We start from the raw sequence: 125,748 nt of genomic DNA, 5'->3' as shown, positions 1-125,748 counted from the left end.
TTTTACATATATATAAAGCAAGGTATAATATGTTACCCACGGAGGAGGGGCACGATGGCGGAAGAGTAGGGTCCCCAAGTCACCTGTCCCCACCAAATTACCTAGATAACTTTCAAATCATCCTGAAAATCTACGAATTCAGCCTGAGGTTTAAAGAGAGACCAGCTGGAATGCTACAGTGAGAAGAGTTCGCGCTTCTATCAAGGTAGGAAGACGGGGAAAAAGAAATAAAGACACAAAAGGCCTCCAAGGGGGAGGGGCCCGCGAGGAGCCGGGCTGAGGCCGGGGCGAGTGTCCCCAGGACAGGAGAGCCCCGTCCCGGAGGAGCAGGAGCTGCACCAACCTTCCCGGGCGGAAAGGGGCTCCAGGGAGGTGGAGCAGGACCCAGGAGGGCGGGGATGCCCTCGGGCTCCCGGGGACACTAACAGGCACCTGCGCCCCGGGAGAGGGCGCCGAGCTCCCTAAGGGCTGCAGCGTGCACGGGGGACCCGGAGCAGCTGGGGGGCTCGGGGGCGGCTCCGCGGAGGGGGCTGCGGGGCGGGAGCAGCTCGGGGGGCTCGGGGGCGGCTCCGCGGAGGGGGCTGCGGGGCGGGAGCAGCTCGGGGGCTCGGGGGGCTCGGGGCAGCTCCGCGGAGGGGGCTGCCAGCGGGAGTGGCTCGGGGGACTCGGGGGCGGCTCCGCAGAGGGGGCTGCGGGGCGGGAGTGCTAATCCAACAGCACAGGCCCCGGAGCACAGGGCGCCGGGACACAGCCCAGGATCCGGCCTCCCCCCCCCGAGCCCAGCCCCCGGGACAGGCAGAGGCCCGGAGGGCCCAGGACATTGAGGACGCTCCTGCCCCGAGCTGAGCAGTTCAGCGGCCCCGCCCCGGAGCCTCCAGGCCCTGCAGACGGAGAGCTCCGGAGCTACTGCGGAGGCTGACTCCAGGGCTCCAGAGCTGGCCCCACCACTGCGGTTGCTCCTCCTGGGGCCTCACAGGGTAAACAACCCCCACTGAGCCCTACACCAGGCAGAGGGGCAGAGTAGCTCCCCCAAGGAATAACGCGTGAAAATCAGCACAACAGGCCCCTAGACCAGCTAGACTGACAAGTTCCAGGGGAAGTGAAGGGACTTAAAGTATACAGAATCAGAAGATACTCCCCCGTGGTTTTTTTGTTTTGTTTTGCTTTTTGATTTGTTTCCTTCTCCCACCCTTTTTTTTTCCTTTCTTTCTCTTTTTCTTCGTTTTTTTTTCTTTTTTCTCCCTTTCTTTTCCCTCTTTCTCCTTTCTTTCCTTCTTTCTCTCCTCTCTTTTTCTCCTATTCCCAATACAACTTGCTTTTGGCCACTCTGCACTGAGCAAAATGACTAGAAGGAAAACCTCACCTCAAAAGAAAGAATCAGAAACAGTCCTCTCTCCCACAGAGTTACAAAATCTGGATTACAATTCAATGTCAGAAAGCCAATTCAGAAGCACTATTATACAGCTACTGGTGGCTCTAGAAAAAAGCATAAAGGACTCAAGAGACTTCATGACTGCAGAATTTAGAGCTATCAGGCAGAAATTAAAAATCAATTGAATGAGATGCAATCCAAACTAGAAGTCCTAACAACGAGGGTTAACGAGGTGGAAGAACGAGTGAGTGACATAGAAGACAAGTTGATAGCAAAGAGGGAAACTGAGGAAAAAAGAGACAAACAATTAAAAGACCATGAGGATAGATTAAGGGAAATAAACGACAGCCTGAGGAAGAAAAACCTAGTTTAATTGGGGTTCCCGAGGGCACCGAAAGGGACAGAGGGCCAGAATATGTATTTGACAAATTCTTGCTGAAAACTTTCCTAATCTGGGAAGGGAAACAGGCATTCAGATCCAGGAAATAGAGAGATCCCCCCCTAAAATCAATAAAAACCATTCAACACCTCGACATTTAATAGTGAAGCTTGCAAATTCCAAAGATAAAGAGAAGAACCTTAAAGCAGCAAGAGACAAGAAATCCCTGACTTTTATGGGGAGGAGTATTAGGGTAACAGCAGACCTCTCCACAGAGACCTGGCAGGCCAGAAAGGGCTGGCAGGATATATTCAGGGTCCTAAATGAGAAGAACATGCAACCAAGAATACTTTATCCAGCAAGGCTCTCATTCAGAATGGAAGGAGAGATAAAGAGCTTCCAAGACAGGCAGCAACTGAAAGAATATGTGACCTGCAAACCAGCTCTGCAAGAAATTTTAAGGGGGACTCTTAAAATTCCCCTTTAAGAAGAAGTTCAGTGGAACAATCCACAAAAACAAGGACTGAATAGATATCATGATGACACTAAACTCATATCTCTCAATAGTAACTGTGAACGTGAACGGGCTTAATGACCCCATCAAAAGGCGCAGGGTTTCAGACTGGATAAAAAAGCAGGACCCATCTATTTGCTGTCTACAAGAGACTCATTTTAGACGGAAGGACATCTACAGCCTGAAAATAAAAGGTTGGAGAACCATTTACCATTCCAATGGTCCTCAAAAGAAAGCAGGGGTAGCCATCCTTATATCAGATAAACTAAAATTTACCCCCAAGACTGTAGTGAGAGTCGAAAAGGGACACTATATCATACTTAAAGGATCTATCCAACAAGAGGACTTAACAATCCTCAATATATATGCCCCGAATGTGGGAGCTGCCAAATATATAAATCAATTAATAACCAAAGTAAAGAAATACTTAGATAATAATACACTTATACTTGGTGACTTCAATCTAGCTCTTTCTATACTCGATAGGTCTTCTAAGCGCAACATCTCCAAAGAAACGAGAGCTTTAAATGATACACTGGACCAGATGGATTTCACAGATATCTACAGAACTTTACATCCAAACTCAACTGAATACACATTCTTCTCAAGTGCACATGGAACTTTCTCCAGAATGACCACCACATACTGGGTCACAAATCGGGTCTGAACCGATACCAGAAGATAGGGATCGTCCCCTGCATATTCTCAGACCATAATGCCTTGAAATTAGAATTAAATCACAACAAGAAGTTTGGAAGGACCTCAAACACGTGAAGGATAAGGACCAACCTGCTAAAAGATGAAAGGGTCAACCAGGAAATTAAGGAAGAATTAAAAAGATTCATGGAAACTAATGAGAATGAAGATACAACCGTTCAAAATCTTTGGGATGCAGCAAAAGCAGTCCTAAGGGAGAAATACATCGCAATACAAGCATCCATTCAAAAACTGGAAAGAACTCAAATACAAAAGCTAACCTTACACATAAAGGAGCTAGAGAAAAAACAGCAGATAGATCCTACACCCAGCAGAAGAAGAGAGTTAATTAAAATTCGATCAGAACTCAACGAAATCGAGACCAGAAGAACTGTGGAACAGATCAACAGAACCAGGAGTTGGTTCTTTGAAAGAATTAATAAGATAGATAAACCATTAGCCAGCCTTAATAAAAAGAAGAGAGAGAAGACTCAAATTAAGAAAATCATGAATGAGAAAGGAGAGATCACTACCAACACCAAGGAAATACAAACAATTTTTTTTTTTATTTATTCATGATAGTCTCACAGAGAGAGAGAGAGAGGCAGAGACACAGGCAGAGGGAGAAGCAGGCTCCATGCACCGGGAGCCCGATGTGGGATTCAATCCCGGGTCTCCAGGATCACACCCTGGACCAAAGGCAGGCGCCAAACCGCTGCACCACCCAGGGATCCCCACAAACAATTTTAAAAACATATTATGAACAGCTATATGCCAATAAATTAGGCAATTTAGAAGAAATGGACACATTCCTGGAAAGCCACAAACTACCAAAACTGGAACAGGAAGAAATAGAAAACCTGAACAGGCCAATAACCAGGGAGGAAATTGAAGCAGTCATCAAAAACCTCCCAAGACACAAGAGTCCAGGGCCAGATGGCTTCCCAGGGGAATTCTATGAAACGTTTAAAGAGGAAACCATACCTATTCTCCTAAAGCTGTTTGGAAAGATAGAAAGAGATGGAGTACTTCCAAATTCCTTCTATGAGGCCAGCATCACCTTAATTCCAAAACCAGACAAAGATCCCACCAAAAAGGAGAATTACAGACCAATATCCCTGATGAACATGGATGCAAAATTCTCAACAAGATACTGGCCAGTAGGATCCAACAATACATTAAGAAAATTATTCACCATGACCAAGTAGGATTTATTCCTGGGACACAAGGCTGGTTCAACACCCTTAAAACAATCAATGTGATTCATCATATCAGCAAGAGAAAAAACAAGATCCATATGATCCTCTCATTAGATGCAGAGAAAGCATTTGACAAAATACAGCATCCATTCCCGATCAAAACTCTTCAGAGTGTAGGGATAGAGGGAACATTACTCAGCATCTTAACAGCCCTCTACGAAAAGCCCACAACAAATATCATTCTCAATGGGGAAGCACTAGGAGCCTTTCCCCTAAGATCAGGAACAAGACAGGGATGTCCACTCTCACCACTGCTATTCAACCTAGTACTGGAAGTCCTAGCCTCAGCAATCAGACAACAAAATGACATTAAAGGCATTCAAATTGGCAAAGAAGAAGTCAAACTCTCCCTCTTCGCCGATGACATGATACTCTACGTAGAAAACCCAAAAGTCTCCACCCCAAGATTGCTAGAACTCATACAGCAATTTGGTAGCGTGGCAGGATACAAAATCAATGCCCAGAAATCAGTGGCATTTCTATACACTAACAATGAGACTGAAGAAAGAGAAATTAAGGAGTCAATCCCATTTACAATTGCACCCAAAAGCATAAGATACCTAGGAATAAACCTCACCAAGGAGGTAAAGGATCTATACCCTCAAAACTATAGAACACTTCTGAAAGAAATTGAGGAAGACACAAAGAGATGGAAAACTATTCCATGCTCATGGATTGGCAGAATTAATATTGTGAAAATGTCAATGTACCCAGGGCAATTTACACGTTTAATGCAATCCCTATCAAAATACCATGGACCTTCTTCAGAGAACAAATTATTTTAAGATTTGTGTGGAATCAGAAAAGACCCCGAATAGCCAGGGGAATTTTAAAAAAGAAAACCATATCTGGGGGCATCACAATGCCAGATTTCAGGTTGTACTACAAAGCTGTGGTCATCAAGACAGTGTGGTACTGGCACAAAAACAGACACATAGATCAGTGGAACAGAATAGAGAATCCAGAAGTGGACCCTGAACTTTATGGGCAACTAATATTCGATAAAGGAGGAAAGACTATCCACTGGAAGAAAGACAGTCTCTTCAATAAATGGTGCTGGGAAAATTGGACATCCACATGCAGAAGAATGAAACTAGACCACTCTCGTTCACCATACACAAAGATAAACTCAAAATGGATGAAAGATCTAAATGTGAGACAAGATTCCATCAAAATCCTAGAGGAGAACACAGGCAACACCCTTTTTGAACTCGGCCACAGTAACTTCTTGCAAGATACATCCACAAAGGCAAAAGAAAAGCAAAAATGAACTATTGGGACTTCATCAAGATAAGAAGCTTTTGCACCACAAAGGATACAGTGAACAAAACTAAAAGACAACCTACAGAATGGGAGAAGATATTTGCAAATGACGTATCAGATAAAGGGCTAGTTTCCAAGATCTATAAAGAACTTATTAAACTCAACACCAAAGAAACAAACAATCCAATCATGAAATGGGCAAAAGACATGAACAGAAATCTCACAGAGGAAGACATAGACATGGCCAACATGCATATGAGAAAATGCTCTGCATCACTTGCCATCAGGGAAATACAAATCAAAACTACAATGAGATACCACCTCACACCAGTGAGAATGGGGAAAATTAACAAGGCAGGAAACCACAAATGTTGGAGAGGATGCGGAGAAAAGGGAACCCTCTTACACTGTTGGTGGGAATGTGAACTGGTGCAGCCACTCTGGAAAACTGTGTGGAGGTTCCTCAAAGAGTTAAAAATAGACCTGCCCTACGACCCAGCAATTGCATTGTTGGGGATTTACCCCAAAGATACAAATGCAATGAAACGCCGGGACACCTGCACCCCGATGTTTATAACAGCAATGGCCACAATAGCCAAATGTGGAAGGAGCCTCGGTGTCCATCGAAAGATGAATGGATAAAGAAGATGTGGTTTATGTATACAATGGAATATTCCTCAGCCATTAGAAATGACAAATACCCACCATTTGCTTCAACGTGGATGGAACTGGAGGGTATTATGCTGAGTGAAGTAAGTCAGTAGGAGAAGGACAAACATTATATGGTCTCATTCATTTGGGGAATATAAATAATAGTGAAAGGGAATATAAGGGAAGGGAGGAGAAATGTGTGGGAAATATCCGAGTGGGAGACAAAACATAAAGACTCCTAACTCTGGGAAACGAACTAGGGGTGGTAGAAGGGGAGGAGGGCGGGGGTGGGAGTGAATGGGTGACGGGCACTGGGGGTTATTCTGTATGCTGGTAAATTGAACACCAATAAGAAATAAATAAAAAAAATATGTTACCCACAATGAGGTCTGAAGTCCTTTAAAATTTTAGACGATCAGTTTTAGGTTCTCCAATTAGTCTCATTTGGAAAGGGAAATAATAGGCCAATCTGCTTGGAGAGTAGCACAGCCTCCTTTCCCTCTTGCCTATGAGGTTTGGGAGCCCGAATGCCTTCTTAAATCTTAGTCACATGCTACTTATTACAGGATTACAGATTTTTAGTATTAAAAAATAATATATTTCTTAACATTTACTTTTAAACAGGTGTGAAATCAGTAACTAAACCTAAATTCTTTTTAAAGCATGGTTTAAGAATAGACACAATCTTTGGAGGAATAGAGAACCTCTTTTCCTATCACTCAAAATATGGGTCGCTAAGTTGAGACCATCTGTAGCAACAGGAGACTCCATCCTTCATCTGAGCTTTACCTTTATTGAAAACATTTTAATCCTGTCACTTTCTATTTGTGATCAATAAACTGTGACTTTTCTTGAATGCTGAAAGGACCCAGATATATTCTCTTTCTATGACCTTCTGCTTAAATTTATTTTTTGATGGGCTATGTAATTCTTAAAACCACAGAAATGATGTTTTAAAGTGTACAATCTGGGGTGCCTGGCGGGCTCCATTGGCAAGTGCATGACTCTTGATCTCATGGTCATGAGATGGAGCTCCAAACTGGGTGTACAGATTACTTAAATTAATAAGCTTTAAAAAATTACAGTGTACAATCCAATGGCTTTTAGTATATTTACTAATTCATGCAAATATTACCATTATTTTGAGAATATTTCTATCATCCATAAAGAAACCTTATAACATTTTTGCCATCACCCTCCATGTCCACTTTTCCCTAGCTCCTGACAACCACTAATCTATTTTCTTTTTCTATAGATTTGCGTGTTTTGGAATTCTCAAATAAATGGAATCATACAATATGTGGAATTTAGTGGTTGACTTCTTTAACGTAGCATAATATTTTCAAGGTAGATCCATGTCGCAGGATGTATTAGTACTTCATTCTTTTTGTGTAGTTGAGAGATGCCCCGTTATATGTTTCTACTACATTTTCTTAATCCACTCATCAGTAGACATTTGGTATTTTGTCACTTTGGGGCTATTATGAATCATGTTACTATAAGTAGTCGTGTTTCTGTGTGGATATGTTTTCAATTGTCTTGTCTATGTACCGGGAGGGGAGTTACTTGGTCATAGGAAAACTGGCTTAGCAGTTGCCAAACATTTTTTCAAAGTGACTGCACTGTTTTACATTACTACCAGCAATGTGAAAGTCTCCAATTTCTTGACATCCTGAAAATGCTAGATTTTTTTTTTTAAACCATCCTAGTGAGTGTGAGGTATCTTTTGGTTTTGATTAGCATTTACCTAATGCATAATGATAATTGAGAATATTTTCATCTATGTATTGGCCATTTGTCTTCTTTAGAGAAATGTCCAAAATGGTTGCCATTTTTTAATCGGGTTATTTGTAAATTTCTTTTAAAGATTTTATTTATTTATTTATTTATTTATTTATTTGAGAGAGAAAGAGCAACTGAGAGAGAGAGATCATGAGCTGGGTGGAGGAGCAGTGGGAGAGGGATAAGCAGGCTCTGAACATGGAGTCCGCCTTAGGGCTGGATCCCAGCAGTAGCTTAACTAACTGAGCCACCCAGGTACCAATGGGTTGTTTTTTTTTGTTTTTTGTTTTGTTTTGTTTTGTTTTTAAGAGTCTTTTAATACTCTGATATCGATCTCTTATCAGATACATGATTTACAAATAATTTCTGCCCCTGGAAAAGATCCCTAATGTGGATCTTTTCACCTAAGATATTGTTTTGTTGTGCTCATACAAACTTTTTATGTGTTTTGCTTGCTCTATTTGTTCATTAAAGATCCCGAAGCTTGAAATTCTACATCTCTTCTTTCTTAGTTAATTCAAAATTTTCTATAAAGGAAATAAATGTATTGCCTTCAAACCTTTTCCTACAGTATGTGTAGAAAAGGCAGGACAAACGTCTCAGATTTCCCCTTTATTTAAAACTTTTCAAAATGATTAATTGATTTCCTGTCATTCTCCAAATTTACTGTGGAATTCTTTTAGTCTTAAAATTGTTAGAAACTTACAAATTTAAACATAGTATGGGCCTTAATCATTTGAATTTTATAATAATTTGAATAATTTGAATTATTATCCAAACTGATGCTTACACCATGCCTCTTTTATGCTGTTGGAGCTGATCTTTACCTTCATTCCTGAGTCCTTTTGTTATAACCCAGGTAGTCTGTGATAGCTTCTTTTTTTTTTGTATTATGACGAAATATTCTGTACTTTCTTTGTATTTCTTTCTCCAGACTTGGAGCTCTCCTGCTTTACAGTGTGAAATTGTATTTACACATTATAATTTCCAATAGAAGTGCTCAGTGCTATTGGGTTGATCATTGTTTCGAGGCTTTTTCAGTGGACAGAATAAGAAAACTTTTTAAAAATTAAAATGTTATGCATTCACTACCCATTTAACAAAAGTAAGTGATGATTCATTGATTTCAACCTATAATTCAACATTGCAGTCTCATGGAAAACTTGTCAAACTCGCCTCTAATAAGACTAGTAAATCATATTTTTTTTAGTTTATTTTCTTTTTTTTCAATACTTGGAGTATAGAGGTATATTAATGTACTTAAAAATCATTTGGAAAAAATCCTTTCAATATACTTGTACTTTATGCTCAATATAAAGTTAGAATTATTAGTTTTATTTTCTTTAGATATTTAAGTACTGCTTATTAACACTCAGCTTTGTTGTGTATAATCTAACATACTTGGATGATTAAAAATTAAATATATATAAAAGGAAATAAAAACTAGATCCTATTCTTCACTCTACTTAATCTCTTCCTATACATATCACTTAAAAATATGGATTATGCATTCATTTTAAACAGTATGATTTGACAAAATATGCATAGATGGTACTAATCTCTAGCTTCTTAAATAAACAGTAACATATTAAAACACATTTCTCCACCTAAATTTTTCACTCAAAAATAAATCCTGGCGATCACTCTGTAGGATTATCAGGATGTATTTCTCATGCTTTATTACTGGTGCATGTTGCAATAATATAATAGTGTTAATACCCATTATGTGGAGACATAGTATTAAATTTATAAATTGACTTCAGCAAAAGTAATATCTTTATAATGCTGAACCTCTGTAAGTAAGAACACAGCATGTTTGGATATATGTTTCATTCAGAGTGTTTTGTAGTTTAGCTCATATGGATCGACACATCTCGTTTTTGCCTATTTTTACCTATTTTCTTTTTTTGTTTGCTATGATAAATATTTGTTTCTTCTCTTTCTTAGAATTGGTATTTTTGTATCCATGAAGTCTACTGACTTTTCTATGTTTGTTTTTCAAACCAGCTACTATACAAAATCATTTAATTTTCAGGACAGGTTTACTATAATTATTTTAGGAAGTTATCAGATATGGATATGTCATATGCAAATAGAGGAACTTTTACCTCTTTCTCTCTAATTGTTATGTCTCTAATGGTTTTCACTAGCCTATTTGCATTTGCTGAAGATATGGGATGTCCCTGTCTTATTCTTAATTTTAATGGGAAAGAGTCTGGTGTTTCTGCATTAAGAGACAGGATAATTGTTTGGTTTAAATATTTTTTGAGTGCATTTAGTCTACACAGGTATTGAATTTTGTCATATATCTTTATGGCATGTATTGAGAGAATCATTTTTTCCTTCTTAGATATTTTAATATGAGTTGTAAATAGATTTCCTAATATTGAGTGCCCTTGAAACAGTGGAGTAATGCTATATAAGTTTTAAATATAATATCAGATTCTCTTGATATTTAAAAGTGAGATTGATTTATAGTTTTCATTCCAGGGTATTGATTTTTTTCCCCCATTTTTGAATCGATGTTATACTTGCTTTATAAAGGAATTGTGGACCTTTTTTCCTTTATTTCCATGTTCTGGAATGCTTTAGGGTATATTGGCAAAACTGATCTTTAAATAAAAGGTTTTTTGTTTTGTTTTGGTTTTTAGAAATTTTTTAAGAAAACATCTGAGCTGTATTTCATTTTTGCATTTATTTGAGTGAGTGCTTGTATATGTGCATGTGTGAGGGGGCTGTCCTTATTTATAGATATCTTGGTCTAATCTTCCTATCTCTAATTCGATTCAATTTTTATTACCAGTAATTTTCAAAATTATTTCATCTGGGACATAACATTTATTTTTTTTCTTCTACTGTTTTCAAGCTCATTAATTTATCCTTTTATTAGATTATTCTCTATATTTTATTTCTGTGAACTTTATTATTCTTCTTTGACTTTCAACTTGAGTGTTTTATTCATTTTTGTTTGGTTTTAATGCTAAGAATTTTCTTTTACTAAACACTTTTGCTCTATATCATTGCTTCATGTCATGTTTCAGTTACTATTAAATCAGTAAATTTCAAATTTTTAATTGATTCTTAGACCAATGAATTATTGAATAGAATATATATAGATATGTATAGCTTTTTTTTTTTTCCTTAGGGGTAAAGACTTGTTTTAAAATGTCTGGTGTTACTAAACAGTAGTGATAAAACACAATTTAAATTATTTATATTATTTGAAATACGAGATATTCCTTGTGTCCTAAGATATGGTCTTTTGGTAATTTTTTTTTCCCTATCAGCACTCACTTTACATTTTGAAAAGAAAGCTTAATTTCAAGAACTTGAGTTCACTGTTATATGTATATAAATATTGTTGCCTTGTAAAGGGCCTTAATTTATAGCCAATGATTAGGAAGGGTGGGTGGGAGGACACCTTTAAAATTTTAGTCCTGTTTTTGGCAAATAGGGGGTATACAGAGAGCTTTTTTTTGTATGTTTCTTTTTATTTGCCATCAGCTCAAAATAATCCTTACATCAGAGTGGCAAATTTTAGGGTAGCATATTTTGCTATAATTGATAAATTTGCTTTATTTTTAATTGTTATAATTGTTACATTGTTTATCATTGTTAAATTTTTACATTATTATAATATTTTGTTCACTTCATCTATCTTGGGTTGAGAGAGATGCATTAGAGTCTCCTCTATCAGTCTTTAGTCTGCATCTATTTTTTTTTAATATCTCCCATGTCTGCTTTATAAAAGTGTTGCTATGTTATATGAGCCTTGGATGCTTAAAGAATTTTCTCCTATGATATATATTGAGTTTAATAATTTTATTAGAATCTATGTCTGTCAGTTGGCCATTCAGATTGATGTTTCCAGATACACAGTATGTTTGTTTAATTAATAGTTTAAAACTATTTTTCATATTTTGTTAAGCTTTCAAATTTAAATTATAGTGTAAATTTAGTAAATTTCTATTGCTTTAGTTTTCTTCTTCCTGGATTATTATTAAATATAAATTGAATCTTCTTTGCTTATGTTATATTAATCAAATCATTTTTTATATTTTTAATTCATTTTAAAATTTCTTCCCTTTATGTCATCTATTTATATTAAGTACTTTATTATGTTGTTTATTCATCTTTGTGTTTCATTGATTCTTCATTTCTGAAATAATTTATTTTTTAATTTGTAAAAATGTCTTTGAATTCTGTCAATAACTTTTCAAATTAATCTCCCTTTTCTCCAGTTACCTCATTATGAGTCTATATAATTCTACTGTATGCTATTATTTCAAGTTCTATAGTATTTTCTTAATTTCTTGAAATTTATTTTAAAATATGCAGTTTTAATCTACTTTGTTATTATTTTGCTTATATTCTTCTAGTATCAGCACTGACTAGTTTTAGATTTCTATGTGAATACTTGGCAACAAATACAAGTAGTGCTGATTTTATATCATAATTTATCCAAAAGTAACATTACGTTTTATTACTGTTTATTATAAACATTACTACATTAACGTTTTATTGCTGATGCAAAATCAGTGGGGTTGGGTCATTAAAGTGGTGACATTTAGCAAACAAAACAGTGACGCCAAACAGAACTAGTAGGCATTGTATTCTTCATTGTCATACACTTACAGAAAAGGAAACAACCAAAACCAGTTTCTCTTAAGAATGTTTTTGATGAAGAAATGAAAAAATATAAACTTTATTAAATGTCAGCCAACAAAGATATGTCCTTTTAATATTTGATGTAATAAAATAAGCAATATGCATAAAGCACTTTTCCTGCATAACAAAGTACAATGGTTGTCTTCAGAAGTATTTGTTTTGTGTTATTGTGTGATTTGAAAGCTGAACGTTACTTTCTTATTTTTTATTTGAAAAAAAAAAGTCAGAAAAATAAATTACGGTTATTCAGAGTTGGATTTTTGAAAGAAAAATTGTTGAAAATTAACATACTCAACCTGTAATTTCAAGAGAAAATCTGATTGTATTTGTTACCCATAAAAAAATCTCTATTTTCAGATGAATATTAAAATTTAGGAAAACCTAGTTATCTGCCACCATAAGATTGGCAGCTTCTCAACATTTATGAATTAAGAGATTATTATGAATATGATTTTTATATCATACAGTTAAATGTATAAATATCTGTAAGAATTGCATAATTTTGTGATCCAGCATTTCCGAAATGACCAATGTATGATGTTACAAAATCATACATCAATTATAAGTAGACTTCAACAAATTCTCATAATCTGGGGGCTTTGTCCTGAAAGGATATTTTAGTGGGTCATTTCAAGAGTTCTGAGATTCCCAAATACTCTAGCACCATTTGACTTCACCTCAAAACAGTCAGTTCCCCCATTCCTTGGAGGCTTGAAACCACTTTCCATTGCCTTCCATTAAGCTCTCCAAAAAGACCTCCAAATTCTCTTCTCCCTTCTGCATCCTTCTATACCACTGTGTACACACAGTGATTTTATTGCTGTGTGTATGTATGGTGGGTTTTTGTTTTGTTTGTTTTTTCCCACATAAATTTTGGGGACTATGGTAGTACTTTGTCACTTATTTTATCGTAGATGCTGGCCATATGCTTGTTTTGCTATCCTGACACATATATTTATTTTTGTTCAAATGTTCAGAGACATTCTAAAATCATGTTACTGTCATCCTACCAAAATTCCTCTGCCCAAAATAACATGAATTAGAAAAAAAATAACTCTTATATTGGGACTCTGCTGCTTGATGTCAATGTTGATGTATTGATAGCCCAAACTCCATTTGCTAAAACTAGAGCTGATATTTAACTGATAATTACTATGGTTATAAATGATACCTGCTCTCCTCAGGAGAAAGTTCTGGCTTTAGTCAGCATGCCTTATTTATGATTAAATATTTTAAATATTATTCCTGTAAAATATATTTTTATATATTTATACATAAATAAATAAAAATGTATTTATTTTGAAAATATGTGTATATATTCATATAACATATACACACACATACATGTATTTATTTAGGTAAGTTTAACCCCCAGAAAGGCATGAAAACAGGATAGGATAAAAGGATTAGAAGTGGCCTGACTTGTTGTTCTCTGCAAATGAATATTTTCATCTATTATTATTAAGATGAAATTGTTATTAGAACTTTGCCTCTTCAACAAATCTGTATATGCAAGCAGAAATTGTTCAAAAAAGAAATAGCATTATCCAATCAGATATTATAGAAAAACTACTCAATATGCAGTATAAATCTTAAATTGTGAGAACATATTTTCCCCCAGAGCTCAAAAGAAAGCTTAAATATGCAAATACAATCTGTGCGATCTTTGAGTAAAGACATCATCTTTATACATCGTTGAACCCCTGGGACTTAGTAGAAATTGACATTCAGAAGGTACTCCATAAAGATGTTTTGATTTTCTGAAATGAGGGGCCTACTTGAATTAGTGAAAACTACATTCAAACACGTATACTGAAAATATGATTTATAATTTCATGTGCAGTTGAACATTTAGACATGGAGTAAAATTTGTGATTTGCAGCAGGATAGCCTTATCCCATCTCTTAAGTATGTCATTGAAAATTTAGTTGAGGGGATCCCTGGGTGGCTCAGTGATTTAGCGCCTGCCTTCAGCCCAGGACATGGTCCTGGAGTCCCAGGATAGAGTTCCACGTCAGGCTCCCTGCATGGAGCCTGCTTCTCCATCTGCCTGTGTCTCTGTCTCTCTCTCTCTCTCTGTCTCTCATGAATAAATAAAAACAATCTTAAAAAAAAAATAGATCAGTGAAACCACAGAATTTCCATAAACAGATGAGGTGTCAAAGGTAATCATTTAAGTTTTTATAAAACAAAGATACATCATTATGAATCTAAAATATTGAAAGAGTAAATATTACTAGTAACTTTTAGCTGAGACTCTTAGTTATATATTATATGTATATTCATATATCTAAATTTTAAAATATATACCAAATGTAAATGAAAGCAAACAACCAAGTAAGTTTCAAGAAAAACACTATACCTGTAGAGAAACTATTTCAGACAGATGAATTTAAAAAAAAAATAAGTTTTTGTATAGAAGATAGTTCTTAAAGGAAAAGATAGAGGTTGAAGACAAAACAGCAGAAATTAGCCATAAGTGAGACTGCATATAAGACATCTCAGAGATTGACTATACAAGCACTTAAAACTGTCGATAGATAGATAGATAAATAGATAGATAGATGATAGATAGATGGATAGATAGATAGGTAGATGCTAGATAGAGACTAACATCTTTCATTGATTGTATACCTTTGTATACCTTGACCACCTTTCAGCATATCTCCACAAAGTTACCTGAAAAGTCTTTTCCATTCACTTTTATTCCTTAACACAGAAACCATCTCAACCACCACAGTTTTTTTTAACAAATTAAAATATAATATTTTTTATTATAAACAGTGACTATATTTATGTTTGCCAAATATTTTCAAATAGATATGTTAGAAGACCAGTTCTATGGAAGAGATTATAGTTTTATTTTAAACCAATACATGTTTCTGATAATCTGGGTAAGATTTTTCTCTTAATAAGATTAACTAATTCATTCTGATATTTAAACTCTGAATTTTGTATTGTAGGGGAGGAAATAAACCTTTTTTCTCTATTCTCTTAGGTTCCCTGGGGCCCTGCAAATTAGATTTACAAAAGACAGATTAACAAGAGAAAATCAAACAATTTATTAATACATACAGTTCACATATATGAGGGAGAAACTCGGTGATGAATAACTCAAAGAGATGGTTAGAACTAGGGGTTATATAGCATATTAACAAAGAACAAATTTGTAGACAAATGACAAGACAGAAGAAAATGGCTTTATATTTCCAAGGGAGGCAAACCATAAGAAGGTAAATATATAGGGAAACTAATGGAAAGTAAGGGCTGTTTTAGTAAGGTTTGTTATGTAGATGCCTCTTGATTTCTTCTCAGGGCTGGTAAGATTCACCAATGATTAAATGCCTAAACCTGCTTTTATGTAAATTGAAGGTGGAGTGGGGCAGAGAGGTTTTTTTTGCTTCTCAGTTGTCTTCAGCTCAAAATAATTTTTATGCCAAAATAGCGTATTTGAGGTGACATATTCTTTTTTTTTTTTAAGATTTTATTTATTTATTCAAGAGAGACATGGAGCGAGAGAAAGGCAGAGACATAGGTAGAGGGAGAAGCAGGCTCCTTGCAGGGAGCCCAATGTGGGACTCCAGGATCACGCCCTGGGTCGAAGGCGGCTGCTAAACCGCTGAGCCATCCAGGCATCCCAAGGAGGCGACATATTCTGATCTCTTACAGTTTAAGTGCTTTTAGAAGGAAATCAAGGCCAAAACTACATCTTTTATCTGTTAAAGTAATTATTACTAAGACAAATTATTGGCATGGACATTGTAAATTTATGGTCTGGGATGACCAAAGAAGACAGTAAGTATGTAGAAGCCTTATGGGAGCATGTGGGGAAGAGTGTCATGAAAGCTGGATTCCTCTTCCATGTGTACCCTATCTCTGTGATCTTGCCAAGTCATATCAACCAATATTAACATGTTTGCTTATTGTGATTGAACTTGTGGTGAAATAATGAGCTTATCTTAATAGTTAAAATTACTTTTTTAGAATTTCTATATGTATAGTCCAGATGCTGTCTTAGAGTAGAGGGATCTAAGAGTCAATTCACAACTGATAAAAAACAGGCAGATTGTTCACTTTGGTTTCAGAAATATTGTTAAGGCTCTTCTGATCAAAATGCCTCTTGCTCATTTGGAATGGTACTTAAAATTCCTCCCATTGAAACTGTCCCTTTAGATTAAGTGATTGTCTCTAGAAGGCTGTGAGTGAAATGAAAAACACCATTATAAAGGATAACACATTCACATTAATACAAAAGCATTGATATAAAGAGATGATAGAGTGGAAACATGGGGCAAGGGGCTGTCAGAAAATTGCAGTAAAATGAGTCTTGCTGGGCAGGAAAGACTCAGCTACTGTTAGGATGGTAGACTTCATGACAGCAAGAAGAAACAGAATGCTTTGAAACGGAAGGAGAAAAAATCTGGAATTATTTAATGTCCATTTACTAGAGGATGGGGATACTTAATGAGCATGTAGTTGCTCTAGATATCCATGGCTAACAGTCTCCTCAGCTGTTTTTTTTCTCCTTATTATTTCTCTTTCATAACTTTGAAGGTTCCTCTCTCTCAAATTTAGAATATGGACCAACTCTTCTATTTCCCTTTTAATGCTCGAGGTTACTTTGTAAACACTTTATCCACTGAGGAGCCAACTCTTTTGTCATAAAAATTTCCTAGGATTTGTAATGGCTTCTTTCTATCTCTGTCTTATAGATGTTGAGCAGGGATCTTACACATAATGTCAGTATGTAAGTTCAGTGATGAATGGCTCAGTACAACAGGTTAGTGATCTGATTATATGAATTTCAATAGTACTAAAAGAGAGAAGTTATAACATACAGAGGACTTACCACAGTGCCTGGGTCATAACTTTTTTTTTATTTTTATGTAACTGATCCAGGTAGTGGTTTATTATGAAGTGGTGAAATAAATAATTTTCTTTAAAGTATTTTTAATTTCCTCAGCCAAAAGCCTCCTATTCTGATTTCGAGATTGCAAGAAAGTTTGATACATCCATTAAGTATCACTAAGATTTAACATGGAACCAGGAAAATATAAAAGGTCCCTGTTTATATATAGATTGATTAGGTATATTCATACATATGATAGATTTTTGTGTTTTCTGAATAAGTTATCAATTTCTATAGAATCTTGATACATTTTTTTTTTCTCATTAAACTTTTGTTTTAATGGGTCTTAAAATTCTGTGACAGATTTTTGGTCAAGTTGTTTCCATGAAAAAGTACTGATTTAAAAAACTAATAACTTAAAACTGCCACACACACACACACACACACACACACGGTCCACAAAACATTCTCCTTTCTTTCTGAAGGTTTTATGATGCACTGTTATCATAACCAGTCTTTTACTATTAAATGTAAATGGCCAATTGACACAAACAGTTCTGAGACCCTTCTTCCACCACTGATTAAGATGGGTGGCAGGTATTGGGGATAATACTCATTTAGCCTTCTGAGCTTTCTGGGCAGACTTGATGACTTTGCCAGCTCCAGCTGCCTTCTTGTCCACTGCTTTGATGACACCCACAGCAACTGTCTGTCTCATGTCACAAACAGCAAAACAGCCCAGAGGAGGATAGTCAGAGAAGCTCTCAACACACATAGGTTTGCCAGGAACCTATCAACAATGGCCAGATTTCAAGAACTTGGGACCATCTTCCAGCTTTTTTCCAGAACAACGATCTATCTTCTCCTTCAGCTCAGCAAACTTGCAAGCAACGTGGACTGTGTGACAATCCATCAGAGGTGCATATCTAGCACTGATTTGGCCGGGATGGTTCAGGATAATCACCTGAGCTGTGAAGCCAGCTGCTTCCATTGGTGGTTCATTTTTGCTGTCACCAGCCACATTGCCACGACGAACATCTTTGACAGATATGTTCTTGACATTGAAGCCCACATTGTCCCCAGGAAGAGCCTCCCTCAAAGCTTCATGGTGCATTTCAACAGACTTGACTTCAGTTGTAACATTGACCAGAGCAAAGGTGACCACCATGCCAGGCTTAAGAACTCCAGTTTCCACTTGACCCACTGGGACAGTACCAATACCACCAATTGTGTAGACTTCCTAGAGAGGCAGATGCAAGGACTTATCAGTTGGACACGTTGGTGGCAGAATGCAATCCAGAGCTTCAAGCAGTATGGTTCCACTGGCATTCCCATCTTTATAGGTGACTTTCTATCCCTTGAACCAAGGCATGTTAGCACTTGGCTCATGCATGTTGTCACCATTCCAACCAGAAATTGGCACAAATGCTACTGTATCGGGGTTGTAGCCAATTTTCTTAATGTAGGTGCTGACTTCCTTAATGATTTCCTCATATCTCTTCTGGCTGTAGGGTGGTTCAATGGAATCCATTTTGTCAACACCAACAATTAGTTGTTTTACACCCAGTGTGTAAGCCAGAAGGGCATGCTCATGGGTCTGCCCATTCTTGGAGATACCTGCTTCAAATTCACCAACACCAGCAGCAATAATTAGGACAGCACAGTCAGCCTGAGATGTGCCTGTAATCATGTTTTTGATAAAGTCTCTATGTCCTGGGGCATCAATAATGGTCACATAATACTTGTTGGTCTCAAATTTCCCAGGGAGAAATCAATGGTGATATCACGTTCTCATTCAGCTTTTAGTTCATCCAAGACCCAGGCATACTTGAAAGAGCCTTTTCCCATCTCAGCAGCCTCCTTCTCAAATTTTTAGATAGTTCTTTTGTTGATCCCACCATATTTGTAGATCAGATGGCCAGTTGTGGTAGACTTGCCTGAATCTACATGTCCAATGACAACGATGTTGATGTGAGTCTTTTCTTTTCCCATTTTGATTTAGGTTTAGCGGTGGTTTTCATGACACCTGTGTTCTGGCAGCAAACCCGTTGTGAAAAAAGTGAATCTTGATTCATTTTAACTGGTTATATCTTCTGTTAATGTCATATGCTAAGTACTCCTAGTGTCATGTGTCCATGGCAAAATCCAAATATAAAATAAAATAAATGCTGTGTAATTCTAATGTATAGAGATTCAAACAAAGCCATCAGGGTATGGTCCATCTCTTTATTGGTTGGACTTTCTATCTTCTCTCCTGGCTTCATTCTTTACCAGACCCTCTCAACATTATTAATTGAGTTTCAGTAAGGATAGAATTCTCGTTCTTTAATAGTTACAACAAAGACTTGAGATGGAATACCAGTAGTATTTTGGGTTACTTGGCCATCCATGGATCAATTGTTGTGGTCAGAGAAATGATATGCCCTGAATAGGTAGGCTTGATTCTCCTTAAATCAATAGTTGAAATCAGCCATAAATGTCCACATGAAATGAGAGAGACTGCAAGAAGTTTTCGCATTGGAAAACCAAGGCACATACCAAAAGAAATGGTAAAGGATAGCAGGCATCTATGTTCACCAGTGTTGATAAAAATCTTCTTAGTGCATTATCTTTATCTTTATCAGTCAAGGAATTTTCTCACTAAGAGATAATTTTCTTGTTGAAAAATAGGAAAAAAAAAAGTTTAAAATTTTACTTAAAAGTTTCTTAATTCATATCCCTGGGACCTAGACTTTATCCTGTCCTTTGCATTGCTTTTGAGAAGGCACAAGTATGATTTTAATAAACACATTTTCATCTTTTCCAGCATTTGGCCTTGTGACTTTGTATCAGCAGTGTAAATGTTATAGGAATTGGACTGACCATTTGCAAAGAGAAAAAAACCTGACAGTGTGTGTTGGTGGAGAATCAATTCTAGAAATAAATAGAATATAACCCTAGCATGTTAACCTTAATTATCTAAGCAAATATTACACATTCTGACAGTGCATCATAAATAGACATCTCTTTGTTATAGGAATCCTCTTCCAGATTTAGGAGTGTGGAGTGGTTCCCATGTTACCTTCATTACCCTAAGTAGAAAATTGTTGGGGGAATCCATTTTTTCAGTTTTATAGAATATGAAATCTTGGTAAGGTTTGGAAATTTCTATGTCTCCTTTCTTGATGTGAACCTCCTAAGGCATAAGATGTAAAGGTAGCAAGTATAGGCTTGTGAGGACAATCCAAAAACTAGTCCCAGATCTCCTGTGGCCTATGCATGTATGTGTATAAGTAACTTTAACAATTGGTATTTCAAACTCTTCATATTAAAATATGTTAGTAACTCCCCATCTCCATGACATGATTCATATAAGGATAGACTATTGCTGTGACCACTCACTGAAAAATCTTAAAGTATACAAAAATGCAAAGTAGCACTCTATTATTCTTGTTATTATTTTATCACCTCCAATTTTACCACCATCTTTATATATGGTAACACATAGCTGTTTCCTACAATCTTAATAGTAATAAATTCCACTCCACAGCCTTTAAATGAATACTGATAATCTCTAAGTGTCTATCTTCAGCCCCAAATTCTCTTCTGGTTACTAGTTACATATAGCCAGCTGCTGATTTAGCAAATGCACTGAGATATCTGATGGGTCTCTCATACTTACCATGCCCAGAGTGAAATGTGATGTTCTTCCTATAATCTTTTCTATACCTATCTTCTCTTCTTCAGTAAAGTGAATTACAAATCGGCAGTTATTTAGGTCAAAAATCTGTCATTCATCTTTTATTTTTCTCTTTATATGTCTCATTCAATTCATAGGCAATACCCCAAAAGATATTTACCACGACCTTACTTTCACCACTTTAAGATGGCCTTCCTTTGTCTACTTTCTCTTTCTTACAGGCTGCATCTAAGGAAAGCAGGCTTGGTGGTTCATTTTGCATTGATGGTCATATTTTGCATCAAATGATATTAACTGTGAATCAGCTTTTTTGATAGTTGGGCCAGGAATTAAATTAAGAGGTGTCTTAAAGGTTCTGTTGGAAAAAATTACTCTATGTTTGATCATGATGGGCTACACTAACATAATCAGGAATTAGTGAGTTTTACTGTGAAAGCAATAGCTAAAAACAGAATATACTGGCAACAGAATCTGAACGAGTCTATAGGAGGGAAAGGAAATAAAAACCTATGGAGCTGGAACAGTACATGTGTATGTGTGTTTGGATGTGCGTGTGTATGTGTGTGAAGTATATAAATATACACAACTGTTAAGAGAGAAAGAGAAAATAAGCTTAGACATTGCATCCCTAGGATAGAAGACTACTAGGGATCATATTGTGATCTGAATGAGTTGCTAATTCAAAGTCTTACTTATACAGCTTTGAAACTTTCTTTTCTTTTCTTTTCTTTTCTTTTCTTTTCTTTTCTTTTCTTTTCTTTTCTTTTCTTCTTTTCTTTTCTTTTCTTTTCTTTCTTTTCTTTTCTTTTCTTTTCCTTTCTTCCTTCCTTCCTTCCTTCCTTTCTTTCTTCTTTCTTTCTTTCTTTCTTTCTTTCTTTCTTTCTTTCTTTCTTTCTTTCTTCTTTCTTTCTTTTTCTTAAAATTAACCATTAACTGAGGCAACCAAAGCCGGTCCATGTTCCTCGAGGTATGAAAAAATAAAATGCCACCTAAAATAGTTATTGCAAGTTAACTTGCAAGTAATGGATCCTCATAAAGGCTTGGAGGTTATAGAACTGGCAATAGTACAAAGCTGGAGGTGGTAGCACAAAGGAGCTCATGATTTGTCTGTGAAGTTGATGATTAAGCTATTATATAAAATATTTCTCTACCAAAAGACTAAAGCAGAGCTTTGGCTGCAGCTTTGGAATACTTCAATGTGTTAAGTAATGTAGGCACAGTAGATGTAAAAGTTTACTTCTCATACCTCAAAATGACTGCAGTAGAAAAAACACAAGACAAAGGGGTAAAAAGAGTATTATTATATAAACACCTTAAAGTATGTTTTCTCCCCATACCTAATGCTCTGAGATAAAACTAGCTCTAGAGATATGTGCAGTGCATTTTAAAGATAATTTGAGGTCTAAAGATGATAGGATTTCATGGTCAAGATCAGTACCTTAATGGTCGAAGGTCTGGCACCTAAGAATTTGAATGGGATTATTTAGGAAGAATTGAAAGTGCCCGGGGTGTTGGAAATTCTCACATTTAAAAAACATACAAATCTGCTCTTAATTTATCCCTGCAACTAGAGCAAATGCTATCCGAATGCCCCGTGGACCTGAAAAAGATATAAAAAATCAGAATAATAAATGGATTATGAAGAATTTTTATAGAATCTTCTACAAGAAACCAAGAAAGAATTAAGTATATATGAATTTTACTGGCTCCTGGTGAGAAAGTTTATCAAATAGGTAATTATACTGAGATGATTGGTTCCTTGTTTATATGTGGAGGTACACGGGGATGTAACACACTGTTCATTCAGTGTGTTAATCTGAGCCATATTTGGTAGCCATTTTTGAGTTAACTGATACAAACTTAAACCCAGCAGTGGAAAAAAAAAAAAAAAAACAGCAGTGGCCCATGCTATGGGAGGAAAGAAAGTAGAATTGCCGTTTATTTCATGTATCTGGCTGACTCACTCCTGCCTTAAAATCCCTTCCAGGATGCAAAATAATATTTTTGCACTGCCAGTACTTTAAGAGAAGCCTTCAGAGGTTAAAATAGCCCTTGCCTGATATTCCTACCTGAGCCCAAAGAATGCTAATGAGAAAGGAAAACTGAAATAGTCCTATTGACTATAGCAGGAATAGGAACCTATCAGGCTAGGTTGGTTAGGATTGATTATTTCATGCAAGTAAAACACATTAATCATGAAATCTCAAAGGCTTAACACAACAAAAGTTTATATCTCTCTCAGGCACTGTTAGGGGAAACAGGCTGAAAAAGTACACAAGGATTTTTATTAACAAAACCAGGAGATGGCCAAGAGTGCTTTTCCTCACAGCCTATTGAGTAGAACTACCTTATGACTATGCAAATTATAAGGAGGTTGGACAATGTCAGTCAGAATACAAGTGACCATTATTGTTTCTGCCATAGTCAGCCATCTTGACCTCAAACTTTTTATTCCCTTTTGCATAGAGCATACTCATCCTTTTCCCAGTGGAGACAATCCCTACATTTTTTGAGTATGCAGCTCAAAGTTTGGGATACTCAGGTAATGGTTGGTTGAACTTATAGTTTCTTCTTGGTCTCCTGACCATTTAACTTAAAAATACAGGTTATCCCACCACATCCAATATGCATGGTAGACAGTACTGATGTGGCTATAACAAATATTTCGATTCAAGAAGGGGAAGAAGTACATAAATACTCTGAAAACCCACCGGGCAGACACTAAGTCCCCACCCTGAAGAAGGAGACTGTTGAGTGGGCCCAAATTTCTCACCCTGAGAATTGTTCCACTGTCCAACATCCTCTAAGATTCTTTTCTAATAGTCTTCTCTATTATCCGTTTTGGGCATATCTAAGACTGCGAAATAATCTTTTGTTGGGTACTATGCAGCTTTCTCAACCCACTTTTTGCCATAAAAGGTTAATGTCCCAATGTTCATTAAGTTATAGTCTTTTTCGATCTAGATTCTAAAATCTGGTAACTATGTTTCTTATGAACTGTTGTTCATCTGTATCACAAGACAGTAAACCTGCCAAAAGATTTTGGGAGATGTCTGTTAATCAAATTCTCTCATTCTGGCATTGGACTCTCAACTTATAACCCAAGATCAAGAGTTGCATACTCCACCAACTAAGCCAGCCAGGTACCCCTTGACTACACTTGAAAGTTGGCTTTTGGACAGCCTGGGTGGCTCAGAGGTTTAGCGCCTTTTTCAGCCCAGGGCATGATCCTGGAGTCCCAGAATTGAGTCCCATGTCGGGCTCCTTGCATGGGGCTTGTTTCTCCCTCTGCCTGTGTCTCTGTGTCACTCTCACTCTCTCTCTCTCTCTGTCTCATGAATAAATAAATAAAATCTTTAAAAAAAAAAAAAAAGAAAGTTGGCTTTTCTAACACTGCAAATACTCCCTCAATTTCTGAGATTTTGCCATTCCCTTCTTTTCTGCTCACAAAGCCGATAGTCCTTTCTCTTTCCTACAGTACCTATGCATCTGAAAACAAAACCCAACACAAGCATCCTTTGCCAAGCTCTTTGAGCTGAAGGTTCATAATGTAGGACTTGTTTTCCAGGTTTCCACAGATAAAAGTATTGCTTACTATTTTGCCATTGTATTATGTGGATCACTACCTTTTTGGAGTTTTAGTTTACTCTCCCATACTTTCAACAATGAAGCTTAATTGTTAAACTAAAGCCATGCATTTTAGACTTTTGTTTGTTTCAACAAATTCTTTTTTTCTCTTTCTCTCTCTTTTTTTTAATATATTAGTTCTTTTTTTTTAATTTTTATTTATTTATGATAGTCACAGAGAGAGAGAGAGAGAGAGAGAGAGGCAGAGACACAGGCAGAGGGAGAAGCAGGCTCCATGCACCGGGAGCCCGACGTGGGATTCGATCCCGGGTCTCCAGGATCGCGCCCTGGGCCAAAGGCAGGAACCAAACCGCTGCGCCACCCAGGGACCCCTCTCTTTTTTTTTAACCAGTAGGAAAGGCTATGCTGTGGTAACAATAACCCCAAAATAATTTTACAAACAACTTGGCGGATGACATTTATGGTTTTCAAGAGAAACTATTTCTTGCTTATGCTATGCTCCATTATCTTGTGCCTCCATCATTGAAACACACACATGCACACACCCCTACAAACAAACAAAAATGACCTTTTTGGTTGTTATAGAGACTAGAGAACCATGCATGTTTGTCTGTAGGTTTATTTTTACTGATTCAACTACATACTTTGCTTTTCTATACAACCCAATAGCCAAGTCTCACACATCTGCAGAAGATTTGAAAATGTAGGGGTGTAAATTGATATCTGGTAAGCACGACAGTCTTTCCCACAGCACACTCAAGTGGCACCTGTTAAGTAGTGGTCATGGTCATTGGCTAGGGGACTTCAAATCCTTTTTAATAACTAGACAAAGCATACTAGATACACTATATCCATAGTTCAAAGCTAGGATGGGCTTGCTATAGTGAATGTCTTGAAGAATAATTAAGAAAGTAATTACCACCATAAAATAATCATAGCCCTTTGGACTGAGAGTAGTTCAAGGCAAAAAGATAGATATTAATAGGAGGATCATTTGGCTAAGAAAGGCTTTGTGAAATAGTTCTGCCCAGCCTGCCCCTCAGTATAATATTAAGTCAGGACCATCTTACTCCTTTTGGAGACTTCTGATTATGGAACAGAGCCAGTCACTAGGAGATACAGAGGCAAAGATAGATAAATACATAGATACATATACATAGATACATAGATAAATAGGGTGACCAAGTGAACTGATTGGCAAAGCCCTAAAGTAAGCAATAAGTATTTTGATTTTCAGTACCTAAAAGACAACAAGGTCACTAAAGCCTTGTATCATGAGATGTATCTTATAATAAATGTTAATTTACTAAGGTAGAGTAAGTGTCTCTATTCTTTGCAACTTGGAATATCCTGACTCATGTAAAAAGTGAATATGTGCATCTCATGAACTGAATTGTGTCCCTTCAAAATTCATACACTAAAGTCCTTTTTTTTAAAAAAAATTTAAAGTCCTAATCCCACATATGATGGTATGTGAAAATAGGGTCAATAAGGAGGTAATTAGAAAATTATAAGGTTAGGGACCTGCTCCAATAGGTTGGGTATCCTTATAAGATGAGGAGGAAACACCAGAGCTCTCTCGTTTTCTTTGTGAACTCACATGAAAGAAGGGCAATGTGAGGACACAGTGAGAAGTTTCTCTCAGTGAAACAGGAAAGGATGCCTAAGGTGGAGCCAGCCCTTACGATACCTTGATCTTGGACTTCTACTTCAAAACTGTGAGAAAGTTTAAAGTTTTAGCTTAAAATGCTGTTTAAACTATTTGGTCTGTGGTATTTTTTTTATAACAGCCCAAGCAAATTATTATTATTATCATTATTATTATTTAAAGATTTATTTATTTTTTTATTCGTGAGAGACACAGAGAGAGGGGCAGAGGCACAGGCAGAGGGAGAAGCAGGCTCCTTCCAGGGAACCCAATGTGGGACTCAATCCCAGGCCCCAGGATCATGCCCTGAGCCAAAGGCAGATGCTTAACCACTGAGCCACCCAGGGGTCCCTAAGCAGATTATTATTATTATAATAACTCAAGTGTCTTCTTGTCTTACTGTTCTTTTATTTTGTCTTAAAAAACTCTACAGATTTATATATATATTTTTTTGTTTCACAAAAAAATTACCTATCTATCTATATATTTATTTTTTACTTTGATTTTGCAGCTCAGGGTAGCATGATGGTTAGAAGATCAGCAAAGACAACCCGTGGGCTTTACAAATTAAAACACTAAGCAAATGTGAACATTATTAGTATTTTAATAGTCCTCATGGGTGCTGATGTGGAAAATTGAGGTAATTACATGGACCAGTGGCCCTTGATATTTACAATATATGTAATGATATTTTGTTCACTGCTTCACTTTTTGGAAAGCTTTTGTCTAAAACAACGTATTCTTTCTTCAAATTATAAACTTTCTATTTTAGTCATATTTACTAAATGTATACAACAAATTATGAACACTTACCACAATGCCACAGACAGAACTAGGTGATGAGGAGTTATTGTTGAGCGAAATAGACACAAATCCCTGCCCTCATGAGATTTGGTAAGAGGAGATAAGCAATGAATATTATAAATCTGCTAAATATCTGATATGTGATATGATTTGCACTGTAATGTTGGAAGGGAGATTTGGATGGGAGGAATTGAAATTTAACAGAAGGTGGCACTGGGGTTGAAAACCTGAAGCAGATATGAAACAATCATGCATATAGCTGAAGGGAAGATCATTCAAGCCAGAGGAAACAGTGCACCCAAAGACCTGAACCGAGTATGTTGGGCTTGTTTATGAAGTAGCTAGGAGGTCATCATGGCTGGAAGAGTGTGATGAGGGGAAAGCTGCAGGAGATGAAGATCAGAAAAGTAATCATGTGGGTCCTTGTAGGTTAAACAACTTGGCTTTTGCCCTTGAAGAGCTGGAAGCCACTGAGATGTTGAGTAAGACAGTGATACGCCCTGATTTATACTTTTTTTTTTTTTTTTTTTTTTTTATGGGTAGCAGTGAGAGGAAAGAGCAAGAGAGAATCTTAAGAAGAAGTCTCCCTCCCCAGTGTGGAACCCAACATGGGGCTCCATCTCACAACCTGGAGATCACGACCTGAGGCTGTAATCAAGAGTTGGAGGCTTAATCAACTGAGCCACCAGGCCCCTCCGCTCTGATTTATATTTTAACAAGGTAATTCTCGCTATTGCATTGAAAATAGACTGAAGGAAGGCAAGGGGATAGAAATGAGACCAGTTAGGAGGCTACCTCAGTAACTGGGGAAAGAGAGCAGTGACTTGCATAAGGAGGGTTGGGGTAGAGGAATTGAGAAAATGACTTATTCTGGACATATTCTGAACATAAGATCCTTAAGACATGCTGACATACTAGATAGGAAGTATGATAGAGAGGAGTGAAGGGTAAGTGTAAAATTACTGATCAGAACATGGAATTCATTAACTGAGATAGATTAGGTGGGAGGCAACACACGTGTTGGAGAATTAATGGCTCCCCATTGAAGATGTGAAGTTTCAAATATTGAATATGTCTGTATGTAAGATGTTAGGTAGGTAATGAGATAGGTAATTGAGGGGAATGGAACAGGAATATTTGAGAGTTGTCAGTGAATAGATGATAGTTCAAGCTACTGCATAACTATCCGTGATACCATGGAGGAAGGATGTGTACATAGGTAAGTTGAAACCTTCCAGGGTTGGACTGTGGAACATGGTTGGAGATTCTGATAGATGCAGGAACTTTTATGAAACTACTATCGAGTCTCTATTGCAATATTTCTTTTTTTAAAAAAGATTTTATTTATTTATTCATGAGAGACACACAAAGAGAGGCAAAGACATAGGTAGAGGGAGAAGCAGGTTCCCTGTGGGGAGCCCATTGTGGGACTCAGTCCCAGACTCAGGATCATGATCTGAGCCAATGGCAGATGTTCAACCACTGAGCCACCCTGGTGCTCCTATTTCAGTATTTCTTGATTCTATTCATATATTATATCCAAATTACTTTATAGAATAATTCTGGATATTTAGTTCCTAACATATAAAATAAGCCTTTAATGTATCAAGAAGTGTGTGCTTTAAGGCTGAGTCAGTTGTAGTGTATCTCCTTTTGGGTCTTGGTGAATTTTTATATCCTTTAGTTTACTGATTTTATGAACTTTCTGAAGTATGTTTGTTTTCACTTTTATCAGCCCTGTAATTTTAGAATGTGGGACCTAATTTGTTGATATTTCTGAGAATCATTTTAGTATAAGCCACAATGATTTTAGTTTTCGGGAAGTTTACAACTTAGTTGGTGATAAACAAAGACATATGTAAATAAATAATTTCAGATATGTTGTATGTTAAAAAGAAAATACAAAAGGGTGAAGAGATAGGGAGTGACAGCAGTGGGGGACAGGCAATCTGTTTTATGGTAATGATCAGGAAAAGCCTCTCTACAAAGATATTTGAACAATGAGCTGAATAATGAAAAAGATGTGTTCAAAGACACACAGACACAAGAAATAGGGAAGATTGTTACAGAGAAAGGGAAGAGCAATTGTAATAAATGTATAAGCATTCATTTAGCAATCATTTACATAATAACTGCTAGATGCTACAATTTAAATAATATAGTCCCGATTCTTGAAAGTCTTATTGTCTGTTGGTCTAATGAGCACTCTTATCAAGCTTTACTATTCAATATCAACAACTAATTACCAGAACACATGGAGTTGTGAGTTGAGTTTTGAGGAGCAGTTTTTTTTTTTTTTTTTTTCGTGAAAAACAGTTCTCATGTTCCTTGGGATTAGCTAGGTCATTGTCTTAGGTCTACTCCTGTTTTCTCTGCCTTTTTGTCATTTGTCCTTATTTATATGCGTTATGCAAAGATCTACACATTCTTTATGAAATCTTTTCCATGTCCCGGGACTTCACTGATAGGACATTGATGCTCATTTTATGCCCTTCATCTTATACCCCTTCTTCCTGCTGCATACTTTGCACCTCACACTCTTTCTGCACTGTCAGTACACTCCTTTCTGTGCACTTTAGTTTCCTGCAGAATGCAATTCATCACCTTATCTTTTCCTCAGTGTTATCATCTGTTCCTATGTACTGTCCTATTAAACTTTTAGTTTTAAGATAGATTGAGGTTGACAGAAAAGAAATACTCATTTACTCCTACCCAGATTCCACTATGATTAATATCTTGCAGTAGTATGCTACATTTGCAACAATTAATGAACCAATACCTATACGTTGTTGTTAAGTGAAGTCCATATCTTATTTAGATTCCCTTAATTTTTACCTACTATCATCTTTTTGTCCTCCAGGGTCCCATCCAGTATATCACCTTACTTTTAGTTGTCATGTCTCCTTTAGCTCCTCTTCTCTTAGCTGTGACAGTTTCTCAATCTTCCTTTGTTTTTGATGATGTTGGCAATTTTGAGAAGTCCTGGTCAGTATTTTGTAGTATGTTCCTCAATTTGAGTTTATCTGATATTTTTCTCATGATTAGGTTGGGTCTGAGTTTGGGGAGGAAGAAGAGGTAAGATGCCATTCTCATTACACCAAGGGGTACATACTACCAACAAAACCTATTGATGCTGATGTTGACCTTGATAAGCTGGCTGAGATAGGTTTTGTCTGCTTTTTTCATGGTACAGTTATTCTTTTTTTTTAAGGTTTTATTTATTTATTCATGACACACACACACACACACACACACACACACAGAGGCAGAGACACAGGCAGAGGGAGAAGCAGGCTCCATGCAGAGAGCCTGATGTGGGACTCAATCCCAGGATCTATCATTTAACTATATTTATGTCAGTATATATCAATGGATATTTATTTTGTGGTGCAAGCTGTTTGTTTATTTTGTTTTACCCTCTTGTCTCATCTCAAAAGCAAGGAAGACGCTTTGTTGTTTTTTTGTTTGTTGGTTGGTTTGTTTAAATTTGCCTTTTGTTTGTCAGAGAATACCAACACACACTTCTTGGGGTTTACTTTGGACTTTGGGCTAAGGAGTTGTTCTCATCATTTGTTCCGTTTATAAAGGAGAGAGTCCTGTCAGTATTCTCTTTGGGAACCAAAAAAACCCCAACTTTTTCAGACACAAGGACAGCAGTAACTTTTCATCATCTCATTGGCTCAGAAGTAAATAGCTGAATTAGGAGACAGAAAGAAAGCAAATAGCACTGAAGTCCCATAGCCAATAATTCCTTGTTATCCAGCCTCTGGGTGGGCCAACTTTTCTAACCAGAAACTGTTTTGTTGTTGTTGTTGTTGTTGTTGTTGTTTTTCCCCTAGAATATATTAATGTATTTAAGAAGTACTTTTTAATACATTTAAGAAGTACTCTTTAGTAGTTTCTCTTTCTTTCTTTCTTTCTTTCTTTCTTTCTTTCTTTCTTTCTTCTTCTCTTTCTTCCTTCCTTCCTTCCTTTCTTTCTTTCTTTCTTTCTTTCTTTCTTTCTTTTCTTTCTTTCTTTCTTTTTAATATCTCTGGTTACTCTACAACTCCTCGAAATTCGGTTTCGATTCTGCCTTATACTAGAACTGACTCTAAAAGTGTAAATATTCCTTAACTGCCATATCAACAAATGTTCAACATTTTAATAAATACTCCATACATAATGATTCAAGCTCTTGGCAGATTTTGTTTTTATTGGGCAGCCACTGTTTTCTTCACCAGAAATAGTGGTTAAAAATGTATAAAGGAAGAAAAAAATGTATAAAGGGCTCTTCTCTGAATCTTCTGGCCCCACATATAGTTCTCTCCTTGCCACTCTTGTGTATCAGAACAAAACTGTCCTCTTGGTAAAATCAAGATCAATATCCTGCCCCATGCTGTGGGACTCCTTTCTATGAATTTTAGTCCAGTTGCATAAGGATTCCAGGCCAGTGAAATAAACTTCAGATTATTAACTCTCAGGAATTTTTTTCTGAATCTCTTTCATGTTTTCTAATGTTTTATTGTGTATTTTAGAAATCTGAGCATGCCCCTTCTGTCCTTTGGTAGTTGAGAAATTAAGACAGATTCCATATTTTAATCGACTTACATGCTTTTCATGATATATATCATTTTAATAGATCATTGGAATAAGCTGATTCCAGTTACCACATTTGCAGTATTCTTAATAGTTGTTTTAAGAGATTTTCTTTCTTGTGGTTCCTGGGTGGCTCAGTCGTTAAGCTCCTTTTGATTTTGGCTCAAGTCATCATCTCAGGTTTGTGAGATCAAGCTGTAAGTCTGGCTCTGCACTCAGCGTGGCAGTTTACTGGAGATTCTCTCTTTCCTTCTCCTTCTGACCCTCCTCCTACCTGTGTGTGCACATGTGCATGCTCCCTCCCTCAAAAAAAAAAAAATCTTAAAAAAAAAGAAAGTTTATTTCCTTTTCATCTCTTTCTTTTCAAGCAAGAAGCCATTAGGTAATTTATACACATGTTCTGCCATCCAGGAGGTGGACCACACTCCTTAGGTGTAGGGTGCACAAGTGAATTATTTCCAAAGAGTACTGTTTGGAAAAGGAAGAAGAAACAACTTTACAGGAGAAACAAGCGCTTTCTGCAGGTGATCAAGATTAACAGTAGGAGTAGTAAGTCATACTGATAGTATGTATCCTTTGATATGATGTGATGATAATGGCACCTGATTTCTGTGGTCTTTCTCCCAAGCAACTATAACTCCAATATATTCATAGGAAGGAAAAAAAAAAAAAAAAGGAAATCAGATGCATCCCAATTGAGGAAAATTCAATAGAATACCTGACCAATACTTCTGAAAACTTTCAAATTCATTAAAAAAATTAAAATTAAAATTAAAAAAGGATGCCAGGGTGGCTCAGTGGTTGAGCATCTGCCTTTGGCTCTGGGTGTGATCCTGGGATCCTGAGGTGGAGTCCCGCATCGGGCTCCCCACAGGGAGCCTCCTTCTCCCTCTGCCTCTCTCTCTCTACCTCTCTCTCTCTCTCATGAGTAAATAAATAAATTAAAAAACCTCAAAGAAAGAAGAAAGAAGAAAAGAAAGAAGGAAGGAAGGAAGGAAAGAAAGAAAGAGAGAGAGAAAGAAAGAAAGAAAGAAAGAAAGAAAGAAAGAAAGAAAGAGAAGGAAAATCTAAGAAACTGTCATAGCCAGGAGTCCAAGGAGACATGATTGATCACTAAATGTAATATGGGATCCAAGATGAAAGTCTAGAATACCAACAATAGCAGCAGCAACAACAAAAGGACATTAGGTAGAAACTAAGGGGAATTCAGTAAATTATTGTTTTTAGTTAATAATAATGTCTCACTATACCAGTGAGTTATCAAACTGCTTTACATTTCCTTTAATGTCTATTGCTCCCCTATGTGGGTCTTTAGCTCTAGTTGAAGTAGTCTGTGTCCTTCTACCCACTGTCCTATTTCCTGTGTCCGCATCTTTATTCACATTAGTTTCCCTACCCCTTATATATTCAATCAACGCTTCTTCCCCACTCTGCTTCCGTGGGAGATGGGAAATCAAAACTGTATCAAACATTAATTTTCAACTTAAAAGCATTTGTAGGTTTGTCCTTATATTGCCTTAACTGAAATAAACTTTCCTTCCCTCCACACCAGTAAGAATTATTAACTGTGTTATTTCACTCTTCATGTGCTAGTTTACACAGTTATTTTTCCATATGTATTTTGGAAGGCAATTTATTATCATTTTGCATACATCTGAACTTGCTGAACAGAAACATTTCCTAGAATTACCTTTCTTTATAGTCCTACTTTAGATCTTATCATAAGAGAAAAGTGTGTGAGATAGGGAAAGTAAAAGGAAAGTAGCTCTGGAGGTTGGTATAAGGTGTAGGCACTATAGTAGCTCACACACATTGCTGATCTTCTGGATCACCTTGCTTTGGTGGGGTGGCAACCTGGCCTCTGGGTGATTGAATATCATAGGACCTCCTCCTCCTAGTTCTGGGCCAGGCATAAGGGCAGTTCCTTAATGAAAGGTCATCAAAGTAATCAGGGCAGCATCAGATTTGGTTTCAATTTGTCCTTATGGGTTTCCTTAATGGATTTGTTTTTTCTCTCTTATTCTACTTCACATCCAGCTCTCCTTTCTGTCTGCTAATCTTGCTGACCCTTAGTGTTCATGGTCTTGCATGAACTTCATCACCAGCATTCAAGTGTGCAAACTCTAGGAAAAAAAAAAAAAAATATATATATAGATATATATATATATCTATATATATATATAATGTAAAAGGGAAAATTGAATCATATAAAATGTTCCTAGAAAGAAGGTAAAGAAAAGATTATAAGAAAAAAATTGCAATGAATAGTGAACAGATACAAATGCAGTAGGTATTAAGCCATACCTATCAATAATTGTTTTAAATGTGACTGATCTAAACACACCATTTAAAAGATAGAGATTGTCACAAAGAGAATAAAGAACAAGACCTGCCTGTTATCCAAAATAAATAAATAAATAAATAAATACCCCACTTATAATTCATGAACTCAGCAACTCTGCTAGGTTAAAAGTAGAGTTGGAGAAAGATATACTGTGCTAACACTAATGAAAAGAAAGATGTAGTAATGGATTAGTTACATTAATTTCAGACAAAGACTACAGAGCAGGAAAATCCTCAGAGATAAAAAGAGGCATTACATAATGAAAAAGGGGTCAATTCTCTAAGAAGACAATCCTTAACGTATATGTGCTTAATATCAGAGAATCAAAATATGTGGACCAAAAACTATTAGAACTAGAAGAGGAAATAGACAACTAGTACAAGTGAAGACTTCAACACCTTTCCATCAATAATAGATTCAGCAGCCAGAAAATTGGTGAAGACACTGTTGAACTCAAAAGCAGCATCAGTGAACTGGGTCTAATCAGCATATGTGGACTACTTCACTAAGCAACAGCAGAATACACCTTCTTCTTCTCAAGTTCCTGTGGAACATTTATTAAGATAGACCACATTCTGGGTCAGAAAACATACCTTAACATATTTTAAATAATACAATGTGTACTCTCAGACCACAATGGAATTAAATTAGCAATCAATAATAAAAAAAAAAAGCTGGAAAACCACAAAAATACTCGGAGATTGAAAAACATAATTCTCAATAGCACATGGGTCAAAGAGATAATCTTAATAAAAATATTTTTGAGCTTTAAATTATAATGAAAATACATCTTACCAAGATTTGTGGGATACAGAAAAGAATAGTGCTTTCCTTTTTCCTTTTTTTTTTTTTTTTTTTGAGATTACAAAAACTTTTAAGGTTTTAGCATGTTACATATTTATTTTCTTTTTTAAAAAAGACTTTATTTGAGACGTGAGATAGAGAGAGAGAGAGAGAGAGAGAGAGAACAAGTGGAGGGAGGGGCAGACTCCTTGCAGAGCAGAGAGCCCAACTTTGGACTTGATCTGAGGACTCTGGGATCATGACCTGAACCAAAGGCAGATGCTTAACCAACTGAGCCACTAAGGCATCCCCATGTGACATATTTCTTAAAGAAAATGAAAAGTTTCCAATACATTGAAATATAAACCACCATACATACAACACATGGCAGGATAAAGTAAAACAATAAGATTACACAATCTCTGCAGTAGACATGATCTTTTTAAGTTTTTATTTATTTATTTATTTATGATAGTCACACAGAGAGGGAGAGAGAGGCAGAGACACAGGCAGAGGGAGAAGCAGGCTCCATGCACTGGGAGCCTGACGTGGGATTCGATCCCGGGTCTCCAGGATCGCGCCCCGGGCCAAAAGGCAGGCGCTAAACCGCTGCGCCACTCAGGGATCCCCAGTAGACATGATCTTAATCTCAGATGTTTCCTCCATCTGCCAAATGTGTTCTTCTGCGTACATAGCTCAGCATAGATTCTGGGGTCACACTCAGCCAAGGCTATAGCCCAAAGAGCACTCATCTGGCTGGGTTGTGGTGGTGTTGGCTCTGCTTAAAAACAAGGCAGTTACCAGGATAGTCAAAAGTGTATTGAACATACTTTAAATATTAATGTGAGAAACGTGAAGGCAAAATAATAATGTTATCATAAAGTATTTAGCAATTAAGGACAGCTGTGTAATGCTTGAGACTGAAAAAGGGGCTCACCAGCTTCATTCCTTTAGTTTCCTGGGCGGTGACCACTGAAATAGCAAGATGTATAGGAAATTATAACATCAAATACATATTATAAAAAAAAGAATGAACATCTGAAGTCAATAACCTAAGCTTCCACCTTAGAAAAACCAAAATAAAATAATTTAGTTTAAAGGAATCAGAATAAAATCAATAAAAATAAGAGAAAGATCAGTTAAATTGAAAACAGGGAAATGATAAAGTCAACAGAATCAAAACCTCACTCTAAAAATATCAATAAAATCGATATACTTCTGGCTGGAGAACAAAGGAAAAAAAAAAAAAAAGAAAGAGAGAGAGAACAGAAAATCAAAGGCCTAATAATCTGGAAAGCCAGTGGTATAAATTCTATTCCAAAGCAGGGAGGCTTGATATCCAGTTTGGGTTTAAGCACAGGAAGACAGACACCCCAGCTCAAAGCAGCCAGACAGCAGTTATCTAAGGAAAATAACTTACTTGTTCTGTTTGTGTTTCCAGTTGATTAGGTGAGCCTCCTCCACATAAAGGAAGGCAGTTTGCTTTACTCAGTCTACTGATTCAATGTCAACCACATCCAGAAACACCCTTATAGACACACCCAGAATAATGTTTAACCAAATGTCTGGTCATCTGGTGCTCTAGTACAGTTGACACATGATGTTAATCACCACATATAATACGAAAAATAAGAGAATTCATTACTACTGAGCCCATAGACATTAAAGGAAAATAAAGTAACATGAACAATTAGATGATCTGGGCTAATATCTTGAAAGACACAAACTATCAAAAACTAAGCAAGGAGAAATAAATAATCTGAAAAGGTTCATAACTATTATAAAAATTTAAGCAATGATCAATAATTTTACAAAATTAAAAAGTACTAGGCTGAGATGGTAAATTCTACTGAATATTTAAGGGGGTAATTATTCTAATTTCCTATAATATCTTTAAGAAAATTTAAGCAGATGGAATATCTCCTAACTCATTCCTTACAGCCAAAATTGTCATAAAATCTGATAAAGAAATGACAGGAAAACTGCTACAGACCAATGTCTCCAATAAATGTGCATACAGAATTCTCAGCTAACTATTTGCATATTAAATCCAGAAATGTGTAAACAGAAATATTCCCAATTACCATTGGACTTCATTCCAGATTTGCAAGTCTGATTCAACATTCAAAAATGAATTTACATAATCCTTCACAATAATAGGCTAAATCATATGATCATCAATGGATGAAAAAAAAAAGCTCTTGAAAAACTCAGGCTAAATCATATGATCATCAATGGATGAAAAAAAAAAGCTCTTGAAAAACTCAGGCAAAATCATATGATCATCAATGGATGAAAAAAAAAAAAGCTCTTGAAAAACTCAGCACTCATTCAAGGTAGAAGTAAGGCTATCAATTGAGAGAAACTTCCTTAACTTAATAAATGTTTGTTTTGGAGGTTTTTGCTTTTTACTGTAGTTCCCAGTTCAAATCAATCTCTGTAAAAATGCAGCATTGCAAAATCAAAGCAACACTAGTTGAACAGAAGCTAAATGAAAGAGACAAGTGACCACAGATGAAAAAGAATATAATTTTTGCAAGAATAGTTGGGGAAAATCACTAAACAAATGGACTACTACTGCCTCAACAATCAAAAATAAATATATAAATTTAAAAATAAAGCACACTAAGGAAGAGAAGAATCTAATTTCCAGAGTTACCATTTTATAATATTCAAATATTCAATTCTCAACAAAAAATAACAAAACAGGTTATGCAGTTTTACATACGGTGGTCTCTAAGGGGGCAACGATTGATCAAAGACCTGCATAAGAGAGTGAGTGAACCACACAAATAACCTGAGTAGGCTCCAGGCAGAAAGAAACTCAGAAAAACTCAAGATCTTCACTGATATTTTTGGAAAATAAATAATATTTGGGGGCTAATAAGATTGGAGGAGAGGTAGCCATTGGCAAGATCACAAGATGGTGAGATATGTCTATAATGCTCACTAATATTTAGATATCTTGTTCAATAATTTTATGAGCCTGGATTATCTCTGATTCTCATGTTTCTTGCCTGTGAAATCAACTAATTACATATTCATTGTTATAAGTCCAAGATAGGAATGTGAAGTTGGGTCTGGGATGCTAGTTGCATTCTGTTCTTTGTTCTAGGTGATGGTTACATGGATATTTTCATTTTACACATACTCATGACTTATGCACCCTACCGTATATGTGTTAAACTCTAATCAAAAGATTAAAAATACATAGCTATTTAACAGTGCTCTTGTAAAAAATAAAGTAATATGTATGTATGTAAATTGTCATGCAAAGTACCTGGTAAAAATTAGAACACACCTTTTATCTTTTTTTTTTTTTTCTTTAGCCTAGAAGCCCTAGAGATTTCTTTTTTTTTTTTTTTTTTTTTTTTTTTTTTTTTTTTTTTTTAGCCCTAGAGATTTCATAGTCCTTCTTATTGCTTATCTTCGGTTTTAAAAGAGCAGATAACAAAGTAAGTAAAATATATTTCAGAAAAAAAATTTAAATGATAATGTGTTCAATGATAAAGGACAAATTCCAAACAAATGAATTTCCCTATCAGCTGTCAACCTAATAAAACTTTCCAGTCTTCCTCTCCCTTTCCTCTAAAACATTTTTGGTTCTTCTGTGAGTAGAACATTTCATTTCTCAGATACATTTACTTAGCTTTCTTACCTTCTTCCAATTTTCTTCCCTATGCATTTTTGGTCAGTTTATTTTTTTAAAGATTTTATTTATTTGACAGAGAGCATAAGCAAGGGGAGCAGCAGAGGGAGAGGGAGAAGCAGGCTCCCCATTGAAGAGGGAGCCTGACTTGGGGCTCTATCCCAGGAACCCGGGGTCATGACCTGAGCCAAAGACAGATGCTAAGCAGACTGAGTCACCCTGGCCCTCTTTCTCTTTTTTCATTTTTGGTCAGTTAAAAAAAATAATAATAGAAGAAGAAGGCACGGGTAGTAGTGGAATAAAACAGAATTCTTCTAAGCAATGAAGGTCAAGAAAGGCTTTATATTTGGGAGTAAATAGTGCCCCTTTCAAGTTTTTCTATTTCTATATTCAATTACTTAATGTTTCCAAACATCTAGATTTTTTCTTGCTATTGTTATAATACTATTGTAATAATGTAATAAATAAATCCATTTATTTTTATCTGGATATTTCTATTATTTCAGTGGAGTTTGGAAAAGGAAAAATAAGTATGTAATTGTGTGATATTCTGAAGGGAAAATATTATTTTTCTAACACATATTTTTAATATATAAGAAAGCTTTTTTCTATAGTATTATACTGTTTTATTCTTTAGCTTTTGGAATCAGAGTTATATTGGCTTTTGAAAAATTTCTTCATCACTTATATCATTCATCAGTGGTATGAAAGAGCTCCTAAGACACCACCTGGGTTACCCTTCCGTAAATTTCTAAAACTTTATTTCACAAGTATTAGTGTACTTATTTATACTAAAGAAGAGTGCTCATAAATTATATAATAGCAATCACAAGATGCTTTTGACTTGCCTAAATTTTCTTCTCTTAGAACCTCTCCTCACTTACAGACACTCTCATCTGGAGAAGTCAGCCAATCCCTAGACTCTCCTTATTATGTTATTTTCCTTGGAGAGATTCTGAGCCCAAACATAAGCAAAAATGTATACATGCACTTCCTCTAACATGGCACCATTTCAGAATTGTCTCTGTGGTGTTTCTCATGCTCTGGGAAATCAATAAACTCTGTGTTACTATAACATAACAGGACACTTTTCTTGAGGAAAGGAGTTTTTTTACAATTTGGAGAAGGCATTAAGAGTCAGCAATAAATCTTAATGGCATAGGCTAGGACCTTTTTTACCAGACAACTTTTAGAAATATCTTCTGAGATTGTTTCATCTCTTCTGCTTGATAATCCTAACCTAAACTGCATCTGAGCCCCAATTTTATTAAACTTCTCAGTCCATGAGTTTTATTTTATCCCATAAAAATTAGAATTCACATGCCAGAATACTAGTTATTCTCATGAGAGCAGTCTGCCTAAAAATTCTTGGTGGCATTGTGTTCTTCATCTCACCTCACATTTATCTTGTTGTGTTTTATTTTTAAAAAAGTTTTATTTGCCTTAGAAGAGAAAAAAAGACTACAAAAAGATCAACACAGAGAGAGAGAATCCTAATAAAATTGACTAGAACCATCCTTGAGTACTAATAAATTTTATTTTTGTCAGCCTAGCGTCCTGTAGTGGGAAACTCCACCCTAGGTTACCATCCAAAATACTTATATGAGTTTTATAGGCTTTATCCTGCCCTGGTGTCCCCAAGAGTTGATTTGGGAAATGAAATCCCTTTCGAGATATAGAAGCCATGTTGTTACCACATGAGGAAATCCAAGAAAATCACGGAGAAGCTGATCATTGGCCATCTGACTGTGTACTTATGATCGTGTGGAAATTTTCTGTTCTGTGGGTTTATAGACTTCTTGGCCTCAGTTTTCTCATCTGTAAACATAGGGTAATAAAAGTATCTCAGAGTTATTGTGAGGAGAAGTAAAATAAAGCAGAAAAACACTTAAAAATGCACATTGCATGCAAAGTCCTCAATAAATGCCAACTGTTGTTATATTTTCTTTGTCATAGTTATGCTTCTTTCATCAGATGTTTTATTATTTGCAGCCAGAGGTGCACTAGCCATTACAACCACTGCTTCCTTCATACATCTAGCAGGATTTCCTGCTGGCAGCTATGAGTGGTTAACAGTTCCATGGCATATATTGTAATGATAGGTTGGATTTAGATCGTTTTTCTTTCAATAACATTAAATATGATTTCTCATCAAGTCTAGTAAATTCATGTAAGATGCCATTCCTTTTTTTTCTTGTTCAAAAGCATTGATAAATTGAACATCATTCTCCTCCAAACAAAGTAAAGCAAAATAGAGCCAAGAAGAGACTTTATCTCTTGAACTCATTCTTTTCTGATACCATTCTGAAATTTCTGATGTTATTGCCATCATTTAATCCCCACTCAAAAATATATGTTCATCTTTCCTTTGGGGGGGGCAGCCATCATCATTAGATTTATCTTTCATCAAAAGAAGTATTTTTGGAATAAGACACCATCTAAGTATAAGGAGGTTCAGTAGGCTGTCTGTATCACATGCAGCTTTGCTTGTAATACTCCACACCTGTCAATGAACATTGTTACTGTGTCTCTTCATTAGATTGTCTAGGTTTGTCTGACTTTTGCATGGGAAATATAATCAAAAGTGGTTGGTGGATGCCTGGCTATTACTTTAGTGTCAGTGGACACCCATTTTCCTTTCTAAACTTCTTTTAAAAAGTAAAAGCCCTTACTTGCCCCCATCATTCCTTCCCCCAGGATTTCTCTGCCCATCTTCCCGGCTCTCTACTCAATATTATTTTTACCTAATTTATGAAGGGAATAAAAACATTGCTTTTTAACAATCACCTACTGGAGTTATGAAAGATATCTGGAATTCAATGTGTAGTCAAAATATTTCAAGAGCATTACGGTGTACTATATGCCTCCTTCAATCTTTTAGGCAGTAAATGGTACTACTGTAAGTATGGAAATAGGAATACCATGCTGGAAATGAGTTAAAATTTGTACCGTATCTTGACTTCTCATTTTTATTTTTCAACCAACTTATAAAAATGAATAACTACCTTAATAGAAATAGCTTCTAGATTTTCTTCCTGTTTTTTTTTTTAAGTCCAAGCTATACTTGGTATCACCATAAATCTCTTCTTACCTCAAATAAAAGTTTAGTATCTTGCAAGCAAATGGGTGTGGTGAGGAAAACTAAAAGAAAATTGAACAATCAAATCAAATTATTATATTTCTTATACCCAGCCTTCCAAAGAAAGCATGACTGTATTGAATGGTTTATATATGTTCCTGCCAAAAATGCTAAATGCCTAGAACCCACAAAATTTCTTTAGAGCACTATTTTCATGCTCAGTTTGATGAACAGTGTAATGCTCCCTTTCTATCATAGCAAGTAGCAGAAAACAGGAAGATAGTAAATCAAATTTTAATAAAAATTATTTTAACAAGAATAAGTTATGTCCCATTGATTTGATCTCATTAAAGTAGAAGTCATTAATTAATGAATGAAACATTAATGGGGGATGCCTGGGTTGCTCAGTGGTTGAGCATCTGCCTTCGGCTCAGGGCATGATCCCGGAGTTCCGAGATGGAGTCACACATCAGGTTCCCTGTGAGGAGCCTACTTCTCCCTCTGCCTGTGTCCCTGCCTCTCTCTGTGTGTCTTTCATGAATAAATAAATACATTTTTTAAAGAAACATTAATTGGGATCAGATATCATGGAGAATCAAAAAACACTGGAAACCATGCTAGAGAGTTAGGAGTGAATGTTCATTCATGAGTATCCACCCTACGCTTAATTTTGTTATTATCTCACCATGTTTTTTAAGTCATCCTTTTTTATTATTTTTATTTTTTTTAAAGATTTTATTTATTTATTCATGAGAGACACAGAGTGAGTGAGAGAGAGAGACAGAGACACAGGCAGAGGGAGAAGCAGGCTCCATGCAGGGAGCCCGACGTGGGACTCGATCCAGCGTCTCCAGGATCACAACCTGGACCAAAGGCAGCGCTAAACTGCTGAGCCACCCGGGCTGCCTTAGGTCATCTTTTTAAACAAAATTCAGTGTGTAGCACAATGCTTTGAACACGGGATATTGGTAAACATAGATTATTTTGCCCTCCATTCTTTTTGTCTTCTTCTACCTTTCAGGGTCTTTCTTCATATATGGTTTTTACATACTAGGGACTTAATGTTTGTGTCTACCCCAAAATTCAAATGTTGAAGCCCTTATCATGAATGTGATGGTATTTGAAGGTAGGGCCTTTGCGAGGTAACTAGGTTGAAATGAGGTTATGAGGATGGAGCCCCCGTGATGGATTACTGCCTTTGAAAAAGGAGTGAGCTACAGGAGATCTCACTGAATGCCTGAACCAGGGACGGATCTTGTAAAGACATAACCAGGAAGAGGGTCCTCACCAAGATTCCTACCCTGCTGGCCCCTTGACCTCAGATTTCCAACCTCTAGAACTATGAGAAATACATATTTATTGTTTAAGCTGCCTATTCTGTGGCATTTCATTACAGCAGTACATATTAAGGCAGTACTTAATGTGACTTGTCCACTCTTCAAGGCCAGGAGTGCCATACACTTGATAGGGCTTATAGCATCTTAATGATTAAAGTCTTAAATTATTAGTCTTTCATAAATAATTTTTCCTTAGCCTTTGAAGACCATCTGAAAACTATTTTGTTGTTCTGTTGTTGTTGTTAAAAGATAATGTTTCTGGTGGTTTGGAGCAATGTAAATTAATCTGGAGTGAAATCCTTTTATGCTCTGATCATACTGGATACTCCTCAACACATTAGCTTGTCAGATTCCTTAGTTGTTACCTGAAAGTTTAAAAGTTTTTCCAGGATGGCTCAGTCAGCCTAAGTGTCCGACTTTTGGTTTTGGCTCAGGTCATGATCTGAGGATCCTGAGATGGAGCCCTGCATTGGGTTCTGCACTGAGTGTAGAGCCTGCTTGAGATCTCTCTCCCACTCCTGCTGCCCTGCGTGCACATACTCTTTCTTTAAATAAGTAAATACATACATACATACATACATACATACATACATACATAAATAAATGAAAAAAAGTTTTTCCTAATGGAATGTGTGAGAGGGAAAGAAATATTTTGTATTGAGTGGAGGCATGGTCACATAAATATTACTAAGAAGAAAATAATTTGGGAATCTTCAGCACACTGTGGAAATAACACAGTGCCTCATTCTAGGAAAAATAATGATAGACTTCTCCCTCCTGCTTTTGCAGTGGTCAAAAATTTGGGGAGTATGTGAAAAGTGAAGAAATTTTAAAACATCCTGATGTTTTCTTTTTATTCTTTGTTCTCTTAAATCTTGACACCAGGAGGAAGTGTGTACTAGAAAAGGCCTCTACTTGACAAAAATAATTTTTCTTTTTTTTAAGATTTTATTTATTCATGAGCGACAGAGACAGAGAGAGGCAGAGACACAGGCAGAGTGAGAAGCAGGCTCCATGCAGGGAGCCTGATGTGGTACTCGATCCCAGGACTCTGGGATCACACCCTGGGCTGCAGGTGGTGCTAAGCCACTGGGCCACCGGGGCTGCCCCCAAAATAATTTTTCTAAAGGTGTGACATTCACTAGATACAAACCAATAGTTACATGTGGCAACTTAATTAAACATAAATAAAATAAAAAATTTGGTTCTCTGAAAAAAAAAAAAAAAAGAAAAAGAAAAAGGTTCTCCAGTTCCAGAAACCGCATTTCAAGGGATCAGTATAGACAGGATAGTTTAGAGCATTGCCATTATCATAGAAAGTTTTATCAAAGAGCTGTGCTAGAGACAGTTTTCAAGATACAGCTGTAGTCAATAACTACTTCTAAAAGTAGTTAATTAAGCAAATTAATTAAATTATACCTTATTTTTACAAATTCAAAGATACCTATTTCTTCTGATTGGAGTATAATCATTTAGCAGTATAAAAACATACAGCTATTTTACTTAAAGGTGAAATGTTTGGAAAAAGGAACAGCATAAATTGGCTAGCTATTCAAACTGTAAGCATTTACTAGTTAACAATTTTGAGTCACTAACAGCTAGAAGAAGCTAAGAAAAACAAATCAAGCTAAAGGAATTAGGAAGAGAACAACAAATCATTTTTCACTTATGCTATGTAGGGGAGAATATCAAAAGGATATTATTATTTTAGTTATTTTAGTTAGTTTAAGAAAAAGTTTGTGAAGAATATCAAATCAATATATTTTTAAAAGATTGTATTTCTGTAAAAAGGAGCAAGCAAATTGAAGTAATCTGTGTCTAATTTCCAATAGCATCAAAATAAAAATACCTAGGAATAAATCTAAACAAAGATACATAAAAATTTTATATAGAACAAAATATAAAACTCCTGAGGATCATTCAAAAAGATCTAAATGGGGGATCCCTGGGGGGCTCAGTGGTTTAGCGCCTGCCTTCAGCCCAGGACCTGATCCTGGAGTCCCAGGATCCAGTCCCACATCAGGCTCCCTGCATGGGGCCTGCTTCTCCCTCTGCCTGTGTCTCTCCCTCTCTCTCTCTCTCTCTCTCTCTCTCTCTGTGTGTGTGTCTCTCATGAATGAATAAATAAAATCTTAAAAAAAAGAAGATCTAAATGAATAAAGTAATATATAGTGTTTCTGGACTGGAACACTCAAATGTATAAAGAAGGCAGTTCTCCCCACATTAATCTTGAGATATGGAGCAATCCCAATACGAATTCCGAAATTGGGGTATGTATGTGTGTGTGTATTTAAGTTGACAGTCTGAACTGCGACATTTTTATGGAAATGGAAAGGGCCACTACTATCAAAATATATTTGAAAGAGGAAAAATGGGAGAATTTAGTAGTTGCAAAAGCTATAGTAATTAAGATGAAACAGAATTATGAAAGAACATAAATAGAAAAAAAAAACAGAAAAGAAACTAGAAACTGTATAAATATGACAACAAACACTTATTTAGAAAAGACAAAAAATAGAACATATAAAATTCACTAGTCTGTAGCAGTTCTAATACCTTGTTGAGCAGACATTACAAGGGATCTCATACCTTGAGATTAGTAGTTAGGAATAACCTCTTAAGATCCGAACTTGACTCCATAGATACTTACACAGTTCACACACACTCATAAATATCTTGTGTGTGTGTGTGTGTGAATGTGAGTAGCCTTGACATCATCATCATAAGAAAAACTGAGGAAGGCCTGAGGCCTGAGTGTCTACCATTCTTGTAACTTGACAAGTTAGCCTGCCACAGTTTCACAAATATTGGCAGAAAACATGAGACTCCTGTGACAGAGACAAAAATTCTTATTATCGTAGCAATGGTGCCAGCTTGGAACATCAGCATTTTCTTGTGCCTGTCCCCTGAGCCCCCGTTCCCTCAGGGAGACATAAAGAGGTTCAGATGATACTCGAACACACAGTGGGCTGCATGATAGGGAAAAACAAACAAACAAACAAACAAACAAAATCCATGAACTTTGAGAACTCATATTAAAAATGAGCGGTAAGAGTACCTAATTCAGAGGGATACACTACCCTTATTATACTGGACAGTAAACATTCCACACTTTTGCCTGAATAGACATTATTTCTGTTCTCCAAAGCCGCACTATACAAACACATTTGAAAAGATTATCCAGAACAAAACCAGTAATGCTTCTGCTAGCAAGGCAGACAGAAACCTGAGAAGTCCCTGGAGAATTGTCTCCTAACACTTGCATTTTCATCCTCTTCCTTGGCCACTTCTAAAGTAGGCATTGGAGAGTAAGTTCTCCCAAGAGGGTGGGACCAGGAGTTGGGGAGATGTTTTAGCTTGTTTCCTGTTTATAAGGATTTAAGTTCCTAAGGATTTTTGCACATTTTATAGTGTCAAACATATTTTCAGTCCAGGATATTGTATCTTTGGGAGACAAACTCTTTCAGAGCTTCTTACCTATTTGGATTTATACAGTTCCACATGTTACTAGCCATATGCGTAAATCTAGACATTTCTCTATCTTTAGATTTAAACGTGGATATGCAGAGCCTATCAGTTTAGTGGGAGAGCAGTCTCCTTACCCTGAAAAAATGTGTTTAAGTGTTAAGATTCCCAGGTATCTCAACTTATTCAGCCATTTCAACCACTGATGCCTCAATTTACCCTAGATTTGCCATTTGCCATTATGCTGAGTTCTAACTGACCTTTCTTGCTCATAGCATTTCTCAATTTTATCATTTACTGTTTAGGATTATCAATAAATTGTCATTCCCAGTTCTTCATGTCCACAATCCCTGTACTCTTCATTTCCTCTAATTCCTTCTTGCAAATGGAGATTATTTTCTTAAAGCAACTCTATTAAATGCAACCTAAAAGAAGCCAATGCACACATAATATTACCATTCTATTTTTTAACATCTAGCTCTAGCTCTAAAGTCATATATGTAATAGCTGTATCATCTGCTTTTCAAATCACAGTCAGAATTATTATCTAGTTTTTTGCCTGTCCATTGCACGGATTACCATATGTCCAATTCTCAATATTAGTTTTCTCTCTGTTTGTAGCCAGTCACATATTTTAGTTTTCCTTTTTTTTTTAATGATAGTACTCTAATTCTAGGAACCAGTTACTATAACACATTCTGTAACAGCTACTATAGTAGATAATCCTCAAAATTCCAAGTTGTTGAAAGCAAAGATTTCTTTCCTACGGTCACATATGTCTACTGAGTGTTTTTAGGAGTGCTCTGTTTCTAATAGTCTTTTAGCAACTTAAGCAGACAAATCAGCTAGGAATTTGAATGTTACTGGGCACTGAGTTTGAAGTAAAAAATTGGAGGTGTGGCCGGAGAGTCTTGCATTGGCAATTAAATGTTCTAACCAGAGGAATCACTAACCAAATGTTGTGATTCTTACAAGTCATGGTCATAACTGGTCACATACCTCACTCAACCACATGGGGTCATCAAGTAGGGTTGGCCCACGTATCTAAATGATGGTATTTCTGAAATATCTGGTCAGCAAAATTAATGATGGTCATAATACCCTGAAGATAGTTTTGGTTTTCACAGTGGAAGGAACTGACTAAATGTTTAGCTGAGTCCTCCTGCCAGAATATTGCTGCTTCCGCCACAGACACTAGAGGGAATATGAAGGCATGCATCACGCCCATAGGCCTGAGCAGAATCTTTAAACAGAGATGAATAATCAGATAGAGGTTTGGGAATGGAGAGAGAGAAACTGAGGTGCAAGTAGTTGATGATTGCCAGGGGGCTTAGGAGTTGATTTGTGAAAAAACAAAACAAAACAAAACAAAACAAAACAAAAAAACGTTCTGTGCCTCCTTCAAATAGGTCCCTGAGCAATTTGGGACAATGGGGAGATGGGACTGCTACAAACTCTTCTCTCCAACTGTGTGGCAGGGATAATCTCTACAACACGATTTGTCATTTGACTAGCAGTATAGCATGGCAAAAAGATGACTTTGAAATTACAAAACCCTGTACCGCAATACCAATTTTTCTGTTGACTATATACGTGACCTCAGGAAAGTAATTTAATAATATCTGAATCTTTATTTTGTCTTTATAAACTAATACTGATAACTGATATTAATATTGATATTCACATACTAGGGCTTTATACATTAAAGATTAGGAAACACATGGAATGATGCCAGCACAAAATAACTATTTAATAAATAGCAGCATCTGCCATTATTATCATTAATAGTAGTAGTAGTAGTAGTAGTAGTAGTAGTAGTAGTAGCGGCAGCTGCCTAAGTGCCTGATGTTGTTTACTAATACATTCCCTGGAGAAGTCCCTAAATTCTTTGGGTTACTGTTTGATCTGATATAGTGTGTATTTTATCCTTATCTGCACCTTGTTATTTTCTTTTCATCTACATGGTTGAAAGCAGGAGAAATAAAGAGGAAATTATACTTTTTGTAGAAGACACCACAAACAATTATTTAATTATACAAAAGTACTCTGATGATAAAATTCAGCAGTAAGAAAACAATTGAGATACCATGACACAACTATTAGAATGGCCAAAATCCAGAACACTGACAACACCAAATATTGGCAAAGATGTGAAACAATTCGAAGTCTCAGTTGTTTTTGTGGAGATGCAAAATAATACATCTCCTTTGAAAGACACTGGCAGCTTCTTAACAAACTCTTGCCATGCAACCCAGCAGTCACAGTCTCTGGTTTTTATGTAAATGGGTTGAAAACTTCTGCCTACACAGAAATCTTTCCGCAAATGTTTTTTATAACAGCTTTATTCATAATTACCAAAAGCTTGGAAGCAACCAAGATGTTCTTCAGTAGGTAACTGTATAAATAAACTGTGGAATATTATTCAGAAGTAAAAATAAATGAACTTTCAAGCCATGAAAAGACATGGAGGAAAGTTAAATGTATATTACTAGGGAAAGCCAATCTGAGAAGTCAGCACACTGTGTGATTCCAACTATGTGAAATTCTGGAACAAGCCAAACTATGCAGTAAATAAAAAGATCAGTGGTTTCCTGTGGCTAGAGAGGAAGGAAGGAAGGGATAGGCAGAGCACAGGGAATTTTTAGGGCAGAGAAAATACTCTGTATGATACCATAAAGGTAGATAAATGTCATTATACATTTGTCCAAACCTAAGAATGTAGAGCACCAAGTGCAAACCCTAATGTAAACTATGGACTTTGGATGACAATGATGTGTCAAGGTAGGTCTATAGATTGAAACAAATGTACCCCTGGTGAGGCATGCCCATAGTGGGCAAGGTTTTATATGTGTAGGAACAGGGGGTACATCAAATTCTCTGTACTTGATGCCAAGTTTTGCTAAAACTAAAACTGCTCTAAAAAAACAAAGTTTTTTAATATGAAGGAAAAAGAAGAAAAGTATTTTTGTTGAGCTGACCTGCATTTGAAAAAAAAAAAAAAAAGCAAACCTAACTTATGAAAGAGTATTTGTCACCTTGATTAGTCGGATATCTTTATTGATTCTTCTGGCATGATATATAGGTTAAACTGTTCTGGTGAAGAATCACACAATACAATTAATCATAGGGAAATGAGGCAAAGATAATCTGACATTAAATTATCTGAAATGTCCTGTATTGCATAAAAGCAAGCTGAAGAACATTGACACATACTCCATCTCTCTTCATTCATTTTGTTTCTTTATAGAGAGATGTGCATAATTAAAGTGTCAGTGTTTCTAGGAACATGTGGCTAAATAAGACATTCATGTCATTTTGTCTTTCTGATAACTTGATGGGAAGTTATTCAATTAATTTGACTAACACCCCAGTATAAGGGGAGACATCTCTATGTAAGTTGTTATGAAGCAGGAGTGACTTGATCAGACTACTGGAGTTGCCTTTGAGCCAAGTTTTGACAGGATTTTTGACTTCTCTCTCTCTTTTGTATTTTCCCCCCATGGAATTTTGACTTGTTCAAAATGTGACAGTGAAACAGAATAGGCTATATTTGACTGTTTTCTAAAAAAAAAAAGAAAAAGAAAAGAAAGGAAAATATCTGGAAGTGGGATACATGCTACATCACCTAAATGCATTGCCTCTCAGTTCCAAATCTCTCTTCTTTTATTCTCCTTTGAGATACTGAAACTGTGCGCTCTAGACATTTCTCCCCTTGCAGCTGTCTCAGTGTTAGGATTTGTCACTAGAAGGAGCTGGAGGGATATTGTAAGAGGAAGGGGTTCCCTGCTTCTATGTGCTGTTTCCACGCACAGGACAGCCAGTGAATCAGCATATAGGAGGTCTGACGTACCCTCTTCAGGAACCTTCATATACTATGTATAGATGTTACTCTCCTGCAGGTTTTTCTAATCTGGCAGGCCACTCTTGCATATGAGCTCTGGCCTGCTCACTCTGGCAAATTTCTTCATCTCTGGAAGGCTGTATTCCCTGTATTCATGTAGCAGCAACATACTCTCCAAAGAGGTCTGAATTTAAGATGGGAATGGGGGGATACTCTAAGTCTGTTCCTTCCTTATTCACGTGGGTTAGTAGTAGCTGAGTTAAGCCTTATCTGCTTCTCTACACCTTATAGTTTCCTTTTATCCTTCTACCATCCATTTGATAATTTGGTACATAAAATTTACCCCCCTCGAATCCCCAGGATGATTTATGTCTTCTGAATGATATACATGTATTAAGTATGTACCTTTGCTTGGCAATAGGAAGTTCAAACATGACGGTGTGAGTCTAATCATTTTTATTAGTAAAGGCTAGGGCAAAAAGCTACTTCTTCTGTAATGTTGCTTAGTAAGAATGCAACTATTTAAATTGAGCATTCATCCCATCAGTAAGGACTAATAAAAATTTCAGTATATCCAAGATTTATCCCAGCAGTTAATGATGTGTGTGTGTGTGTGTGTGTGTGTGTGTATTGTTAGTATATGGTCTATGAAGATAAACCCATTAACTCTTTAATTTCTTGAAACTATTATATTTTCTGCCATACATACTTGCATAATTCTACTGCTTTTAACACTAGTATGTGAAAAAGGAGATGATTTTGGCTTAATCCAGCCACTACTGCATGCATGCATTGTTTTATAATGGTCTATTTAATTGTTACACTTTAATTAATTAATTAATTAATATATTTATTTATTACCAGAATGAGAATTGCATTGATATAAATTGCATATCCTCTCTGTTGGACAAGATAAATTACAGAATTCAAAATACTTTTGCTGCTGCTGCTTCTAGGTATAGATCCCTCAAGGTAAAATTTGAATATTCCTTAGAAGGATTTTTGTATATTGGAACAAGTTGTCAGAAAGAAGAGAATTTTCCGAATAATTTCTGCTTTATTTACCACAGTGAAGGGAATCCAGCACCTGCCTGCTGAATGGTTTATCTTCTTGACTTAGTACTCTAAAAGGAGGATCTTAGTGATACTTCAAAATTTGAATATCCTGAATTTTACTGATTATTTCTTTTTTTCTTAAAGATTTTATTTGCTTATTCATGAGAGACAGGGAGAGAGAGAGACAGAGACAGAGATAGAGGCACAGGCAGAGGGGTAAGCAGGCTTCATGCAGGGAGCCCGATGTGGGACTTGATCTCGGGACTCCAGGACCACACCCTGGGCTGAAGGCAGGTGCTAAACCACCAAGCCACCCACGGATCCCCCTCCCCTGATTTCTTATAAATTATTCCATTCTTTTATTCTTCACTTTTAATCCTCACTTTCTCATTGTACTCCACTTTAAGTCACATACTACCTGAATTAATTTCTGTTACTGCCCTCACCCTATGGTATTCAATGATTTTACACATTTCAGGAAGACACTGATATGAAAAAAAAATCACTTTCCCATCTTTGTGTTCTGACTGCCTCTTCATTAATATATTATCTTGATCAAGTTACTTAAATCCTCGGATCCTTTAATTAAATAATGATAATAGTATGGTCCATGTGATACTTAATTATATAATTATATTATTCAGGGTCTGCTAAGATAATACTTTGTACTAAAAAGTTCCATAATCTCAATAAGCACTTATTTATTTGTCAGAGCTCTAGAGGCCTTCTGGGACAGTTCAGCTGAGGATATAGTTCAGGTTTATGTCAGCTTCATCTATGCCACTTTGGGAACTGCAGCTACAGAGGCATAATCTTATAAGAGATGCTAAAACTGAAGAGACTGTGCTAACCCAAAGTTTATGTAAACATATTTAAGTGCTCTGTTTACATTACCTCCTCTAATATTCCATTGACCAAAACAAGTCATATGACTATCCTAAAGTCAGTGAAACAAGGATGTACATTGCACATATTCTTCAAGCAAATGCTACAAAGACACACAGGAAAATATGCAGATGTATAAATCTATTATTATTATTATTATGTATTGCAGGAAGGAGGTGAAAATTTGGAAACTGCCATCCAATTTACCATAGTCTTCCTCTTGTTTACAAGCATCTGCTTCCCTGTCACATGCAAATTCCCTATTCCAAACCAGTCACATCAATGTCAGTGTTATTGAATAACTTCATGAATTTCAATATTTAAAGTCTCATGTTCTGTATCATAGGTATATGTAGTTCTTCTTTTCTTATAAACCTATGAAGTAAAAGCATAAGCTCTTTGTCCCCCAAGCCCCAAGTAAAACAGGGATAGAAAAACCATTTAGCAGTCCCATTTGGAAAGGAGCAAAGAGGAACATAGAAGACTGGTTCATAACAATTCTACAATCCTTTTGGACAAATGTTGAAAAATTTCCTACTCAAAATGGTAGGAATGTTTCTGGATTGAGCTTCTATTTTGCTTGTGAATAGGTCCTAAAACATCATCTTTAACAATTCTTGGCACTGCCCTATGATACCATGCTTGTTATATGATACAGTTTTCTATTGCATATAGATTACTTGAGGTTGCTCACTTTTACCTCCAATTTTGCAAAAGGTCTTTCCTTGATAGCAGCTTTCTTTTCTTTTCTTTTCTCTTTTCTTTTCTTTTCTTTTCTTTTTTTCTTTTCTTTTCTTTCTTTTCTTTTCTTCTTTTCTTTCTTTTCTTTTCTTTTCTTTTCTTTTCTTTTCTTTTCTTTTCTTTTCTTTTCTTTTCTTTTCTTATTTTAAGATTTTATTTATTTATTTGACAGAGAAAGACCACAAGCAGGGGGTGTGGCAGAGAGAGAGAGAGAAATAGATCCCTGCTGAACAGGGAGCCCAATGTAGGGCTTGATCCCAGGATACTGAGATCATAATCTGAGTTGAAGGCAGAAGCTTAACCAGCTGACCATCCAGGTGGCCCAAAATGTAGACCCTGTAGCAGTTTTCTTTTAGAACATTGTTGCAGGGACACCTGGGTGGCTCAGTAGTTGAGCATCTGCCTTCGGCACAGGTCATAATCTTGGGTTTCTGGAATGGAGTCCCACATCAGGTACCCCTCAGGGAGCCTGCTTCTTGATCTGCCTGTCTCTGCCTCTCTCTGTGTCTCTCATGAATAAATAAATAAAATCTTTAAAAAAGGAGCATTGTTACAAAAGAGATTGTGTGCATTCCAATAAGCCTGTGAAAATATTTACTTTCTCATAAGTCATTAGGAAAATGCAAACAAAAAAAACAAAAACAAGAAATGTGATAACACTCTCGCCTATCCATTTGTCACAAATAGTTTATATTTGGTGTTCAAGAATTTGCAGGGAAACTGTCACACAGTTGATGAGAGTTGATGTCTAAATTGGTAAACCTCAGAGAGCAATATGTTAGTATCTAGGGAAAAAGTACACATCCTTTGAATACTTGCTGGGTGTTTAGCCACTGGACACATTGTCAAAAAATGTCAAGTTATTTATGTGAAGAGTTTACTGCAGCATACTTGCAATGATAAAAATTAAATGAAATACAGAAAAGGTATTTAATTAAAAGATTTAAAAATAATCTAAATTTCCGTAAATATATCACAGTTTAAGTATAATGTACTACCTGTGTACAACAAAAGGGTCTGCAGTTATTGAAAGGATTGAATCAGATCAGTATTTGCAGACATGAGAATATGTCTGAGATCTATTCTTAAGTGGAAAAGAAAAAATAAGCCCTATATTTGTGTTTTAATGTGTATCAAAGCACTGATTTGTTGACAGATACACCCTCCCACTCTCCCCGGCTTACCTCCCACACATGCATGCTTTTATTTCATTAGAAGAATGCAAAAGAAAAGATATAAATAAACTTTGGTCTTGAGGAGAGTGACTATGATATTTTTAATAACTTTCAAATTATTTGAATTTTCTAAAATGAATGATATTACTTAAAAAATCAAAGGAAAAGTAGAAAAATTACTTTTCCTATAAAATGATTCAGAAAATATTTGATCTGTGGCAAATGAATCTAGAGATCAAATAAATCTATAGATCCTCAGACCTTCTAAGATAGTGTAGTGGTTGTAAAATAGGATGTCATGGGGAGAGCATGCTTTATTGGCTGCTACGTGGGAAGCAGAGTGATGTATCAGGTGAAGAGATGGAGGTGGCTGTTCCATTCAATGGGCTTTCTATAAATTCACAGTTTAGCATAGTGATTGGAGGAAATATTTATGGAGTCCATCCGTGTGAGCTTAGTTCTTAGCTCTAACATTTACTGTGTGACGACCTTGGGTGTGGTTTTTAGTGTTTCTGTGACTCAGTTTCCTCATCAGTAAAACACAGTCGAAAATAATGCCTACATCTGAGAGGATTTGTGATAATTAAACAAAATACTACTTAAAAAAGCTTTTAGGATAGTGATCGGCAAATAGTAAACTGTAAGTACATGTTAAGCAATATTTTAATTAAGATTTCAAAAGTATTAATTGTGGCAAAAATAGGCGGTCTTTTGATGAGTATCACTGACATGGTAAGGTATCTGAATGAGGCTCAGCAGAACTCTGCTGCATTTCTGGTAGTGCTTTAAACCCTTTGTTTATAGCTCTTTTCTACTCAAAAGGAGCCTTTGTTTTTTCAGATATCAAGAAAATAGAAGCTGATCACCTCTGGCTGATAGGTCAAACTTTTTTTCATGTCTTTCTAATGGAAATTCAATAAAAGCACAGGATTCTTTTGGTCTCAATAGATCTGAAGAAAAATGTAAGAATTTGGCTAACTACATCCAATGAAAGATTTTTTCTCTGAACACAGAGCTTGTTCTCTCTAGATAAGTGAGTGAATTTACTCATGAGAATTACTAGGTAAAAGCCCTCCTCATCTCCAATCTTAACACTAATTTGGGACAATCATCCAAGTTTTCATATATGTTGATGGCACATCATCCCGGTTCCTGTCACCTAAAATTAAGCAAAGACAAACTCAGTAAATTCAGGTTCACATCATCCCCATAATCCCTGTTATTTTCCTTATTTTTCAAAGTATATGCTTCAACAGAATTGTAAGGCACATTCTTTGCTTCTTAAAATCATTGTGGTGGTGGTGTTTGGTCATTCACTTTGTGGCACCTTGCCACACCACCAAACGGAAACTATCTTATTCTCAGATAAAAATAAAATTTTAAACATAAATAAAATATACATCTAGTTCAGATACTTCTTCACAAATCCTTTGTCAAATAAAGCAAAGCAAAAACAAATCCAGACCTGATAAGAAGGGGCCTGATATGAAAGGATTATTGGGGGGGGGGAGGCGCTAATGCAATAGGGAGAACATTCTGACCAAAAGGATAAGCAGGTGTCTCAAAGGTTCCACAAAAGCAGTTTTTCCTTTACAGAGAGGAGTGAACAGGGCAGGGAGGAGCCGGGTACGGGAAGTAGGACAAAGGGTGTGCAGTGACAGGCAAAAGACACACTGTTTCAGTCTGAGGCCACTTCTCAGGAGGGGCTTTTGGGTCACAAGCTTCACCAACGAAGCTTTCCCAGTGCTCCAACGTTCAGTTTTAACATATGGTCTGGCCATTGTTCATTTGTATGTTGCTTCTCTCAAAGTGTTTTGTTCTGATGAATTAGTAAGGACGAAACAATTCAGCTAATCACTGATAAGAATGGGAATTCAGAGGGTGTGATTTTGGTTTGGGGCCTTGTCATAGGTAAACAAGGGGCACATCTAACGTGGTTCTTTGCAGTAAGCCATTTCCAGGAATACAAAATGTCGGGGGGATTTCTCAGCTTTGCTATTTTCCAGGACCATAGGGCTTAGGTGAAATTCAACATTCTCTGACCCTTATTTATACAGCAATATACATATGTATGTATGTAAATAGTTATGTAAGTGTTAATTATGGACCAAATATCCCATAGAAGTTAATGTAAACATCTCTAGCACATCTCTTTCTATTTATCTATGTATATCTACATATAGATATAAATATGTCTTAAAATACTAAATATTTCATATTGAATCTTTTGGTTGTGTTTGTTTTTTGAAAAAGTGATGAATCTAAATATTTGGGAGCCTGCTGAGGACTTTTCAGTGTTCCTTCCTATGATATATTAATGAGGTATTTGAGGAAATTTAGAAAATGTTCCTCACCTACTGAGGTTTCCTGCATTTTAGGTTGAGAATGCACTTCATGCCATCACAAATACAAAGACTCCTTTCTCTGTTACTGAAATTAATAGATATCTTAGCCCAAGTTGGCCGTAGATGTGATTTCCTCAGGCTTTTCTTTCCTTACCCTTAGTGATAAAGACTCAGCCACTTTTTCATTTGACTCGAGTTCTATGATTGTCCTGCCACAGACTTTTACACCTTCAGGGAATGGTGCTTGGAACAGATATAATAGACACTATACTTTAGGATCTACCAAGATTGCATTATAATTCAGAGCTAAAAAGAAATGCAGAAAAGGTTCATGCATAGGATTGTTCATTATCACTCTCATCGATTTCCTTAAATTTAACTTCACGTGTCCATAATGATTCAGTAGAAGAGCCTCAGGAAATTTGAAAGGGCTGTTTAAAACGGCTTGATTGCTTTGTTTGTGTGGACATCTCTTTGATCATCTAAAAGTGAAATAAATTAGATGGTGGCATTTCCATTGTTGCTTTCTCACTGCTTAATCTATATCAGAGCAATATACATGTTATCAACCCATTTCAATCTTAACTCGATGTGAGGCTTTTAAAATTGAGCCATAAATCATTTTGAAAAAGGAACCCAAAAAAAGAAACAAAGATTTTCATATGGGAAGCAGCATTCTAAAATTTAATTTTGTAAGAATCTTATTTAGAAATGTGAGATATAAAATGAATGGCCTGGAACAACTGGTGGAAAGCACAGGGTCATGTGAAGACAAGTATGAGACCAATGGATCAAAGATGTATGTATACTCTGGTGTCCCTAAAGGGAAAGAGACCACTAACATAATATAAATGAGAAGATGCTAGAGAAGCTCCCTGTCTCCCAAGATATGTGAACATGCCAATTCAAGTGTTAAAATATATCATATACATATTAGAAACATCAAATATAACTGGGAGAAATAACTGTAAGCATATGTGAACCTTTAGCTTTTGCAATGTGAAGAGTTGTTGTTCTTTGCTGGATCAGTATTGCTCCATAAAATAAAGAATTTTAAGACAAAGAAAATTTTATAAAATTATTGTGGTAGATGATCAAATGCAAAATATGAACATTTTTAGAATGAGATCAGGGAGGGATGAAAGTAGCAGAATGGGTGAGAGATACCTGATAAATCCCACAAAATGCCACTCTGGCTTAAGTATTAAGAAAACTTTTCTATTAGTTTTGAATCAGATTCCAGATGAAATCAAGAGTTAATTAATTAGATCATGGAAAATTTGAGAACTTTTGTAGCAAAAAAGTGAACTTCTAAGCCATGTTTTCCATGTAAACAAGAAAGGGTAAGCAGAGATGAAATAAGTGGGAGTGTGAGTAAACTTGTCCTAAATTTCCCATATAGTAAATTTGATCATAAATGTGTAGCAACTAGATTGAACTAGTGTATTCTTTACAGTGGTCCCCTCCCCCTAGAAAAGATTCAGTTGTTCAATTAAAAGCAAAACTATCATCAGTATTGTATGTGTGCCACCTGCATCCCCTTATCTTTATCAATTTGGTACATGCTCACCTGACTTCCATCGCAGAATCTGCATTCCTTTCCCTGAGATCTTTCTCTAGTTTGTAAGCAAGATTCATCAGCCCAAGCATGGGCCAATTTTGCTGAGGATGTAGGACCTCATGGGAGCAGTGATTAACCAATGACTTTATAAAAAGGGAGGTGATGCAAAGAATGCATCACTCTTCTTGTCCCTTTTGTGGGGTAACCTGGAGGCATGATCTTCACACTGGGTCCTAGGACTTCCTCAGCAGAATTAAGCTTCAGCGATCCACAATGGTAGTGGGCTTGATTATGTACCTTCACTCCTGTGTTTCACTTCCCCTACTGTTTCCTTCATCTTTTAAACAAATGTTTGCAAGAGACCCTGGTCTCAAAGTCTGCCACAGGGGAACCCAAACTCAGGCAAAGTCAACTGAGCAGTATACTTTATATACTGTAAATGTATCACTGTTAAAATCCTCTTGTTTCAAGGATGTTACCTTAAAATAACCTGTTTGGTGAATGGATCTCTGAAATCTCTGCTTAGGGAGAGAGGATGAGAGAGAGAGCGCGAGTGAGCAGGTTTGGGTGTTTCAGTGGGTATAAGAAAATGAGATTCATTCTGGTGCAGCCGTTTTCAAGAAGTAAAGGATGCTGTGAGCAGCAGCTTGTGGTTGAAGTTAGTGATGTGGGCACAACTGCCGAGGCATAGATTTGGCCTGCACTCCATATGCACTGCACAGCTGGCTAGGCTGCTGGAGGAGCCTACTGTAGAAGGACAGCCTGCTGGGCTTGAGATAAAACACACCTGCTCCTCATTGCTTCCTTCTGGGACCTTCTTTGCTAAAAGGGATCATCTCTTTTTCAATAAACACTGGGCTCCGTTATGGGAATACATCATGCAGGACTGAAAAAAAGCCAGCATCCACAGAGAAAAGTTGGTAGAACATCATTCCAGGCAAAAAGAGAGTTGTATCTTCCAATTTATATTGGTCTCATACCCACTATCATTACTGAGACATCCATAATCCTAAAAAGACTTTCAGGAGAAAAATAAGCTCAATTGTCAAAGGACCACACAGATTTACAGTTGGTTTTGGCGGTCCATTGCCAGTTACATAGCTCGACATTTGAGATCTTCCAAGCAAAAATGTTCGGAAGACCTCCTGGAAACTATAATTGCTATGTAAATACATCATCAGTCTCCTTAAAATTAAAAGTATTCTTAAGCAATATTCTGACATATGAAAAATTAATATAATATAGCTAACAGTATATCTTCTGTGGTTCAAATTCTCCCAGACCCTTTTCCCTTGTGTGTTTGGTTTGTAGACTCAAGAATCAGAAATTGCTGCTCAAGAAAGCAAAATGGTTCTTTTTTTTTTTTTTAGCAAAATGGTTCTTGAATAAATATGTAAATGTTGCCTGATGTAAGAATTTCTAATGAATGCATTATTTCATGGTGTCTTAGAAGCAGCTATTGAGAGTTATTATTACTCTTATGAGCCAGATCAATCTAAGAGTTAGGAGAAAGGACAGATCCACATGCTTATGATAGCTCTGGGCTAAGTGAGTCTGTCAATCTGTCTGTCTTTCTTTTTTCTTCTCTTTTTTCTGCCAGACCACCTTTCCAAAGGCTAGCTTACTATCCCTTCCCTAGTAGAGCAGTTACTTTTCCTAAGAAATGTGCGCTGTGGGGTTTATATTTTGCAGAAGATGAAACTTGAGTTTTCTTTCTATTTCCTATAGCTATTTCTTCTTGACTCCTAGCTATCCTGATTTTCATTTGATCCCCAAGCCTGGGTTATAATGAAGAAAACAGGAAACACATTTGAATAGAACACAGTTGCAGTTTATACAAGTTGGAAAACCAAATATAAAGAGGAGAGTCTTTCACAATTTTCTCTAGGCATGCTGTGTTAGTCTTCAAGACGTTGCTACATAACAATATTCCCTCTTCCAAATACTGAAGAAGTTAAGAGCAATTGGTTGAATTCAGACCAAGGGAGAAATGATAAACTCCAATAATTAGTGATGACCTAATGAACTCTTACCATTATGTAATTATGGAGCTTTTTGTAAATGATGCCAACTTCGATTTTGCCAGTGCCATATCACAGTCCTTCTGGTGATAGCTCCAACCAGGAGTTGTTTATAAATGTCAGTGTATATGATTCGAGAAAGAAAATCCTATGGAAGGATAGTTTAGTTTCTCTCAGCCATATTCAATAGAAATATAATGCAAAACACACGTAATCTCAAATGTTCCAATTGCCACATTATTTTTTTAAATTGGTAAATTGATGATACATTTACTTCAATACATCTAAACATTTTTTTTAAAGATTTTATTTATTTATTCATGAGACACAGAGAGAGAGAGACAGAGACAGAGGCAGAGGGACAAGCAGGCTCCATGCAGGGAGCCTGACATGGGGCTTGATCTTGGGTCTCCGGGATCACGCCCTAGGCTGAAGGCGGTGCTATACCGCTGAGCCACCGGGGCTGCCCACATCTAAACATTTTTATTTCAAGATCTAATAAATATAAAAATTATTAATGATATATTTTGCTTTTTTTGGTACTACGCCTTTGAAATTTGGTATGCTATTTACAATTATAGCATATTCCAATTTAGATTGGCTGTATTTCAGACTCAATAGCCACATGTGCCTAGAGCCTACAATGTTGGATAGCCAGTCTATAAAGTATCTGGATACAAAATCCAAGACAAAAAGTGCTGATACTTTAAAACCCAATAAAATGCTGCATTGTTCTGGTGGCATTTTTGAGAGAGAAGGGAGCTTCCATAATATAATGATAAAAATTCACAGCGGATAATGCCTTTTTCCAAAATAAATTGGTTATATTTAAGAATTAAGTCTACTGCTCAGCACTGTATATTTGGAATTGTTTCAGCTCATTTTCTGACATCGGAAGGAGGATGCAATGACTTTTATTGCTTCTAGGACATGATCTGTTTAACATTTGGTAGGTAAACTATGACAAAAAATATGGAAGGTATACATATTAAGGTATGCATATTAAGGGTGGTTTACGTTGTATATCTAGGAGTTTTTAGAATGAGTGTAGTCATTTCTTCTCTCTCTCTCTCTCTCTACTATTATTAGTTTGTTGAGATAGCATCATGGTGACAAAGATTGCTGCAAAATTGATAGGGCATCCTCTCCTGAATCAAGTTGCCTTTCTAATCAGTAGAAAATGGAATAGAGACCATTTTTAATGGTGCTGTTTTTGTTGTGGTTTTCCAATCACTGTGGGCTGCAAAAGATGCAGAAGTGCACTGGCTCTAATTTGGATGCCCTAGGCATGAAACTGTTCTGTTCTACATACTGAGAAGAGACCATTTCCAGTTAATCCTACATGGCCATGAAATATCAACAAAACATTTGAAACTAAAATGCTTTTCCTATGATGCTTATAGAAACATAAAACATTTTACTTGTCAGAGAATTAATACTACTTATATATTTATGAATATTGGCAACAAAGATATGGAGCAAATATATGCTATTAAGATATTTTTCTCTTTTTTTTATTGGAGTAATCTAGTATTTCTTTCCAACCCCTTGCGTTCCCTCTTTATATTCTTAAAGATTTTGCTGGAAAATGCAAAATGTATTATCCTGTCCAGAATGTTCCCACAATGAAGAATATAATTAGAGTTTTCCATTTGTCAATATTTACTTCTTAGGTCAACAAGAACTGTAAGAATCAATCAATAAAATCTCAACTACAGAAAACCATTTTATGATGACAGATACCTTATATTAAGGTATCTCAGTTTTTCACAAATGTATATAATATTTTTTGCTAAGCCTTAAGTCAAATACCAAGGGAAGTTTTAATAACTCATGAAAAGTAAAAATACAAAAGAGTAAAAAAACCTTTTCTCTGTAAGAACTCTATGAAAATAGTACAGTTTACTTTTAATTGAAACATGACACTTTAAAAATAGAATCAACTCTAGAATTTTACCTGCTTCTATCACTAGACATGAGCTTTTAAGTTATGTATAAAGTATATTCAGAAATCTTTCTCAAACTACTGGATCTGCCTTTCACAAAGTTTTGGATCTATTGGAAGAATTTCAAAGCCAGAATAAATAATGTCAAATCACCTAGGGATTGTTAGAAACTTAGAAATATGATGTGGTAAAAAAAGAATGGGGACCGAATGTTAAAAGTCAGTAAGGAGGAGCTGTTATTGAAAAATGTCTTAAAATCATTTTTAAAAGCTGGAGAACAGTTTAACCAGAACTTATATTGACTATTGTCAATAAAAAGAGTTAGGAAAAAAATTTGTACTTTTGGAAATGCTCTGAAAACCATTAGGGAAACATTTTTTTTCCAAAATGGAAAAAGGAATTTCATATTTGGATAAAAACCCACTCTAGAAATTTACCCACTGAAATGCATATTATATAAGGGGAAAAAATCCTCCCCTTGAAACTGGCAGTAATGAGAATGTATGAGCATAAAATAAAAATTGACCAGGGTATCACAAATTTTAAGTAATTTTTAAAAATCTGTTGTCTTTATATTTGTTGATTCTTTTTGATCCAAGTGTGTGTGCATATGTGTGGCTTCAGTAGGTTCACAGGAAATCTGTTTTTCAAATGTATTTTCCTATAAGATCGTAAGTTTTTCAAAATGATTTTTTTTTGTAACCGTAGGCAGTTTTATTTACTTCAACCAATTGGTTCTGTAGTGATTACTTATTTTGCACCATAGTTTCTAGTTGTCATCCATTATAACATAAGCAACTTTTTTTTTACAAAAATATTTGTAAATATGCTCATATTCACATGAGCATCTCAAAGTTCCTACCAATACATATCTTGCTTTCCGTACTATGATGCATTTAATACTCCCATATTAATCCTACCGAGAAATCAACATTCAGTCTCCATTATTTTTGCACAGATATTCCAAGTGCATTCATATTTAAATGTATCACACAGCTAATTTCTGTTGCCTAGAAGTTCTGTTTGACTCTTTAGAACTTAATCTTTAAACAGTCTCACTTTTATGCCATTGTTACCTAATAATTTATTGCCAGGAGGCTAGTATTTGATTTGTTTTTCAAGTAATTCTATATGGGAAGGAATAGAGAAAGAGATATAAATATCTTGTAAAATAGAAGTACCTTTTTTTTCTAATACAAACATGCATCTCTATTCAGAGGATCTATTTTTGTTCATTAGTTAATTGAATTTATTAGCTAATCCAATATTCACTTATTTAAAATAGTTCAATAGCTAATTATCTAGAAGCTACTATCGACAAAGCCAATGAAAAGTGTTTATGGTGTGGGTTGTAGGGTAATATAAACATGAGTAAGTTTTGTGTTATCAAGGAAAGTTTAAGCTCTTAATGAAGACAAACTATACACACATAACAACAATATAAGGAAGAAAGTAATAAGGGCCATGAGAATGGGTAGAAGAATTTTATATTCAGAAGAGGGAGAATGCACTCAGCTGTGATAATTGGATATTTCATGCATTGGTGACCTATTAGAAAAATACAAAAGAGGAATGAGATTTAAATGGAGTGCCATATTCAATGAGAGTAACAGTTCAGATTTAGAAAGGCCCATATTGTATATTGGAAATGAGGCTCACTGTGAGGAGAAGTAGATGTCCCTTGAAGTAAGGTACAAAACCATTTTCTTAAGCCCTTGGAAAGACCAAGGAGTTAGTCTTTGATTGAGGTGTTCCATTCCCAGTGTTTGGGCAGGGAAATCATATTATGAGGTAGTGAACTTGGAAGTGCATGGTACTGTGTGATTAATGGGAGGAGACTGGTAGCAATCTTGTTAGGGCAGGGGAAAGCTTGTGAAGGATGCAAAACATATTGTGAAAAACAGTCAACCAAGTGTATGTCATAAAGGAATGGGAAAAATAAAAATCCACTGTAAAAGACTGGTGAAATTATTAGAAAGGGAATAAGAAGCTGAGAGAGGAGCTACTGTGTGAGAGCAAAGACAATTTAATGACAGTCGACACAGGGGTAGGGGTGTGCAGATGTCTAATGAGCTAGAAAACAGGAGAACTGGAACACCGGAGTGATCTGGGTCATTTGAGAGGCAAATCTTTATGTAGGCACTAAATTTGATGGGTAAATATTCACTTTATGTTGGAGCATCCCTTAAATATTGGGAGGGTTGTCCATGGGCATTATGACAAATATAAGAATATGAGACATTCAGAGGCACAAATCCCATCTATACTCTGGCTGGTCATGTGCATCACAGCAAAACAGGACAAATGAATGGATGTGTTAAAAATCAGAATGAGCTCTAACTCTTTAAAAATTCACATTAATTTCCTTGTGCCTTACTTATGTTGAGTTTTGGAATACCACAGAGTTTTGTTGAATATTTGTCAAAAAGTGATGTTGACACACTTTCACACAGAACATGGAGATCAAAATGGAGAAAGCAGAGAAAGAGCTGGATATGGTAATCATGAAATACTCAAGGGATCAGATAATATGAGAGGTGAAGGAAGTCATGGGTAAGAATCAAGGCAGCAGGGCAGCCCGGGTGGCTCAGCGGTTTAGTGCTGCCTTCAGCCCAGGGCCTGATCCCAGAGACCCGGGATCGAGTCCCACGTCGGCCTCCCTGCATGGAGCCTGCTTGTTCCTCTGCTTGTGTCTCTGCCTCTCTCTCTCTCTCTCTCTCTCTCTCTCTGTGTGTGTGTGTGTCTCATGAATGAATAAATAAAATCTTAAAAAAAAAAAAAAGAATCAAGGCAGCAGGCCATGGTCAGATAATGATGTGCAAGGACCAGAGAAAGCAGCGTGTCAGGATCCATTTGAGAACAAAACTTTAGAAGTTCACATATTCTGGAGGGCAGAGTTAGAATGAGAAGTTCAAAGACCAATGAAACACACATGCACCAAAGAGCAGAGGAAGCCAAAAAGAGGTGCCTGGGATGAAGTAGTTACTTAATACTCAGGCAGTGTTTAGCCGGTATAAAAAATTTAGGCATGTATAAACTAATGACTGAAGTCACTTGTAGGGTTTAATTTATTTGCTCCTATTTTATTTTGTTGTTGTTTTATGGCAGGTAAAACTTCTCACAGAATCTCTATATGTCACTGACTTTCAACTTTGGCTACTCACTTGAATGACCTGAAGAGCTTTAAATTTTACTGATGACTTGGTAACTCCCCCCACATTCCAAATTACCTTTCCTGATTGTATTTTGGGAATCTGGAGTTTTTGACCCTCCCCACATAATTCTACTTGCCCACGTTCAGAAATTCTATGTATTTAAAGCTGGCCATAATGGAATTGATCACAGGGAAGGGGAGTGGAGACTAAAGGAAGCTGTATGCCATGAATTGTCTCTATACCAATTTTATATAGGTTATGAAGTAGACTACCTAGGGGATAATTCTAAAAATACAGAATCCTCAGTCCTACCCTCTTGCCCCCCCCAGCCCCCCACAATTGAATGGAATCTTAGTTTTGAAGGCAGAACATAAGTGATTCTGATACATACCCCTGTTTAAAATTCCCTGTCATGGGTCTCCCTAACATATATTCTGTAAACTACTACCGATAAAGATTTTGACTTCTGCTGAGTTTCCAAGCTTTGTATGAAAGATAATGCTGTGGCCTGCTTAGAACTCATGATTCAGTACAATTAGTTTCCATCTCTATATTAAATAATAACTAATTACTATTAATTAAGAGCTATGTAACAAGGTACTGATAGTCTCTGAAGATTCACAGAGACGAGCCATAGTCCTTGTCTTTAAGAAGCCATCCACCTAGTGGAAGAAAAACAAGTAAATCACTATGAGTGTGGGGGCTGAATACTGTGCTAAAACTGGGTGGGGCATGGAAGGCTGGCATGAGCAGGGAGGAAGCCAACAGTTCTGCATAAAGAAACCAGGTGGGGATGTTTCACTGGTAGGAGAGATCGGGAGAAGACCTGGGTAGCTGAAGACAGAAAAGAAGTATATTAGAGAGATAGGAAAAGGGACAAACTAGGAAGTAGACAACACTCTAGTGCAAATTTCAAAGTTTAACCAAGATACAGGTAGCCTTCTCTTGGAGCTTCATGATGTCTCGTGCCTTCCTCTTCCCCTTTGGCATTCAGACCAATAGAATATATGCACAAAGGTCTATTAGTTTGCCACAGGACAGATGAGAGGGTTCAAAAAGCAAGTCTGTATTTTTTAGGCCAACAACTCTGCCTATTATTAAAATTGGACAAAATTAGTTTTAACCTCTGATGAATCAGGTTGGCTAACTCTCCATTTTTGGGAACTGGATTGAACACAGGTGATGAAGTAGGGGAGAGGGAGAACAGAAATTCTCCTCTTGGTCCTTCTATGACAAAGACCATTAGCTGCTTATTAATATCCATTCTCTACTTCTTCCTTAACAAATAACCCAGGTTTCGTTGGGACAGACAATGCACCCAGTCTAGAAGCAAATTTACCAGTCCCAATTTGGGTTACTGATATCTGTGGGACAAATTTCTTAATTTACTCAAACCACTTTTTGTTGTTGTTGTTGTTGGAAGGAGTGGTGCTGTCCCTGCTGCTTACAGGAATGTTATAATTTCTAACTGATACTTTCTCTCACTAGGGAAGAATTGACTGAAGTAAGTCCCTGTCTCCATAAGGCGAGATTGAAAACTTTGGCATGTAACCAGTAAAATCCACTGACTTATAAATATGTATGCGACGCCAAATTGCAGAACAAGCACTTTTTATAATCTAAAGTAAGAAATAGCCTTAACGAAATCCCCCAAATCTGAATTGGATCTCTTAATAAGAGAAACATCTCATTCTTAAACAATACTAATAAGACTAGCTTACCATTTCATGTTAAATCAATTCTTACAACTATTTTGGAGAAAACTCTTTCCAGGTTTTTCCAATTATTAGGTGAGTAATTTGCAAAAGGCTGCCCCAGGAAGTGTCCGTGAGAGGATGTGCCAGTCCCTTAAATGGAAGTGACAGCTGCTGGATAATGCTGGAGTTCTGGCTTATGCCTTCTGCTCACTCACTGTGACAGAGTTGTGATGAGTCACCTTATGCTATGAGCATAGATGCATCCCTTATGAAGAATGAAAAAAAAAATACCAACAATACTTCTTTTTTAAAAATGGACTGAGCAATTGTAAGAAATCTGCACAATTCTCTGATCTTTTCAAGGAGTTGATCATCACTGTGGACATTTCATGCTTTTAATGGCTTTGGTTTAAAATTAATGACAATCCTCAAGCTCTAATGATAAACTTTACAATAATGTTTTCCACAAGCATTTAGGGATGCAACATTAGCCACTGATCTGACATTACTCAACAGTAACAATATCCCTCCATAGAGTTTGAATGCTCAAGGAAAACAACATCAACAGAAAGCCATTTTTATTAATAAGAAAAAGGAATTAAACCTCAGAAGAAATGTTCTTTTTCCCATTGTTTCTTGTAATAGGAAATTTCATTTTATAGTGCCTCTGGTGTTCGGGTATAGCTTTAAGTCCCAGGAATAGCTGGAGACTGTGGGCACTGGGGTTTAGGGTTCTTAAATAAAGATACTTGGGGTGGGTCTGTAGTCCAGCTGTGGGATCCCAACATCACAGGATGCAATTTTCAAAAAAAATTTTTGTTAGAGGCAAATGTGTAAATTTGAGGTTGCAGCCAACACAGAATATTTTTTTAATTTAGTGAAAAATCATTTGGATTATCTTTCTCTATACTTTGGGGTTCATATTTTCCAGATTATTATTCAGTCTTTAAAGAGCATTGTGACTAAAATACACTACTGAGCCCACATTCTAGCTAAGTCCCCCAACTGAGAAGTGCACTAAAGAATTCTACAACAGCCTCCATGATATTTTGGATTAGAAGTAGACTTAATGTGCATGGTACTTTAACTTGGAAAACCACTGGGTAAACTTTATTGCTGATAAATTCAGCATAGCTGGGAGCAGAGGAAGACCAGGAGTGCCAAGACTGGTTTTCCATACTCTACTCATTTAATGGAATAATGTGGCCTTTCTTTCATGCATAATAACCATGTGAATATCAACAAAGCAGAAAACTCCAATCTGGCTCTGTCAGCCCTTCTTACTCAAATATTAATTTCTCCTACACCAAGAGGCAAATTTTTATTTTTATTTTTACCAAAGTAAGTGCAACAAAAACTCTTCTCTCTTTTGTCATTCACATCTCTTTCTGGCTTATCATGACCAGCTTTACTATGCTGGAAACTGAGACACAGAGCCAGGACCAGGGCTCAGGAAAATGCCAGTGTGTCATAGATGATTTAGCTTTCACTAAGCCCATTTTCCAGACTTCTTTGTACTTAGATATGACACATTTTTCCCTTTCCATCAACCTGATGCACATGGGCTTAGTAACCTTGGGAGTCATGTGTTCAGATCATGAAGCCATTAGATAGAAGAAAAATGAATTTCTAAGTTATCAATTGGAGCAAAGCTTGCCTGTCAATTAAGAGCAATGGTTTTGGGGTGCCTAGGTGGCTCAGTGGTTGAGTGTCTGCTTTGGCTGAGGTTGTGATCCTGGGGTTCTGGGTTTGAGTTCTACATCAGGCTCCCTGCAGAGAACCTGCTTCTCCCTCTGCCTGTCTCTGCCACTCTCTCTGTGTTTCTCATAAATAAATAAATAAAATCTTTTAAAACTGGGGAGGGGCAATGATTTTACTTAACATGTTCAAGAAATGAACTGTCATACTTGAGCCTTTATATTTCGGGGGAATCTGTTACACCAGCTAAAATTACTTTAAGTAAGCAAAGAAAAGATTATTAGTATTCTTTTATCTCAGTGATACCCTGCTTATTTTGAAGGTCTCTCTAGGAAACCTATCTCTTCATTTCTTACTTGTCTGTACTAAATCTGCCCCCAACCATGTCTGCCTATGATCAGGGTTTATACATATCTTCCTATAACCCCACCCTATTTCATCTTTCAAAACTGATTATCCCTATCTCATATCTTCATGGACTTTTTCCTCAAAAAACAATGAATGAATTCACTCAAATATATAAATACCTGAATGTGATTTAAAACATTGCCTCTCAAGTACTAACACCTTTGTATTTTAAGAGATTCACAATGCACTAATTCAAATGAATGACTAACGTGAGAAACATAAGCCACAGGATCAACTTTTTTTTAAGATTTTATTTATTTATTCATGAGAGACACACAGGGACAGAGAGAGAGACACACACAGGCAGAGGGAGAAACAGGCTCCACGCAGGGAGCCCCATGAGGGACTCGATCCTGGGTCTCCAGGATCACAGCCTGGGCTGAAGGCGGCACTGAACTGCTGAGCCACCTGGGCTGCCCCAGGACCAACTTTTTGAAGACCTACTTACTAGTTTAGGAAGATTGTTGGTTCTTCCTTTCACATCTCATAATGTGTTCCCTATCTAGCAGTACACAAGACAAACCCTCAGCCTGGTAATCAGTTGGTAGCTACAGATTAGGTGCCCCCACAATATCAGTCATATCCTCATCGCTACTGTCTTCGCATCTACCCCCCTCCTCTGCCTGCCCAGTCATGAAATTTGTATTCCCTGCAGATTTTGAAACTGGTAATTCTTCCAGTGTAGCCACTTACTCCCTATCTGTCTCCTCCTCCCTTCCTGATGCCCTGATGACCCAGGAAGCAGGAAGGGCGATTTCACTGAGGAGTATGGATTGATGTTTTGTGAATTTCCCAACTGGAAAATCAGCTGGGAAATGCTAATAGCTACATCAGGATAAACTAAAGTATGTGACTTTGTGGTGATTTACCAAATAATGCCCCTGCCCTTCCTATTTTACTAAAGTGTCCTTGATTTATTAGAGAGATACTCAGTGGAGAAAGTCCAGTCCATTTAACACAGTGGGTCAAAAGTGTTAACACACCCTTCAGAAAGTTTGCCCACACAGCTGCATGCAAAGTGGCTGTCATGCAGGTGATTCATTCCACATAGATGGCTGTTCTGGATAGCACAGTCTGAACAGAAAACAGTCTATAAACCTGGAAATGCCCAATGGCCTATATTATTCTGTTTGAATGCCTGCATGACTCTAAAAACCTGGAAGCATATTGGGTTGTATTAAATGAATGTTTTCTCTCTGTCCTTCTTAGAAGGTATCATTCTGCTTCACAGCGAGCTTGTGGAAATGCAGGGGCTGGGAATGCTTGCCAAATGGCCTCCTCTCATCAGGGCCTCTGATATCCAATTCATTTGTATTTGGCCCCCATGCATTAGAGCAAATTGCTAAAAATGCCATAAAAAGAGTTATTGTAGGGTTATTGAAGTTCTGATAGGTGACTGATGCCTTAATTAGGCCTGTTAATAGTCTTCATAGTAGTATGTAGTAATAACTAAACAGTCAGGTTGGGATTTAGGGTCACTATATTAGTTTGTTGAGTGCCACTAAATGAGCTTTTCTCTTCAGAACCAAATTATAATTTTATAGCTAACTCATAAACTTAACTCCGCTCAAATACTGTTTAAAAGGCTCAGAGAGGTGCTTATTTACCAAGCTTTGAGCCACTAAGTTCTAAGCTGTAAAACTTGAAGTCTAGCTATTGGAATCTTAATCTTTATTTGATTATAACTCCTTTTTAAATAAAGTTCTACATTTTGTAAAAGCAAAAAAGGTAAATTCTACTATACTGAAGAGAAGAAGAGTTGTAATTATACAAATAGTAGTATAAAGTTACATTCACTATTTCTGTCAAAGAGAAAAATTGATAAGTGCTCTCAGTATTAAGTGTTCCCATTGGATTAAGCCTAATTCCAATCAGTGAGAGGTACTAAAAAAATCTATGTAGTTTCAAAGGCTCCATAAGAAAAACAAATTCCTTGATAGTCGAAATTTAACACGGAAGAGTCTCTTTCACTGTTTTTAAGCTGTACTTATTCTGCTATTCTTTTTAATTCTATATTTGCCCTACAAAGACTTCAACATTCACCACATTATTAACAAAAGAAATGTTCTTCTCTGTGTATAAAAAAGATGAGCTTGCTTAAATTCTCATCTGTGAATAATATACTTCAATATTCTGACTTTATTTTTTGCTTTGCTCCTAAAAGGTATTTTCAATAAGAAAATAGGTTATATCACTTGAACCAAACAATATCTGTGGATAGGCAGGACAGGCATCACTTGCTTCATTTGAGAGAGACAGACAAAAAAAGTCCATGCTTGTCTGAGTCAGCATGCAAATCAGTTGCAGAGTGCCTATTAAATCCAGATGCCTTCATTCCATGCACTAAACCTTTCTAAAACTAATTCTCATACCATAAATATAGAGTAAGTGAGCTAAACAGGAAGATATAATTAAAAACAAAGTTTTACAAATATGGTCCCTCTGCCATGGCAATGGAGAGAAGATGAAAACTAGCCCCTACCACCACCATCCTGGCCCCCTAAGACCTTAGAGAAGATTGACTGTGGAGTTCATCATACCTGTGGAGAACATGGGTATGGCTAGAGGGCTAGCATTTAATGGTATGATTCAGAGGCTGTGCTGGCTTCAAATGTAGATGTTGAATCCAAGTCAAACAGAGATCTAGAGAAAAGTGGAGGTACATAAATATGGAGGTAGATAAAGGTAAGTTAGAAATGCAGTCAAACAAGACAGGGAAAACTAAGAGAAAGAAGTTTCAGAGTCATCGAGTGATGGAGGAGGCTCATGAGTACTCTTAAGTCTGCTGCAGAATTTTACATGCTCCTAAGACATGCTTGAAGAGATAATCATGTACTCTAGGAAGAATCCTCTGTGATAGTACATGATCCCTATCACAGGATAGTATAGACCCCTCAGTGATAGTACAGACCAAGTTGGTGCTTTCAGGACTTGATGATTCATGTACTGTAAAACCAGGATGCACATAAGAAAAACCAAAGTTGGTGGTTAGAATATTCATTTGGTCTGGTTATTTGACAAACACAGGCTCAGACTCCATCCACAGTACTGTTTACATCTATTAAGCTCATTTTTACCAGCATTTAATTTAAATCATCTGTGTGTTTAGATACTGTGAAAATCTTATGAACAACTTTGTTTTGGAGAATGACTGCTTAAGAGTTGTTCATTTTCAAAATATGTTGAATTAATTAATTAATTAATTAATTAAGTAGTTTCTTCATTCATTCATCAACAAATCATTACTGACTGCTTACCATGTGCCAAACAAAGTAAAATAAACATGATAGCGTGGTACAGATTCACACAGCCTGCAATCCAATCTGAATCCAGCACTTACTAATGAGTTACCTTAGACAATTCTGAAACACTTGGTACCTTAGTTCCCTTATCTTTAAGATGGGAACAGGGATGCCTGGGTGACTCAGTGGTTTAGCACCTGCCTTCAGCCCAGGGTATGATCCTGGAGACCAGGGATCGGGTCCCACATCGGGCTCCCCGCATGGAGCCTGCTTCTCCCTCTGCCTATGTCTCTGCCTCTCCCTCTCTGTGTGTCTCTCATAAATGAATAAATAAAATCTTAAAAAAAATAAGATGGGAACAATACTTCACAGGTTTGAACTGAAAATTGGATTTTAAAGAACATGAACTACTTAGAACATTGCCTCATATGGTGTAAATAATCACTTCCTCCCTCACATGACTCTATCATCTCTCCATGGCTTTTCTCATATGCTATTTATCCTGATGGGAGGGTCTTCTTGTCCCAAACATAGACTCATTCATAATTTATCTCTCCCAAGAAACTTTTGCTCTTGCACCTCTAAACAGAATAAGATGTGTGCCTTTCTCTCCTTCAAACCGCTTATGTTCATATTCCTCTTAATATGTTATTGCAGTTATTTCTCTACTTTTCTATTTTCTTGCCTGAAATTCCTTGAAATTTATCTCAAGACTGTCTTCCATACCTGCCTCTTAGAAACTTAGTTCTAAACTGGCCACATAGTGCTTACTCAATAAATGTTTATAGAATGAATGAATCAGTGAATCCTTGGGAAATGTAAAATGTGAAAGTAAGTAGAACCAGATTATGAATTTGAAAGGTCCTTTAAGGCACTCCAGGGATTTGACAAGAAGACTCTCCACCCTTAAGAATATTCTTATGACTTTGAGGAAAAAAAGAATATTATCATAGGTTTGAAAAATTTTGCATTCAGAAAGATTTGGCTAAAAATCCTAGCGTAAAGTGAGTGTCTCTTTGGCCCTGGGGAACAGAGGGGCTTCTGAGGTAGAAAGTGCGCATCTATAACCACCAAAAAGTCTTCATTTAGGTATTCTGGGATTTGGGTTTTATAAATATTCTCACTCATTGCAGACTCTTCTATTGTCAGAGAGATTTTATCTTTTTTTTTTTTTTTTTTTTTTTTTTTTTTTTTTTAAATTTTTATTTTATTTATGATAGTCAGAGAGAGAGAGAGAGAGGCAGAGACATAGGCAGAGGGAGAAGCAGGCTCCATGCACCGGGAGCCCGACGTGGGATTCGATCCCGGATCTCCAGGATCGCGCCCTGGGCCAAAGGCAGGTGCTAAACCGCTGCGCCACCCAGGGATCCCGAGAGATTTTATCTTAATGACAAATGAGATCTTTTCCAAATGTAGAATCTACTGCACTGCACATCTAAGGACTCTGATTTCCAAAGTTTTTATGAACTACTCTCCTCTGGGAAAATCAGATCTATACGTAGGCAATAGCCTGATTAATTAAACTTAGAAAAAGTAGTTTTCTTTCTATTCGTCTCTTTACTTCTGGCCCAAATAATTCAGCTGCTTTTTGGTGGAATTTCCCACACAATTACTTTTCCATTTTATTTTTCTGAGGAGGCCTGATCAGCAGGAATTACTATTTTACCCATTTCCTCCACTTGAAAAAATAGATGGTTTGTAGTTAAAGCTCTTCTGGTTAGGAACAACAAGAACTCACCCAGACTGGTGGTAGAAAAAAAAAAAAAAAGGAGGAATTGACTTCAGGCCTGGAAAACACTCTGGAAATAAAGCTGTGTCTATGTTTTATAAATGTATTATCTTTCATTCCTATTTATATATGGGCATTTCATTAATCCTTTTCTCAGCCAAATGCTTTCTTCTGCTTGTCATATGAATATCTTCTTAGTTCAACTATTCACAGAAACTAGCTACATATCATAGATATTTCAATCCCAGTTTTAAATGCTTGAGACCAAGAACCTAATTATCCCAAATGGGTCAGCTGTCCACCTCAATCATCTATAACAATAGAATAACCATGACCGTAGACATGACAGGGTTGATCCTGGTCAAGTCTGAAGGCACATTTTGCATACTTCTTAAGATAGACCTAACTGGAAGAGCTGCCTAGCACACAGAACAGTGTTTCCATCCAACAGAAATTGGTAGTTTATTTGTGGTTTAGCACTAAAATTTAGAGGCAAAACAAATCCCCCCCCCTTTTTTTAGCCAATGCTATAGCCTATCCCACTATGGTCTACTGAATAACATAACTTGATAACCAGCAATAAAACAGTTAAAAAATAAGGCACAATCTCGGTACTTCCTCAATACTTCATTTGCACATATAGTCTGGAACTCTCAAGAGAAGCTCTTTTTGTTTTCCTCTTAAACTAACTTAAAAAAATTATTTGAATATAGTTGTCACATAATGTTACATTAGTTTCAGGTGTACAACATAGCAATTCAACTTCTCTATGCCTTATGCTATGCTCACCACAAGTGTAGCTACCATCTGTCACCATGAAACTAACAATATCACTAAACTATATCCCCTGTGCTGTGCCTTTTATTCCCATGACTTATTCATTCCATAACTGGAAGTCTGTACCTTCCGCTACCCTATACCCATTTTGCCCATCCCTGCACCGCCATGCTCTGACAACTGTCAGTTTGTTCTCTGTATTTAATAGGTCTGCTTCTACTTTTTGTTTGTTTGATAAACTAACTTTTTTTGATCCCTAGAAATATGCATGGTTCTATGCATTTTACTTATAATCAACATATTTAATTCTCACAGAAATTTGAGTTAGGTATAATTTTATACCATTTATAGATGAGCAAACAAAGGCACAGAAAGGTTAAATAATTTATTAAAATCATACAACTAGCAAGGGGGGGCCAGAATTCAAATTAGGACTGGACTTTGGAGCTCAAACTAGCACCATTGCCTATCTTTCTACCTACTTGTATTTTATTAGTCATCTTCAATTTTCTAGCATCTTAACATTACTAATGCTAATTCAGTAAGTACAGTGTGTATGTTATAATTGAAATTCATCTCCTTTAGCCATTAACTAAGTTAAATATACTTTCCATGTCTTAGCAAAACAGACTGAGTGTATTTCTCCTCGCGTTATTTGATATGTTCCTTTTTAAGTCTGTTTGAACTCACAATTTCATTACATAATTTTATTTAGTAAGATATAGACTGATTAAATAGGATAAGGAAAATAGTTCTTTCTATAAAAAGCAAAACAAGTGTTATTAAGAACTTAAGAAAGATGAACTACCACAATAATAGTCTTTCTCAATAGGCTTAGAAAAGATAATATTAAAAAATTAAAAATAATAATTCCACAGAGTAATGGGCTAAGAATAATTGGCAAGAATCTTTAATGTACTGTTCCATTTAAATTTATGACCATAAATATATAATTGTGTATTATTGATATGATTATGCAACAAAGATGGTAATTTCAGTCAGTAGAGAAACGTTTAGGGCCTGCATCAAAATTGTCAAATGTAGATTTATATGTTATACAATAAAATAAGATATTTATTTATTTATTTATTTATTTTTTAAATAAGATATTTAAAGCAGACAAATGTCTATCTATCTATCTATCTATTCCATCCTCTCATTTGTCTTATTTTTTTCATGGAAAAACCACTATAGAACACTTTGCCTTATATACATTATCTTTTTAAAAATTCTTAAAGTTTATTTTAAAGTGTACAACTCAGTGGGTATCACTGTCAATAGTCACCATGAAGTTCAGAACATTTTTAAACACCTCTGGGAGAAATCTTATACTCATCTGCAGTCACTCCTCTTTCCTGCTTCACCTACTCCCTGAGCCATTAATCTACTTTGTTTTCCTCTAAAGATTTGTTTAATCTGGACGTATAATGTAAATTAAGTCATATAACATGTGGACTTTTGTGTATCTGACTTCATTAAATTATAATATTGTCAAGGTTCATCCATTTTGTTGCATGTATCAGCATTCCATATATTCATTATATGGATATACCACATTTATTATTCTTTTATCAGTTGATGGATGTAAGAATTGCTTCTACTTTTTTTTTTTTTTTTTTGCTACTCTGGATGAGTCTACTATAAAGACTTACATACAAGTTTTTGTGTAAATATACCTTCCACTTATGTTGAATGTATAAATGGGAGAGAAATTTCACAGTCATATGGTATAATGGTTAGTTTTATAAGTCAACTTATCTATCATGTCTAATTATTCAATCCAACATTAATATAGGTGTTGCTGTTACATCTACATTTTATAGATGTGCTTAATATCTAAAATCAGTAGATTTAAAGGAGATTATGCTTGATAATGTGAGTAGTCCTCATTCAGTCAATCCTTAAGAGAAACACTGAGATTTCTATAAGAAGAAATTTTTCCTGAAGACAAAAGCATCCGCTCCTGCCCAAGAGTTTACAGCCTGCCAAATTGGTTTACTGATTCAGATTGGACAGTCCACACAATCATGAAGTCAATTTCTTTAAGTAATATACCCATATATCTAAATGGTTGTGTTTCTATGGAGAAAATTGATTTATTCAGATTTTTATATTGAAAACTGTTTTGAGGAACAGCATCTTAAGGATGAGTTTTCTGCATTGGTTCTGGGCTTTTTGGAATTACCTAATCTGATCAGATTTTAAGGCAGTAATGACTATTTCCAGTGGTAAAGAGAACACTATTTGATACTCCTAATCAAATACTTCTAAAAGATACGTTTCTGGGTGACTGTATATTTGATACCTTAGGTATTTTTGTCAAACTGATGAGTATAATGAGATTAGTTGCTTCTAAAAGTGGGGGATATAGAGGATAAGTTTGGGACTTAAAATTCCCAGCTTAAGCTTTGCATAAATGACCTGAAAATTTCTGTGAACAGCAACAACAAAACAACAAAAAACACATCTTATCTCCTGTATCCGTAGGGTGGATATTTCTGAAAAGCATATTCAGATTCTTACCTTATTAGTGACTGAATCACACCAGGAATTGAATTCCCAACCTCTAAGGATTCCTGTTAAAGTAAAGACATTGATTGGGAGAAAAATGGGGTCAGGAACAAAGTATTTCATATGGGACTACTAAGGAGAGCATCTGGATTCAGTTTTGAAGCTCAAGGAGTTAGAAGGGGCTCTAACAATTTGATTGGTTGGGTGGGTGAAACATGGAGCAAAAGGTGGCATACACTAAATGAGGTTGAAATGCCAAAACAGTCTTGGAATACTTTTGAAAAGATCCGAAGGTAAGGGAGATTGTAGTGATAGAGTGGATTTATCATGTAAGACCTGGTCTCTCATTCTGGAAGGATCCACAAGACCATACTTTCACCATTTTTGTGAAAAGTAAATTTGTGAAGGGTGCCCTAGCATTCTTGAAGACTACTGTAGTTGCTCTCCTCTGTCGGTCAGAAATTACAATGGAAAGTGTTCCTTCTGATTTGGGATTATTAAATGTGGTGAGAGCCTGTTAGATGCCAATGGCAGCACTTAATTGCCAAAATCATTTAAATGCCAAAGGCAAGCATGATGGCCTTAAAAGACAGACAGTCAAAGCAACAACCAAAAGTCTGATTCACAGAGACCAAAAATGTTGTCCAGTTGATCTTGATGTTTCTAGAAGAAAAACAGATTTATAATCTAAAGCAATTCGTACTTGATCTTTATAGACAGAACAGAAGTCTAACTTGAATCACCGAAACAGTCACAGACTCAGTCAGTTCCTACACTGGATCCAGTTTACAGACCCAAAGCCCCTCGAGTAAAGGTAGGGGGAGGCTGAATACACTTCAGGAAGAATCCTACTTCCCTAAAATTAATATTGATAATTTATAATCCTGATCATACTGATAATCTTCATCTCAGCATTCCCCAAAGGGACCTGTAACCTTTAATTAGGTAGGATTACTATTCATAAGGGAAGAAGAAACTGTCAGACTTTTTTGGGGATTACTGGACACTACATCTGAACTGACATTAATTTCAGGAGACCCAGAGCATAAGTATGATCTACCAATCAGTATTGGTTATTTCCACAGTCACCGTTTGCAGAATCCCTGTGTTGTTCATAGTAGCCTCTTATGATCCTCTGTATTTCTGTGTTATCAGCTGTAGAGTCTCCTCTTTCTAATTTTATTTATTTGAGCCTTTTTTTTTTTTTTTTGGTACACTCTAGGTAAAGGTTTGTCAATTTTATTTATCTTTTAAAAATATTTGTTTTGGGGTGTCTGGGTGGCTCAGTCATTAAGCATCTGTCTTTGGGGCTCAGGTCATGATCCAGGGTCCTGGGATGGAGCCCCAATCAGCAGGTTCCTTGCTCAGTGGGAAGTCTGCTTCTCTCTTTCTCTTTCCCTCTGCCCCTCCTCCCTGCTCATTCTCTCCCTCAAATAAATAAAATCTATAAAAATAAATGTTTGTTTTGAAATCTTTTTTTTCTTTCTTTTCTTTCTTTCTTTCTTTCTTTCTTTCTTTCTTTCTTTCTTTCTTTCTTTTTCTTTCCTTCTTTTCTCTATATTTTGTTTATTTCTATTCTGATCTTTGTTATTTCTTTCCTTGTGCCAACTTTGGGTCAATGTATTCTTTTTCTGTTTCTGTGAAGTGTAAAGGTGGGTTGTTTATTTGAGATCTTTCTTTTTCCTTAAAGTCGATGTTTATTGTTATAAACTTCTCTCTTAGAACTGCTTTTGCTGTATCCTGTAGGTTTTGGTATATTGTGCTTCCATTTTTATTTATCCCACAATATTTTTTGGGTTTCCTTTTGATTTCTTCTTTGATCCATTGGGTTATTCCAGGGTCTGGTTTGTTGTTGTTGTTGTTTTTTAATTTTCATATATTGTGAGTTTTCCTCCTGTTACTGATTTCTAGTTTCATGCTATTTAATTAAAAAAATACCTTTGTTTTTAATTTATTTAATTTTACTTTTTAAAATTTTTATTTCAATTCCAGTTAACATACAGTGTATTATTGGTTTCAGGTGTACAATATAGTGATTAAAAATGATATTTGATATGATTTCAGTGTTATTAAATTTGTTAAGATTTCTTTTGTGGCTTACCACGTGACCTTTCTAGAGAATTTTCTATTTGCGCTTAGGGATGTATATTCTGCTGCTGTGGAATAGAATGTTCTCAATGTCTCCTAGGTTGGTCTGGTCCTAAGTGTAGTTCAGCTCCAATGTTTTCCTATTTATATTTTGCCTGGATAATCTATGCATTATGAAATTAGGGTTTGGAAGTCCTCTATTATTGCATCTCTGTCTCTTTCTCTCTTCAGTTAACTTTTGACTTACATTATTTAGGTTCTGTGATTGGATACTATATATTTACAATTGTAAATTAAGATATATCTACGTTTATCTTTACAATACAACTTTTCTTGTCTTTTTATAGATTTTAACTTAATATCTATTTTGTCTGATATCAGTGTAGCTAGCCCTGCTCTCTTTTGGTTTCTACTTGTATGGTTTTTATCTTTTTTTCCATTCCTTTACTTTCAGTTTCTGTGTGTTCTTTTTTTCTTATCTTTTTTTTTTTTTTAAGATTTTATTTATTTTTGAGAGACAGAGAGGCAGAGACATAGGCAGAGGGAGAAGCAGGCTCCCTGTGGGAGCCTACTGTGGGCCTCTATCCCAGGGCCCCAGGATCACAACCTGAGCCAATGACAGACACTCAACCACTGAGTCACCCAGGTGTCCCTTTTCTGTGTGTTCTTAAAGATAAAGTGAATTTCAGGCAGCATGTATATATAGCAGATAGTTGGGTCATGGGGTTTTTTTGTGTGTGTGGTTTTTGTTTATTTGTTTGTTTGTTTTTATCTTCCTGGCCACTCTGTGTGTTTCAACTGCAGAAATTTATCCATTTACATGTAAAAAAAAATATTGGTAGGTAAAAATTTACTATTGCCATTTTTTAAAAATTGATTTGCAGTTCTTTTGTTCCTTTCTTCCTCTCTTGCTGTCTTCCTTTTGATTTGATAATTTTTGGAGTCATATGCTTTGATTCCTTTCTTCTCTTTTGTGTATCTCCTATAGGTTTTTGCTTTGTGGTTATGAAGCTTACAAAAAACATCCTAATGTTCTAATAGTCTGTTTTAAATTATTAACAACTTAGTTTTAATGATATACAAAAACTATATTTTTGCTTCCCCCAATATTTTGTTTTTGATATCACAATTTATAGATTTTTATATTGTTTAACTATTAACAAAATACCATAGCTATAGTTATTTTAAATCATTTTGTCTTTTAGTCTTTCTAAAAGTAATTTATATGATATCATTATAATATCAGTATTTTGAATTTGGATATATATTTACCTGCACCATTGAGTAATATACTTTCATATATTTTCACGTTACTACCTAGCATGCAGTTGTAGGCTTCTTACAGATATTCTTCATCAGGGTGATGATTTTCCCTTTAATTTCTTTTTCTGAGAATTTTTATCATAAATAGGTATTGGATTTTTAAATTGTTTTTCCTCTTAATTAACATAATTTTCAGTTTTTTTAAAGCTTTTTTGATATAGTAGATTATATTGTACAATTTTGAAATGTTTAACCAACCTTAAAACCTAAAATAATCTTACTTTATCATGGTATATAATTCTTTATAACATCTTTATTTTATTTGCTAATATTCTGTTTGCTATCTTGCATCTAGCATCATGAGAATTATTGGTCTATAGTCTATATGTTATGGGTCACAGGGGAGAGTTGCCTTTGTTTACATTTGGTACCAGAGTAATAATAGTCTAATAAAAGGAGTTGGGTAGTGTTCCCTTATCTTCTGTTTTCTGGAAGAGGATATATAAATTTAGTTAATTTTTCTTTAAATGTTTGGTAGAATTCTCTGGCAAAAACATATGTGCTTAGAGATTTATGTTTTGGGAACTTTTAAATTATTAATTTAATTTCTCTGGTGGATGTAGGGCCTTTTAGATAGTTTATTTCATTTTCTTTGAGTCTTGGTAGTTTGTGGTCTTTGAGGAATTGATCCATTTCTTCTAAGTTGTCAATTTATGAGTGCAAAGTTGTGTCACATATTCCTCTTTTTAATGGCTGCAGGATCTCTAGTGATGTTCTCCATTTTATCCTGATAGTTGCAATTTTTGTCTTTTCTCTTTCTATATCTGTCAGTCATGTTAGAAATTTATCAATTTTACTGATTTATTTCAAAAGACCAGCTTTGTGTTTTATGGATCTTTCTCTGTTGTTTCACTATTTTGAATTTTATTGATTTTTGTTCTTTTTTAATAATAAATTTATTTTTTATTGGTGTTCAGTTTGCCAACATACAGAATAACACCCAGTGCTCATCCCATCAAGTACCCCCCTCAGTGCCCGCCACCCAGTCACCTGCACCCCCTGCCCTCCTCCCCTTCCACCACCCCTAGTTTGTTTCCCAGAGTTAGGAGTCTTCCATATTCTGTCTCCCTTTCTGATACTTCCTACCCATTCATTCATTTGGGGAATATAAGTAATAGGGAAAGGGAATAGAGGGGAAGGGAGAAGAAATGACTTTTGTTCTTTGTTAATTCATTCCTCCTGCTGGTTTTGAGTTTATTTTTCTTTCTCTAAAGTGCCTTGTTGTAGGGAATAAGATTATTCATTTGGTAACTTTCTTTATTTATCATGTAAATATTTCCATAAATTTATTTCTCATCACTGCTTTAGAGCATACTCTATGTTTTGGTGTGCTTTTTTTTTTCCCCCATTCAATTTTTGTATTTTTAAATTTCTTTTGAGCCCCATGGATTATTTAGAAGTGTGTGGGTTTTTTTTTTTAAAGATTTTATTCATTTATTCATGAGAGACACAGAGAAAGGCAGAGACATAGGCGGAGGGAAAAGCAGACTCCCTTGCAGGGACCTGGGATCATGCCCTGAGCCCAAGGCAGACAGACGCTCAACCACTGAGTCACCCAGGTGCCCTAGAAATGTGTTTTTTAAAGAAATTCCTACATTCTTATATTTTCCTGTTCTCATTCTATTATTTATTTCTAGCTTGATTTTGTTATGGCCAGAGAACACACTATGTAAGATTTAAATTCTTTTGAATTGATTGAAGTCTTTTTATGACCTAGGATGTAGTTTATCTTGGTGAACATTCCATGGGTCCTTGAAAAAATGTGTATTCTGCTATTGTTGGTTGGTGTGTTTTTATACATCAGTCTGTTTGTTGGCTATGTTGTTCCGGTCTATATTCTTGCCAATTTTCTGTCTAATAGTTTTATTATTTGCTAAGAGGTGAGTGTTGAAGTCACCAACTGTAATCATGCCTCTTTTTCATTATAGCATTATCAGTTGTCACCTCATGTATTTTGGGTCTCCATTTTTGGGTATATACACACTTAAGATTGTTATATTTTTTTGGTGTGGGGTGGATTAATCTATTTATCTTTTTATCTTTAGTAATGCTCCTTCTCCCCCAAGGTTACTTTATTAGGTATTGATACGTCTCCCCCTGCCTTTTTTAAATTAATGTTTGGATGTATATCTTTTTCCATCCTTTTAAATTTAGTCTATCTATATCTTTGAATTTGAAGTGACTTAGTTTTAAGTAACGCTGAATGTGAGATTTGTCTTTTTCCCTCAGTTTATTAGAATGATATGCGGAGACTTTTAATAGTGACAAATGGATGTAGATGTGCTTTCCCTGTCCCTCTCTGCCAAATACAACTGAAAACCCTAATAAGACTAGGCTAGTAAGTTATGTTATATTTTGTTTATCAACCCCACCAATCTTTGTTTTTTTAATTGGTATATTTAGAACATTTACTTTTTGGGTAATTATTGCTTAAGTCTGGTACTTGATTATTTGCTTCTTGTGGTTCTTCTTCTGTTTCACTTTTCTTGCCTTTTATGGGCTATTTATATTGTCTAAATTGTGTGAATGTTAGCTGTTTTTAGATGTAAATCTTCATATAATTTTTGTGGTGGTTGCCATCTGTATTAAAATACACATATATGACTGTTTCATGTATAATTTTATCAGTTATAGAATTTGTGACAGTTTTTATCTTTCAGCACTTAAAAAAAATCAGCTTACTTTCTCTTGGCCTCCATGATTTTATATGAGAAGTCCACTATCATTTAAATTTGTGTTCTTCTATGGGCAATGTATTGCTTCTCTCTGGTTGCTTTCAAGATTCTCCTGTCTTTAAGCTTTTAAAAGTTTAGATATGATATATCCTGGCAAATATTTCCTTTAGTTTATCTTGATTAGTGTTTATTCAGCTTCTGGGATTTATAGGTTATGTCTTCCACCAAATTTGGAGGGTTTTTTTTGTTATTTCTTCAAATCAACCAGCCCCAGTCTCTTACAAAATATCATGAAAATATGAACATTAGACCTTTTGTTTTTATACCACAAGTCCTGGAGGTTCCGTCCATTTTTTTTTTCCAGTCCTTATTCTCTGTGATATTCAGATTGGGTGAATCCTATTGTTTTCATTTTTAAGCTGATTGAATCTATCTTTTGTCACCTCTATTATTCAGGCCATCCAGTTAGTTTCTTTCTATATTGTATTTTTCAATTCTAAAATTACTATTTAATTCCTTTTAGAAATAATTTCTAGTTCCTTGCAGAGGTATGTATATATATATATATATATATATATATATATATATATAAAATTTGTTTAAAAAGAATTGTAATGGTTGAAAGAGTTTTATTAGGGATATTTAAAAATTCTTGTCAGATAATCCCAATATTTGATTTACCTTTGTGTTCATATCATTTGGTTGTCTTTTCATATTGAAGTTGTGATTTTCTTGGTTGTTGGTATAAGATGTGATTTTTGTTTTTGCTTTATTTTGTTTTTATTTTAATTTGCCCTGGATATTTTTACGTATCATGTTAGGAGACTGGATATCATGTCTTTTATTTTGTCAGTATTCTTCTGTTTAGGTTTAACATGCTGGTGTTCATCTGTTTTATGGGCTGTGGTTCAATGTCAGTTTAATTTTCAGAGTCTTAATGGTGTTATTCTGGTCTGTTTAATCTACTGCCACTTCCCCAGGTCTGGCAGCAGAATGTCTTCAGTGAAGGAGCAAGTGTGGTAGGATCTAACCACTGTCCACTCCTCTTCTCACCCTCTACTGTTCTGGTGTTTCTGGAAGAGGAAGAAGAATTTATAACCCTCAGAGAAAAAGAGGCTTCCCAACCCAGGTTACTCTCTTCAGTTAATTCTCTCATCTGTCTTCTTTTTACATCAGTATTTCTTATAGGAAAAGGAAATGTTTCATGCCCTACAAGGGAGAGTGCCTCCACTGGTAGCTTACTTCTCCAGAGATCTCAAATAGCTCTCCTTGTTGATGGTGTTTTCCAGCTCACTTGATGTTGTCAGAGGATCTCTCTCATGTCTAGGGGAAGAATGAACTACTTTTTGTTGCTAGGTCAGACATGAGTACATGCTGGGTCTGAGTGGACTTCCTCCGTTGGGTAGGAAGATGCTAGATGCCTGCCACTGTGCTATTCGTCTCATTCTGGGGTCCCAAACCAGATCACGTTCTTCTTACCACCTCTCAGAGTTCTTTTTTATTGTTTCTTGAGCCATTTACAAGATTTTCAGTTGTGCTTAGCAGAGTAGGGCAGGGAAAGCAGATGAACACCTTTTCCCCCATCAGAAGCCTCTGGATATGATTTCTAATAAACTCAAGGGTAGAGGGCAAATCTCACATTCAGTGTGAATGAGTGCAATGTAAAGGAGTCTTTAATATCAAGCTTTTCTGTGATAGGAGAAATGTTTAAAATATTTTGTGTATGGTAGGATATTATTCCTGAGATATATTTATTAAATTTTCCACTTATTGAAAGCCTAGGGTAGTTTAAACATGGCTCTGATTTCAAGATTTCCATATATGGTGATGATGTAGGCTCTGGTGTTTATACCTTCACATAGAAGAGAAATTTGTATTGTTACTCTGCCTGAGGAATGTTGTCACTCTCATGCCAGAACTTAAGGACTTTCAGTGATATAGAACAGTAATGAAATTGGAATCAAAGAAAAATTATGGGGTGACTTTTAATTAATAATTGCACATTTGTTAAGGTATTAGAGAAAGAGAATGAAGCCATACCAACACTCTAAACTTAGAGGGTGAAAACCAGCCAAAGACAGGCAGACAAAAGAAAGAAATGTGTGTGATAAGGGAGCTGCTGGATAGCAAGGCTATCCATGCCCCTGGTAGCAAGGCTTTGGGATAGAGTACCAATCACCAGTTTTTCATGTGGTAGATTTTGATCAGGGCAAACAGTGAAAAATATCTCCACAACTGTTATCATAGTTAGGGCCACAATAAACAAGGTTGACTTAAAAAAAAATAACCTCTTTGGGTTCATGGAGAGCCACCTTAAATCATAAGAAAGTCCCGACCCTGAAAAATCAGAAAATTTGTCTATTTAAAATAGTTTCTCTATAGAATCAAGAAAATAATTAGGCTATTTCTGATTTGTATACTCACACATACAAAAAAAGCATGTACAAAATTGGCTGTAGCCATGAAGAAGCAATAGAATGAGATTTCTAGAAATGAATAAGTAAAGCTAAGTAAAATGAAAAATAGTTTGGATACTGTAGAAAATCAAATAATAACTATAGACTCTGGATTCTGAAGGCCTAAGATGCATGCATTTGCTCCAACACTCACAAGTTGACTGATGTAGAAGCAAGAAAGGCAGGCAGAAGTGGAGGGAGAGATGGAGAGGACAGGCACAGAGACAGAAAGAGATATAATTGTGGTATAAATCTTAACAGGTTGGGAGAAGTTTTGTTTTGTTTGTTACATTCTTTTCTTTTTCACCTTCTACAAATGAGCTAACCCTAACAGTTTGTTGAATTAGGGCAATGAAGGTACTTGAAAGTGCAAGAGCAGGAAGAGGGCATGCCAGGATAAGTAGAGGAGGTCCAGAAAAAAAGGCTATAGGGAAAGAAATTATTCACTGAAATAATAAAGGAGAAAGATTTTGTGTCAGTCAGGGTCTAATCAGGAAAAGAAAATCCACTTTCAAAGTTTACAGCAGATGCAGTTTACTGCAAGAGTTGGTTGCACCTATGATAGAGAAGTTAAGGAGCAAAATAGATCACACTAATAACAGACTTCCAACATCAGGAAACACAGTGCTTTCAGGCAGAGAGACGGAGCAAGAAGGTGATTTCCCAGAACCCACATACCATATAGTAGAAGATGGAACAATTGCAAGCCTGCCCAGTAGGAGGTGAAGGAACTAAGGAGAGGTAGCCACTGAAAAAGAAAGTGCTTGAATCCAAATAATATCGTGGAGCAAAGAATGGCAACATGGACTGTATTTAGCATTGGCTAAGTGATGGAAGGATTCAAGGATGCTAATGAAGGTGCTGTTAAAAATTTGTCATCATTTATTCAGACTGCATAGAGAATTGGTTGACTCAAAAAATGAAAAAAAAAAGATTAAAAGGGAAAGAGAAAAAAACAGTTAATGTGTACATCATATCAAATGTGACTTTGGGTATAGTTCACTGGAGTGGCTCAGATAGGAATCAGATTCCTAGAGGTTCAAGTGGGTATAGGTTGCATCATATAGGCTGTAGATGACCACCCGTTGATCCAGAAATTAGAAATGAATGCAAGATGAGAATAAAGAGTGATTGGGAGTAGTTATAGGAAAGTGAGTTATTTTTTTGTTGTTCAGTATAGTAAAAGTTGTACCTACATTCAGAAAATTAAAGGAAAGGACAAGTTTCCACTGACAGGTAATTAAGAGAATTATTTATAATTCTGTTTAAAAAGTGGTTTCAGTCACCTGTCTACACACCCTTTATTTTGAATCAGCTGATTTTAAATGCTAACATCAAATTAGTAGTATCGAAATCAAGATATTTTTAAGACCTTATAGAAATTTTGCATGTATAGCCTTGACAACTTTATCTTTAAACATCCCACCAGGAACATCATGCTAATCCCTGGGAACATTTCCAAGCACAGTCTTACAATAGCAGTTTTGAAAACTGGGAAACAAAATTTTCTACTCACGATGACGGCAATGTGTTGTCAAAGAGGATAAAAGCAAATGATGTACAGGTGACTTTAGCATAGACAACCATCTGGGAAATAGTCCAAAGGACAGGTCCTGAAAAGACACATAGCATTGGCAATGGACTGGGTAGATAATCATGTAAGCTTTGTGGTTCTATACCACTTACAATTTAGAGCAACTCAAGGGAGAAAACTCTAACAAGGAAACCACTGCAATAATTGAGCCATAATTATTAGCATTTTAAAGAGAACATTAAAATTAAACTCAGTGTACTGTATCTGTTCTCCTTAAAAATGGGATACCCTGTGGAGAGAAAGAACTCTGAGTAAAAGTCATCCCGATTATAATGAAAACAAAGTAATATTGGAAACCTGGAGGTCAGGTGAGGTGTAGGAAGGTCATCTTACTTCAATATTTTGATACAATTTAGAAGACTGGGCTATTTCTTGTCCAGAAACTCACTCACAACATTTGGAAAGAGTGAGTCATATTTAAATTTCTTGGGATGCATTCTGTATTAGTCAGCTTGGGCTGCCATAACAGAATACCATAGACTAGTGGCATAAACAGCAAACATTTATTTCTCACACATTAGAAGGCTGGAAGTCCAAGATCAAGATGCCAGTCAGTCTGGTTCCTGGTGAGAGCTTTCTTCCTGACTCGCTGATGGCCTTCTCACATGTCCTCACATGTCAGAGATAGAGACAGGGACAGAGACAGAGAGAGAGACAGAAACCTTCTTATAAGGTCGCCAATCCTATCAGATTAGGAGTCCACCCATATCATACTACTTAACCTAATTACAACCTAAAAGCCCTATCTCCAAATTTGGGTGTTAGAGCTCAATATACCAATTTTGGGGTGATGCAATTAATTCCATGGCACATTCTAGTAGTTTATTTGAGTCAAAGTCCTTAGCGTAGCCTTTGGAGCGTATTATGTATGGCCTGGGCTCTAGGCCAATTCTCTAACATTTCTGTCCACTTGATATAAGCATCCTAAGCACTTGCACTTTCTTGAAATGCTAAATATAGTCTTTCCTGGGGCCTATATATGCAGTGCTTCCTCTGCCTACTTACATACTACTTCTGTGCTTGGCTTCAACTCTTCAGTCAGATCTCTGCTCAAATGTTGCCACCTTCAATTTTTTAGGTATTTATTGTATACTTTCATCAATAGATTATAAATTCAGTAAGGAGAGACACTGTTTTGTACCTATTTATTGTATGGTGAGTACTAAATAAATGTTGAATAAGTAAATGGATCTTGAACCAAGTTAAGAATTTAAAAAAGCTTGGGAACCAACTCTATTTTCATTGCATGCCAAGAAGGAACTGAATATCTAGCCTTCTTCTCATTTGTTTATAAATAAGATATCTTGGACCTCGGCAGCCTGGGTGGCTCAGCAGTTTAGTGCTGCCTTCAGCCCAGGGCATGATGCTGGGGTCCTGGGATGGAGTCCCACATCAGGCTCCCTGCATGGAGCCTTCTTCTCCCTCTGCCTGTGTCTCTGCCTCTCTGTGTCTCTCATAAATAAATAAATAAATAAATAAATGAAGTCGTTAAAAAAAAAAAAAAAGATATCTTGGATCTGAGAGTCACTCATGAAGAAGGGTATCCTTTTTCCCTCTCTGGTTTTCCTATTCCAGCACACATTCATGAATACACATATCTAACTCCTTTTTAGATAACCAGTGTGATCAGTGAACCATTGGGATCCACATTACTACTGACTCACATCTCCAGTCTGGAGTATGCTTTCTCAAAAGCACTATGGGATGGCATAAAAGGAGTCTCTCAAAGGGAGTCAACACTTACAGTCTCATCTCAGGAAATCCAAAATTTATTATAACAGTTAAAAAACAAAAACAAAATGTTAAAAACAACTCAATAATCTTGGTTGTAAGAAAGCATAATTTGATTGTAGACTTGTTTAAGTAAAAAGTAATTTACTGGAAACCTGCTAGCAAAGTTGAATCCACTGATGATCCCTCCTATCCTCTTTGAATGGTATCAATATTCTCAATGACAGCAGAGAGCAGTAAAAACAATCAAGGTAGCAGGTTAACGTATTTATAGAAGCCCCAGGCAATTCACACCAGCCCTTCTACCAAAGGAATGGCTCTGTCTTCCCCAATCCTAGCATTCGTTTCCTATGCTACAGGGGCCACCAGATAGAACATGAGGCCATATACACAGGTGACACTATGCTATTTAAAGTATCAGAATACAGTAACTATTCTCTGTGTATGTGTGTGTGTGTGAGAGAGAGAGAGAGAGAGAGAGAGAGAAGCAAGAGAGAAGCAGACTTCCTGCTGGGCAGTGAGCCCAGTGCAGGGTTGATCCCTCAAGCCCAGGACCCTCTGAGATCATGACCTGAGCCAAAGCAGACACTTAGCTGATCGAGTCACTAGGTATCCCTGAATTCAGTAACCATTCTTAACTGGCAAATTCAGCATACTAACTTTTATTTACAATCTAAAGATCATCTCTTGTCATTTCTTGCTTCTCATTCCTCAAAACACACAAACAACTTTTCACAATCTCTTAAACCTCCATAATCATGAAATACAGGCAGCTGAACCCAAACATGCTGTTTATTTCAGTTGCATGTGGCATATCTTTTTATAATATATTTGGCATGAGAAGGCAGTTATAAAAATGCTCACTTGGAATATCCTTTTTCAATTTAACCAAGTTGAGTCCCATTTGAATAGAATTGAGACATCTTATTTATCTTAAATCTGTCAGCCAGCTATGTAAACTCATTTCTTTTCCTATTAGCCAAAGTAATTTCAATAGAGCATTTTAAATCATCCAAGTACTTATGTCCATAGGATCACCTCACATAATGTTGCCAATTTTTAAACAAATGACATTAACTTTTTAATTTACAAGATGACATATAAATTTCACTAAAAATCACCTTTAATTTTTTATATAAAAGGTTTTCTTATATGTTTTATATGATCTTATGAAGGATTGTGCAACGTGCATGGGAGGCAGAGAGACCAAACTTAGAAACGCTGGGAACTTAAAATGTCCCAGAAGGATATAAAAGGAAGAAACGGCATGGCCAGGAAGTTAATACTTTGGTGATTTCAGTGTTAATCCCAGCATATTTAACAATAGAACCGTTTTTCGGTCACAAAAGTATCCCAGTTTGAATATTAAATTATATTATTAATCTTGTAATGACATCAAGAGATATCGAACTATTGAATTATTCATTAACTGGGTAAATTGCACAAGATGAAAGACCTATATGTGAGTAGAGAGTGCAGGCCACAGCTGCGAGATGCTTCATAACATCTGAGTGACGTGTTAAAACAAGTGAGTATAACTTATGAATCTCTTTATTCTTTCTTCTGCGTTTTCTCTGGGAGAGAAATACACAGAGGGTAGAAACCATTGGGAATGGAAATTGAAAGTCTATCTGAAACTCACTTGGGAGAAATGTATGTCCAAAAACATCTACAGTATGACTGATAAAATATGTGAACAGAAAAAGGTTTAAAACCATTGGAAACTAAGGAAAAAAATTAATACAGAAAATCACATGAAGTCTAAAAATGCCTCAGAAAATTTAATGAATAACAACACATTTATAACTGGCCTTGCTGGTTATCAAAATCTTTATCTAAAGAAAGTATTTTTTCATCTATATGGACATATAATTCTTTCCATTGATGAAATGATCCCCAGTGTTAGACCAAACCAAGGAGATACTATTTTCTGTTTTGCTCCCACACAGATATAAGGAGAGGTAACAGAAGCCTGTCCAGCTGCTGCTTCTCCCTCCCAGGTTAGCTTCAGAATGAGAACTGCTTCTTCAAATCTGAACCAGGATACTTCAGTTATTATTTTTAGTTTCACTATTGTTGTCATTATTCTGAAAGAAATGGTAATTTTAGTTCTGCAGATCTTTGAGAAAGAAATACCCATGTGTATTGCCTGGGTTCACTGTGAACAACTCTCTAGGCAAAAGTGAGATAAAGCTGAAACAAATTAGTTCGACAACAGGAAAATATGTACAATAGAAAGGATAATTGTTTCTTTTTCTCTTTCTAGTATTCCATTAGTTAGGATTGTTCTCTTTTGTGTTAAATTTCAGATTTTTCTACCAAGGCAAGAGAGTGTTCTGCACATAAAATAGAAAAAAAAAAAAAAAAAAAAAAGGACTAGAATTAGGTCTTTCTTAATGCTTTGAATAGGCTGGTTTTGCTTTAATAAATTAAATATGAATCATTCTTCTTTTATCTGAAAAGCTGTGTATGACTGCCTTGATACTGGCAAACAAAAGCTTATTATATACTAATATACACAATACGTGTATTTATTAAAGTATAAAATAATACAGGTGTGCAAATTGTGGCAGCTTAGTGTGTAAAAGATGTCTTTATTTATTGAAATATTATTACCATATAGTGTTCTGTTAGTTACAGGTGTACAATATAATGGTTTATCAGTTCTATACATTTCTCAGTGCTCAACAAATGTACTCTTAAGCCCTTTTGTCTATTTCACTCATCCCCCTCTTCCTCTTGCTAGCCATCTCTCTGTTCTCTCTATTTAAGAATCTGTTCTTTTGTTTGTCTTTCTCTTTTTTTAAGAGATGTTATCCATAATTATGTGACTTCCTTCAGGGGTCGGGCAGGCATGAAACTATTATTATGCTATAAAGGCAGCAAAGATTTCAGAACAGTTAGGCCAGAAAAAAATGAGAGAATGGAGGAGACAGAAAGAGAAACAGACAAGGAGAGACAGACAGACAGACAGAAAGGTTAAGAAGGAAAAGGAAAACCATTGAAGTCAAGGATTTTGAAAAGTTAATAATAGCAGAAGTAGAAGGACAGTGGAAAGATAGAATTAATAAAGAAAAGAACACATTTCAAACAAATGCATTGACAATACATAAATCCAAACATGATTTATTTCAAAAACAGGAAAATCTAACTCAGTCAGGAAAAGATAAACAAGGAAGCATAGACACAAAAGATTAGAGAGAAAAATGGAAAAGAACCAAAGATACAGAGAAAATTAAATGAATTAAATAATTTATCACTTCTTCAAATCAATTTGAAAGCTGAATATAATAAATGAGATTCTGGGAATATGAGAGTTGCAAAAATCAAAAGTTGAAGTGACAGGAAACATAAACAGACCAATTTCATGAGGGAAACTAAACATGCTCCAAAAGAAAATAACCTCCTCCTAACCACTGCATCTCTAATATCCTGCAAAAGGCCAAAAACCAGAGGTTATTATAGGTGGATTTTATCGATACTCCAAGAAATTGATCACAGTGATGCTATTTAAACTTTTCCAGAGCACTGAGAGCAAAGGAAAAGTTCAAAACTATTTTTAAAAGTCAAATATAGCCTTGATACCAAAACCAGAGAAATCAGTTCAAAGAAAGAAAACTCATTTAAAAATATTGATTTATAAGTCTCTAATAAAATAGACTCCAGCAAAAAGCTAAATTAGGAAATACCATAGAAAACTAGGTTTTCCAAAATAAAAAAAGACTTAATGTTAAGAAACATATGTATGTAAGAAATGTATGTATATAACATAGTAAGAAACATATACTAATATAAAAACGTATGCAACATAGATTAGAATTAGTACAAAAACATATAAATATAATTGCTATAAAACATCTACAAAAGCTAGATTGATGGCCAGAAGACATATGATAAAATTTAAAATGTATTTTACATTAAAATCACTTAGCTTTCAAGAAAATAGTAATCGATGGATACTTTCAGTGTAAAGTTTAAAATGGAACACTGAAAAAAAGCATTACACTCAGAAAACATAGAGTATGTGTATCACTACCAACACTATTATTTAACATTATTCCAGAAGTAATAGTCAATATAAATACCCCAGAAATGTGCATAAAACATACATAAAAACGTCTTTGTTAAGGAAGATATGAAACTATCCTTATTTAAATATGATGAAATCATACAGCTGGTTATTCAGAATATTTAAATTTAAACTCTATTAGGAACTCAAAATAAATTCATCAGTGTGGGTACAAAAGTGATATACCGATATAGAGTTCATGTTTATCAACAACAACTTCTTGGAAATTAGAGATTCCATTTATAATGTAAACAGATGTAAATTATATAAAAAATAAACTTAAGTAAGATCTGGACCTAGAGGAAGAAACTTTACATACCCATCAGTTGTTCACTACTGTGTAATTAATCACCTCAAAACTTGGGACCCCTGGGTCTCTCAGCGGGTGAGCGTCTGCCTTCGGCTCAGGACATGATCCTGGAGTCCTGGGATCGAGTCCCACAATGGGCTCCACGCATGGGGCCTGCTTCTCCCTCTGCCTTTGTCTCTGCCTCTCTCCCTCTCTCTCTCTCATTAATAAAATCTTTAAAAAAGATGATCTCAAAATTTAATGTGTTAAAGCACAATTATCTATTCACTTATGTTTCTCTTGGTCAGAAGTTTGGGCTGTGCTCAGCTGAAATGAATCCTCTCTGCTGCTCGTGGTGGTGTTGGCCTTACCTGTGTCTCCATGTGTCCCTCCATGTGTTCTCTCTTCCTCTAGGAGGATAGCCTAGGTTATTCACACATGGTAACAGCCTTTCATGTGAGAATATAAGCCACAAGATTATTTTAGGCTTAAATTTAGAATTTGTAGGGATCCACTCAGAAATTGAGAGCTGGTATAAAGATTATTTTTTTTAAAGATTATTTTATGCATTTGAGATTTCACAGATGCAGAAAGAAACCTTCTGAGGACTTCTCTGATCTGACTAAAAGCAAAAACTTCGGAGAAGTGAGGACTGCAATAAATTCCCTTTCCAGGGCACCATCTATTCCCAGGAGAAAGGCTGCAAATAAACGTACTAAAAATCTCCTCTCCAGGAGTTTTATGGTCCCGAAGAAGACCACTCATACCTAAATAGACAAACCGTATCACAAGCTTTATTATCTCCCATTTGTTCTAAAAACCATTGGTCTTTCCTTAAGAGACCTATTTGTACTTCCCACAGAAGCCATTTCTTTCCTTTCCCCTACTACTTTAAGTATATAAACCTTTACCTTTAACCATTTAACAAGCTAGCTACTTCTTTTATTGGCTTCTGTGTGCCATGAATAAACATGTTTCCCCTGTTAATCTGTTTTTTGCCAGTTTAATTTGCAGGTTCCAGGTACCAAATGTAAGGGAGTAGAGAAGCTTTTTCTTCCTGGCAAAGTCAAGTTACAAGATCAGCCTGGATTCAAGCCCGACCTGGGAAAATAGATTCCATCTCTTAACTTCTTTTTTTTTTTTTTTTTTTTATTTATGATAGTCACACAGAGAGAGAGAGAGACAGAGACACAGGCAGAGGGAGAAGCAGGCTCCATGCACTGGGAGCCCGACGTGGGATTCGATCCCGGGTCTCCAGGATCGCGCCCTGGGCCAAAGGCAGGCGCCAAACCGCTGCGCCACCCAGGGATCCCAGATTCCATCTCTTGATAGGAAGAACTACAAAGAATTTGTGACCACTTTTAATTTTCTATATTTACAAAGGGAAATTAAATGAGACACCTAAATACCTTGTCATTAGTCAATAAGAATAAATGTTGTGGGGCACCTGGGTGGCTCAGTGGTTGAGCAGATATCTGCCTTTGGCTCAGGTCATGATCCCGGGGTCCAGGGATAGAGTCCCACATGAGGCTCCTTACAAGGAGCCTGCTTCTCCCTTTGCCTATGCCTCTGCCTCTCTCTCTGTGTCTCTAATGAATAAATACATAAAATCTTTAAAAAAAAGAATAAATGTTTAAGCATTCCAATTCCTTCAAAGTGCGTCTATAAAGTTAATGGGATTGATTAAATTTTGGCTAATTATTTTGTTTGACACTTAACTTGATGCTAAACATAATATGTGAAAACAGGTAACAGTTGGCATAAAAAGTGACAAAAATAGTTACGGTGATGATAAGTTATGATAACAATTTTAATTGGCAGTAATATTTCTACAGATATTAAAACATATTACAAAAAGATAGTAATAGAAACTTTTGATGTTTTCACAGAAATCAGCAGGTAGATAAATGAAATGGATTGAAGATTTCATAAATATACTAAGCATATGATAAAGCTATTATTTAAAAACAATGAGAAAACTATTAATTAGTGAATATAGAGTTCATATATAACTGATAAACCAAGTAAAAATAAAATGCTGCATCTGTACATTTTTTACACTATGCTCTTCTTGCAAAAACTAAAGCTAGAGGACAATAGAGAGGAATTTATTTTATAATCTCAGAGAGGAAAATGTTTTACTAAATAAAAAAGAATCCAGAGTCTTTAAGATAATCCTTATTATGTAAAAGTAAAAATATATGTATGGAGGGGCACTTGGCTGGCTCAGTTTGTGGAATATGCAACACTTGATCTTGGGGTTGTGAGTTTTAGCCTCACATTCAGTACAAAGATTATTTTTAAAAATCTTTAAAAAAAAATTTAAGTATGGAAAAGGAATACCAGAAGACAAAATATGAAAAGCAAACTGATAAATACATGGAGGACAATTAAGACTCAATAAGACAGCTATCATGAACCCAATAGGAAATAGAGTAGGCAAGGGATATGGGTAAGGGGTACAGTGGTTAATTCCATTTGTCAACTTGACTGGCCTACGGGATGCTCAGACAGCTTGCAAGACATTTCTGAGTATGTCTGTGAAGATGTTTCTGGAAGAGCTTAGCATTTGGTTTAGCTGAGTAAAGCAACTTGCCCTCACCAATGTGGATGAGCATCACCTAATCTGTTGGGTGCAAAATGGGATCAAAAGGAAAAGAAAGGGCAACTTTTCTCTCTCTTCTTGAGATGGGGCTTTCATTTTCTCCTGCCTTTGGACTTCAGATAAAGATCCTGGTTTTCCAGCTTTTGGACTCCAGGATTAACTGGCTGGAAACACATGAGCGATTATTACAACAAAACAAACAAACTCTAGAAAGGTATTTTAATTAAGTGCCCAGAATTGAAACCAACATACTTTCTGTTACTGTGCTAAAGTATTAAAGAATAGAGAGTATTGTTCTTTTAAACCAACTAAACAACACAACAGTTTCTTCATCAAGGTTCATTTTCAAGACCCTTGTTTTACTTTCTTATGACCATTAATCCAAAATTATTAGTTCGTATACTTTCCCTGCCTCATCTCAACCAGTTTTCCATTTGCAATACTTACCTCAAAAATCACCAACAAAGACTAAATCCCAATTTTTCCATTTTGAGACATTATTCAGAATTGGTTACGAAGGTGATTCTCTACTGCTCAGCTCTGAATAATAGATTTTACTGGGGGGTCTTTGGGGGAGTTGATAGTTGACTACATCAAGTAATCTCAAGAAATAGGTCATTTAACCAAATGTTGAAATGAAGTGTTCTTAGGTTGGCAGTTAACCTTCTGTCAGCTTCTACTCATCTCATCACCTTTACCTAAATGATAACCCTTTGTAGAGCCACAATCATCCAGTAAGCCCCTTTCTATATATGAGTACAGAAATGGACATCTAAGATATTACTTGAATAGTCAACATTAATGCATGGAATTAAAGATGCAGGGCTAGAATCCCTGTTTCTGAACTTTCATACTTAAATGTTCTATTAAAATAATGCCTATTGCTGAGGAAATCAACATTTTTTAAAAGTAAAGCATAAGCCTCAGAATTATTCTATTAAATTTGAGGGGATCCCTGGGTGGCTCAGCGGTTTAGTGCCTGCCTTTGGCCCAGGGCGCGATCCTGGAGTCCCAGGATCGAGTCCCAGGATCGAGTCCCACGTCGGGCTCCCAGCATGGAGCCTGCTTCTCCCTCCTCCTGTCTCACTGCCTCTCTCTCTATCTCTCAGTGTCTATCATAAATAAATAAATAAATAAATAAATAAATCTTTAAAATAAATAAATAAATTTGAAATGTTGGCTGAGGCACTTCCAAGATGGTACTAATAATAAGTAAACATGTTACCAAAATGTAGTTCATTTATTTTAGGGATATAAGTGGAATTTTGAAGTAGGGTTTCTCTAACTTACCTGACAATAAGAATTGCATATAATTCTTGTTGAAACTGTGGTCCTTCCTTGATCTGTTGAATATTTTTTGGAGGTGCCTGAGGATTTGCTCTTTTGTCAATTTGTTAGATGTTTCTTGACCTAAGGCAAGTGTGGGAAATGATGCATTCTCGGCCAGTGGCTCACAAACCTGTCTGTACTTTTGAGTAACCTGGGAAAACATTTTTTAAAACACTCACAACCACCTATGTCCTAGATCAATGAAATGAAAATTTTGGGAGGAGCGATTCAAGCATGTATGTTTTTATATCTTTCCAGGTTATGCTAATGTGCACCTAGCACTGAGATATAGTGTATCAAACCAGAACTTCTCATTTATGTGCATGCAAATCTTAATAAAATGCAGATTATGATTCAGTGGATGTGGGGTCTGGTCTACGATTTTGCAGTCCTAACAAGTTTCTAAGGGAGGCTGATGTTGCTGTTCAGCAGACCACACAATGAGTAGCAAGAAATTAGAACAGTAATTCTCTAAGTCTGATCCTCAGACCAGCAGCATCAGCCTCATCTGGGAACTTGTAAGAATACAAATTCTTGGGCTCCATCCTAGACCTATTTAATCAGAAACCCTGGGGCACAGATCTTGCCTTTACAATGCACCTCCACACCCTCAAAAAATAGCAGATTCATAGTCATTTGATACATTGAGATTCCAGCAATGATTTTGCTTAAGAACAATGATTAATAAATAAAAATGGGGATGTAGGTAGATAATTAGAAGCCCCACATTTGTAGGGAAATTCTGGATTTAGAATTAGACAACCAAATTCTTACTGTAGTTCAGTCTTCTCTCAGTTATGGCAGCTTGGTGAGTCAGGTAACTCTGAGCCTTCAACTTCTTAAATTAAAAAACACTAAAAATGAATACCAATACCTTCCTTCCCTACTTTACAGGTAGATGTGAGGAACCAAGCTGTTATAGGTAGTGGAAGTCTCTACTTGGTAATAACAAGTAGGATGCATAAAGAAATATATAATTAAACTTTTAAACTTGGTTCTAGCTGCACAAACTTTATTCAGAAACAAAGTTCAGCCAACACTAAAGAAAGCAAAAAGTTGCTACAAGGAGAAAAAAAAAGTATAGTACAATTTACTGAATTCCCATTCGGTGCTTTATATATGGTAATAATTCATTTTTCCAACATCCTAATAAATTACAAGTGAGGAAATTGGGATTTGCCTTTGGAGTTACATTAATGGGCTTTTGTATCAGAAGACCTAAGTTTGAGTGATACCTGTCAGTAGCTATGCAACTGTTGATTAAAATTCTCTGTCTCAGTATGTCTTTAATGAAATGGATATAATATCTGCCTAACCAAAAACTTAGTACTCATGGATTTAAAAGATATGTGAAAAAAAAAATAAAAGATATGTGAAATTGCTATAAAAAGTTCAAAGATTTTTAGTGATATGAGGCATTGTTGTGTAAAATAGCATGTAAAAAGTCTTATGATAAAAACTTTAATATTTTCACATTTTCCTAAATTTACTTCAATTTCTCTGACTTATACAAATATCATAGGTAATGTTGAGTTGTAGAATATACATATATCTTCAAACTTAATTTCCATATATTTTAATTTCATAAGTTATTTTTATGAATATTATTTATTCGCTAGTCAGGAGAGGACTCTGAGTATAATCATGTTGAAGATTTTGTCTGATTGTTATGTCATTTTCATTTTACTAGAAGGGAATTCATCTACTAGTGTTGGTTTTATTGGTAACTTCTATAGTTCCATTGTACTTTATATATTTAGAGCTTTGTTGTACCAGTGTTTAGGGACAGGCTCTCTCTCTCCATCAGATCCTCACTCACTTGTGGTTTTGCAGGTGCTTTCATAAACCCTCCCAGGACTTCCAGTTGAGAACTGAGCATCCTGCATGCATGGCTCAGTTCCTACTCCATGGTGACTATAGGTATTGCTTTTGATTCAATGACTGAGCTGGCAGGGGTGTCTCTATCTTGTTGCTGCTTAAGAAAACAGATGGATGTGAGCTATGTTGCCAGGCAAGGGTTGGCAGAAATATTTTTCAATTTTCTTACTTTCATAAGCAAAGGTCATTATCATACTCTGCTTTTAACACAGTGACCCTGACTCTATTTCCTCACCTTTTCTGGAGAATGTTCACTCTTTATAACCCTACATGAGTCAGATTCTCAGATGCTTCTACCTGCTTTGGGGCCTGTAGCCTGGAGTGCTCATGGCTTTAGCTCTGCTTTGAGCTTTGTTTTCTGAATTTTAGAGACATTTATTTTAGTTAATTTTATAGCAGGGTCATATCTTTTTTTTTTATTTGCTGTTTAGAAATTATTATTATGTCTTTAGAGATTAGGAAGGGCCTCATAGTATAACTTTCCATGCCAGCTTAATAGGACACAGTGCCAATTTTATGAACTGGATGTTAGATATATGAGGATTAGAAGAGTGGAGAAGGCATCATGGAAAATGGCCCAATAGCGCTCACACAGGCAGAATCAATCATTACAGTAATTTCTGTGTGTTTACTCCATGGGTACTGAAGCAATACCTTTCCATACTCAGTGCTGTGGAGGCTGAGCCAATCCTTTGTTCCTCTTCTACTGTTTGTCACTTCATTGCTTTTCCTCATGTGTTGGCCCCTGGCCCCTGAGGGGGAGTGAGCTTGTTTGCTCTTTACAGAGGCCTGTAAATTGGCTATTTTTCAGTTGAAAGTGCCCCTAGATGACTGTGACTAATACAGATCAACCTTTTGCAACTTGATGGATTGTCCTATACTCTATGATAAAGAAGGCTGAGAAAAGAGTAACAGAAAAGTTGTGAATTTGTAGTCTTTTCCTAAGGACACATTCACTTGTCCCATGCTCTGCTTGCAAAAGTCACCTATCCAGCACAAAGTTATAAAATACATAAAAAAAAAAAAAATCAGTTATAAGCCTTGAACAGAGTTTTTGGTCCCCTTTTCAATTGAATGGGTTATATTAGCTTTGAGCCATAGTTGGGTGAAATCATAGTTGGGTAAAATCATAGTTGGGTAAAATCAATTACCTTGCGGTGTTGTCTCAAGAAAGATACAGAACTCCTTATTATTGGGACCTTATCCTGAGTAATATCCTAAAATGGCTCTATGTGAAAAATCACAGTATATATTTTTTAAAATCGTACTGGTTTATTCTCAGAATCATTACTGAGCTTCTGAATTTATCTTTGTGAGAGTGGGAAACGTGTAGATCTAGAGATTTTTACTGTATTAAAAGTTAAAAATTGCATATAGAAATCATTGCAATATAGTTTATCTAAACATAAAGAGAATATATAGAGAAAATAAATCTAGTAGTTTGAATACTTTTTTCATTAGGATATACTTGTTTTAACTAGCAATCTGGAAATACAGTTATCTATCATTTATGCAAGGGGTGGATCAATCAGTGTGTAGACTAACAGTGATTAAAAACAGTAATAGTTGGGGCACCTGGGTGACTCAGTGGTTTAGCATCTGCCTTTGACTCAGGTCATGATCCTGGACTCCTGGGATTGAGTCCCATATCAGGCTCCCCGCAGGGAGCCTGCTTCTCCCTCTGCCTGTGCCTCTGCCTCTCTCTCTGTGTCTCTCATGAATAAATAAATAAAATCTAAAAAAAAAAAACAATTCTCAATAAAATAGTAATAATGTGTGTGTGATGTCAAGGAAAGGAACAATATTAAGTTAAACTTTTTACTTAAAAATATTAACAGATGCTAGACCATCTATGAAGAAGAGGCAAGGAATTGTTAAACAAGTTTCAGAAGCCTTATTTTATTCTTCTCTTGGATAGGTTCCAGCAATGAGAAATTCCTTGGAGAATACAATCAGTATGCAGTGTGTTTCCAGAAAAGATGGAGTTGAACTGGTTCATTCCCAGCCTGTTAAATTTGGGCTTCAGCATATGAACACAGGAACTTGCATTCAGCTCATTTCTGAAATAGCGTCTGATTGCAGAATGGGAGAAATAGGCCAAAGTGGAACCAATGTGTTCTTCTACCAAGACATGAGCTAACATCTTGTTTCTCATTGTTCAGGCATCACTCTATGAAAGGATCCCATCTTTGAAGGGCCTTCACTCAGGAAGATTACGTGAGGAGCGAGATACCCTCTAGTAGAGAATGTTCCCTGAGCCTTCCAGATGTGTTTAAAAGGATGTGTAGCAACATGGGAGCTGGATGGGAGCAAAGATTGAAAAGATATACATAAACCTTAAATTTTGTGGTTTAGTGACAAGAACATAAAACCTGAAGCTTCAAGTTTCTTCCCTACCATTTTCTCTTTTGGAATCTTGGGTAAGTTAGTCTCTGGTACCTTAATCTGTAAAATGATGACAAATATATAAGCCACATACTATAGCTAATGATTATCAATTCAGGGGACTCTGTAGGGATAAGAAAAGAATATGAGGGTGGGAGATGAGAAAAGGAAGCTGCCCCTCCCTTCTTCAATTGAAGGGGCTCAGGATTCATCAGCTGTGTAGGTAAGATATACCAATGAGCTTTAATTTGAAGAGGAATTGACTAAGAAAATGAAAACTGGAGATGATGAATGTAAAATATAAAGGACAGGATAAGGTTATTTTTCATTTCAAGTTTTCAATTCCAGAAAATTTAGGATCATGAAATCATAACAGGAGAGATAGACCTGGGAATATGAGGTGGTCATAACGGAAATCTCAACAAACTGCATGGCTCTCAAAATGTTGGAGGGAACCTCCACACAGTTTTCCAGAGTGGCTGCACCAGTTCACATTCCCACCAACAGTGTAAGAGGGTTCCCTTTTCTCCGCATCCTCTCCAACATTTGTTGTTTCCTGCCTTGTTAATTTTCCCCATTCTCACTGGTGTGAGGTGGTATCTCATTGTAGTTTTGATTTGTATTTCCCTGATGGCAAGTGGTGCAGAGCATTTTCTCATATGCATGTTGGCCATGTCTATGTCTTCCTCTGTGAGATTTCTGTTCATGTCTTTTGCCCATTTCATGATTGGATTGTTTGTTTCTTTGGTGTTGAGTTTAATAAGTTCTTTATAGATCTTGGAAACTAGCCCTTTATCTGATATGTCATTTGCAAATATCTTCTCCCATTCTGTAGGTTGTCTTTGAGTTTTGTTGACTGTATCCTTTGCAGTTAAACAGTTAAAAATATACCTGCCCTACGACCCAGCAATTGCACTGTTGGGGATTTACCCCAAAGATACAAATGCAATGAAACGCCGGGACACCTGCACCCCGATGTTTCTAGCAGCAATGGCCACGATAGCCAAACTGTGGAAGGAGCCTCGGTGTCCAACGAAAGATGAATGGATAAAGAAGATGTGGTTTATGTATACAATGGAATATTACTCAGCTATTAGAAATGACAAATACCCACCATTTGCTTCAACGTGGATGGAACTGGAGGGTATTATGCTGAGTGAAGCTGTTCCCCAGTTTCTACCCACTGCCAATCCAGGAGTCCTTTTGGCCTAAGAACCACAGTTACAACGAATACACATGAATATGTAGTAAGTATCTTTGAATTAAGGTGCGACTGTTAAAAAGTTTAATGATTAAATGGAGAAAAGTTTCTGTGCACGTGTTCTCATAAATGGAAAATCATTTATATTCAAAAAAAAAAAATGTTGGAGGGAAGCAAGAGTGGAAGCCAAGTCAGGGCAGTGCTAAAAGTAGGTGTATAGAGAAAGTGTGGTATTTATTTATTTTTTAATATTTTATTTATTTATTCATGAGAGACACAGAGAGAGAGAGAGTGGCAGATAGACAGAGGAAAAAGCAGGATCCATGCAGGGAGCCCGACGTGGGACTCAATCCCACATCTCCAGGATCACGCCCTGGGCAGAAGGCAGCGCTAAACTGCTAGGCTGCCCTAGTGTGGTATTTCTAAAGAGTGTGGGTTTGACGTTAGGTGAGTTTGAGAAATGGCTTGGGTAGCCTTTGGCAAATCATTTAATCATTTTGGTCTCAGAATCTCATTTAGGAACAGCACTGAAGTCAGGCCCTTCTCTTTCATCTTCTCCTTCAGATTCTGTCCTGCATCCATGTTCTACTGTTTGTCATGTCTTTGAACACAGAAAGTTCACCCATGTCTACTGCCTGTGTGCTCATTACTCTGTCTTCCCAAAGTATTCCAAGGGGGCTTTGAATTCCAGGACAGCAGGGCTTAAATCCTCCTTTAGATCTCCAGAATGTAGCACAGTCATACATAGAAAAGCATAGATACTCGAGTGTTTTTTAATGCATAAAAGAATAAAAGAAGAAAGCAAGAAGAAAGGAATGAAATAAAATGGTATAGTATTGATTCGTTCATACTCAAAGACCTGCTCAGCCCTATAATTAGGGCCACACATGTACATGTCTCATTAATACAGATTTCCAAATCAGTGAGCTAAGCAGCTTGCAGCCTGAGCAGAGTGGGGATTGAGAGAAAAAGAGCAAGAAGGTATATAGGGAATTGTGAATTTTAAGGCTATGAATCCCAGCTGTGCCCTCTGAAGTAGGCGATATCCACTACCAATCATTCTATATTGACTTTTTACCTACCATCTATGGCGATGAAGGTAGAAAAGATGAGCAGGATAAATAGCAGAGCCACCCAGGCATCAAGTATGCCAGTGCTTTTCATTTCTGCTGAAATAGTTTTCAGCCAGCCAGTTTACTTTTTGGACTCTTTGGCCTGCCATCTGGGTACCAAACTCCCTGCAGCCACTAACTCAGAGCTCAGCCCAAGTGTTGGAGATAATCCAGGAAATGTTCCCTTCTACTATCACTTGTCAAAGCTACAGTCTTGCACCTAATACAAAATTGTCTCCATGATTTGATTCCACATGTAAAAAAATTTAATTGGGGCCTTCATAGATTTTCCCATTGTAAATGTCACCATTCTATCAAGCTACTCCTAACTGCCCAGAGCTATATACAAACTCTCTTTGCTATTATCCTTCAGCTCAGACTTTTGGCTTTTAGCAAAGGAACTATTTGTTGGTATTATAGTTCTTAATGCAGAATTTAATGTGGAGCATCAGTGTGATAGAATAACTCTTGCAGAATGAGCTGAGACACAAAGGATTTGGGTTCTATTTTGAGGCCTTTCTTATGCCAGTTTGACATTAGCCCATTGGGAAAAGAAAACAATGGATAGTGAACAGAAAATTAGGTTCCAATTTCAGTGTGAAAAAGCAGTGTGGATTTCAACTCAGCTTACCTTTCTCACATAATTTAATATACAAAACAAGGAGATGGAACAAGATGATTTCTGTGATGCCTTTCAGTCATAAAATTATTTAGAGTGAAACAATTTATTATACTTGGAATCTTAATCTTGATACATTAAAAATGGTTTTCCACATCAAAGATAGGAAAATATCAACAAAAAAATGTGTTAAGGAGCATGGATTCATATAGCTTAATATTGCACAAAGAGGCTGTGTTATTCATTAGGGGACTGATTAGTTATTGACTTGATGTAAGAGAAAAAAGATCTATGATAAATGAAGAAATAATGTGAACGCTACATTCTTAAATTAAAAGTTCAAGCAGATTTCCATGTGCTGATGTCATTTCTCTACTTTATTGAACATAATTTGAACAAAACATTTCATTGTTATGCCCCAGACTACTCTGCTGGCTCAAATAAATATTGAATTCCCCAGATATAAAAAGATTTTTCACCTTTCAGAGGGACTTTGCAAGGTTCCAGTGACCTGCTCCTTAGGCAAACAAAATGTCTTTTTCTGCACATAATTTTGACTTGAGAGAAGGTAAATTGAAATGACATTTTAAAATTTAAAATTAGTTTTAGTAAATCCAATATTGACAGTATACTATTTGGGGGCACCTGATACTTGAAAGATCAGAAATCAGTCCTTCCTCAGAGAAATCCTGCTTTTCTGTATCAAGAATATTTATTTATTTTAGAAACATCAAATGTGAAATTGAGCATCAAAAATAGCAAGTTGACGAAAATTATATGCTTAATTTTTCTTTTTTTACTTTTTTAAAGTACTTCCATATGACTAAATTTAATTATCATATTTTTTTTTTTGAGAAAGAGAATGCACATAAACAGCAGAGGAGGGACAGAGGAAGAGGGAGAGAAACAATCTTAGGTAGGCTCCATACTCAGTACAGAGCTGTACACAAGGCTCAATCTCATGACCTGAGCCTAAATCAAGAGTTGGACCCTTACCCAACTGAGCTATCCAGGTGCCCCATAATTTTTGTAGATTTTAAAAGCAAGATATAATATAAAATTAAATGTATAAATCCTGTGTGTGATTTTTTTCAAATGTATAAACATCTGTAAGTATCACCCAAATAAAGGATATTACCAATTAGCAAACATATTAGCACATCAGAAACTTTGTTTGTGTCTTCTCGCATTTAAGCCCCACCCCATAGTTATAACTTCTGCAACATTTATAACATAAATTGATGTCTATTTCTGAACTTTCCATGAAAACTATACAGTATATGATACTTTTTTATCTCCCTTATATTTTATGTTTTATATATTTAATTTATCTCAATTATTGCTACCAGATTTATCTGTGTTGTGTGTAGAATTTCTTTTATTTTCAGATTTTTTTATTGCTGTTATATTCCATTAATAAATATGTCACGATTTATCAAATTTAACTTTGATAATAACACTGCTATCAACACTCATGTACTTACATTTTGGAAAATATAGCTTCTGTATATGGGTGAAATTGCTTGGTATTTAGCTTAATAGTTACTACCAAAAGTTTTCCAGAGTAGTCGTTGGAATACTAATTTACATGCCCACCAGCAGTGCCAACACTAATTTCCATTAACATATTATCAGTGTTTTTTAAATTAATGTTTTCAATTCGAAAATGAGCATAGTGATATCACACTTTTTCTTCATTTTAATTTCCCTAGTATAGAGTTATATGAATATCTTTTTGTATTGCGATTCTATTAAACTTATCTCTTGAATTCTTAAGTTCCACTAATACAGCTTCTGTTGTAAAATTTCCAAAACATGTTTTCAGTTTCTGGCTAAAAATCTGTCTTTTCTGAATATATTAAGTATAGTTATCTTAAAATTTTTCCCTGATAGTTCCAGTATCTGGATCACTTTTAGGTATTTTCTTTTATTAATTTTTACTCTTGATTTTTTGGTCATTTGATTCTATTTCTTGGCATGCCTATTAATTTTTCACTAAAAATGGGATATTCTGTGCTTTGGATGATGCTTTTTCCAGAGAAGGTTTAATTCTACTCTGGCAGGTGGATAGCATACAGGTAAATTACCTTAGTCCAGTGGAAACCTTGTTTCCAGTGTTAACAGGGCTGCTCTATTTTAGGCTGCTTTTATCCTAGGGTGTGATTTGCACTCTTACAACATAGCTTTTTCAGTGTCTCACCTGAAACCACTCCTTCTTCCTTCCTTCCTTCCTTCCTTCCTTCCTTCCTTCCTTCCTTCCTTCCTTCCTTCTTCCTTCCTTCCTTCCTTCCTTCCTTCCTTCCTTCCTTCCTTCCTTCCTTCCTTCCCTCTCTCTCTACCTCCATAGCCAGGCTTGAATTCTAACTTCTTTGTAGTAAGGCTGCCAAACTATTTTCTAAGCTCTCTAGCTCCTCAGATACTGCTCTCCACTTGCTTTTTAGGAGTCTCAGCCAAAAATAAAAAAATAAAAAATAATTTAAAAAAAAAGGAGTCTCAGCCTATACACATGAAGTATACGAATTGAACAGTGCCTAAAGAGGGAATGACCTATAAATTCCAGGCTCACTCTTTTTGGTTTCCTGCCTCTGGTCTTTTGCCTCTTAAATTTTTGTCACCCTAGGCACCCCACACTCTGCTCAGTCTTCAGGCTACCATGGCGTTGGTTTCTCTAAAATGTGATTGGCAAGTTTTCCGAGGCAACAACATAAGTGAATGAATGCTTATCTTTGTGTGCTGCCCTTCTCCTGCCTGCTTTCCTATTCTTTCCTACATCTTTGGACAACTGTTTGTGTATTTTATACATCTTGTATAGTTTCTCTTAGTAGTGGGATTAATTTTTTGCATGTCCTATTTTCATGGTTGCAAGTAAGAATATTTTGTTTTTAAGCAGTGTGATAAGCTTGGTAGTACAGATTTGAAAGATAGAGAAATAAAAAATAAAAAGTAAGCATTTCCTATGATCACAGAGCAAGGCTATTGTGGACTGGGAATTAGGATTTCAGTCTCAGGAACCTGTTATCGAACTTTTTTGTTTGTTTTTTACTTTACATGCTTCAAATTTCAGGTAAACTGAATTTCTATGGCTCAATTTTAGTTAGATTATATTGAGAAGAAAAATTAACAAGCCAACAATCCCAGTTTGTAACGGAATGCAATCTTGAGTGAATTCTTATTAATACTCACTTAATTACATATTACATTCAAAGAATGGGGAGAATTTTTCTTGAATTAGCAGCTACCGATGAAGTCCACAATTAGAAAGAGTATATGGAGAACTATAGAAATAAAAGGAATTTCTAACTTCCATTTACTGGAAATCTAACGCCATAACCTTATCCAGAAGTCATAAAACAATGATATTGACATTAATCATAAATCAATGATTCATAATATCCAAACCAGTGGCTGACAAGTGGACCCTTTAAATGGAAAATGACATTCATTTTATGACATCTTACAATGCTTATAGTGATTTTCACTTACTATCTCGTAAGTATTTTACGGTGATACAATAAGGTAGCTCTGTATGTTATAAAGATGAAAGAAAATGGATGCACAGATATAGTCACAGGAATTGACCTGAGGCAATGAGGAGTTTATGACATTCTCAAACTCAGCCTCAGTCTTCTTTTGCTATACTAGAAACCTTGAATGTATTATGGATACAGCCCAAGAGCTCTTCTCTACCCTACATCTCTTGAGCTACCCTCAGGCAATTGAAAATACAAAATAAACTCCATGGGGAAAGGTTTATAAGGCTTATGATAAAAATGTTGTGGAAAGCACCTGCGATTTAAAGTATAACTAGCACATTTCTCTTTTGCTTGCTATATGCTTCCATAGGAATGCCAGTGTTCTGTACAGATCCTCTCTTGCTTTAGAAACTTAGGACATTCTCAATGAGAATTTCACATGGGCATCAATGACACCATTTACATAGATCTCAACACGAATGATGTGTTAGTGGTTTGTCAGCCTTGGGATCAAATGTCCTTCCAAGATTCTCTTTCATGTTCTACCAATGAAGTTTCAGGCATTTCCCCTCCCTTATATTTGCCACTGCTTTGCCAGACACAATAAGTCCTGAAAATGTTTTACAGCTGTTTATGACATTCTCTTCAATGTAAAATATTTATGAGCTGATTGATCCCCCAATTAGAATTTTAAATTTTTACAAAAATCAGGAGAGATTGAGTCTTTCCCCTCTGTATCACACTCTGTCAGAGAAACCCCTATGAAATCATACTTGAAATTGAATGTAAGACAAAGTTTAATGAAAAAAAAAAAACCTTGTCTTCCCAGTGGATATTAATTTCCTGATGCTTAGGTTAGGAAATTAATACTATTGACAAAAACGATGATGTACTCACATTTCACTTCCCCTCTGATGAACAAGCCATCATTAGGTATAAAACTCTTTGCTCAATTGACTTTCCAGTATCATTTCAAGAAATGACTATCAGGGTAGCTCAACATTTTTAAAAGAAGCTCAGAAATATCTGAATTTCTCAATATACAATTGGAAAATCCCACTATAGAAATTATAATTGATTTCATTTACAGATGGAAGAGCCTGGGTAGAAAGCAACTGTATAAAATAAATGAATTAAAATGCTATGTCAGCTCCAAATAGCAGATCACTAGTAATGATAGAAAGAGGTATTCATGGGTGATATAGCCCTTTTTGTAACTGGACTATGGTGATCCTCATTTTCTAATTAATGATTTATCTAGAGATAGCATTGTAGTTCATAAATATGAGTCATTAGTTTTTGAATGGTCATAGTAATTTCTAATTTTTAAAGAACCTAGTCACATACTGTATAGAACTTGGTGAAAATTGAGCTCTCTCTCTCTCTCTCTTTTTAAAAATATTTTATTTATTTATTCATGAGTGAAACAGGGAAAGAAGCAGAGATGTAGGCAGAGGGAGAAGCCAGCTCCATGTGAGGAGCTTGATGTGGGACTCGATCCTGGGAACCCAGGATCATGACCTGAGCCAAGGCAGATGCTCAACCACTAAGCCACCCAGGCACCCCTGAGGTTCTCTCTTTTAATGAAAGCTTTCTTTCTGATTCTTAGTATAGAAAAGTAGATTAAATTGTCCTAGAAAGAACTTTTACAATGGTGGCCTATGAAAAATTATTTAACATTTTCCTTGAATCATATGAGTGTTCAAAGATTACCATTTCATAGGTTTGCTAATTTCCCAAAAAAAGAATGATTCAGGTAATTGCTATGATTTCTTTCCTTAGGTGTTATCACTTGTAGTATGCTATTATTCTGTCACAGAATAAAAGGTTAAAAAAAAAGCCTTTAGCAATTTCCTGAAATGAGCCTTCTTATTTGGTGTAAGAATTCAGAAAAGATCAGGATTTAATAAAATGCATTTTGTTCAGAAATAAAAATACTTAAGAAAAGAGAGTTATGGGGGAGGGGAAGAGATGCAATTGTAGTGTTAAGTTTTACCAGCAAATGCTCAATTTCAGTTAAGTAAATATAGTTACTTTTTGAGAAATAGATGCACAAATGAGTTTGCGCTTCAGTGCCAACTGCTTTAAATCTCATTGTTACCTAATTTTGAGACCTAAATCTGTAGATTCTCTTTTGTTTTTCAGCCAAGAAAAACACTGCTGCTTGATAAAACTACAACTGTGGCAGAGTGAACTCAAAATAATAAACTATATCATCCCAGTGACCATGTTCTATGGTGACAGCTAATCATAAATAGATTATTTTATATGCATAACAGGAAATAATGTTTAGTGTGATAGACATTAGATATATCTTCTTTTTTAATAAAACCAGTTCATCTAATAATACCATAATGAGTGAGGTCAGCATTGCCCTTGAATATCCAGCATTTCAAGGAAGAAAAAATGATAGCATCAGTCAAGACAATTATGAGCTTCTTGCAACATTCAGATGTGAACTGTGGTTCCTTTAAGAAATGTTGGCATATTTTCAAACATGAAGGCAAGTATTTCTTAAAATGCAGGAAGTGTTTATTTAAATCTTTGAGTGCAAGGCTGTGGCAAGAGTTAATTTGACCCTGATTTGAGATATAGCCCAAGTAACATGAAGATAGCCATCAGATGATAAATGTCATTTTTTTAAAAAAAGATTTATTTATTTATTTTAGAGAGAGATGGAAACAGCATACAGTGAGGAGAGTCAGAGGGAGAGGGAAAGGGACTCTTAAGCAGTCTTCCTACTGAGCACCAAGCTCCACTTGTTGCTGAATCTCAGGACCCTAAGATTACAACCTGAGTCAAAACCAAGAGTCGGATGCCTAACCAACTGTACCACCCAGGCGCCCCAATGAATGGTCATTTTTAAGTACACAACAACTTTTCTCTATATTTCCTATATAATCTGGTAGTCTCTGTTTTGTGTGTATAAACTTTTTTGGTTTACTATGAAATAACTGCCATGCCTCTCACTGGCTAACTGTTAGAGTACAGTCACAACCATGACCTCTGTGCTTGTGTCTCTGTATGCCATCTAGCCCTTCAGGGATTTTTGTTTTATTATTAATATATCCACCATAGCTCAACTTCTTCTTTACTGACATCTCAATATTTTTGTATTTTACTTCAATTATGTTAATATTTGCCTGTGTATGAATACTCTAGTTGGAGGGTTCTTAGCCCTCTTATTGTCAGTGAGTCCCATGGAGAAATTTTTTTAAAGATTTTATTTATTTATTCATGAGAGACAGAGAGAGAGAGAGAGAGAGAGAGAGTCAGAGACACAGGCAGAGGAAGAAGCAGGCTCCATGCAGGGAGCCCGATGTGGGACTTGATCTCCGGACTCTGGGATCACACCCTGAGCTGAAGGCAGATGCTCAACTGCTATGCCACCCGGGTGTCCCCATGGAGGAAGATTATTTTTCCATGGTTCATCAAGCTAAAAATTAGTGGTTCAAGTCTGGAAATAATGTCTTGCTTTCTGTCCTCAGCATTAAGCTGGAAATTTATTCACAATCTTTCTTTTAGACAATATGCATCATCATATCCATGTGTGAACTAGTTGCAGTCACTTCTGTCATCTTCCATTTCTTCTTGGAACCCAGTGAGAGAATTATATATTTTTATTTAACATCACAATTAGCCAATGTGAGAGTATCATTGGAAAGCTTATAAAATGTTATTAGTCTCATGACCCATTAGCTAATACTGCTTCAATAATACACAATTCTATTTATTCTTTTGATAGCATTGATTTGAAATCATTATCACATTGTCTCACTTAGAATTTTTCCTGTTATTTTAAGTTCTGAACTCTGAAATGCATGAGTTTATCAAGATTATCTTAATTCGGTTATTGTGACCAAGTTTTGGTGATCTGGGTTGTCTAATTGTGCAAATGCCAGATATTGGGATTAGAATATTCTCTTATGTTTGTACTACCTAATACCTACAATAAAACATTCATTGTTTTCTTTTTTTTTTCTTTATCCACTTTGCTCCTTGCCTTCTTTCCTTTCTTGCAGCAGTTGTTTTTCAAAGGCTTGTTGTGTACTGAGGACAGACCATCTAAAGATGTCCTAACATAAATAAGGCTCAGGCTTTCAGGAAGCTCAGAAGGCAGTGGGGGAAGCAACCTGAGTCAAATCTGTAAAGCAGTGAAGATTTCTCTGGTGAATTGGTTTAGAGAAAGTTGGTCTACTTAATTCATTAGGGAAATGGGAGAGGATTCTTTTGAAAAGATGACATTGAAAATAGGTCTTGAAAGATGAGCAAGTTTATGTAGACTAGAGGAGGTATAGGTTGTCTGCTTGGGGCTGACCAAGTGCAAAGCCATGCAGTCATGAAAGAGCACAGGGTGTTTAAAAAGTGTGAATGGACTCATATGCAGCTGTGATCTTTTTGCTCTGTTACCACAGTGAGGGAGTGATAGGGGGATGACACAGAGGGGCATGCCTGCATGGGACAAATTAATCAAAGGTTACTTTTGTAATTGTGTTCTGAAACTGGTTGGTTGAAAATTATTTTTCCTACAAGTTGCTCTAGGAATATAAAAAACCCATTTAGATTACCAAGCAAATAATTTTGAGAATAAGAATAACACAACTAGGGCAGCCCGGGTGGCCTAGCGCTTTAGCACCTCCTTTGGCCCTGGGTGTAATCCTGAAGACCGGGGATGGAGTCCCACATCGGGCTCCCTACATGGAGCCTGCTTCTCCCTCTGCCTGTGTCTCTGCCTCTCTCTCTCTGCATGTCTCTCATGAATATAAATAAAATCTTTTAAAAAAGAAGAATAACACAACTACAAAATATACTTTTAGAAGTGACATGCATTCTTCCTGTTGAAAGCAATTCTTTAAAAACAGTATTTAAAACCAATCACTTAAAAAGTTAGAATATGGTTCCTGAGGCCTTTTAATTGAGGAAAGATGGCTCTCTACTCAACCTACCATTGGGCAGGATCAGTTAATCATATTTATGCTGTCTTGGTGAAACATTTTTTTTTTTTAAATTGATATCCTTGGGTGCCTGGGTAGCTCAGTGGTTGAGCATCTGCCTTCAGCTCAGCATGTGATTCTGGGGTCCCAGGATCAAGTCCTGCTTCTCCTTCTGCCTATGTCTCTGCCTCTCTGTGTCTCTCATAAATAAATAAATAAATAAAATCTTTAAAAATAAATAAATAAAATTGATATCCTTTCCCTGATGGGTATTTTTCTTTACTGTCAGTGACTGTTTCTAGTCAAAACAGATTGTTAGAAAAATCTCTTTCCTTGGCAGCCTGATCCCCTTAGCATACTGAAAAACCTATGGACATCATCTGCCCATTAGGATTAAAAGTTAAGGGTCATTAATGGATTGCATGGACAGGTGTACATTTTATTTTCTTCCACTCTTGGCAGTAGAATCTAATTAGAGAACATCCTTTGAGCACTAAGAGGAGATCCACAATGGTACTCACTGAGATAAGAGCCTTATGGTGCTGAAAATTCCTGTTGCTACAGCGAATAAAACACAATTTGAGATATCACAGTGAGCATATGCATGTATGCTTCTCTCACTTCGAGAAGATTTAGATCAGTGTTTCTCACACTTAGGTAGTATACTTCAACTTTCTAAAGAGAGAAATACCTGTGTGTGTGTGTTTGCACATGCGTGTATACAAATGCATGTGCATATGTTTATAAAACTAGCACTTGAGAATAAATATATAAAACCCAGGATGAGAAACACTTTAGTAAAAGGTAAATGTTAACTTCTGTTTCTGGCCATAATAAATAACAGATACTTCAGGGATCCCTGAGCATGTGATTCTTCATCTTGGGGATGTAGGTTTGGGCCCCATGTCAAGCGTAGAGATTACTTGAAAATAAAAAAAAAAAATCTAAAAGAAAAATATATATTTTCTCCAGCTCATGGCTTTTCTGTCCTTTCTCTTAACAGTTATTTTTATAATATAGTCATTCTTAATTTTGGTGAAGTTATTTTTGTTGGTTTTGTTCTATTTTTTATACTATGGATCATACTTTTACTCTTCTACCTAAGAAGTCTTTATTTAGGCAACACAAATTTTCTGTTTAATTCTTAATGTGGTATAATTTTAAGTTTTACATGTACACCTATAATTAATTTTGAATTAATTTTTATATATGATGTGAAGTAGGAACAGGGTTTTGTTTTGTTGGTTTTTCTTCTCTTTTTTTTCTTTTTTGTCTAGAGTACTATTTGTTTAAAACAATCCTTTTTCCTTCAACTGTCTTAATAATCAATTGGCCACATACACTTTGGTCTATTTCTAGACTCAATTCTGATACATGGATATATACATAATTTTGTTATAAAATTACCATAAAGCTGAACAGTAAGATGGTATGGTCATCCATACCATAAGATTTTCCAAATTCATTTGTCTTTTTCTATCTTTAGCTACTTTAATTATTTTTGTTTTCTCAAGATTTAAAATTGGCTTGTTGACTTCTACAAAATATATATTTTTAAGACTTTTTATTTATTTGCGAGAGAGAGAGCAGAGCAAGTGAGAACACAAGTTGGGGAGGAGGGGCAGAAGGAGAGGGAGAAGCAGGCTCGCTTCTCAGTAGTTATCTGGGCTCAATCCCAGAACCCTAGGATCATGACCTAAGTGGAAGGCAGATGCTTAACCAACTGAGCCAACCATGCACTCTGATTTCTACGAAAGTCTTTCTGCAATTTTTTAATTGAAATTGCATATTCAACTTCGGGAAAAGTTTTATTTTAACAACATTGAGTCTCCCAAACCATGCACATAACACATCTCACCATTTATGTGTATATTTTAAACTTTCTTTCATTAGTGTTTTTATAGTGTTGCTGTTTAGGTTTTGCACAGGTGTTCTAAGATGTACACCTAAGTATTTCATGGTTTTGGTGCAGTAATAAGTGGATCTCTCCAAATTACAATTTCTGGGTTTTTTTAATTGCTATTATATAGAAATACAATTGAATTGTGTTTGTATATTGATCTTGTATCCTGTAACCTTGCTAAAATCACCTTCATAGTTCCTATAATTTTGGTAGAGTCTTTGAAATTTTCCAGGTCAAAGATCTTGTTTGTGAATAAAAGCCATTTTACTTCTTTTCCAAAGTGTGTAATTTTTAATTATTTTCCTTGCCTGATTACCCTGTCTAGGTCCTTTAGTACAATGATGAATAGGTGTGATTAAAGAAAATACCCTTGCCTTGTTACCCATCATTTGGGGAGGTCATTCAGTCTTTTATTTTTACATAGGAATAGCTGTAGTTTATTTGGTTGTTGGAAGCTTCCTTTTTTTTTTTTTTTTAATCAGATGGAGGAAGTTCCTTTCTCATGCTAATTTTTGAAAGTTTGTCACCAGTAAATTTTGAATTATGTAAAAGGTTTATCCTTCACATTTTGAGATGTTTTTCTTAGCTTGTTGACATGGTGAATTGTAATGACTGATTTTTCAATGTTAACAGAGTCTTGCGTTCCTAGGATAAATTCCATATAATTATTTTTAGATTGTCCTGAAAAGATTTTAAAAAGTCATATGTAATTCCTAGACTATAAAAAGGTATATATATAGTTCTATTTTAGAAATTTTTTTCCATTTTTAAAATATTTGTATTTATTTATTTATTTAGAGAGAGCATTAGTTGTTGGAGGAGCAGAGAGAAGGACAGATTCCATGCTGAGTGTGGAGCCCAACATGGGCCTTGATCCTACAGCCCTGAGATCATGACCCTGAGATCATGACCTGAGCTGAAACCAAGAGTTGGACCTTCAACTGACTGAGCCACCTGGTGCCCCCCCATTCTATTTTTCTTTTTAAGATTTTATTTATTTATTCACAAGAGACACAGAGAGAAAGAGAGGCAGAGACACAGGCAGAGGAAGAAGCAGGCTCCATGCAGGGAGCCCAACGTGGGACTTGATCCCGGGACTCCAGGATCACACCCTGAGCTGAAGGCAGTGCTAAACCACTGAGCCACCCGGCTTGCCCATTTTTTTTTCTATTTTATCATACTTTAGATTCTAAAATTTTCATTTACATATTTAACTGGTGTTAAATTGATTAACCAATTAAGAAGTGTTATTTTTAGTTTTCATATAAGACTGAGGGAGATCTTTGTTCCAGGCATCATTGGAAATTTAAAATAATATGGGTCAATAAATATTCAACAAGGTGGAAATTAATGTTGATTGAATGCAATGCTAACAATGGCAGCAATGTAACCGTATTGGAATGTGAGTATAGAAGGATATCACTGACGAATATGATGGATGGCTGGGGAATACATGACTGAAACAGCTCAGGAGAAAAAGCAATTACCTCATCTTCTTCTGGGGGATGGAAAGGGCCTATGTGGCAGGTGACTTCACCAGAGCTTACTAGAAAATTTCTGACTGACTGATTAAGACTATATTCCTGGGGAATGTTGAAACTGTAATTACATTAGATATCAAGCTCTAGTTTGGTGATGTGAACATAGCACAAATGATTTCATTTGGCACCTATGATTTTTCTGCTTTCTTTTGTTTCTGTTTTTTTTTTTTTAATGGCAGTTATTATTATTTTTTTTGTACCCATTGATATTAAAGGTTAAGTAATTTTCTATGTCACACAGCTAATATTATGGGCAGAAATCAAACTTGAATGATAGTGATCACCATGCTAGAATTTGAGCACTGAGAAGGAAGGTGGGGCACATTGTTTGAGAACACCAGAAACACCTTTGAACCTAAGCAATAGCTAACTATCTCTATAGGAGTTTGAGCTTAATGGTCTTATGTGTGAAACAATGAGAAAAAAAAAAAAAAAAAACAACAAAAACAAACAACAACAACAACAAAAAACAACCGTGAAGTTTATGTAAATCTCACGGAAACTCACATAAACAGAGCTTCTGTAAAGTTCTAAAAGAAGGAAAATAAATTCAAATGAGGCAAAACATTAGGATATTTAGTTCCAAGTTAATTTCTACTCACCTGAAAGGTATAATATATTGCTTTGGGTTGTTCCTAAAATAAAATTGGAAAATGTTGTAGATTAACATGGATATCATGTAAAGAACAACTTTTTGAAATAGATTGGTGGAGATAAATTTGTTTGCCTATATACATGGTCCTCAAATGTAAGAGTGCTTTAGAATCACCAGGAGGCTTGTTAAAATAGATCACTGGGTTTCTTCCTCAGAGTATGTGATTCACTAGGTCTGTGGTGTGATCTACAAAGTTCCTGATGATGCTGATGCCTCTGATCCTGAGATCAACGTTGACAACCACTGGCCTACCCTAGATCATTTCAGTTGCAATTTTCTATCAAGAGCTAGGAAACAGGACATCTAATTTCTAGTCATAGTTCCTTCCCTACCTACTTTTGTGGCCATGGAGAGTTATTTACTCTCCCTAGATCTTATTTTCTTCATATCTAAACTGTGAGTATGGACTAAGTGACTTTTCACATTCCCTACAGCTTTATAGATGATTTTTTTCATTTTATTTATTTTTAATTTTTTAAAATAATTTTTATTTCATTTTTCCCCATTTTTTCATGTCTGAGTCTTTCCTGTGGTTCCTTACTATTGTCTGATTTGAGAGAATCACTTTTTCATTAATTTATAAAATACCAAGGCCTGCTTCAATGCTGGGCATTGAGTTATAAGATGAATGAATTATTCTTGTTTTCTAGAAACTACATCTAATTTTACAGATCTCCAACTTTACCATACATCAGAATCACTTAGAATTAAACGCAACAATGCCTTTCCCTGAGAGATTCTTATTCATTAGGTATAGGTAGAGCTCGGGTACCTAATTAGTCTCTAAAATGATTAAGTAAACAGTGTTAGGAATTACTGATGTAGTGGAGGACATAAGCACAGGAAAGAGGGGACCATAACGCAGTATGACCAGCACTAAGGAAAAAAAAAAAAAAAAGGGCTGCATAAGGTTAGGAAGCCAAGAAAAACAGGTTTCTTCTCTTTCTTTCTCTCAGCAATTCAGTTACCCTTTGCTGGCTATAGAATCTTGAGGAAGCTATGTTCTCAGTCAGATAATAGTGATCACAGCAAACACATTGAAAGTATAAATAAGGAATTGGAGACCTTTATGGGGCCACTACTCTGACATTATTCTCCCTAGATTCTGGGCAAATTTTTCTACCTCTAGAGTCTCAGTTCCTCCATCTGTGAAATGAGGGCATTGGAATTGGCACCATCTGAAATGCCTTTCAGCTCTCAAAGCCTGGAAGTTTAGAGCTGAGCATATAGACATTGCAGATAGTTTCTAACAGTCAGCTCCAAGACAAGTTTCTGAAGTGGGCTTCTTTCCAATAATTTTCTTATTTCTCCCATAAGTGTATTCAGAGGGAGAGCTGATCCAGTGGCTTGCAGGTCTGGTTCCTTATATCCACCCATCAGTGCTTTTATTCTTTGAGAAGATGATTGTGTATGTCTCTTCTGTGTAGTTCAGTATCATTGCTTTCATGATGTAGACTTCCTTTACAGCAGTCAGAAATAATCAAATAATCACTTTCATTGCCATGCTTCCAGAGTATCCTTTTAACTAGTAAGTAAACTAAAAACAAGAGAAGCCAGTTAAGGAGCCACTTCCTTGTGAGAGCTAAAACTCAGGATAATGTCAATTGAAATGCAAATATTTCAGCTTAAACAGCCCAACAATTGCTCCCTCATTAAAAAAAAAAAAAATAAAATAAAATCTAGTCTACTCCAACAGAGCTCTCTGAAATATGTATTTCTCAGAGTGATTAATATCTCTGACACACCAGTCAGCAGGCAATATGCAAGGAGCCAAGAGGCTTCAGAGAGTAATGCAATTCTATTCAGCATGATTTTTCTCTTATAAAAATGAAGTTAATGTTATGCCATCCTGTTAAGTCTTTGCATGTTTTAATGCAAAGTGGTATTTTTTAATGTTACCCTTGTCTTTAAAAAGCCAGCCCATGTGTCTAGCTTAGAAAACGCTAATGACAATGATTTAATATGGGGGTGGAGGACGGCATTGGTTATGAAAAATATGGGAAAAAAAAAAACCAATTTACTATATGGTTAGAATGTCCAACAGAATTTTATTTTGATATATTAAGAGGTACATGGATAAATTACTGTATTGTTAGACACAGTATTTATTATTATTAATATTATTTTCACCATTGCAAATAATGCCGTGCAAGCACATATTACATAAGAGACCAGTACAGTGTTCATGCTGCTTAACCATCCTAACAACCTAAGAAATATAAATTATTGCACTTATCTTAAAGATGAAGAGAGGGACAACTGGGTGGCTCAGCAGTTGAGTGTCTGCCTTCGGCTCAGGTCGTGATCTCGGGATCCGGGATTGAGTCCCACATCAGGCTCCTTGTGGGGAGCCTGCTTCTCTCTCTGCCTATGTCTCTGCCTCCCTCTCTCTCTGTCTCTCATGAATCAATCAATCAATCAATCTTTAAAAAAAAGATGAAGAGAATGAAGCACAGATAATTTACATTCTTCATTCAAGGTCATGAAGGTTTTAAGTGGGATTCAAATTTAATTCTATATGCAACCACTTCACTCCATGTTCTCCTCTGCTCATTTCCTGGGAAGTCTCCATCCTAGCAACATAACCAGGAAAAGATTAAAGTGGGCAGACCAGAGATGTATCTTGTTTTGCTGGGTGGTAAATTATGACAAAAAAGAACATGAATACTTCTGCTCATGCACTGATTCCAGCTTTTACTGTAGCTGTGATACACACCTGCCATTAGCAGGAGACCTAGCCTTGGCCTTATTGACAAAGAAAATTTTGCTGGTTGCTTTTCTAAGATCCCTGTGAGAGTCTGATGACTTGAGAGATAAGTGAAGACAAATCCATACCAAGAATCCCATAAAGGCAATTAATTGTCTGAAGTTGTAAACGTAATCCATGTTCAAATGTATTGTCAAAGTCATCATCTTAACTAGTTAAGTGTTTTCAGATGTCATCTTTCCCGTTGATAAGCATCACCTTTAGCACCCACAAACAGAAAAATTATAAAGGCTGGAAACAGCTCAGCAAGTCCTCTTGGTATTTATTTCTGGTGCTGTCTCTCACATGGAATATCTGTAGGCTCTGCAGACTGGGGCAGAACTCCTTTGCACACTAGCAATGAGAGTTCTTTCTTTTGTCTTTCTTCACTTCTACATTCATGCTGTCCAAGCTAAGCTACCACATGTGTGTTATGTTAATATATGTGAGAGCTTGCTGATTTCTATGAGCATACATATTAAATGCAATATATTCACTATGGCACTTATTCTATTTTTGTGCCAGGCTAATATAGGATTCTTTCTAGCATCAGCACCACTGCTGCTCATATGCCCTCCTTTCATGCTCACTGCTGGGCTCCGTGATGAGTTTAGTCATACACAATTTGATTCTTCATCCTATTCTAATGAGTTTCCTGAAGAGCCTAAAAAAGATAGCATTAACACAACACTATGGCATGCGGGTGGAGGTGATATTTGGGAAGCACCCAGTCAGCTTTTATTAAATGATAAAATAAGTCACGTCATGTCAACCTTCCTATCAGTAGGTACCCATTGCCTAGTAAAAGTCATGATCCTATAATTAGCCCATAAGCCCTATATAAATCCTAATAGCATTCTCACCTTAGACTCCTTGTCCTCTCCCTGTGTTCACTTTGTTTTCAGCCATGCTACCCTCCTTGATGCTCCTCAAGAGTCTTTTCTGCAATCTTTACGCTTGTTATTTATATCTGAACTGTTTGTCTCCTATTAATCTACAGTAGGTGATTCTTTCCCTTCCTTTATGTCTTTGCTTATATGATATTTGCACAGTGAGAAATTGCTTAATAATCCTATCTGAACAGCAACACACACATAGAGACTTCACATCCCTTTATCCTTTCATCTACTGTTTTTTAATGTGTCACTTAACTCATTCTTTTCCTCTGTCTCCTCTCTCACTCAAATCAGGTTCCTCTGGATATAGATGTAAATGGAGATGTACACATCGAAAGAGGTGTAGACATAGACACAGACATAGATATTTGCATCTATATGTATATCTCATTTCTTTGTTTGCTACTATGTTCCTTTGTTATTTACTGAGTTCCCAGGGTCTTGATCAAATACCTGGCACATGATCTCCTCAATATATAGTTATTATATAAATAAACATGTTTAGGCCGTTCTCTAAGTCAACTCAACCCAGTCATTTTTCTTTGTCAGGAGTGAGGAACAAGATGAAGAAGAGGAGTTTCCAACAATCTGGATTAGGAAGCAATTTTTGGGGTAAGGTTTAAGTGACTCTCACATAATAGAAATAAATTCTGTTAATTGAGAAAGTGCATAGTAACAACAAAGCTATTTTTAATTTAGCAATTTAAATCAATCTTCACTTTATTTCTTTTTAAAAGACTTTATTTATGAGAGAAAACACAGAGTGAGAGAGAGAGCATGAGAGAGGGGAGGGGCAGAGGTAGAAGCAGACTCCCTACTAAGCGGGGAGGCTGATGCAGGGCTCCATCCTAGGACCTGAGCCGAAGGCAGACGCTTAACCGACTGAGCCACCCAGGTGCCCCCCTTTCTACTTTATTAATCACAAAAACAGGACATATAATATATTCTATTTGGTTGTACAAAAGATCTTTCAGAACCTTTCTGACTCAGAGGTACAACTGTGAGGCCAACAGTTCTCAACGTCTTGAAAACAGTTGGTTTCTTGGGCAAGCATGCCTGAATTTTGGTTCTAACACCGTCACCTCTCCAAGCCTATCCATGTGAAACTAATAATTCTCATCTCTTAGGGATTTTGAAAGGATTAAACATGATGGCATTTTAAATGATGGTATTCAATAGTGGCCTGTCAGGACCTGCACCTCATAAATTGGAATTCTGTCAAGAAATAATGGCAGGAGTGAAGATCAAAAGAATAGTGAGAAAGAGTGGCTTCTCCTTGAACATAGATGTTGGTTGAGCTGCTGCAAAGCAAGAGAGATGCACCAGCATTCCCAAATTGTACTTGATACTATACATTTAAGGCCAGTCTTCATTTAAAGGTGTTAGAAAAATAAAACAGTCATTTTTTAATCCTGTGTGTTTCCACACAGAAATAACTACTGAATTAAATATTGTTTTCCCATGAAGTGTTCTGCTCAATGTTTTATCTCTGAGACAATGAACAAGTATTATACTTGTTACTTATTATGTGCCTAGCATTGTTCTAGGCAGTGACAGGAACATGGTGCAACCCCTAGGGGTCAGGCATTGGGATCATTTAGACCTGGGAGTGAGCCTGGCTTTTGGTTCCCAGCCACGCTGTCTTCCTGAGGTCACTTATGCACAACTCAGTTTTCTCATTTTGGGTATAAGCATAATTCTTCATAGGTTATTTATGAGGGTCAAAAATTGGTATAAAGCAAATTGTGAAAAAATGTAATGAAATAATTAATATATTACATGAAAAGCAGCTAGCAGTGGAGCTCATTAAAATCCAAAGTAGTTGTATAATTAATTGTAGAAAGATTACAAAAACTTTCTAAGCCAGAATGGTAAAAGGTACTACACGTAACCTTAACCAATTAAGGAAAATATCTTCAATAGTATGTTTTAATTTTGTCTGAGACCACAGGGAAAGTCTAAAAAGCAAGAATGTTATTATATATGTCATGCAACTTGTTTTTCCCACAAAATATCATTTTCAATTTCTAAAAATAATTTTTAAGTGCTACATGACCTTCATTTTAACTAAAGATTATGTCTTTAATCTTTAAAGATTAAATTGGTCATAATAAACCCAGTTTCTATTATTAAATTCCTAGGCTGCTTTCAAATAGTTTTCATTGTTATAAGCTAACACTTTATAAACAATTTTGTGTCTGTATGCGTCTTAAGATATATAAATTATTTTGCTAGAAAATTTTTTTTTAAATTTTTTTTTAAATTTATTTTTTATTGGTGTTCAATTTACTAACATACAGAATAACACCCAGTGCCCGTCACCCATTCACTCCCACCCCCCGCCCTCCTCCCCTTCTACCACCCCTAGTTCGTTTCCCAGAGTTAGCAGTCTTTACCTTCTGTCTCCCTTTCTGATATTTCCCACACATTTCTTCTCCCTTCCCTTATATTCCCTTTCACTATTATTTATATTCCCCAAATGAATGAGAACATATCATGTTTGTCCTTCTCCGACTGACTTACTTCACTCAGCATAATACCCTCCAGTTCCATCCACGTTGAAGCAAATGGTGGGTATTTGTCATTTCTAATAGCTGAGTAATATTCCATTGTATACATAAACCACATCTTCTTTATCCATTCATCTTTCGTTGGACACCGAGGCTCCTTCCACAGTTTGGCTATCGTGGCCATTGCTGCTAGAAACATCGGGGTGCAGGTGTCCCGGCGTTTCATTGCATTTGTATCTTTGGGGTAAATCCCCAACAGTGCAATTGCTGGGTCGTAGGGCAGGTCTATTTTTAACTGTTTGAGGAACCTCCACACAGTTTTCCAGAGTGGCTGCACCAGTTCACATTCCCACCAACAGTGTATGAGGGTTCCCTTTTCTCCACATCCTCTCCAACATTTGTTGTTTCCTGCCTTGTTAATTTTCCCCATTCTCACTGGTGTGAGGTGGTATCTCATTGTAGTTTTGATTTGTATTTCCCTGATGGCAAGTGATGCAGAACATTTTCTCATATGCATGTTGGCCATGTCTATGTCTTCCTCTGTGAGATTTCTGTTCATGTCTTTTGCCCATTTCATGATTGGATTGTTTGTTTCTTTGGTGTTGAGTTTAAGAAGTTCTTTATAGATCTTGGAAACTAGCCCTTTATCTGATATGTCATTTGCAAATATCTTCTCCCATTCTGTAGGCTGTCTTTGAGTTTTGTTGACTGTATCCTTTGCTGTGCAAAAGCTTCTTATCTTGATGAAGTCCCAATAGTTCATTTTTGCTTTTGTTTCTTTTGCCTTCGTGGATGTATCTTGCAAGAAGTTACTATGGCCGAGTTCAAAAAGGGTGTTGCCTGTGTTCTTCTCTAGGATTTTGATGGAATCTTGTCTCACATTTAGATCTTTCATCCATTTTGAGTTTATCTTTGTGTATGGTGCAAGAGAGTGGTCTAGTTTCATTCTTCTGCATGTGGATGTCCAATTTTCCCAGCACCATTTATTGAAGAGACTGTCTTTCTTCCAGTGGATAGTCTTTCCTCCTTTATCGAATATTAGTTGCCCATAAAGTTCAGGGTCCACTTCTGGATTCTCTATTCTGTTCCACTGATCTATGTGTCTGTTTTTGTGCCAGTACCACACTGTCTTGATGACCACAGCTTTGTAGTACAACCTGAAATCTGGCATTGTGATACCCCCAGATATGCTTTTCTTTTTTAAAATTCCCCTGGCTATTCGGGGTCTTTTCTGATTCCACACAAATCTTAAAATAATTTGTTCTAACTCTCTGAAGAAAGTCCATGGTATTTTGATAGGGATTGCATTAAACGTGTATATTGCCCTGGGTAACATTGACATTTTCACAATATTAATTCTGCCAATCCATGAGCATGGAATATTTTTCCATCTCTTTGTGTCTTCCTCAATTTCTTTCAGAAGTGTTCTATAGTTTTGAGGGTATAGATCCTTTACTCCTTGGTTAGGTTTATTCCTAGGTATCTTATGCTTTTGGGTGCAATTGTAAATGGGATTGACTCCTTAATTTCTCTTTCTTCAGTCTCATTGTTAGTGTATAGAAATGCCACTGACTTCTGGGCATTGATTTTGTATCCTGCCACGCTACCGAATTGCTGTATGAGTTCTAGCAATCTTGGGGTGGAGACTTTTGGGTTTTCTATGTAGAGTATCATGTCATCGGCGAAGAGGGAGAGTTTGACTTCTTCTTTGCCAATTTGAATGCCTTTAATGTCTTTTTGTTGTCTGATTGCTGAGGCTAGGACTTCCAGTACTATGTTGAATAGCAGTGGTGAGAGTGGACATCCCTGTCTTGTTCCTGATCTTAGGGGAAAGGCTCCCAGTGCTTCCCCATTGAGAATGATATTTGCTGTGGGCTTTTCATAGATGGCTTTTAAGATGTCGAGGAATGTTCCCTCTATCCCTACACTCTGAAGAGTTTTGATCAGGAATGGATGCTGTATTTTGTCAAATGCTTGCTAGAAAAAATTTTAAGAGTAAAATATATGAATTAAATGATATTAAAAGTTTTATGGATTTTAAAATATATTTCCAAATTTCCCTTCAGAAAAAAAGTAGATATAATTTCACCAAATGATGTGGAAAATTCATGTTCATAACTTGCTGATATTTGTAATTCTTTTTTTTTTAAGATTTTATTTATTCATGAGAGACACAGAGTGAGGCAAAAACATAGGCAGAGGGAAGACAAGCAGGCTCCATGCAGGCAGCCCGATGCGGGACTCGATTCCAGACTAGATCCCGGGACTCCAGGATCACGTCGTGAGCTGAAGGCAGACGCTCAACCACTGAGCCACCGGCTGCTCCTAATATTTGTAATTCTTTCCCAACTTGATAGATAAAAAATATTTTATTGTGTAGTCTTGTAAAATTAAACACTAAGCATGCACAAAAAATTAATGTATGTATATGTCACCCTTTATTCTCCAATGATCATTATCAATTAGATATATTTTTAAAGATCTTATTTATTTATTTGACAGAAAGAGAGAGCACAAGCAGGAAGAGCAGCAGAGGGAGAGGGAGAAGCAGGCTTTCTGCT

At 36.1% G+C, this 125,748-nt stretch overlaps 2 long non-coding RNA genes and 1 pseudogene across 2 annotated transcripts; 1 reads left to right on the top strand and 2 right to left on the bottom strand.

Annotated features, from left to right (window-relative positions):
* Window positions 1–17,946: 17,946 nt before the first annotated feature.
* Window positions 17,947–19,425, bottom strand: LOC144291961 (elongation factor 1-alpha 1 pseudogene; annotated as a pseudogene).
* A 35,057-nt stretch (window positions 19,426–54,482) lies between these two features.
* On the bottom strand, window positions 54,483–88,585 carry LOC144291724 (uncharacterized). Its single transcript, XR_013359143.1, has 5 exons — window positions 87,826–88,585; window positions 87,234–87,330; window positions 77,188–77,240; window positions 60,025–60,160; window positions 54,483–55,244 (listed from the first exon to the last, which is right to left on the bottom strand). It is a non-coding gene; the product is annotated as an uncharacterized LOC144291724 (long non-coding RNA).
* A 13,794-nt stretch (window positions 88,586–102,379) lies between these two features.
* LOC144291960 (uncharacterized) lies at window positions 102,380–125,515 on the top strand. Its single transcript, XR_013359502.1, has 3 exons — window positions 102,380–102,844; window positions 121,227–121,289; window positions 125,339–125,515. It is a non-coding gene; the product is annotated as an uncharacterized LOC144291960 (long non-coding RNA).
* Window positions 125,516–125,748: the final 233 nt, after the last annotated feature.

Source organism: Canis aureus, chromosome 20 (genome assembly GCF_053574225.1).
Source record: "Canis aureus isolate CA01 chromosome 20, VMU_Caureus_v.1.0, whole genome shotgun sequence".
Taxonomy (NCBI): domain Eukaryota; kingdom Metazoa; phylum Chordata; class Mammalia; order Carnivora; family Canidae; genus Canis; species Canis aureus.
This window is presented reverse-complemented; position numbering and strand designations above follow the sequence as displayed.